This window comes from Vipera berus (assembly GCF_964194415.1).
Source record: "Vipera berus genome assembly, chromosome: 2".
In the NCBI taxonomy this organism is placed as follows: Eukaryota; Metazoa; Chordata; class Lepidosauria; order Squamata; family Viperidae; genus Vipera; species Vipera berus.
In genome coordinates this window covers 184,041,650-184,185,828 of record NC_138203.1, presented here as the reverse complement: position 1 = coordinate 184,185,828, position 144,179 = coordinate 184,041,650, and the positions used below count along the sequence as shown (strand labels likewise).

The 144,179-nt window shown below is 38.4% G+C and overlaps 1 protein-coding gene across 2 annotated transcripts; it reads right to left on the bottom strand.

The window, feature by feature from the left end:
• Positions 1-80,979: 80,979 nt before the first annotated feature.
• GABRG2 (gamma-aminobutyric acid type A receptor subunit gamma2) lies at positions 80,980-133,741 on the bottom strand (the record flags this gene model as incomplete). 2 transcript variants are annotated; one of them, XM_081315517.1, is made up of 8 exons in its annotated part: positions 80,980-81,255; positions 82,619-82,642; positions 84,664-84,869; positions 90,092-90,244; positions 129,365-129,502; positions 130,797-130,879; positions 132,507-132,727; positions 133,685-133,741. In XM_081315517.1, the coding sequence occupies 8 exons, from the start codon at positions 133,724-133,726 to the stop codon at positions 80,980-80,982; spliced, it is 1,143 nt and encodes a 380-aa protein (XP_081171643.1). The 2 variants fall into 2 exon arrangements, with proteins under 2 accessions (XP_081171643.1, XP_081171642.1); XM_081315516.1 differs by lacking the exon at positions 82,619-82,642 and having other exon boundaries at positions 133,685-133,726.
• Positions 133,742-144,179: the final 10,438 nt, after the last annotated feature.

The window sequence follows — 144,179 nt, the reverse complement described above, 5'->3', positions numbered from 1 at the left end:
AAATATGGGACTAAAAAGTATCATTTAGCATTTGAATAAGTAGCGGATTTTTACGACGTATAAGTAGTTAGTAGTTATTTTATTAATAGTTTGATGATGGAGAGTTAAAGTGCGATAGAATTTAATGTTTTATTATTGTTGTTAGCTTATTTTAGATTATGCTTGTTTGTATTATTATACCCTGTATTCAGCTCTGGGAAGTCGGGGAGGGGGAGGGGAGGGGAGGGTTGGGGGGGTTGGGGAGGGGGGAGGGGGGAGGGGGAGGAGGGAGCTTTCTGTATTCAAAAATGTATTGTAAAACTTTTCAATAAAAAATAAAAATAAAAAGAGCCGAGGTTGCCTACCCCTGGTATAAGGCATTCTGAAATACAAAGGCAGAAACTTTTAGCTGAATTTATTATAGGAGAGGTATGCTTTTTTGTTGTCATACAAAAATGTGTAGTGGTTTCGTGCAGTCTGCTGCAGTCTTTCTGTTACAATATGTGGCTTCTGATCCTTTTTAAAATTTTACTCAGGGATGCAGTTTAGATCTGAACTTTTTTATCATTTGCCTTACAGTTGTTGCTATTCAACATTGCTTCTATAGATTCCATCTTAAAGTGGCACTTTAATCAGATTCATACTCATACCTTGTTTCCCTGAAAGTAAGGCATACCACGAAAATAAACCCTAGCTTGATTTTTTGGGGGTGAGCCTAATATAAGCCCTACCCCAAAATAAGCCCTAGTTATGGGGCAAGGGACACACCTAAAAATCAAGCTAAGGTGGGGTGGGGGTATGGATCTGCACGCTTACCTTGCAGCCAGGTCTCTCCTCGCTGACACACTTCTTCTGCGGCATCTTCTGCAGCCAGGCCTGCATTTCTAAGTCACAGGCCTTACTGGAAGGCCTCTGCAGCTGAGAACCAAGCTATGGATTCAATCCATAGCTTGGTACTCAGTTGCATATGCCTTCCCGAAAGCCTTACTGTAAAATGCAGGCCAGAATGCAGCTGCAGAATGCAGCTGCTTCTTTGGTCAGAAGAAGTGGACTGGCTGGGTGGGGCTGTTGGTGCTGGAGGTGAATATAAAAGACACCCCCCGAAAATAAGACCTGATACCTCTTTTGGATGCAAAAAAAATAAGACCTGGTCTTATTTTGGGGAAAACATGGGTAGTAATGGATTCCATGAATTTCAGCCCCAACACAAATAAAATGCAGAAAATCTAAAGGGAGGAACTGCAGAGATGAAATCTTTTGGTATTTATGTGACTTTTAACTTTTTTATTATTGCAGTAGGGAAGAGTTCTGTGGGAAAGGCTAAGGCAAACCCATAAGTAGGACTTAAATGAAACAAAACCTTTTTCCTCTTGTTTCCCATTCATGGTTTAAAGCAGGGATGTCAAACTGCTAGCCCATGGGCTGGATGCATCATAGCGAAACCGTGCCCACCCCATTTCCGGCAATGGCAAATAAGTAGTGATATGTTGCAACATGTCACGTGACGCTGCAAATTTGACACCCCGATTTAAAGAATCAAAAAGCTGGAGGAGCCATTTCAGTGCTGAGTATAATTTGCTCAGTGTAGGAATCCTTCAATTAAAAGCCAGTGAAGATGACTTACAATCAAAGAGAGGAAAGGAGAGTCCATACCAAGCTATGGAATATTTTTACTTGTTTTATTTTGCATCTGTCAGCATACATTTTCCTTCATCTTGAAAGAGAAGCATTGAAATCTTGAACAGCATTTCTGCTGAGGCTTTCAACTAGTGATAGGCTGTCCGCCAGAAGACTGAATTTCCTTTCACACCCATTTTTTTTTCCTGTTCAGTCCAGCTAAGAAAAATATAAATAGAAAGATGCTTTGGATCTTCCTCCATATCCCAGAAATACAGAATTTTATAAAACTGTGAGAGAAAATGCTGAAAACACAAGAATAACTAGGCAGCTGTGTAGCCCTGAATGGAAAAACCTTAGGGAGAAATTCATTTCAGTTCCCACGTCCCATCAGTGAAACCCAATTCCTATATATAAAAAAAGATTTTTGAGTGGAAGACAATATAGATAATACAAAGAAAAAAAGGACTGACACAGAATTCTAAATGAAATCAGTAAACATGATCTAACTAAATTATGGCTGCTAAAATAACCTTTGAGGCTTAGAACATATTCAGAGTTCATGGAAGAAAGGATAGTTTGAAAGATAGTAAGCTTTTTCCATGGAAGTTAGTCAGTTTATGCTTCTTTTCTTCTTCTGCCTTCTTTTTCTTTCTTCTGGTTGAGTGTTTATAGCCTTGCTAGAGTGGCAGTTGTTTGGCCACATCATGCCTATGGAGAATGCTCTCTCTCTCTCCCTGATATCTTTTTTTTTTAATTCCACTTGTATCCCGCCCTTCTCCGAAGACTCAGGGCGGCTTACAAGCTTAGCAGTAGCCTTCATTCTATGTATATGCCTGCTTATTAGGGCTTTCACACACACACACACCCAAGCGGCATTATTACAAAGTCAGCTTATTGCCCCCAACAATCTGGGTCCTCATTTTACCTACCTCGGAAGGATGGAAGGCTGAGTCAACCTTGAGCCTGGTGGGATGCGAACCTGCACTAATTGCAGGCAGCTGGTGTTACTTAAGGAGGCATTAGCCCACTGCTCCACCAAGGCTCACATCCCAGATGTGGCCAGCATTTTTTTTTAAAAAAAATAACTATCTGGAAGCCACCTTCCTAATGAACCCATAGTTGAATGATAAAAGATTTTGCCTGTTAAAGGGAAAAAAAAATATTGTGTCCGTTATGTCAAGTTCTGAATGTGCTCAATAAAATGGTTATCCCCAAATCACCCTCATTTCCCTCATGTGAAACCTGTATACAGCTCAGAAAGTCCCTGTACAGCTAAAATATGGTGAAACAGACTAGATCCAGGTAAGCAAAGGAATAGAACAAGACTGTACACCGTTTATTCAGCCTATATTCTGAATATATATTAATGGAAGCTGGATTGAAAGAAAATGAGCGTGGTTTTAAAACTGGAGCAAGAAACATCAAAAACCTGCATTACACAGGTTTCTGCATTATCCTGATAGCAGAAAACACAATTGATTGGCAAACTCTATGGATATTCTGTTCTAATGGATTTGAGAAGCTCTCCACAAAAATCAAAGACCACAGTGAAACAAAATGGGATTAAAATTAAATAAAAAGAAGGCCAAACAAATGACAACCAGTCTTAAAACTGATTATGAAGCTATTAAAGAGGTGGATAGCTTCTGCCTTTTAGGATTCATCATCAACAATAAAAGAATAAACAGTCAAGAAATACATCACAGACCAGCTCTTGGTAGAAGAGCTATGAAAGCCTTGGAAAAAATTATTCAGATTCTGTGATATGTTTACACCTACAAAGATATGAATTGTTCAAGTCACGGTAGTCCCTGTGTTAATCTATAGAAACAAAGGTTGGACTTTGAAAAAGCAAGCTAGGAAGGGTAGTGATGCTTTTGAATTTCGGTGTTGGAGAAAGTGCTTGAGAGTACTGTCCATGGACAGTCAAGAAAACAAACAAATGAATCATCTAATAAATCATCTCAGTGTTCTCACCCAAGGGAAACATGACTGGACTCAAATTATCCTACTTCAGACACATTATGCAGAGACTTACTCTCAGGAGAAGGCTCTAATGCTGGGAAAGGTGGAAGAAAAGAGAAGAGAATGATTAACAGTAAGGTGGATGGACCCAGTTGGCAATGAATTCACTGTTGGAAGGCATGAAGTTAAGTTAGGGAGAGATTATCATGAATACAATCTTTCTATGTGATAGGTAAAAGTTGACCATGTCTTAATGACAGGTAATCAATATGATGGCATAAAAATACTATATGGAAGAGAGGTCTGAGAGAGAGAGAGAGAGAGAGAGAGAGAAAGAGAGAGAGAGAGAACAGGAGGGAGGGAGAGAGAGAAAGATGGGAATCTGATGGAACATATGTCATATATTATGTAAATAGTGAAAGGAAAAGAAACAGAAACTTGCCTTCAGAATTGGTGGATGTTCTATCACTGGAAGCTTTTAAGAAGAGACTGGGCAGCCATTGGTCTGAAATAGTATAGGGTCTCCTGCTTGAGCAGAGATTGGACTAGAGGAATTCCATGGTCCCTTCCAAACTCTGTTATTCTGTTATCAGGTATCTGTTCTTGTCCTAACAGATTTTGTTTACAAAACGTAGTTGAGGAAATGGGAAGAAAACAACATCAAGATTAATCCTGGTTTATTTCATTGGATGAAATTTCAGCCCCAGTATAAACGTGTCTGTTTGTGCTGAAATTAAAACAAAAGTATGGATCAATTTCAAATGTAGCACACGGAGAACAATTATTTGTGCTTATATTACTGGAAATCTGTCTAAAATTAATCATAAACTGGTTTAAAAAGCTTAAAACTATTTTTTTTTCAAACAATGGTATACTTCACTTCCAGTTTGAAGTTTGTTCTGACAATATTTAAATGCAAAGAAGGATAAGAAGGAATTGCTGTAATAGAGGAAGAGAGAGAGAGAGCTGTAAATTAAACCATTGTTGCATATTCAAATTTTCTGTAGACTGTGCACAATTCAATTACCACTCGGTTTAAACAGATTATACTTTCATTAGAATGACAAGATATAGACATACTGATGATGTATACAAAATAGTGGCCCCTTCAGGTATTTGCCAGGATAGTTTCATCCTGCTTTTGTTTGTGAAATACATTTTTTGAATGATTTGTCACTGAGTGATGCCTCAGTAGAATATAAGGATTTATATTCATGACAGGCTCATATAATTTGCGTGACTATTTTCTTTACGCAGATCTATTTCATATTCCCACCCCCTCCATTTATTTCTAACATGACCATATTATAATTATCAGAAAGGATTCTCAACTCTGAAATTCCTCAGTTTATGAAATACAGATTGTTATTACCTATTCGTTATTGCATGTGCTGCTCCACTGAAGACTCATTATTAGGATTTTTAGTAAACAATCCATGCCCACTGGGTTATCCTTCTTTTCACATATAATATAGGGTGGTGCCATTCCCTTCCCTTCATGATCTCAGTGGGGCCCTGGTGCAGACTTGTCCTCTTAAGCTGAACTGGGAAGCTGCCTACCACTTAACTGGGAAAATGGAAATAAAAGGAGCTGTGGAGTGCAAAGAAAACTGCATCCCCATTTCCCATTCTGGTGTATTCCCAAGGTCTCCTTCCTCCTGGGTGGAAGACAACTTGCCCGTCAACTGCTGGAGCCCACCAGCGTCCTGTATTCAACAGCAGGCATCTGACTCACTACCTCTTTCTTCCCTTGCCACCTATTGTTGTTATGAGATTTCAGTTTTTGGCCTCAGTTCCAAGGTAGCCAATCATTGCTGGCTCATCGAGCACTTGCTGACTGAACAGGAGCAGGGATCAGAGAGAGGCATGAAAGAGGATGGAGACATGCCTCTCTCTTGTTTTTTTGCTTCTGCCATGCAACCTATAGGTGTCTAGGATGTTGGAAATCATGATCACGTGGTCATACTGTAGCAGCCATAATTTTGCAACTACAACTGGTCTGCAGATTTTTGAAATTTCAATTTCATAAGAATAATGCTTCCCAGATTTGGGGTGCATTCTTTAAGTTAGCCCTTTTGAGACGCCTTGATTCTAAAATTGTTGTCCTATGATGCACCATTTCACCAAATCAAAAGTTACAAACAGACAAGAGAGTTTTAGTAGTATGTAGATATGACTCCTAATCCTATGTGAGGCAGTTTGGCTTCTCTTTAAGGAGTGGAGAACCCATCAAAGTTCTACACAGCCTTAGTGATTTTCTTATAATGCTGGAAATATCAAAATGTCTTTTATAATTTATATTCCTTTTTAAGTGTACCTTGACTCTTGGTGACTGCCTGGATATGTCCCTGCAATATTATTGGCAGTGTTTTCTAAAGTGATTTCCCTTGCCTTCTTTCCAGGACTGAGACAGTAACTGGCCCAAAGTCATCCAGTTGGCTTTGTATTTAAGACAGGTCTAGAACTCATGGTCTCCTGGTGTCTAACCCAGGGTCTTTAAGCAATATTTATTTATTTATTTATTAAATTTTTATACCGCCCTTCTCCCGAAGGACTCAGGGTGGTGTACAGGGCAATAAATATCAAAATATAAATACAAAAGTTAAAAGAAGTTAAAAAGAATTAAATAATCATGCCCAATATAATACAATGCTTAAAACTATGTTAAAATTAGATCCAACCCTAAACCCATCAAACCAGGCCAGATTCTTTGAATAAATAAGTTTTATTTGGACTCTCATATTCCTTCTTAACATAGGAAATGGAAGTTTAATGTGTTTTATGGAACTCTTTGATCTCACCTTTATTCATTAATACCCATGCCTCTACACTGTAAATGATTCAATCAATCTCTGTCATGGCTAAGATCTTAGCAGAATTGTCTATTTTCAGAGGAAGAAGTGTATTGTTTCACTGGACACTGTAAAATTTCTAAGATGAAGGAAGTTCATCAATCGGAGAAGTCTTTAAGTGAAGGAAATTGCCCTAAGAGACTTTTTTTTACCAATGGTGGTGACCTTAACACTAGTTTGGAGACAAAAGTCAAATTCTCCTTATGACAATTCTGGACTCACTATCAATATTGCAAACACTGAAATTATGCACCAGCCTGTTCCTCATGCATGGTGTACAGAATCCAAAATCACAATGAAAGGGCAGAAATTACAGGCAGTGGACCAGTTCAATTACCTTAGCAGTACCCTCTCTTGAGCAGTAACCATTAATATGGAACTGCAGAACATTAAAACAAGTTCTGCTTTTGGTAGGGTGCACTTCAGTAGGTAGGAACATTTGGAATTAGGCCAGCAACAAAATTGAAAATCTATAGAGCTGTAGTACTCACTATTGTTCTATATGCCTATGAAATGTGGACAGTGTATCAAAGGCATGTAAGAGGAGCTGAATCATTTCCATATGACTTGTCTTCACAGAATATTAGGCATCAGATGGCTAGGTAAAGTACCAAGCATTGACGTTTTCTCTAGAGCATGTTTACCATCTGTTCACACATTGCTGATGAGAGCACAGACCCTGTGGGCAGGACATGCCATCCGCATGCCGGACATGCTCCTTTTTAGGGAAATTTCTGCTGGAAAATGCTTACATGGAGGGCAAAAGAAACATTACAAAGACACATTGAAGGCCTCTTTGAACTTTGAACATAGACATGGCCACCTGGGAAATGTTGGAACAAAACTGCCCCACCTGATGAACAAAAGGCGGCCTTACTAGAAACTGCTTCGATATCTGTAATATTTATAACCCCCAGTGAGGCACTACCTTGACGTGGTTGTGGGGCTTGTGTACTCTGAGGAAGATGAGAGCTATGCCAGAGGTTCAACCATACTGGACAGGTCTCATCAGAGGAGTCAGACAAAGAGTGTCTCTCCCATAAAAAATATGGTGAGATGTAAATTTCCGAATGCCATACTGGCTCAGATGTCGCCCGGGTTAACAAGATCCGTGCTAGATTTCAGAGTTCTTGGATATCTGGTGAAAAATGGGTTACAGGAGTCAGGACTGTTGGCTGAGCAACCAGGCCCAGCAGCTGCAGAACTACTGGAAGAAAAGGTGTTTACCTGTCGCAGATGCACAGTGATTGAAAACAAAGAAATAATTATATGTTATTACAGATCAAGCCCAACAAGAAGAGGATATCTAAAATGAATGCACCAGTTCTGCAAAGAACAACATCCAGAATCAGAAATAACAGAGCAGAGACTAGCAGATCAGTTCTGATTTATAATACGAAATAAAGTATTCACAGAAACAGAATTGGACAAACTGCAAAGGTTTAGCCAGGGCAAAGAAATTAAAGCCTTGCCAGAAGTAATTCAGAATGTAGAGGCAAGCCAGGGGGAGTTGGCAGTGAAGGAATCCAGCAGAGATATAGAAGTGTTCTCATTTAGAAACCAGGTACCTCTTCCTCAGGAAGAACAAAGCCCTCTAACTAAAGAAATAAAAGAATTGAAACAAAGAATAACTGAGCATATAGAGCAGCACAAAAACAACAGAATAAGGCTGCCCGCATTGAAGCTATTTCCAAAGAAACAGCTAGCAGAAGCATTAAAAGATGCAAATACTGCACTATCAAGTATAAGCACCAATTCACTGCAAGAAACAAACCAGCTAATGTACAGCACAGCTGCAGTTATATCTGAATACCTGGGATGCAAAATCAACAAAGAAGAAAAACAAACAAACAGTGAACCACAAAAATGGAAGGTTAGACTATAAAATAAGATCGGCAAGTTAAGATCACATGCAAGCAAGCTAGAACAGATGAAAGAAAAGAAGCTGAAGAACAAGAAAACTAAAGAATACCTAATCAAGAAATACCACTTAGAAACAAGGAAAATCAAGGAAGCACTGGAAATAATAAAGCAGCAAATAACAGCTATAGCCAGGAAAATCAGTAGATATGAAGCTCGAATTGCAAATTATAGGCAGAACTTCCAATTTCAGTTCAATCAGAAACGTTTCTACCAATCTATCAATGAAGAAACTGCAATGAATCAGTCAGTACCTGACGAAGAAGAAACAGTGCAGTTCTGGAAGCAGATATGGGATAACCCAAGGAAACACAACAAGGATGCGGCTTGTTTAAAAGAGGCGGATGCAAATAAAACAGAAGTTGAAATGAAAGAACTAGTAATAACAACAAAAATGAAAAAAGAGCAAGGAAGAGCAAAAATTGGTCAGCACCAGGTGAAGATGAACTTCATGGGTTTGGGTTGAAACATTTACCTTTTATATACCTACTCATTGCCAAACATTTCAACAGTATACTACAAGGAGGAGAAATTGAAAAGTGGCTAACAACTGGGAAAACCTTCCTAATAATGAAAAATCCAGCAAAAGGGGCAACAGCAGGCAACTACAGGCCAATTACCTGCTTACCAACAACTTTCAAATTGCTAACTGGTGTGGTAGCTGATGCAGTACAACAGCATCTAGATGAAAACAATCTCTTTCCACCTGTACAGAAAGGAAACTGCCCCAATAGCAGAGGAACAAAAGATCAACTCCTAATAGACAAAATGATCTTGGAAAACTGCAAGAAAAGGAAGACCAACCTGAATGTGGCATGGATTGACTACAAAAAGGCATTTGACTCTCTGCCACATGACTGGATAATCAAGTGCCTAGAAATAACAGGAGTCAGTAGAAACATCAGAAAATTTGTGCAAAGATTGATGGCACAATGGAAGACACAGTTGCAGGTCAATGGTGAAAGACTGGGAGAGGTTAATATCAAGAGAGGAATATTTCAAGGAGATTCATTATCACCACTACTATTTGTTATTGCACTGTTTCCTCTGTCACCAATACTGAATATCTCAGGACATGGCTATCAAACATCAAAAACATCTGCCAGACTATCCCACCTCCTTTACATGGATGATCTGAAGCTGTATGGAAAAACATCATCTGAAATAGAATCGCTGCTGAACACTGACCATATATATATATATATAGCCAAGATATTGCAATGGAGTTTGGCTTGGACAAATGTGCCACACTTACTCTCAAACAAGGAAAAATAGTGAAAACTGAAGGAATCAAGATGCCCCACGAAAATAACATTAAAAGTCTGGATGAGGAAGATTATTAAAAATACTTGGGTATCCTTCAAGCTGACAACATCAAGCACACTGAAGTCAAGAACAAGATTAGAAGTGAATACATCAAGAGAGTGAAGAAGATCTATTGTGTAGTGGTTCCAACGCAAGGAAGAGACGCCAGCCGGAGTATGTGTTCAGCTTTTTATTGGAAGGGGGGGTAGCATACTGAGGAATGAGGGTTACCTGGCCTCCTTAAATACCTAGCCAGGTAAGCGGACAGCCAATGGGGTTGGCCCTAGGTTTCCCGCCGAAACTGGGTTTCCCACCAAAACCGTTCAGGCCAACGCCCCCTGGTGGCTGTTGCTATGCAGGTGCCTGCATACATAACAAGATCTTAAAGTCCAAACTCAATGGAGGAAATATTGTGAAGGCAATCAACACCTGGGCAATTCCAGTCATTAGATACACAGCTGGAATAGTGGACTGGACTCAAGCAGAACTAAAAGCAATGGATAGGAAGTCCAGAAAAATAATGACAATGAATCATGCCCTTCATCCATGCAGTAACATTGACAGACTCTATCTACCAAGGCAAATTGGTGGATGGGGAATGCAGCAAGTACATCAAATGGTTGAAGAAGAAAACATGGCTTTGGAAGAATATCTGAAGGACAATGATGAAGATGCACTGAAATTAGTATATAAGGAAGGCTTACTGGCTACTGGAGAGACCAAACTGACCTACAAGAAAGAACAAATGAAGAACAGAATAGAGGCATGGGAAGACAAAGCACTACATGCCCAGCACATTAAAAAAATAGCTGGGAAAGCAGATAATAACAAGACCTGGCAATGACTAAGAGCAGGAAAAATTGAAGAAAGAGACTGAGGGACTAATTCTGGCTGCACAAGACCAAGCCTTAAGGACAAATGCATACAAAGTCAAAATTGAAAAGACAGCAACAAACAGTAAGTGCCGCCTATGCAAAGAAGCTGAAGAAACAGTGGACCACCTGGTAAGATGCTGCAAGAAGATCACACAGACTGACTACAAGCAGTTCCATGACAAAGTAGCAACAATGGTGCATTGGAAGATCTGCAAGAAATATCATTTGCCTGTAAGCAAGACCTGGTGGGATCATAAAATAGAGAAAGTCATAGAAAATAATAAAGTTAAATTGCTCTGGGACTTCAGAATTCAATCACACAAGCACCTGGAACATAACACACCAGACTTAACAATGGTCAATAAGAAAGACAAAAAAGTCTGGATAGTGGGTGTGGCAGTGCCTGGTGACAGCAGAATAGACGAGAAAGAACTGGAGAAGATAACAAAATACAAAGACCTACAAATAGAAATAGAAAGACTGTGGCAAAGGCAAGCAAGGGTAGTACCAATAGTAATAGGCATCTTGGGTGCAATCTCAAAACAACTGGAGCACCACTTGAACACCATTGGCATTGACAAATTCGCCATTAGTCAATTGCAAAAGGTGGCCTTACTAGGAACTGCTTCCATCCTGCGACAATGTCTGTAGTAGCATCAAATATCCACATCTGCATATCTCAGGTCCTTGGTAAGGACTCGATAGGTAGACAAAAATGCCAAATCCAGTCTGAACATCTGGCTGACTGTGTGATGAACAACAATAATAATAATATTAAAGTTGGAAGGGACCTTGGAGGTCATCTAGTACAACCCCTTCCTCAGGCAGGAAACCCTATACCATTTCAGACAAGTGGCTGTCCACTCTCTTCTTAAAAACTTTTCTTGCTAGCTAGAAAAAGCCAGCAAGCGTCCACTTGACTTGGTAACTATAGGAAGTGGGACAATGTTGGAGATCTTTTGGAAGACTTCGTTTGTTTTTTTCATACCTGCTTCCATCTTTAATGTCTTCACAGATGTTGTAATTCTGCTTGTGGTCTCTTCTAACAGCTTTCTGAATTTTTTTAAATGTTTCTTCCTGAGATTGTTTTCTTTCTTGGCATGGGCCCTTCTTCTTAGAAATTTCCATCTGTTCTGTCTTCCAGATTGCTTTCTTTAGCTTCTTGCTATCTTGCTTCTTGCAATCTCTTTCACATTTATCCTTAACAACTTCTTTGAATCCATTGTGCAGTTCTTCTCTTTCCCTGTCAATGTGATTCAGGATTGGAAAGTGATTCCTGGTTTTCAATTTGAGAATAGTGGGTCATATAGTTGAAACTGGTAGGCTTTGTTACTCTGGCTTAGATTGACTTGGAACTTGCACATGAGCAGTTCATGATCTGTTCCATAGTCAGCTCTTGACTTCATCCTAGTTGTTTTAACTAGGCTTTTCCAACTCCTTGCATCAATAATATACTCAATTCAATTTCTGTATGTACCATCTGATTATATCTATATATTTAAGTGTCATTTTGGTTGTTGGAATACAGTCTTAGAGATGAAGAAATGGATTGGCAGAGACAGGTAACTCAATCTTCTGTTTCATTTCTATTTCCTCGGTTATTCAGCCCAACTATGTGTTCTTTCTTATCGTTGCCCATTTTTTTCCAGTCTCTAACCATAAGCAGCTCATATTGCTTGCATATTCCATTGATTTCAAAAATTATCAACTCCTTTTGCATCAATAGATGTGCCATAAATCTGAATAACAATCAGATTAAATTATTTTCCACAATGTCTAATTTACATTATTTGGTCACTGACTGCATTGTGTCCAAGTACTGTCATTGTTATATCCTTCCTAACTATGAAAGCAACGTCATTACATTTTTATTTCATGTCCAGAGTAATAAATAGTGTGATCTTCTGAGTGAAACTGTCCAGATCTAAACTATACAAATAGATATCCTGAAGGATTTAATTTAGCTGTGTCATAAACAACATTGGAACTCTGGAAAATCCTCAGCAATTCCTTAGTAGCCTGTTGAATGCCATTGTCAGACTTGTCCCCAAACAATCATTTAGAAGAGCAGACTCTCGACTACAACTGATTGAAGTGAAAAGAACTTTTACTAAAGATGTTGGTTGCAGGAAGGTGAGGCAGAAACTGAAGTTCCTGCTCACTGATACAGAGAGCCAAACCCAATGTTCCCCATCCCTCTCCCCAATGTCCGGTCCATTGCCATCCAAACCAGGATCACTGCGATGTTGTGGGAAACTCTGGGTTGTTTAGGCTGCTGGAATTTCCCATCCAGGCCTTGAAGATGCCTGGCATAACCAGTTCTAACAGCTTTGGTCTTCTTCACTTGTCAGCTCCCTTCCCCATTTCCCATCATTAGATACAGAGGTGTAGATTGCCCAAAATGCCTCCCCCCTCCCTTTCCCTTTGATGGCAGGATGCCAACAAGGTGCCAGGCTGACGATGGAGATCCTGATAACCATCTATTTGAAGGGCCCAATATCCATCATAATTTTGTCAGTCACAATGGCACAGTGTAGTTTTTTTTGGGTAAAACAGAGGAGCAGTTTGCCACTGCCTTCTCCTAAAGAGTATGAATTGATGTCTTTGCCATTGTCACTAAAGTGACCATCTACCTCCAACATCTTTCTGTATCTCTGTGACACAATATAGGTACCTGTTTGCTTTAGCTGGGCTTCTAAGAGTACAAACAGTCTTGATGCACTCTCACAACATTTTTGATCCATCCCTTACATAAACATCAATCCCAGTATAATAAGGCTTGAGGAGACTCCTAGTAGTAAGCTACCCCCAAAAAATTACCCCTTAATTCGTTCAATGTTTGCAGCTTCATCAATCTGGTATACTCCAACTATGTTGAGATCACAATTCCTAGAATTCCTAGGTATCTGGGAACACATTTTCAAATCCACATTTGAAAAGCCTGTGTTTATGGCATGATAAATTAAGTGCCTTAAATTTAAGGTAGACAATTGGATAAGCATGGAGGATTTTAGACATTCAGCTATAAATGGCATTTTCTTGTTTAGCAACCAGAGATGCCAGATTCTAAAACTAGATCATGTTTTCTTCTGTGGTCTCTTTCTAGGTTCTAAGAATAACCATCTGTATAAACATCTGACAGCCTATCCTCGTCTAGAACATCCATACCTCTTTTCATTTTAATGCATTAGACAACTAACTTTATCTTGCTGACATTGACTTTTTTATGCTTGTAGAGGTATGCTTGTTCAGAAAAAGTGAAATGTTGATTATTATTTTATAAAAAGTTGGAATTGTAATTGAGCTGATGTAATATGATATAGCAGGGTTAATAAAGCTGTGTAAATTGATTATATAATTGAAGAGAAGCTGAACATTTCTTGCCAGAGTTGATATCAGACTTAATACACAGAAGTGCATACACACCTACAACTACATGTATGTGCATGTATGTGTGGCCATGAATGTTTCCAGCATTTTCAAAATAGAAGATATTATGGGAAAAGTGAGTGAGAGAGATGAGATTCTTAACTGAAATGAACAAAAAATATGAACCTGGAACAAATCTGTTGTTCTTGTTTTTGTTTCCAAAACTTTATTTCTTCTGAGCTAATGTATGATTCACTTTTCCATTGGATGAACCATTTCTGTTTCTTGGACTTTCCCTTTTGTTGTTTTTTCTTTGTGAGGTTTTTGTTTTTTTCTTTTTCTTTTTGGAGATATCAACTTTTAAATGCAGTGTGTGGTAGCAATTCAACATGGATTTTTCCTTTTTTCCCCACAATACAGTAGCTTCTCATTATAATAATTGAGGGAGCCAGGGTTGCTAACAATTGTAAGGGCTGAAGTTATTTTAAAGGGATTTGATAAAGTAAATCATAGTCTCCTTTTTGATAAACTGGAAAAAATGGGCTTAATGACTCCACTGTGCATGAATTCACAGTTGACTTCAGAGTAATCCTGGTGAGATAGTCAGCATATAAATGTAATAAATAACAATATACCAAAGATCTAGTATGGGATAAATGAATTCTTCCTAATAAAAATAACTTCCTGCCTTTTTCTAATTATCATTTCTTCCCTACAGCAATTTGAAAAGTGAAACAAACCACTACTCCCTCCATGGAGGGAAAATTTCCTTGAAAATTTCTTACTTGGATATGACTTTTAAGATTTCAGAAAAGTCCACTATAAACAAGAGGTGGATATTTAAACCCCCTACTATACTGTACTCTAAACCTAACTGTTTTACTTGGCTTAAATGTAGATCTCGGGGGGGGGGGGGGAGAATTCTCAACACCCATTCATGCAAAATTCAAATGGTTCCTATCTTCTCTTCACAAGCTACAATGAAATGCCTGTGGACCACTGGGGACCATGAAATATGTACTGCTCTCTGAGGGCTGCTGTCATGTTCTTCTGGATAAAAAAGGAAAGAAAACGGAAAAAGTGTGTAAGGGTAGACAGATATTGCTAAGGCCTTGGGGAATTGTGGAGACCAAAGATAAGTTAGCCATTAGACTAACATAGTATTTTTGTTTATGATCAAATCAGTCATCTGAAGGAAGCTGTTTACCACAGTTAATATAGTCAATCAATATTCATAGCTGGAGCAATCAGTTTTCATGCCTAGCTGGAACTCTGGCTGTTAATGTGAATGCTTGAGTTATTTCTAGAAGTCTATGTTTAGATGTAGCTCTTGAGACTATTCCATGGATATGTGATTGTCATGTCACGACTGCAGCACTGAGGAATACATACTCCTAATTCAAATTTAATGGACAAAATATTTCAACTTTAATTACCTCACCTCTGTGTCATTAATTCATACATTTATCGTTGAGTAAAGTTGGAAGCAAATATCCATCTGCGAAAGGGGGCAAACACAAGTTGACTTGACCTTTATCCCTTGTCATCTTCTCCCACCTCAAACTATTATTTAGAGGATTGGGGAAATTGCAGAAATATAGTAGACTTTGATACCAAGAAGTGAAAGGAATAAGGAGATTGCAGAAAATAGAGTGGATGAACATTTCATGAATGGAGTACAAGATTCACTTGTTCCCATTTTCATGGACTTCTCTTTCAATCTCAGCTTTCAGTATCCCAGTCTACTTCACTGACAGTAAACCAGTTCCTGAGGGAATATTTTCTGGATATCTGTAGTTGAAAGGGAAAGGAAGAAGAAAACCTTTCTTTATCCCCATCTGGACCCTCCCTGAATAATTATGAAATGAGAAATCAGAGACAATCTATATGTAAGGGCCATTTTATATATCTTCTATATTATACACAATGTATTATTCATATTAACATTGGTTTGAAAAGACTATATCTTTACCATGTGGAAAGTCAATATCATTTCTTCAATGTCTTCAGAATCAAATTTTCTTGAAATAGGTCTCTTAAGAGTTCATTCCTTCTCTCTCTCTTTTTCACGCAATAACTAAATTAAAAAAAAAACATTCAGATTTAAGGAAGCAATAGCCATGTATATCTGCAATCACACCACTAATATAACCACTTTAGAACCTACCTGACAGCAGCTTTATAGAAAAATTCACACAGTAAATGTCACTGAACACATTGAAAATAACTGCTGGGGACTGGGTAGTAAAAAGGCTATTGCTCTATTTGTTTCTGAACTAATTGACTAAACAGCAATTCAGTTGCAGTCAAGGACAGATAGAGGTCACTGTGATACAAGCTTGTTGGACATAACTAGCAAATGCTTAATTTTATTGTGATTGCAAATGCAAATTTTATTGGCATTTACACTAAATAAAGAAGCATGACTAATCTTTTCTCTGTTGTCAGTGTGTTTTCCTTAATTTATTCTTATTGAACCAGAAAGCAAACTTCTAAGTTCTAGAAAATATCACAAATAGTGGCATCAACTCTGGGTAATTGAAAAATGACCTACTTTTAAAGGAACTTCATAAAAGAACATCCTATAGCATTAGTTATAGTTTCAAAGCATTCCTCAAATAGGTCACTTAAATAAAGCAGTAACTTTATTTTGGATCATGCATGTACCTCTGAGCTGATGGGATGAAGGTAACAATAAGTTAGTTTGCAAGGTAATCTATAAAATAAAAATCTGAGAATCCAGGCCAAAACTAAACAGTATTGCCTTACTATTAGCTGCAATTGCTGTACGTGGCATGGATTTCACTAAGGCTATTAAGTTCCTAGTATTTTTACCTTACTAAAAGTATTAAATGAAAACCTTGTTTGACTTAAACTATGATGGGTGACAAATCAATAGCCTTGTCCCATTTGTTTATCTTCCAAAGCATATAGAAGGTGCTTTTTTTACAATATTTTATTGGTTTTCCAGTTTTACCTTTAAGTATTTAGAAGACAATGTGGTGTTTGGGTTAATCAATATTTCAATAACAAAATCTTTAGTAGATATCTCAGGTTACATCATCAAATATTTCTTCTCTGTTTCCCTTAACATTTGCTATTTCGTATTTAAGCTAGTAAATTTCTAATTGTATCAAACTCAGTAAAAACTTCATTATCATATTTATGAATATATTTTTTGCTTATACATATCTTAATAAATCTCAATAAACAATCCATAACTTGTTGTTAAGTTTTACCTAATTTTAAATTACAGTATTCCAATTTAACCTTTAATATCCATAGTATTTAACTTTTAGGTAACCCAAATTTCCTTTATCTCACTTCATAAAAATGATAATGTCTAAAATACATATATTAGTTACTTAAATATATTCTTATTCTATTTTGTAAACATTTTCTATTTCTTACCCTAATACATAACCACCTTAATAATAGACTATACTTTGTTAGTTCAAATCCATCATCTATATTATCTGGGCTAATCAATAATTCAAACCTATTTCCTAATAGTTAGTTAGTCCTCAGTATTAGACAGATTAATCCTTTTTTTTTACTATTTTCCAACTATTTAAATCTAGTAATCAAATTTCCCCTTGTCTCAAAATCTCCCTTTAGCCCTCTAGTTGACAGTTTAGGGTCCTCTCTAGTAAATCTAGTAAAGAGCCTTGGTGGAGCAGTGGGCTAATGCCTCCTTAAGTAACACCAGCTGCCTGCAATTAGTGCAGGTTCGCATCCCACCAGCCTCAAGGTTGACTCAGCCTTCCATCCTTCCGAGGTAGGTAAAATGAGGACCCAGATTGTTGGGGGCAATTAAGCTGACTTTGTAATAATGCCGCTTGGGGGTGTGTGAAAGCCCTAATAAGCAAGGCATATACATAGAATGAAGGCTACTGCTAAGCTTGTAAGCCGCCCTGAGTCTTCGGAGAAGGGCGGGATATAAATGGAATTAAAATAAATAAAAAATAAAAAATAAATCAAAAGGCCCCAGTTTTTCAACCTAATTCTAGCTTTCTTCTTTTCCAACCAGGCTTCCATACCAATGCTTTTAATTCATTGACTAGATCTCCCTTCATTCTTATATATCTTACTTCAATTGAAGGAGACCATCTACTTGCCAATTTTCTGAAAGATCTGGCCCATTTATAATCATTAGGTTGTTGCCCTGATAACCCAGATCCCGTATTTGTTCTGGTATAAAAGGTAAAAGGTAAAGGTTCCCCCGCACATGCATGCTAGTCATTTCAGACTCTAGGGGCCGGTGCTCATCTCCATTTCAAAGGAAAGGCAAAAGGAAAATATAGAAGAGGTCTGTGCAACTTGTAGAAGGGAAAGGCACACACAGATAAATTAAAAATCTTTGCGGTCTGCAAAGGAATGCTGGTGGGTTAATCAATGATTTGGTGACTAGAGGAGCATCGTGTTGGAGCTTGAGGTCATGATAAGCCATGGAGGCACTAGGCAACATGACTTTCAGGGCAGTGGTGGTGATTTTATTACTTTTTTTAAAAAAAATGTCTGTGCTGTGTCCAACGGTGCTTGGTAGGCTGCATGTACAGGCCTGGTCTAGAATTTATATTGGAGCATTCAACTATCTAGAGCAGGCATGTCAAACTCATTTTTGAGGCAACTTCTTATAAAAGAATTGCCATTAATTTGTTTTAATAAAATAATTTAAATCAATTTTTCACTTGATTTCAAGTTAAATGAATTATATTGGTTGACAATGAGATTTATTGTTTTAGTACAATTGCCAAATGCAATAAACTGGTTTTGCACTAATTATTTCAACACCAATACATTTTAACAACATATTCTATTTGTAAATGAATGCAAATGCAAATTATACAATTTTTTTGTGCAAAAATAAAACAAAATAAAAGATTTAAGAGCTGTTATCATTAGTTATCCTTAGATAAAAAATAATTCCATCTTCCAAAACTTTGTTATACTGTATTTAACAAACAGATGCTTTGGGATTAAAAAAAAAGACTGTCTACATTTGATTGTGTATCACTATGGTATTAAAACAAGATTCGAACAGTGTATGAAAAATAAAGTTTCCCTAAATGTCTGCTGGCTATATCTATACATTTTCCTTGATAGCACTCTATTGCCTTCTTTTTAGCCTTTTTTTCAACTTCCCAGCTTAAAAAAGGCAAGGCACTGGGAGCTGAAAGTTACAGAGACTGTTCAAGCAGGTTGCTAGGCAACATGTTCACACTCGGCCCTTCTTACCCTCCCACTTTTAAATTAGCCTGGATGGATCGCATTTCCTTCGATTTGAGCCGTCTGAAGGCCCGTTGCTACAATGCATTATGCTGCTCTGCATCATGGCTGCCTGAGGAGAATTTGGCTCTCCGGAACAGTTTCCTTCAGCTTGTGTGTGTGTGTGTGTGTGTGTGTGTGTGTGTGTGTGTGTGTGTGTGTGTGTGTGCAAAAAAGGTGCCAGAACACCGTTCTGAGTGTTCTATAGGAAAAAAAGCCCTGTGTGTGTTTATATATATATATGTAGGTCTTGGCGTATTCAGGTCTTTTCCCATGTAAGATTGATAGTGTCTTGGCGACGTTTCGACGAGGTCCCACTCGTCATCTTCAGACTGGTGTCTTCGGCTTCATGCTTGTGTGAACTTTTCACAGGGGGAAAAGTTTTCATTAAGCTTTTAACAGGAAAGTACTTGGGGTACAGAGAAGGTAAAATCTCACCCAATTCCTCCAAATTGCTTTCAAGGTGCTTGTTGGTAAATTTGGCCTCAGCTGTCAGCAGCTTGTTGATGGGCCATATTGATGGCCAGTCTTTTCCCTGTAAGTTTGAAGAGCTACCCCCAGATCAAATGGGAGGGCTGCTGCCCTTCTGCGATCACTCGGGGGTCCTCTTCTCATTTGTCATCCCTACAGGGTGACTTCCAACCCTCTTCAGGATCCCCCAGTGGGAGAAAACCGGACAGTGGAGAGAGTGATCACCTCACATGTCTGCCAACACCATGATTGCAAACTGGAAGCTGAGAGTGCGTTTTGATTAGGAATGTAAGAACAGTAAATGATAAATATCATGGATAAACAAATGGAATTAAAGAAAGATAGATTTGGTGGATGAGCAGATTCGCCTTAGGATTAAACAGTTTTATATATTTATGCTTGATTTTTGAAAGTAAATAAAGATGATCTTTATGTTTTCTGTGTCTGTGAAACTAAAAAAGGGGAAGCATATAATAAATTTAAAGGAAGTTAGCCTGATATTTTGAGTAAAGTTCTTGAAAGCATAAAATTCTAGGAAATTTTAGGAAAGCAAAAAGGTAGATTTATTTATGAATGAAAGAAAAAAATATATGTCAGAAAATATGTATTGGTGTCATTTACATCATTGACACTATGTATGGAAGTAAGAAACCATGGCGTGATGATAATTTCATTCAGAAGCCAGTAAGTGATGATAATGAAGGTGAGCCTGTGTGGAAAGTGGTACATCATTCAGAATGTATGCCATATGATAAAGGGATGGGGAGAGATTATATTGGATGTCCAACTACTTTTCCACCCTCATCGCATCCGCAGATAATCGCCCGGCTGCCTTGTTCAGGGTGACTCGCTCCCTATTGAACCAAGAGGTGAGGGAGGAACCCTTGCAGGGTCGAGCCGAGGAATTCGGTCAATATCTGCTGGATAAAATTGCTCGGATTCGAACTGGCCTGGACTCCAACTGGGCTGAGCTGGAAGAACAAGACATGGACAGTCTTGTCGACGTCATCTGGGAGGAATTTGATCCTGTGACTCCTAAGGAAGTGGACAGGATTATGAGAAGGTTGAGCGCCTCCACATGCTTACTGGACCCGTGCCCTTCCTGGCTGGCCTATGCAGCTCGAGAGGGGACACGAGGCTGGTTCCTAGCGGTCATCTCTGCTTCTCTGAGTGAGGGTCACTTCCCCACCGCCTTGAAGGAGGCGGTGGTGAGACCTCTCCTCAAGAAGCCCACCTTGGACCCATCCTCTTTGAATAACTTTCGTCCTGTCTCCAATCTTCGCTTCCTTGCGAAGGTTGTTGAGAGCGTGGTGGCGCACCAACTTCCTCAGATCCTGGATGAAGCGGTTTATCTAGACCCGTACCAATCGGGTTTCAGGCCGGGCTACAGCACGGAGACGGCATTGGTCGCTCTGATGAATGATCTCTGGAGAGCCCGGGACAGGGGCCATTCCTCTGTCCTAGTCTTATTAGACCTCTCGGCAGCTTTCGATACCATCGACCATGGTATCTTGCTGCGACGCCTCAGGGGACTGGGAGTGGGAGGCACGGTTCTGCGTTGGTTCTCCTCCTTTCTCCAGGGTCGCTCGCAGTCGGTGCTGGCAGGGGGACAGAGGTCGACCCCGAGGCCTCTCGCTTGCGGAGTCCCTCAGGGGTCGGTCCTCTCGCCTCTCCTGTTCAACATCTACATGAAACTGCTGGGTGAGATCATTCGCAGCTTTGGAGTAGGGTACCATCAGTATGCTGATGACACCCAGCTTTTCATCTCAACTCCAAACAATATCAGTGATGCCCTCGACGTGATGTCCCGCTGCCTGAAAGCGGTCCGGGAATGGATGGGGAGGAACAGGCTTCAACTGAACCCGGACAAGACTGAATGGCTGTACGTACCGGCAAGCCAGGATATTCAGAACGTCCCATCCCTTAACATCGGGGACAAGTTACTACCCCCTGTTGACAGGGCCCGCAACCTGGGTGTCCTCCTAGACTCGCAGCTCTCCCTGGAAGATCACATAGGAGCTGTGACCAAGGGGGCCTTCTCCCGGGTTCAACTAGTTCGCCAACTACGGCCTTATCTGGATCTGGATGCCTTACGTACAGTCACCCATGCCCTTGTGACCTCTCGCCTAGACTACTGTAACGCTCTCTACATGGGGCTGCCCTTGAGATCCACTCGGAAGCTTCAACTGGTGCAAAGTGCAGCGGCACGGACACTCTTGGGAGCCTCCCGATACTCCCATATCACACCTCTCCTCCGTGCGCTGCACTGGCTTCCGGTTGCCTTCCGTGTGAAGTTCAAGGTGCTAACAATGACATACAAAGCCCTACATGGCATGGGTCCGGACTACCTACGGGAGCACCTTCTGCCAATGTCAGCACCCCACCGTCCTGTGCGCTCCCACAGAGAGGGCCTCCTCAGGGTGCCACCGCTCAAGGAATGTCGGCTGGTGGCCCCCAGGGGGAGGGCATTCTCAGTGAGTGCGCCAGCCCTCTGGAACAGCTTACCAACCGAAATCCGGATGGCCCCCGACCTCCGCACCTTCCGGCGCGACTTAAAAACCTTCCTGTTCCAGCAGTCCGGCCTGGCGTGATAACTTTAATTGGGGTCCCAGTTTGTTTTTACTATTGTTTTTTATTGTTCAATCTGTATACCAACCTTACTCTGTACACCGCCCCGAGTCCCTCGGGAGAAGGGCAGTTTATAAAAACAAATAAATAAAATAAATAAATAAATAAAATAAGTGAATGCATGAGAACAATGCAGGAAAGTACAGAAAAAGTCAATGGACCACTCAGAGACCCAAACCTGAAGAGTATAGTGATTGGTGGGTGTCCATTCTGAATGTGTAGATGAAGAATGCACCTAATCTTATATATACATAGAAAAAGGAATGTCTCAAAAAGCCTGATTTATTTCATTATTTACAATGAAAGACTGAGAGAATTAGAAATTAGTAAATTATACAAGATTCATGAGAGGTTCTCACTGAGGTACAAGCCATTATTTGATAGTCAAGACTGGATGTGGGGAAAAAAGAATTACATGGAGTAAAAGAAAAAAAAAATAGAACAAAGATATCTGATAAATGAAAATACATGGTCTCTTGTAAAGAATAAATGTTCATTGAAATCAGCAAAACTGCCTGTCTATAAGAGCATGCTTCTGCCACTTGGTTGTATGGAAGTGATGGGTGAGTATGTCAGGCAAAAAAATAAAGATAAACTGAGTGTAATGGGGATGGGGTACTAAAGAAACGTAACAAACAAGAAGAGAAAGAATCGAGAATTGCTTGGAGATGAATGAACGTAGATTGAGTACAAAAGTGAGTAGCCAGTAGAAAAAAAGGTGTTTTGATAAAAAAAAGACGGAAACAATGAAACAAAGAATGAAAGGAGGAGGAAGACTGAGAAAACAATGGTAGCTCAGGACACCCTGAAAAAAGAGACACGAGAAGTTTAAAAAAAGGCAATATGTTGAATCAGTGTATTCCTAATTTTTAAAAGGAATGTATGCTAGAACTAAAGAAAGTAATGAAATCAAGACATTCCTTAGCAAAAGATCTTGCCCTCAGTCATATCCCCTACCTTGAACAAAGCTGGCTAGAGAGGGAAGAGAAAGGAAAGACACAAAAGGAACAAAAACAAAGCATCTTATTGACTGAGGTCCATATATGTAAAAGATACCTTGATTCCTTCAGGAGAAGGGCGGTATAGAAATTCAATCAATCAATCAATCAATCAATCAATCAATCAATCAATCAATACATAATAAATAAATAAATAAATAAATACATAAATACATAATAAATAAATAAATACATAAATACATAATAAATAAATAAATACATAAATACATAATAAATAAATAAATAAATACCGGTAAATAAATACATAAATACATAAATACATAAATACATAAATACATAAATACATAATAAATAAATAAATAAATAAATACATAAACACATAAATACATAATAAATAAATAAATAAATAAATAAATAAATAAATAAATAAATAAATAAATAAATAAATAAATAAATAAATAAATACATAAATAAATAAATAAATAAATAAATAAATAAATAAATAAATAATTGCTTAACTGGCTGTTTCTGAGATGCCCTTTCTATTATAGTAGCACACAGGTAAAAAAAAAATCTTTAAAGTTGGAAAGTCCATTGAGGTCTGTAAGTCCAATGTTCTTCTCAATGCAGGAATCCAAGTCCAAGTATTCCTGTGGTTGTCCCACATGTTGCTGCTTGAAAATTTTCAGGTGGAAATGTGCAATGATTCATGTTTACTTTCAAGGAGGTGCTTCCCAGGAATCTCTTTTTGGGAAAAGGCATAGTTTCCTTAAAGGATTATATCAGATGCTGTGTTTACGCCTCTGCACACTCTGAAGCACTTTTTCAATCAAACTGGAAGTCCTATGCAGCTTCACTCTTATTTTATGATTTTTAAAAACATTCAGCAGAGTCTGCCTTCCTATGACATATTTCTGTGATCCGCTAGCTGCATTGGCTTCCGGTTGCCCTCCGGGTGAGATTCAAGGTGCTGGTGATGACCTATAAAGCCCTAAATGGCATGGGCCCAGATTATCTAAGGGAACACGTGCTAAGGGAACGTCAATTTCCCATCGTCCTGTGCGCTCCCACAGGGAGGGCCTCCTCAGGGTACCGCCGGTCAAGGATTACTGCCGGGCGTTCCACAGGGGGAGGGCGTTCTCTGTGGGTGCGCCTGCCCTATGGAATCAACTGCCAACGGAACTCCAGACTGCCCCCGACCTTCGTTCTTTTCGCCGGGACCTAAAAACCTGGCTCTTTGAGCTATCTGGTCTGGACTGAGGGGTTTAATGTTTTAAAATTGTGATTTAATTTTTGCGGCTAGACTTAATTTAATTTAACTTTAATTTTATATTGGATTGTTTTAAAATTTTGCCTTGTAAACCACCCTGAGTCCTTTGGGAATAGGGCGGTATATAAACCGAATAAATAAATAAATAAATAAATAAATAAATAAATAAATAAATAAATAAATAAATAAATAAATAAATAAATAAATGATAAAATAGAAGTTGGACATTCTTTGATGTGACAGTGCTAGAGATGCTGGAATAGTGTTCTATTCTGCCTACTTTTAAGCCTTTTTAATACTGGATATAATCTTAATCTTTCCTTCTGACTATCGTTCTCTGATTATCATTACTCCCTGAACTCATTTCAATCTGTCTCATTTATTTCTTAAAAATGGAGCTCAAACCAGCATCTAGTGAACATGGATGTATGCTGAATATTTCTGTCTAAATATTCTGCTTTGCCTTTCTTATAGCCTCTGTTCTAGATTTGAGAAGATGACTTCTCCACTTCCTTGTATTTTACTTTAAACTGGAGTGGTGTCCCTACCCTGCAGGAAATATTGTAATCCTCCTCTTTTCTATGGAAATCTATTTTCTCTCCACCTCATTGCTGAGAGACAAACTCTGTTTGTCCTACTGATTTGTTTTGTCATTTTGCCATTTGCCAGACTTGCCTTTTGTTTTCCCATGAACTTCTCTCTTGTTTATTCAGAGCTCACTTATTTTTACATCACTTCTGAATAGCAATAGCACTTAGACTTATATACCACTTTACAGTTCCTTACAGCCCTCTCTAAGTGGTTTATAGAGTCAAAATATTGACTCCAACAATTTGGGTCCTTATTTTACTGACCTTGGAAGGATGGAAGGCTGAGTCAACCTTGAGCTGGTCAGGACTGAACTCCTGGAAGTGGGCAGAATTAGCCTTCAATACTGCATCTTAACTACTGCACTGTCATGCAAAAACTCACATGAATTCTGAGTTTATTTCATAATTTTTATTGCATGGGATGGCCCATTACTGTGCAGAGGACCCTACTTCTGACTCCTCTTTAACTACAGCTATTTATGTCTTTTCTGCACCCAATTCACTGTATTCCCTGAAATCCTTTTATAAAATTACCTTCTTAACAAACTCCTACCAGTTTGCATGTAACCTTTTCACTCTAACCTCTCCTTGCGTCTAGCAACAATATTTACCTGCCTCATACAGCTCTCAAAGAGAGGTCTCATAGATTTTTTTTCCAGATGAGTTTTCTCCTATCCTACATCAGTAATTAAGTGTCTAAATGAAGAATTATATGTTTGTTTCTGCTATTTTTTATTTGCTCTGAAGGCACTAGAATAGCATACTTTTGAGGGGGTGGGGGTTCCCCAGATCCAGTACCCACAATTAACATTTGCTTCCAATTATCATCCACAAATTAACTTCCTGAGGTTTGACTTAATAATTAATTCAGCTTACTGAAGAAAGACAGAACTAAAATATTTGGAGTTCTTCTTTAGTGTATTGTTGTCATGAAATCACAGTGCCTTTCTGTTTCTTTGTGAGAAGAGAAATATGCCTATTTGGGAAGATGAAGAGGAGGAGATGAAAGGAAGAAGTGGAACAAGAGATAATGACAGATGGAGATGAAAAACAGAAAGCTTCCTTACTGAAAATTATCCTACAGTATAAAGTTACATAATTCTGAGTTCCGCCTTTGCTCTTGTATGACTAATTGTACCTTATTTTCTTATCAATCTAGAAATCCAGGAGAGACTTCCTCAATTTCAATGTAGCAGAGAATGAAGGTATATTGAGGACTATTTAAGAAGTCCTGAGTAAGATGTTTTTTAAAAAGGGTGCAACAAAATAATAGATCTAGTATTGCTATGTTGTGGATTTGTGATAAGGTAAGGTACAAGAACAGGTTGTGATTTCCAACCATTGCCTGTGGAAAGACAAATCCAGTCTGATAAAATACCAATCTCCTTGCTTCTAGCCATGATTTGTCAGTTTGATTCATTTGACCTGGAAAGTAAGTGACACAGTGACACAGACCAAAGTCTCATTTTCTTTAGTGTAAAACAAAATGGGGTCTCCCAAAGAAAAAACCCAGAATGAAGGGAAATGTACAGTATGTATATAGTAGAATGACCAAAAGTAATCAATTAAAAATTAACCCATAAACTATACCAGCATCAGATATCTAGCAAACTTTTGACCATGTACACCAAGATGGATTATTCAAATCTTATAACTTCCTTAGCCTTCTCATCAACATCTTGCCTGGTATCATGAGGAAAACAAGTTCTCAGAGGTATGGGAGCATATCAGAAAAAAAAATAGAAATAGAGAAGGAATGAAGAAAGGCAATCTTGAAGTGTTTGGTTCTTGGAAAGCTTTATCATATTATTGTGGCAATGTAATTGATACCTGCATGTTTCTTTTATTAAGACAGAAATTCTTTATTGAGGATAGTGACAGTGAAGGGAAGGAAAATAACTTAAGGTCTGTCAATTATGAATATGTATGTTTACATCTTATTCAGTGTATGCTTATTATTTTCTTCCCCTTTTAGAATTATTGCACTCATTTTTAGAACTGATTTATGGGAGTTAAAATCCAACTATATTTAGCAGACCATGGATATTAAGAATCAATTCAATCATTATAAGAAGGAATCAGATTACATATTCTGTGGCCACATTCTCCTCCCCTTTGATAATATTAGGACAAGACTGATTTATGTAGCAGTAGGAATCAAATTGTACTTAGCCGTTCAGAAGAGTTCACAGTCTTATGAACTTTTTCATAAATGAAATTATCTTCAGTACATAGAAGCAAGGGTCAGATTAATTCTAAATTCTTTCTACTTGATGTGCTAATTTTTGCTGTTTTATATAAAGGTTTATACATTTGTTGTATATAGCATGTTTAAATGTGTGTTATGTATGTGTACACTTGCAAGCAACTAAATTTCATTTTCAATGTGTGCCAGCAAAAAAATGACAATAAATCTTGCCTTGCCTTGCCCTACCCTACCTTACCTTAACTTGCCTTGCCTTGCCTTGCCTTGCCTTAGCTTACCTCGTCTCATCTCATCTCATCTCATCTTAAAGGCTTTTACATAGCCTCTTAATCTGTTGCTTATAGACTGCTGTGAGGTCAGTCGGACAGAAGTATATAGATCTGAGGTCTGCAAGATCTTTGTATTTTAAATTGGAGTCTGAAAACTCAGCAAGTGTAGCAAAGAGAATGTGATTAATATTTAAGACTTTTTGAAAATGAATTTAGAACTTGGGAGAACATCATATATCAATGACAAGTAACAAAGATCACTGTAAATAGAGCACTGCAGGTTTTTCAATAAATCAACGCAAAATTATGTATCTGTAATTGCTGTGGAAATCTCAATAGAAAATCATGTGTGTAGCTCAGGGATGAACTGTGGAATTCTTGGTGCTCTCTGTGCTTGGTTGTTACCTGCAGGCTTTTCATTACCCAGCTAGGTAACAGCATCAGGGCTAGTGTGAGGCTTGCTGCCTATTTATACACAGTATAGTTTGCTGTCCCAGTTTTGTGAGCTTTGCTCTGGAAATCCCAGCAGACAAGATCTGAAAACACAAGTAAATAATTCTGACAAAATTTGAAGGAATGGAATACAAAATGAAATATTATGCAAACAATGTCATAGGAAAAAAACATGCAACCACTTAGTTCTATGAGACGGTTGATAAAAATAAGTAAAAAAATGGGTACTTTTCTAGATCCAAAATTAGCAAAAAAGAAAGCAAAAAAAAAAAAACCAACAAAGTAACTTCTGAGTGTGGAGATTTGGTTAAAATAATGAAACTAACTAAAACAATGGAAGATCCAGTGAAATATTAACAACTTCATCCACAGGGTACAATATGATATATTTCAAAACAATAATAAAAGTAGGAAAATAAATAAACCAAGACAATAAAATCTGGAAACACATTAAAAAAATTCAATGGGGTTAATTATGACAATAAAATGAATATATTATGTAAAATAACATTTTATTTCAAATGGCACCAGTTCCAATTTCAGATACAAATTTCACAAAGAACAATTAACATATTCATATGGAAAGGGGGGGAAAACTGAGACTATTGTCTGATTCAAAATTCTTTAGAGAACATAAATGTAAAGTATAACAAACTTCTAAGATATGTGTTCACAGTGACAAGAACCAGTTTGGCACAACACTGCAAAAGTGAAACCCTGATGACAATATAAAAATTGGAAACTAAAACTGCAATGGCAAAACTGACTATATATTTATAATAGAAGTTTAATTAAATGCAAGCAGGAAATAGTTTATTTACATATCAAATATCACATAGTAAGGCAGGTTTGCTCACATCATTTGGAATGCAGATTTTAAGAAGAGATTGACTAAAAATATAGAATGAAATGATTTAAATAAATATAAGCAACCATTTCCAATACTACAAGAAAAGTAGAAAATTTAAGTAGTAACTCATGTGTAAGGATAATAAAAAAAAAGGGTGAAATGAAAGTTTCTCCTTATGCTTTTGCTTTTATGTTTTTATGTATTACTTTTCTTACTTGTATCAGTATCTCACTTTTCTGTGTCTGTACTCTTTATTCCTTACTATCAGCTTGAAGAATGTAAATTGTCTGTATGTTTATATTAAAGCTTTATTTTTTAAAGAAAGACTTCCAAATCTACAATTTTGTTTTGAGCAGCAGAACTGAACCTTGTTACAATTCTGTCCCACCAAAATCTATTCCCAATCACCTCAAACTTTTTTTTTTCAGTTCACCAATGTAGCCTAAATTAATCTCTTTTAATTATTATGACTTTTTTGAAGTCAGACTGTTTTTCCTGATCTCCCAGAAACCACTCAGAGTGCTCCAGGTTTGAAATAGAAACATCATAGTGGTTCGGGAAGCCTTGATCTGCAATATGATCTGGCTTTTGTAATGTTGAAGAAAGATGTGGTTGTGTGCAATTACAAATGCAAGATATTTGTGCCTTTCCTCAGGTGGTTCTAAGATCCAAAGAAAGATTCAAAAGACAACTTCAGAAACAAGATTAGGAGAATTTAGACAAAGAGCACATAGTCTGCTGTCTTAAGTCTTATTTTTTATAGTCCCTGATAAGGGAAATGAGTCTTATTGAAGAATGTGTGGTGTGAGAAAATAGTCTTGAAAGACTGCCACTAGCACTCAGACCCAAATATTTCAATTTGCGAATTCAATCTACATTGTGACTTTTAGTTGTCATTGTTGGATACCTGTTGTTTCCTCACTATACTTTTCAGAAAATCATTATTGATATTTCCTGAGCCTTGAGCTCTGTTCCTAATGCACAGTTATAACTCTTACTTGCTGAGAGCTAATCTTATGAGGTTTGATTAACTCTCTTATAACTTTCCTCAGGGAGAAGTATTTTTATAGCACGTGAGGGCTTAGCTGTAGGAAGCAGATTTTTGAAACGATAAAGGAAAGGATTAAAATAGTCTCCCAATATGTCCCATGGAGACCATCCTTAAATCAAATATAAATATCGCTAAACATGTATATAAATATGAGCCCTTATTATAATTGCCTCACCATGTTCTTTCCTTTGTTTGTCATCTGCTCTTTGTTCCATGTAACACAAGTGTGAAGAAAAAGACAATGTGAGCAATACACTCTAATCCTGAAATGCTAGTGTAAGAGTATTAAATATACTCCTTTTTCTTTTGCTGTTATTGCTGTGAGTGCTTTTCCAAGAAAAAATCTACACTAAGAGATGTACGAGGGCAATTCGTAAATAAACTTCCATTTGAGCATGTGCAAAAAATAGGCAGGGATAGCAACGCCCATCCTATAGCACCATGCGTAATGGTTCAGTAGGCAGTGAGGAGTGGAAGGGCATTGTATTGCAGTTGATTCACCCGCTAGATCGATTGAAAATGAACCCTGGCATAGAAAATCCCGCCAAATTTTGAAGTGTGTGCAGTAATACAATTCCTGTGTGCAAAAAACCTTTCAGCAGCTGTGATTCATCGCAAACTGGGTAATGTTTACGGACCAAGCATGATGAGTGAAGGTGTCGTACATCAATGGTGTTGCATGTTAAAAGAAGGACGAACTGACATGTCTGATGAGTTGAGAAGTGGCTGCCCATCTGTAGTCAGTGATGAACTCATGCAGGAAATTGACAAATAGGTCTGTGAAGTCTGTCAGTTCTCAATATCTGCAAGCATCGAGGCATGCTGACTTCCAGTGTGGTGTTGGTTCACGATAATGTTAGATGCACCTAAGAACTTTTGAAGCAGTTCTGTTGGGATGGTTTTGATCACTACCCCCCCCCATAGCCCAGATTTGGAGCCGAGTGACTAGCACCTCTTCAGGCACATGCAACAATGGCTTGGTTGCACCACGTCGACAATGACAATGTGCTTTACAATGCTGTTACAGGGTGGCTTCATTCCCAGGTGGGAGATTTTTTTGCTGAAGGAATTTCAAACCTTGTAAGACATTATTAGTGCAGGTTCACATCCCACCAGGCTCAAGGTTGACTCAGCCTTCCATCCTTCCGAGGTAGGTAAAATGAGGACCCAGATTGTTGGGGGCAATAAGCTGACTTTGTAATAATGCCATTTGGGGGTGTGTGAAAGCCCTAATAAGCAGGCATATGCATAGAATGAAGGCTACTGCTAAGCTTGTAAGCCGCCCTGAGTCTTCGGAGAAGGGCGGGATATAAATGGGATTAAAATAAAAATAATAAAAATAAAAATTATGACAAGTGCTTCAATTTGAATGGTGATTATGTCAAAAAGTAACATAATGTTGTAGTTTTCTAATGTGTATAATAAACATTCTGTATCTGCGAGTGTCTGTCATTGATAACCAAACAGAGGTTTATTTTTGAATTGCCCTTGTACTACTATACATTTCACTTATGCCTCTGTATTTGTTGGGCTATAAACATTTTGTTCAAGTATCACAACTTGTGCTCTTAAACCTACCATAGTCTGGCCAAATCAGACCAGTCCTTTCAAAGAGTAAAGGGCTAGGCAGACAGGAGATTAAGAGAGAAGGTTGGTGGAGAAGGGTGTATATTTTTCAGTACTACTTTGAATTATGGCCCGAACAACTGCCAACATGAGGGTCTGGAATGAAAGGGGCAAACCATAAAAAAATATTTTTCTCTATTTCAAATTCCTTGGAACAATCACTCTTGTTTATAGCACTCAGTAATTCAGAAGATTGAAGAAACATTTAAGCTTTTTCGTGTCTAAGGATAAGCACATCAAGTTAAAACTAGGAGGAGGAGGAGGAGGTGGAATTTTATTCCTTTAAAGATGTTTGTTTGATGATACAGCATTCTTCACTTTCATAGATAGAGAATTAGCAAAAGAATCCATTGCAGTATTATGACACAACACACACAATCTGACAGAATACACTAAGATTCAAATACCCAGATTCATGGAACTCACTGAACTTCACCTCACTGGTTACTTTCAGTTTGATGAATACAAATCAGAAAAATATCCGTAAGATCATCACTCTCAGGATTCATACCTGATGCAACAAAGTGACAGCACTGTTGTGATTCAGGGTCAGCCTGTGAGTTCGGCAGTTGGGTCGGACGATTCAGAGGAGGAGGAGGGGGGTGTTGGAGAGGTTGCTGAGGGTGTTGGAGAGCTTGCTGATGAGAACACTCAGCCAGGCCCCTCCCACCTGGTTACTACGCAGACCCAGCTGTGTGAGCCTGACAGCGTGGATGAAGATGACCCACAGCTGGCACTGTTCAAGGATGCCTGACGCAGGAGGCAGTCAATCAGGAGTAAACAGAGGAAGGCAATGGGGCACCTCGGAAGGAGGCAGAAAGAAGCCACGCCCTGAACTGTTTAAAAGGGGAATGCATGGGAGGGCTGGTTTGCTGAAGGCAACCGTTTGAATAGCTCCTGTTTCATGGTTCGTGTTTGCTCTCTTTGCTCTGTTTTATGTTAATAAATTTGGCAGGCTTAGTTCCAGCCTCTTGCCTTCTTGTAAAAGGGTTTGTCCCTACCTTTTCTGCAGGGCCGGTAGCAGGCTGGTACAGAACAAGCACTCCCACCCATACAACCAAAAATATGATCTCTTATGTAGATGACAATTAGAGAAGATGCATCAGAAATTCAACAGCATCTTTAAATGAATAAAATGAAATAAAATAAAAAACCACACTAACTGTTCTGATTATCCTTATCAGCAGAGGAAATATTCACAAACTAGGAACTGAAGTTTAATGAAGATCAACTCACACTAACCAAGTGTTTCAATACTAAAGCAACAATGCAACCATTCACAAGAGGAACTGTATAGGAACATTATTCAGATAAATATAAACACACTGCAGTGATCCAGCATGCCAAAAAGATGGAACAGACCTCCTCTACAACATCTTCCAACACAACCCATATGACTTCAAAAGCACCTGACTATACATTGCATTGCATTCCACTGATTATGTATATACACCCATTGGAACACAACCATTATACTCTATGTAACAGATAGTACATCAAAAACATCTCTATGATAACCAAGATGCACAACAACCACTCAACATGATTATAGCACATAACCAACCAAAGATCCCCCAAATATCCAGAACAAATCAAAAGATCCAATAACCAAAAAAGAACAGCCAAGAGTCATTCTCAACATACAATGTAATGACTGTAGGATCCACTGTGTAGTACAGACAGGTAGAAGAACACTGGCAGACCACATCCAGCTGAACAGCAGCTGAGAGTCACAAGGCATGACAAAAACTCATTTATCTTGCAACACTGAACAGAGTCAACACAATTTCAACTGGGAACCTATTAACATTTTTGATCAAGCCAACTCTAAAAATGTTAGAAAGCTTATGATATGCAGAAAAATCATCCATCAATAGACAGAGGCATAAAGTTCAGTCAAAGAACTCTGACTATCGAATTCCAAAAGAAGAGCCTTCTCTGCTGTAGCACCTATGTTCCAATCAAATCCTATGCTCTAAGGTAAGATCTGCCTCCATCCTCCTATCCTTCCATTAGAGTAGGGATGTCAAACTTGCAATGGCACGTAACATGTCGCAACATATTGTGACTTTTTTTCCATTGCCAGCAATGGGGTGGGCACAGTTTCAGCATGACACATCCAGCCTGCAGGCCGGCAGTTTGACACCCATGCATTAGAGCTTGAAGACTTGGCTCTGCCAGTTGCCCTGGAGGAGTACGACACTGGAAGTGGCTATTAGACTGATAGCAAACCCTACCTCCCCCTCACTCCCTGCTTTCCTATCCACCCATCTTTTATTCTTATATCACTGTATTCTCATTATTTTCTTTTTCATTGTTTATTCCTTTGTTCTTTCACTTTGCTACTGTCATGTTTACACTTCTTTTCATTTTTCCATTTTTATTGTTGCAAGCCACCTAGGGTAATCCCTTGACAAGATAGGAGGCCAATTTAACAAATAAAAGACAAAGAAATAAACCCCTTTTACAAACCATTAAAATTAAAAGCCTAAGGAGGAAACCAACCTACCTAGAACACCTCTTCTTCACAGCCAATACCTGGATAACCTGGAAACGGGACGAGATAAAAAAAATCAGACAAGAAAGAATACCATGATCAAGGATCAATCAAGGAGATAACTACTAAGACTAATAAGGATAGATAGTGTATATGAACAGACATCAGGCCCCACCCTCCTGGGCAATGATGATGTTATCTAGTTGAGTAATGAAGCATCAGCAAGAAAACAACCAATCTCAAGAGCGCCAAGAACTCATTGACAAAAGGGCTAGTCTTCTAAGCTGCATTAATATTTCTTTGCCTAAATCTTACATTTCAAACTTAAAAAAAATCCCTCTGTAATTTAGCTAAGCCATAGCTAAATGAAATATAAAAATTGGTGCTCAGAATACATTTCATTTATCACACAGCGTAAGATTTCTTCCTCCTTGGTTCAAAGTGAACTTCCTACAATGGAAATGAATTCTTGCCAATTACACTACGTTGCTGTTAGCTGCGAAGTCATGTCCGACCCATCACGACCCCATGGACAATGTTCCTCCAGGCCTTCCTGTCCTCTACCATCTTCTGGAGTCATTTAAGCTCACGCCTACTGCTTCAGTGATTCCATCCAGCCACCTCATTCTCTGTCGTCCCCTTCTTCTATTGCCCTTAATCTTTCCCAGCATTAGGCTATTCTCCAGTGAGTCCTTCCTTCTCATTAGGTGGCCAAAGTATTTGAGTTTCAACTTCAGTATCTGGCCTCCTAAAGAGTAGTCAGGGTTGATCTCCTCTAGAACTGACCGGTTTGATCGCCTTGCAGTCCAAGGGACTTGCAGGAGTCTTCTCCAGTACCATAGTTCAAATGCTTCAATTCTTTGGTGCTCAGCCTTTCTTATGGCCCAGGAAAAAAAAATCTGTCACTACCTCCATTTCTTCTCCATCTATTTACCAGGAATTGAGATGGCCAGATGCCATGATCTTGGTTTCCTTAATGTTAATGTTCAACCCAACTTTTGCACTCTCCTTCTTCACTCGCAACAAGAGGCTCTTTAGTTCTTCTTCACTTTCTGCCATTAGAGTGGTATCTTCTGCATATCTTAGGTTGTTCATATTTCTCCCGGCAATCTTAATTCCAACTTTTGATTCATCTACCCCTGCCTTTCTCATGATGTGCTCTGCATATGTTAAATAGGCAGGGTGACAGTATGCAGCCTTGCCAGACTCCTTTCCCAATTTTGAACCAATCAGTGGTTCCGTGTCCAGTTCTCACTGTTGCTTCTTGACCCACATATAGGTTTCTCAAGAGACAAATAAGATGGTCTGATACTCTCATCTCTTTAAGAACTTGCCACAGTTTGTTGTGATCCACACAATCAAATGCTTTAGCATAGTCAATGAAGCAGAAGTAGATGTTTTTTTCTGGAACTCCCTTGCTTTCTCCATGATCTAGCGTATGTTGGCAATTTGATCTCTAGTTCCTCTGCCTCTTCGAAATCCTGCCTGTACCTCCGGTAGTTCTCGATCCACATACTGCTGGAGTCTAGCTTGTAGGATTTTAAGCATAACTTTACTAGCATGTGAAATGAGTGCAATGGTGTGATAGTTTGAACATTGTTTGGCACTGTCTTTCTTTGGAATTGGAATGTAAACTGATCTTTTCCAATCCTGTGGCCACTGTTGAGTTTTCCAAATTTGCTGGCAAATTGAGTGTAGCACTTTTACTGAATCGTCTTTTAAGATTTTGAATAGCTCAGCTGGAATACTGTCACCTCCACTAGCTTTGTTGTTGCTCAGCTTTTCTAAGGCCCATTTCACTTCACATTCAAGGATGTCTGGCTCGAGGTCAGTGACCACCTCATTGTGGTTATCAGGGACGTTAAGCTCGTTCTTGTATAGTTCTTCTGTGTAATTTTGCCACCTCTTCTTAATCTCTTCTGCCTCTGTTAGGTCCCTGCAATTTTGGTCCTTTATCATGCCTATTTTTGCATGAAATATTCCCTTCAGCTCTCCAATTTTCTTGAAGAGATCTCTGGTCCTCCCTATTCTATTGTTTTCTTCTATTTCTTTGCACTGTTCATTTAAGAAGGCATTCTTATCTCTTCTAGCTATTCTTTGGAATTCTGCATTCAGTTGGGTGTATCTTTCTTTTTCTCCCTTGCCTTTTGCTTCCCTCTACACTATATAGAACATTAAAAAAATCAGTTCTCCAATTAGTTATTATAGCTAAACCCATTAGAAAGCCAAGCAAATGGCCTTTAAATGACATTTAAAACTATACTAAATACATTTGCAATCATGTTTAAATGGCTATTTAACCCTTAGGACTTGAGGATCTTGGCTTGTAAAACATCCTACTTTTTTAAATCCACTGCATCCCCTCCCATGTGGTTTAAAGGGATTTAATATTCCACTGCATTAAATAGTCATGATTTCCCCTTGCCCAACATCCTCTTAGATTTTCTTATAAGAAAGTTTCATTCAACTGAGATCCCTGGCAATTTCATATGGATTGCAGAGTTTGTTGCTATTAATCCCAGCTGGGAGATTAAAGAGCAATTTTCTCTTTAATCGCTGTTGGTGACTTGGCCCACATCAGCGTCTTTTTCCTGCAGCATTATAGATAGCCAACTTTCTTAATTTGTCTTAAGAAGTAGAAATAAATACGTATTTGTTAGCGAAAAAGAAAGGGAATTGTCTTTAAAAGTATCCTGACATATTTCTATTGCAGGGAACAAAAAAAGAACAAGGCAGAGAGCAAATTGCTGTTTCGATTGAAATGCAAAATTGGTCTTTGGCTTTCTTTTAATGTATCTGAGAGAAAATAGGCTTTCTCATTCCTGACCAGAGTCTTAGGAGTAGCCTTCCACGTATTCATGTAATGCATGTAGCCAAAGATCTTTGCAGGATGCAATCTGGGCTCATCACTGGGAGAAGAGTTTTAGTCTTCCAAGCTTTCAGACTTTTGTTGGAAGCTCATCCTCAGGGAATTTCTCTTTATCACTGCGGTGGCTAATCCAGATTGGATCCTGAAATATTATCCTAGGACATGTATATTTGCCTTCATTCTCAGAGATCTTTATCCATAAGGCTTCAAGACTGCACCAAATTATTATTTTTTGGTAAATATAACTTTTTTCTGCTTCTATGTTAGTAAACCAGAATGTTTTTTTTAATCCCATTTATATCCCGCCCTTCTCCGAAGACTCAGGGCGGCTTACAATTTTAAGCACAAACCAATGTGCTTAGCAATAGCCTTCAATCTATGTATATGCCTGCTTATTAGGGCTTTCGCCCCCCCCCAAGCGACCTTATTACAAAGTCAGCTTATTGCCCCCAACAATCTGGGTCCTCATTTTACCTACCTCGGAAGGATGGAAGGCTGAGTCAACCTTGAGCCTGGTGGGATGCGAACCTGTACTAATTGCAGGCAGCTGGTGTTACTTAAGGAGGCATTAGCCCACTGCTCCACCAAGGCTGCAACCAATGTTGCAGATTTTGGAAAGCTTTTTCTTATAGGATACCAATCAGTAGTAGGATTCAAATACCTGAACATTTGGTTCTCTGCGTGGATGCAGGCGTGGGTCTCCATGGCCTAGAATGGACTTCCGGAAGTGTCATCCATGCATTTCCTGTGGGCTGTTCTAGGCCTGGGAAACCTCGTTGAAGCCTCCAAGGCCTAGAATGGACTTCCGGAAGTGATATCAATGCACTTACGGTGGGCCGTTCTAGGTCTGGGAGGCTTCCACCCAGGCCTAGAACGGAGTTCTGGAATGACATCCATGCACTTCCGGTGGGCCATTCTAGGCCTGGGAGACCTCCTCCAGGCCTCCGAGGCCTAGAACAGACTTTCAGAAGCAGCATGGGTTCAGCCGGTTCTCCAAACTCAACAAAATTTAGCTACTTGTTCTACTGAACTGCTGAGAACCAGATGAATCCCACCATTGATACTAATGTGTGGGGGAAATGTACCTGCTTAATATTTGATTGCTGTTATTTATTTCAATTTTAACCTTGGACCAAGGAGGGAATCTCACAGGAAAGCTAGACATGAGTTGAGGGAATTTTCCTTTGCTGCAAAAAATGCTAGCACAATTAGGAGAATGTTAACATCAGTGTTAGTATGCCTAAAGAGCACCAAGTCAGTATTTTAAACAAGACAGCAGATGTGGTTTAAAGTTATTTTTATAGAGGCTTGCAAGCCAAACTGTTCACACCACCCAACCACAGATGACAGTCGCAAAACAAAAGAAATCTTGGCATGTTCAGTCTTCTGTGGGAGAAGGCACCATGACAAATTCTTGGTTTTTATGCTGCCACAGTTATAACTATATACATATTAGTTAAACAGAGTTAAAAAAAATCCTTTGACTCGTAATTATTTATGAGGCATGGTTACTATTATAAAGGCTGACATCAGACATTTTCTTTCTTTGTGTATCTCAAAAATAATTATTTATGGATATTCTCAGTCATTCAGGTCATGGTTGTCCCAAAGGTGCTTTTTAAAAGGCAACTGGACTTTCTTTTTTTTTTCTTTGAAGACATTTTGCTTCTCATCCAAGAAGCTTCTTCAGTTCTGACTGAATGGTGGGAATGGAAGGATTTATATTCATTATAGTCATCTTGTCTTTAGCACACTGGATTGCCTGGACTGTGCAGTACACATTAAGGAAGATGGGAGCCTTAACACTGACATTTACAGAAAACCCACACACAGAGATCATTATTTACATTTTGATTCTCACCACCCACTGGAGCACAAAATGGGAGTGATCAGAACCCTACACACCCGGGCTGAAGGTTTGCCTATCAGCAAAGAGGAAAAAGAAAAAAAGAACTAAAACACACTGAGGAAGCCTTCAGAACTGGTGGCTATTCCAACTGGGCCTTCATCAATCCAAAAAAAGACCCATCAGGAGCTCCTTCATAACAGACAAAGAATTGAACAACAAACAAAGCAATGTTGTCATTCCATCTGTTGAAGGAATATCTGAAAAGCTCAGGAGGATTTTGAGCCAACACAACATACATGCACACTTTAAACCCAAGAATACACCAAGGCAAAAGCTTGTTCACCCCAAGGATAAAACACCCAGACACAAACTGAGTAATATGATATATGCAAGACAATGCAGCGAGATATGTGCATATATGTACATTGGAGAAACAACCATTTCACAAACACATAACACAACATAGGAGAACAGGACCATATTCAGCAATCCACCTGCATTTGAAAGACAAAGGGTTTTGCTCTTCTGAAGACAGCAAAGTCCACATTCTGGACAGAGAGGACCACTAGTTTGAAAGAGGGGTAATGAAGACCATCTACATTAAATTGAACAGCTGTTTCTCAACAGAGGAGAAGGGATACAACATCCCCTATCTCCTGTTTACAACACAGTCCTTTCGCAACTCTGAGATGGTTTCACGCCCATTTGCACTCTGATTCAGTTGGCCCCGAGGGCACAGATAAACCCCCCAAGTAACTTTCAGAGTGCTAAAGACCAGATGATTGCAAGGAATATAAATCCTTCCATTCCCAGCATTCAGGCAGAAATGAAGAACTTTCTTGGCTGAGAAGCAAAACATCTCCAATGAAAAAAGCAAAGTCCAGTTGCCTTTTAAAAAGAATGATTACTTTTGCCTAGGTCAAAAATAATTACTTTAAATATTTATCAAATACCATGTAACAACTTGCTAACGGTTGCTTACCCTACGCTGCACAAAAATAACAAAATGTGTCTGATTCTGTGTTAAAGCAAACCCTGAAATTAAAATTCCAGTTATCTGCTCACACTAATTTCATATTTCCAAAGCTAGGAGGAAGGTTATTGTTACTTTCTATATTTTTTCCTAAGAAGCTTTGGAAGAGTGCTTGGTACATCCAAACGTTTAAATAGTGAAAAATTAAATATTATTTTCTAAATTTTGAATCATTCTAGATTTCCCCTTCTTGTAATAATTTTTTCCAATGTACTTCATGATGAAATCTTTTCAGAAGTAACTTTAGTCAGGTAAGGGGTCAGATGTGAATGGAGGTAGCATATCCTGGTTTGCTTATTTTCATTTTTAAAGCAAGTTACATGGTAGGAGGAATTGGACTTTCAACTTCTCATAAAACGCACTGTGTAATTTGCCCAATGCTTATTACCATCTCCCCTCTAAAGCGTTTCCTATTTAATATGAACAGTAGGAAACTGGTTGATAGCTAGCAATTAATTAGTGAAACACCATATGTTAATAGACACACAGCAGATGTGTAGAAATGGAGACTCTGGTCTGGAATAATTCTGCCATAAGTTCAGGTAAGGAGAAAAATTAATCATAGTGCTAAAATATGTAAATGGTAACTTGACTAGTGTAGTTAACCCTAACAATTTCCAGGTAGACTAAACTGGCAAACTCAAACTGGATGGAAGGATGCCACAAGAGTAATCTACAATATAATAAGATACATTCCTCTATTTCATAATCCATAGGTCAGTTATAAGGTAATTACTCTTGTCTATTAATTATATTAATTTTCCTTTCATTTGCCATAGGAAAAACTCAGGTGCTTAAAAAAATACTGTATGACATAAAAATGGGTCATATGGCTTAAGGAAGCGGTGCCTGTGAAAATTCAAGTAAGATGAGTAGTAAGATGAGCATCCTTAGAAATGCCCAAGGATAGCCAGCAGAGGGCACTAATTCAAGATTAAATGGGGGGAAAAACAGACTTTGATCTGTGGTCTGTGGGTCCACAAACGCACATTAGTTCTTAAATGTGTGATAGACTTCTTTTACAAAAAAGGATCCCAACCATAAGAAGCTAATTGGCAAGCTGATGCTGACATTAAGTCAATACAGCGACAAAGCCAACTAACATGTTGTGTGTGTGTGTGTGTGTGTGTGTGTGTGTGTGTGTGTGTGTGTGTGAAGTTCAAAGTCTAGCTGCATTGCATGTGTGAGTCTGAGAGGTCAATATTTAATGGGAAACATTAGAAAATTATGTCAGGCATGTTAGCAAAAATCATCTCTTAATAAGGTATGATTAATGGATTTGCCAGACAAGAGAAAAACAAACAGCCATAACCCTTCAAAACAAATTCCACAAATAGGGTAATAATATGTATCAGAGATGCTTTTTGTTTACATTTAAGAAAACAATTGTTTATGCATTTGCTATTTAATTGAGCATGTACCAGAAAATGGCAATTAACTCTTTAGCTTTTATGCAAAGCCAAGCCATTAGTGAACAACAGAGTATTGGAGAGGTTTACTTATTTATTTACTTAACCCAAATTATTATATTAAAATATTTTATCAGGACCAAACTCCTGTTTTGCCATGTGTCACATAATAACATAGAAACAGAGAAAATTGGTGGCAGAAAAAAGACCCAGTGGTCCGTTGAGTTTTAATTTTAATTTAATTTAATTTTATTAGATTTATATACCGCCCTTTCCCGAAGGACTCAGGGCGGTTTACAGGGCATTTTAAAATCACACCAATACAAAATACAAAAGTTAAAAGACAATTAAAAAGATTAAATTATCCCTGAAAATAAAACCCTAGTTAAAATTCTCAGCCTGGGCCAGAGAGCTCAAAGAGCCATGTCTTCAGGTCCCGGCAGAATGAACGCAGGTCAGGGGCAGTCCTGAGCTCCACGGGCAGCTGGTTCCAGAGGGCAGGTGCACCCACAGAGAAGGCCCTCCCCCTGGGTGTTATCCACCGGCAATCTTTTACCGACGGCACCCTGAGAAGACCCTCCCTGTGTGAGCACACTGGACGAAGGGAACTTGATGCTGGCAGCAGGTGTTCCCTCAAATATCCCGGACCCAAGCCATTCAGGGCTTTATAGGTCATCACCAGCACCTTGAATCTCACCCGGAGGGCAACCGGAAGCCAATGCAGCTCACGGAGTAGAGGTGTTACATGGGAGTATCGGGAAACCCCCATCACACCTCGCCCGGCCGCATTCTGCACCAGTTGAAGCCTCCGAGTGGTCCTCAAGGGCAGCCCCATGTAGAGAGCGTTGCAATAGTCTAAACGGAAGGTCACGAGCACATGAGTGACTGTGCGTAGGGAATCTCGGTCCAGATAGGGTCGCAACTGGTGCACCAGGCGAACCTGGGCAAAAGCCCCCCTGGTCAGGGCTCCTATATGATCTTCAAAATTGAGCTGTGAGTCCAGGAGAATGCCCAAGTTGCGAGCCCTATCAACGGGGGGTAACACCTCACCCCCAATCGTTAAAGGTGGAATAGTTTGGTTAGCCCAAGATGCCGATACGCGCAGCCACTCAGTCTTGGCAGGATTGAGACGAAGCCTGTTTCTCCCCATCCAGACCTGGACCACCTCCAGGCAATAGGACATCACGGCGAGGGCATTGCTGGGTTGGTTCGGGGTGGAGAAAAAAAGTTGGGTATCATCAGTGTACTGATGATACCCCACCCCGAATGACCTCGCCCAGCGGCTTCATATAGATGTTGAACAGGAGGGGCGAGAGAACCGACCCGAGGAACTCCACAAACGAGAGGCCTCGGGGTGGATCTCTGCCCTCCCGTCAACACCGACTGTGAGAGGCCCAGGAGATAGGAGGAGAACCACCGTAAAACGGTGCCTCCCACTCCTAGCCCCCTGAGACGCCGCAGTAGGATACCATGGTCGATGGTATCGAAAGCCGCTGAGAGATCTAATAGGACTAGGACAGAGGAGCAACCCCTGTCCCGAGCCCGCCAGAGATCATTCACCAGCGCGACCAATGCCGTCTCTGTGCTTTGCCCGGGCCTGAAACCCGATTGGTATGGGTCCAGATAATCAGTTTCCTCCAGGAACAGAGGAAGCTGATGTGCCACCATGCTCTCAACAACCTTCGCCAGAAAGCGAAGGTTGGAGACTGGATGATAGTTATTTAAAACAGCCGGGTCCAGGGCAGGCTTTTTGAGGAGGGGTCTCACCACCGCCTCCTTCAAGGCGGCGGGGAAGACACCCTCCTTCAAAGAAGCAGTTATTACTGCCTGGAACCAGCCTCGTGTCTCCTCCCGAGCCGCATAAACCAGCCAGGAGGGGCACGGATCCAACAAACAAGTGGTGGAGCTCAGCCTCCCCATGATCCTGTCCACATCATCAGGGGAAACAGGATTGAACTCAGTCCAGATAACATGCTCAAGACCGTATGATTCTGTTCTGGACCAGCTCTCTTCTCCCAACCCCTAATTAAGAGACGAGTCTGGAAAGCGTCCAAGGCTAAAAGGCTTCTGCCAAGGTTTAATGACGCAGATAACAAAACACAAGAGCTTGTCTTCTCAAACGAAAAAGTTGCTTTCAGCAACTAGCCCCTCCCCAAACACTTCTTTTATAGAGAGCTCAGGGCGTGGTCTCCCTGTGCCTCCTCCCGAGGAGTCCCATAGTCTTTCTTTGTTTGTCCCTGCTCGTCTGCCTCCTACGTCGGGCGTCCTTGAACAGGGCCAGCTGTGGGTCATCATCCTCCGCACTCTCGGGCTCACACAGCTGAGAAGAGGTCCCCGGCTGAGGACTCTGCAAAGCCTCCAAATCATCATCAGCCGGTTCGTTTCCCTCCTCCCCCACATCTGAGTCCTCCGATACATCGGACCCGGCTGTCGGACCCACCGGCTGGCCCTGAGTCACAACACTATCCCGCACCGCAGGGCCCTTCCCTCGGGTCTGCCGATCCGGATGCGGTCGGGATGGGAACTGTTCGTGAAAAGCAGTCACCAACGCAGGGGCATGAACGGCGGTCGCGTCTTCCCATGTGAAGTCCTCCGGCCCGTACCCTTTCCACTCGATCAGGTACTGGAAGCGACCTTTCAGCCAGCGGGAATCCCTGATGCTGGCGACCTCGTACTCGGGGGTGCTGCCTCCATCACGAGTTCCTGATGGTGGAGGTTCCGCCTGGCGAAGTGGACAGGCCGGTCGTTCGGGGACCAGCAAGGACCGATGGAAGACGGGGTGCACGCGCAGGGAACGTGGCAGAGTTAAACGATAGGCGACCGGGTTGATGACGGCCTCGACTGGGAACGGTCCAAGGTAACGGTGGTCCAGCTTCCTCGCCGGCCGAGTGGATGGTAGGTTCCTGGTGGACAGCCAGACCCGATCCCCCACCGATAGTGGAGGCGTATCCCTTCTCGACCGATCGGCGAACCTCTTGTAGTCGGCCTTGGCCTTCTCCAGCTGCCGTCGCACCAACCGATGGATCGCCTGTAACTCCGCCATGAATTCGTTCGCTGCCGGCTCCGGTGAGTCCACGGGAGAAAGAGGGAAGAACCTGGGGTGATAACCCACGTTGGCCAAGAACGGTGTCATCTGCGTGGAGGTGTGTTGCGAGTTATTAAAGGCAAACTCGGCTATGGCCAAATAGTCCACCCAGTTGTCCTGCTGCAGGTTAACATAGCAGCGCAGATACTGCTCTAAGATGCCGATGACCTTCTCGGTACCCCCGTCGGTCTGAGGATGATGCGCGGACGAGAGGCAAACCTTAATGTCCAACGCCCGCATCAACTCCTGCCAGAAGCGGGCTGTAAACTGGGCCCCCCTATCGGAGACGACCCTGTCGGGAAGGCCGTGCAGCCGGAACACCTGTTGGATGAACATGCGACTAGTGGCGCGAGCTGACGGTAAGCCGCGACAGGGGATGAAGTGCGCCATCTTGGTCAACATGTCCACCACCACAAACACTGTCGTGAAGCCGGAGGATGGGGGTAGATCCGTCAGAAAGTCCATGGACACAGCCCCCCAGGGTCTCTTGGGCGTTGGCAAAGGCTGCAGTAAACCAGGCGGGGCCCCTGTCGCTGACTTGGCCTGCCTGCATGGGACGCAGGAGGTGACATAAGACTGGACATCGTGTCGGACTCGGGGCCACCAGAAAGTACGGGAGACCAGGTTCAGAGTCTTGAACAGGCCAAAATGCCCCGCAGCCGGGTTATCATGACATTGGCTGAGGACGAGTCCCCTGAGTGGCCCTCCTGGAACATAGAGCCGGTCACGATAATACAGGAGTCCATCCGTGACCGACCAAGGCGAATCTGGCCCCACCTCTTCCTTCCGCTGAGCCACCCACGCCTCCTGCTGCTGCGCCTCCCGGATCCGAGCCCGTATATCCACCGGCTCCCGTACCGCAGCGAAAGACTCGACGGGGATCACTGTCCTGGGCGGAAGCTTGTCTTCCACTCGGGTGTACTCGGGCTTCCTGGACAGAGCATCCGCTCTCTGGTTGTGCCCGCTTGGTATATATCGCACCCGAAAGTCAAACCTCGCAAACAAGAGGGACCACCGGATCTGGCGTTGGTTCAAATTCCGAACGGTCTGCAGACTTTCCAGATTCTTGTGGTCCGTCCGGACCTCGATTTGATGCCGCGCCCCCTCCAGATGATGCCTCCAAGCCTCGAACGCCGCCTTGATGGCCAGCAGCTCCTTCTCCCAGATGGTATAGTTGCGCTCCGAGGGATTCAATTTCCGAGAGTGATACGCGCAAGGGAAAAGGGTACCGTTGGGCGTCGCTGCCTGGAGTAACACGGCCCCAATGGCAATGTCGGAGGCGTCCGCCTCCACGACAAACGGCCGTTGCGGGTCAGGATGCTTCAAGATGGGCTCCTTCATGAAGGCGTCCTTCAAAGCTTGGAACGCCTGTTGTTCGGGGGCGTTCCACTGGAACCGAGTCTTCTTCTGCAGGAGCCGGGTGAGGGGGGCTGTCAAGGCAGCAAAGCCAGGGATGAATGTCCGATAGTAGTTGGCAAATCCAAGAAGTCGCTGAACATCCTTCACGCGACGCGGGGGTTGCCAACTCTGCAACGACTCAACTTTACTTGGATCCATGGCGATGCCCTCGGGAGAAATGCGGTGGCCTAAGAAATCAATGGTCACCTGGTAGAACTGGCACTTCTCCAACTTGGCAAACAGCCGATGTTTCCGGAGGCGCTGCAGGACCTGACGGAGATGCTGATGATGCGCTTCACGCGACGGGGAGTAAATCAGGATGTCGTCCAGGTAAATCACAACAAACTGGTCCAACAGATCCCGAAAGATGTCGTTCATAAAATGCTGAAACACAGCGGGGGCGTTGGTCAGGCCAAACGGCATCACCGTGTACTCGAAATGTCCATAGCGAGTACCAAACGCTGTCTTCCACTCATCACCCGGCCGAACCCTGACGAGGTTGTACGCTCCACGCAGGTCCAGTTTCGTGAAGATCTTAGCCTCCCGGAGTCGGTCCAAGAGCTCGGGGATGAGGGGCAGCGGGTAGCGGTTACGCACCGTGATAGCGTTGAGTTTCCGGTAGTCACAGCAAAGCCGTAACTCGCCCGACTTCTTTTTGACGAAGAGCACGGGCGCAGACACTGGCGAGGACGAGGGCCGGATGAATCCACGAGCCAAGTTCTTTGTCAGGAAGTCCCGCAATGCGGCCAACTCGGGCTCCGACATGGAGTACAAACGCCCCACTGGGAGAGGCGCATCAGGGACTAGGTCAATGGAGCAGTCGTAGGGCCTGTGCGGGGGTAATTGGTCCGCCTCTGACTCGCTGAACACGTCAGCAAAGTCGGACAGTACGGGAGGCAAGGAAACCCCTGAGGAACCCTCCACCTGGCCGGCACAGATATGGCGGGTGTGGTCCACGCACTGCAAACTTGGGAAGGTGACCAAGTTCTGAGACCAATAGATCTGTGGATCATGCGCCCGGAGCCACGCCAGTCCCAAGACCACGGGGAAGTGCAGATCCGAAGTGACGTAAAACTGAATGGCCTCCACATGGGTACTGATGGCCATACACACGGGTTGCGTGGCGGCCGTGATAGGCCCGGACAGGAGCACTCGACCATCGATGGTCTCCACAAGCATGGGCGGATCCACCGGACACTGGGGAACAGCCCATTTGGCCACAAAGGCCGAATCCATAAAGTTAGTGGTAGCCCCAGAGTCAATTAAGGCATGGACCGGAATCCCCTCTGGCTTGCCAGGAAGGATCAGTCGTGCCTCCAAAATCAAATGCCGTGGAGGTTCACAGGCACCGTCGGAACGGCGTCGCTCGGCGTGATCATTGTGGGTCGCCCGATCTTTCACACCGTCTAGATCGGGCTCGGGCCGTTTCCCGATAGCAAAGCAGGGGACTTTCTCGGAGCAGGCTTGGTCACTGACGCCCGCTGACGCTTCTTTGGGCAAGAAGCAGCCAAATGTCCAGGGTCCCCACAGTAAAAACACAACCCCTCCGATCGTCGTCTGTCCATTTCCGTCACCGATAGACGGGACCTGGCGGCACCCAGCTCCATTGGCTCCTCCCTCTGGACTGGGGCCTCACGCACAACAGGGGCGGCAGGGGTCTGTGGGGTGGCACGGCGACTCTTACGCTGCTGCAGCCGGGCATCGATCCGCAGACAAAGATGGATCAGCCCATTCAGATCTGAGGGAATGTCCACGCGGGCCAGCTCATCCAACATCTCCTCTGACAAGCCATCCTGAAAGGCATCCACGAGCGCAGCCTCATTCCAGGCGGAATCCTGGCTAAGCAGCCGGAAATCGCTGATATAGGCCTGTAGGGGGCGCTGACCCTGCCTCAAAGCTTTCAGACGTCGGGTGGCGGTCTGCGCCTTAATCGGGTCCTCGTACATGAGGCGCATATGGTCACAAAACCCCCCAAAGTTATCCAACAAAGGGCTAGGCTGTGCCAACAGAGGCGTGCCCCAACGAGCTGCATCTCCCGACAGAAGGCTCAACACGAATCCCACCTTATCTCGGTCAGTGGGGAAATCAGCTGCTCTCACGCTGATATAAAGCTGGCATTGTCCCAGGAAGGCAGGAAACAGTTCTGGTTTACCAGCAAACTTATCCGGCATAGCTAACTGACATTTCCTCCTGGGTGGGGGGGCAGCATGTACCTGAGCCTGCAGTTGTGCCACCTGAGTGGCCAGCAAGGTGAGTTGCTGGTTGAGCTGGGCATTCTCGGCAAGAAGCTGCTCCATCGTAGTATTAAGGGGTGAGTGGCTGAAAGCAAACTGTTCTGGACCAGCTCTCTTCTCCCAACCCCTAATTAAGAGACGAGTCTGGAAAGCGTCCAAGGCTAAAAGGCTTCTGCCAAGGTTTAATGACGCAGATAACAAAACACAAGAGCTTGTCTTCTCAAACGAAAAAGTTGCTTTCAGCAACTAGCCCCTCCCCAAACACTTCTTTTATAGAGAGCTCAGGGCGTGGTCTCCCTGTGCCTCCTCCCGAGGAGTCCCATAGTCTTTCTTTGTTTGTCCCTGCTCGTCTGCCTCCTACGTCGGGCGTCCTTGAACAGGGCCAGCTGTGGGTCGTCATCCTCCGCACTCTCGGGCTCACACAGCTGAGAAGAGGTCCCCGGCTGAGGACTCTGCAAAGCCTCCAAATCATCATCAGCCGGTTCGTTTCCCTCCTCCCCCACATCTGAGTCCTCCGATACATCGGACCCGGCTGTCGGACCCACCGGCTGGCCCTGAGTCACAACAGATTCCTCCACGTCAGACTCCACCCAGTCAGAGTCCAAACCGGCCCGGATCTGAGCGATTTTGTCCGTCAGATGATGACTAAACTCCTCGGCCCTTCCCTGCAAGGGATCCTCCCTCTCCTCCTGGTTAAGAAGGGAGCGAGTCACCCTAAACAGGGCAGCCAGGCGATTATCTGTGGACGCGATGAGGGCGGAGAAGTAATTAGCCCTCGCTGTCCACATCGCAGCAAGATAAGACCTTATAAAGGTTCTTAACTGCAATCGGTCAGATTCGGAATGGCTGGACCTCCAACCACTCTCTAGACCCCGTCTTCAACGTTTCATCTCCCGGAGCTCCACAGAAAACCATGGAGCCCAACGGGATCTGCGCCGGGTCAGAGGTTGCAAGGGTACAACACAGTTGAGTGCCTCAGTGGCCGCCCTTTCCCAGGCATCCTTAAAATTAAAATTAAATTAATTTATACTTGATAAAATGGATGTTTGATTCTTCCAGTGACAATCTCTCAGATTAAAATTAGAGTCATAGATCACTTTTTTAAAAAAATCTATTGGAAAGGAACATGTATTGAAGAAGGAAATCCAGATAGGTCTTTATTCAAATCTGGATATGTAACTGTATTAATAAGAATGCAGTCTTAAAATCTTTGTTTAGTGTAACATATTAATGTTTTGGAATTTTTTTGCATAAATGTTTCCCCCCCCCTAGTTTGCCAGAAGGTGCAAAGCTAAATGAGACGTTTGCCAGTTAAAGGGAACCACAAGGCAGGAAAATTTCCTTATAAAAATGCTGGCTTGGTTTCTTCCCTTTAAGAAAAGTAAAAAAATATGTAAGGATGTAAAAATGAAACTGTCAGCAAATATTGAAGCAGATTGGGAAAAGTGATAAAATATGAAATTTGTTATAGGGGATATTTGTGTACATGATGTAAAGGCTGGACATACAGCAGTTTCCCTAGACATACAGGAATTGCAATTTTTTTAACCATTTACGTTTAATCCAAGAAACGTGAAGGCTCTTTTGAAAATATTTCTCTTTGATACATTTTGAAAAGGTAACTAAACATGAGAACAATGATGGATCCAGCCAAGTAATCCTGCTCCAGGGTAACAGTAACAGAGTTGGAAGGGACCTTGGAAGTCATCTAGTCCAACCTCCTTCTTGTGAAGGAGATCTATACTATTTATGACAAATGGCTCTCCCGTCTCTTCTTAAAAGCCTCCAGTGACGTGGCATCTTCCAATTCCACTGATTGGTTGTTCTCACTATTAGGATTTTTCTCCTTAGTTCTAGGCTGCTTCTCTCCTTGATTAATTTCAATCCATTGTTTCTTGTCTTGACTTCAGGTGCTTTGGTAAATATGTTAGCCCTCTCTTCCTTGTGGCAGCCCTTCAAAAAATTGGAAGACTGCTATCATGTGACTCCTGGTCTTTCTTTTCACTAGACCAGGTATACACAGTTCCTGCAATCGTTCGTCATATGTTCTAGGCCCCTAATCATCTTTCTTATTCTTCTCTGAACTCTTTTCTAAATCTCAACATCTATTTTGTATTGGGGTTGACCAAAACTGGATGCAATATTTGAAGTGTGGTCTTACTAGAGCTTTGTAAAGTGGTACTAATACTTCATGTGATGTTGATTCTATTCCTCAATGAATACAACCTAGGATTGCATTGGCTTTTGGGGCTGCTGCCCCACACAGTTGGCTCATGTTTAGACTGTTGTCAACTAGGACTCCAAGATCCGTCTTGCAGTTCCTACTATCTAGCCAGATTTCACCTAGTCCAGGGGTAGGCAACCTCGGCTCTTTTATGACTCATGGACTTCAACTTCCAGAATTCCTGAGGAATTCTGGGAGCTGAAATCCATGAGTCATAAAACAGCTGAGGTTGCCTACCCCTGATCTAGTCTGTATCCATAATTTTGGTTTTTCTTGCCTAGGTGTAAGAACTTGCTTTTCTCTATGTTAAATTTCATTTTGTTGGATGGGCCCAGTAAACAAATCCCTCGAGAGTCATCTGGATCTTGAGCCTATCTTCTACAGGTGTTGGCTTTTCCTGCCAGCTTGTAATCATCTGCAAATTTGATGAGTTCCTCTTTTATTCCTCATTTAAGTCATTTATGAAGATGTTGAAGAGTACTAGGCCTAATAACTTAGGGAACCCCACCTCTTACTTCCCTCCTTGTAGATGCAGTTCCATTAAGGACTACATATTGAGTGTAGTTAATGGGTTGACTACATTGCTGTCAACACATTGTTAATACAATGTGTTGTATTGACAAAGTGTTGACAACGAGTGAATGTAATAATGTGTATGTAGTATGTAGTACAGAATGTAGTACAGAATAAGTAAATGTCACTCCCTCTACGTACTCAGTGGTAAAAGTTAGGACCTCCTGGTATTTATTCTTATGAGGGTCCTCATATGTGCTGGAATCTCTTCTTGCTGGTGATGGTCTCATATGATGTTGAGAACAAGCTAAGTGATATAGCCCCATCCCATTCCTCCTTTGTTCAAATACTTCTCAAGCATCTAAATAGTATCTTTCCCTGTTTTCTTAATGTCTGACCATACCGATCAACTGTCTACTCTGCTAAAATGGAGTAAAAAAAAACCTGGGAAACTGACCAGCCTACTTCATAGGAACCTTTGTTCTAATCACTTTAAACTCAGAGAAAGACCTGATATCTATGTGTTTATAAGAGATATTTTATTAAAAATCAGATTAAAAATAAAATATGAACAAAGTATTAGGAAACAAAGGGAAAACACAACACCATTTTCTAACTAGAACTACAAAGCATTTCATATTAAAATATTAAAAAGAGTAGTTTGTAGCACTTAGAGAAGGGTCCTCAAACTCATTGACTCTTCCATGAAGTTTCACATTGTTCACCAACAGCCAAACATTCATTACATGAAAATCATAAATGTGGCATCAATCTCAATATCAGCAGCTCCTAGGGGTTGATTTTGGAGAATCTTTGCCTAGAGGAAAAATGTAGCATAGTTCTCCACAAAGGAGTAATCACAATGCTAATGCACACATATATTGTTTTGATCATAATATGAAACTAATAGGAACTTAGCCCATTAAATATATTTCCCATTGTAAGAGCATAACCCTTCATAAGCACTGTTTTTAAGGAAAGGACAGTGAAACTATGAAATCTGCCATTACTATAATGGCCACATGTTGTGACATTACTGGGTAATAAGTGAAGACAAAAATATACCAAAGTAGAGAAGAAAGGAGCCAGGAAGCCAAAAGTTAACACTGAAACACACACATACACAAACACACAATATGGGGAGGTAAATGCAATAGAAAGTCAGTGCCTATCTTATATGATGTTGCATGCATAATGTTGCATGCAAGTATCTAAGCTGCTGTTCTGTTCCAGCCTACGAATGGCCGTGTTTGTGTGACAGGGACAACCCCTTTTTCCTTTTGACAAATCAATAGGCTGGGGAAAAAACAACCCAAATTTATTTATAGTTCCAAAATGATAAAGTCTTTCAAACAAAAAAGCAGCAGAATATTTTCTTCAATAAATGATTCAAAACATCAAACAAGAGTCAAACAACAAAAAAGAGTCAACCAGATTAGCAAGAACAGACCAGGATTTGAATGTCTATGAATGGTTGCCTTCAGCAACCACCACCGCCCACATCTTCCCCTTTTATTATCTGTCCCAAGACGTGGCTTCTCAATGCCTTTTCCTCTTTTCACTGAGTTGCTTCATTGATTTTCTCTGGTCTGCTCTGCTGGATTGCCTTCTGCTTCTAGTGTCTTTGAACAGATTTAGCTATGACTCCTCTGAGTCCGACACCTCCTCACACAACTGAGCCTCATGAGGAACATGACTGGAGGGGCCAGGCTGAGAGTCCTGCACTGCATCAGAGCCTCCCTCCGACACTGAAGGCTCTCCAAACTCCTCCTCCTCCTTCTCCTCCTCCTCAGATTTCTCAGACTCAGCTGCTGGGAGCACAGGCTGACAATGAATCACAACAGCTGCAGTTTTTTTCATCATAACATCATAGTACATATGCACAGTATCATTACTTGTCCCCCTTGATGTCATCCTTGTGAGGTACTCCAGACCTGAAGCACATCCAGGACTACTAGATTTTCTTTATTATAAGGTTACATTAACAGAGTCTTGCAAGTCTGAACGTACATAGCCATCCCGCCCTACAACCTTTACCATTCAAGAAACAAGAAGAGTCCCTTCTGAGATGTTGCCACACCCCAATTCCTTCTGAAGACTCAAGCTGCCTCTTATCTGATCATTGACTAGTTTGCAGCTTTTCCTTTTGTCTTCCAAGATCATTCCCGTATACAATTGATTACAATTGCAGGTTGCTGGGAATTGAGCTACAGCCAAATTTCAACCAGTACCATTTACTCTCTGCAGCAATCCTAAAAAGATAAATCAGATTGCAGACATGTATGTGGACTGTAAAATGTCACTCTTCCTGTTTTGCTTTTCTATTTCATCTTCTCTTGTTTTGAAAGGGAGCTTGTTACTTACTTGTTCCTGAGTTTTATTTAAATTGGTGAGCATGCGGCTGGTTTTATTCTTCCTATTTTAATGGTATTCTTAACTAATTATTAGAAATGCCAGTACAGCAGGTTTATCACCTCTTGTGGGTTTGTTTTTTATTCCAGACAAGAAATAAGAAGAAGCCCTGCTGTTTCCCAGGCTGTGCAGCACATGTTTCAGAGAAGTACCCCACAACAGCTGTGGATTACTCAGCCTACCCCAATGTTACTAAATAACTTTGTGAATAATTAAAAGTAAAAAAGGAACTCATAACCCTTATTGTTCTCTCCCTGTCTGTCGCATTTCATACCAGCCTTAAAACCATCTAAAAGTAGTCTAGAGATAGGCAAGCATCTGAGAAAAAAGTAATTATTTGACAGTGAATCAAGAATTCTGCATTTACATATCCACACTGCTGAAATTGTCCCCTGTCTTTCTGGTCTCTTATATCTTGAAAGAGACTCCTTCCTATCTGCATTTTCATATTAGAATAACCAGTATTTGTATGCTGTCCTAAAGCTGCAACTAGGAAACATTTGGTGTCTATCGCCATTTGTTCAGAGGCATCAAATGTATGCATTTATACCTGGCAAAATGAGCAGAATTAATCCACATTGAGTACCTTCACAAATCAGTGCTTCTTGCAGCTGATCAATATAGCAGTGCAAGAAAGAGAGAAGGAGGGAGGCAGGGAGGCAGGGAAGGGGAGAGGGAGAGGATTGTTTAGTCATTGCCTCTCTACAAATTGTTGCTTTGCTCCTTTGCATGTTTTTTTTTATCCTGTCATGTGGATTTTGCAGCAGCTGATATAATGAGAACATCGTCTAGCTGTTAAGATATCATTCCTCTACATCACGGTGTCAAACTCACCGCATCATGTGACCTGTTGTGATGTATCACGACTTTTTTTGCATTGCCAGAGCTGGGGTGGGCGCGGCCTCCGTATGAAGCAACCAGCCCATGGGCTGGCAGTTTGACAGCCCTGCTGTACGTACATTTCCACTGGGAGTTGTAATAAAAGCAGGAATTCATCATTTGTCAGCCAGGTACTTTTCTCGACAACAAGTGTTGTGGTAAAGCATTTCAATATGTCTTGGAGACAGACTTAAGCTGAAAGCCAGTAAACCAGGGTAAACAAAACCAAGAATTGTCTAGAAGTTGACTAGAGTTGGTAAGACTTGCTGAGCTAGATTACTAGAGCTTCAAAGAAGGGTAGCAGGGTCAGGCAAGAGTTTCTGGAAATCAGCCTGATCCCAAGCCATGTGGAACTCCAGACAAATTGTTATAGAAGAAAATTGGTTTGACTGCCTATGACAAATGATGTTACAGGAACATAAATGTAACACCAATGCCAGATGAATGCAGATGCCATGGGTGAGGAGGTCTTTCTGAAGCTTGCTTTTCCTGTGCTTTACCAGCCAAGCTGAAAGGGAATGAATTTTCCTCCCCCACCTGGTTGGTTTTCTTTCTTTCTTTGCTAGCAAATTCAAGACAATGTATTCTATAGCACGCTATTGGGGAGCTTACCATTCCTTAAATTAAAATTGGTAAATTAATGACTGCTTCAAGAAGTTCAGATTTTGAGAACTAAAAAGAGTTCTGCTCAATTATGAACTTGTGACAGTTGGATGAGTTCCTAAAGTGGCGTGCAAATCCATTAGTGTTATAGTTTTGGTCCTCAAAATGCTTGAATTGTGCAAGTCCCATTCCTGCCTTTTGGCATTCTGTATAATTTCTACATGAGTATTCAACCTACAAAGATAACTCTTTTTCTGTTATTTCTGTAGCAATTGAAAAGACTGTACAAAGAACATAACTACAAAGCAAGAGAGTATCCATCAAAGAAAATAAAATAATTTAATATAATTAAATTCCTATAACAACTTATTGAAACTTAAACTGGGCTTTCTTCTTTCACCCAGCCGATTCCTCTGATCCTCTTCCTGACTCCCAGGTCTAGCCTGGTTCCATCAAGCATTTCCTAATGTCCTCATTGTCATTTCACTGACAACCTGGCATAATCCATTTCCAAAAATTAAGATAAATATGTGCATGGATAACTGACTTTTATAATCAACACAGTTCCCTCCTTGGCTGTACTACAGGTATCAACCATTTTTGAGAAATGTTACTGAATGAATGGGAATATGTTATTTGTTTGAGCATTGGCTCTGATGGACTACAGAGAACATCTCCTTCTCCTTACCTGAACTGCCACTTAGCTCCAAGGTTTTTTTTTTTACTTCCTCCAGTGATATATTGTCCAATTTCTATAATACTTTCTGCAATTTTTAAGGCAAACCTAGTTGTTAAACACTTTCACCAATGCTATACCATAAGCATATTTATCTAAACAGAAGCCCAATTTCACTTATTAGGTTTTTCCCCCAAAACCTAGACCTACTGTAAACTAAAATCTGAGAGATTAAAACCTGCAATCATCTATTAGCAAAACATGTTTTTTTTTCCTTTGAGTTATTTCCTGAATAGTAAAAATGATAGAGATTTCATGCTTTGTGTTTTAGCATTGAATAATAGCATGACCTTCTCCTGTATTTTTAATTTTGTGGGTATTGGACTAAATTTAAGGTTTTGTTTGTGTGGTATATGTTTTTTCAAAGACTCTAAAAATTACAAGATGAAAATGCATCCTTTTTGTCATTTGTTAACAGAATCATTCTGAAAGTATTCTTCACAAGCTGGTGTAACCATTAAGGAGCTGTCCTTTTCTTATAAACTTTTTTCTGCCTCAATTCCTTTGTTGTCCTTATTTCTTCATTCACTTTTTTTCCTTTACTTTTTTCTTTAAGTCCAGTTCTTTCCCATGTTCTCTTCTCATGCATCATTAATAAGAAATCACCTACAATGCCAGAATATTATAGACTTTGGCAAGGCAGTAATCAGAAACTAAGATCTGATGCAGAACTTGAAACACAATTCATTTAAAACCTGTTCAGGCATTAAAAAAAACATGAGGCAATACGTCACTGTGGCTTCCATGGATTGAGAGAGAAAGGGAAAATGCAAATACAGTTCCAGATACACAAAGGTTCAAATCACAAGATTTCCAATGCAGAAAAGGAGTAAGAAACAGTAAATCTGAAGAAATTAAGGCATGGGGTAAGGAAAAGGGAAGAAAGAATCTTTTAAATAGTCCCTTCCTAACCAGTTTGGTGTAGTGGCTAAGGCACAGGTCAGCAACCCGTGGCTCTGGAGCCGCAGGCAGCTCTTTCAGCCTTCTCCTGCGGCTCCCAGTTGTGCTCCGCCATTTGCAGAGAGAGAGACAGAGAGAGGCACTTGCACTTCCCTTCTCTCTCTCTCTCTCTCTCTCTCTCTCTCTCTCTCTCTCTCTCTCTCTCTCTCTCTCTGTGTGTGTGTGTGTGTGTGTGTAAAACTCACACTGTTCTCTGAGAAGCTGACAAGTTCTCCACAGGAAGCAGCAGAAAGCAGGGCAGGAGAGCCAGCCCAATAAGAATGTGTGTCAGCTTGTCCGAGAACCGCGTGAAGCCAGCTTGCCAGGTGAGCAGAAGATCGGAGAGAGGGGGGTGGGAGAGAGAGAGAGAGAGAGAGAGAGAGAGAGAGAGAGAACTCATGCACAGCAACCTCTATTTCTTTTTAATTAAACTCTTCAATCAAGCTCCCCCCTTGTGTGCAGCTCCCAGTGTGTTTTTTTCCTCTGGGAAACGGGTCCAAGTGGCTCTTTGAGAGTTTAAGGTTGCCGACCCCTGGGCTAAGGCATCAGAATAGAAAACAGGAAACTGTGAGTTCTAGTCCCACCTTAGACATGAGTGACCTTGGGCAAGGTACTTTCAATGCTAAGAAGGAGATAATGGAAACCACTTCTGAAATCTTGCTGAGAAACCTTTGTCCAGGTGGTCACCAGGAGTCAACATTGATTTGAGGCTACCACCACCCGCCCCCAAAGAAAAAAATACAGCAGGATTTCTACTTAAGATGTTTTGACATCATGGCATCAGCAGCATCCTCACTACTTTCATCACAATGACCCAGCGTTGCACCATAAGCACTGTCACTGTGGGGGATGCATATATTGCATTGTAACACACATAAAAAAGGAGAGACCTCTTGCAGCAAGCTTGCCTCTTCTAAGTTTCATCTACCATGCACTACCTGATGTCAGTTTCACCCGTCTCAAGATCGAAAGGAAATTAATGACGGCTTTGAGAAGACATGATACTGAAATGTGTTACGGTCTCCCTCCAGGGTGAAGCAGAATTATCTGGGAGGAGAGGGAAGAAAAGTGTCTTTCTCAGCTTCTTCCAAATGTCATCTTACAGTTCTGGACTTAAAAAATGCTTCAGCCCCCTTTTGTCTAGGGCTAGGCCACGCTTTCTCTGTAGCTCTGTCAGAGTCTTCCTTAATTCTCTACCCCCAGCTACCTTGCGAGAGATTGTATTTGGAAAATTGTAAGCATTTTTTTTAGAAATATAAATTATCAATGATATTATTATTATAAAACTTTTATTCATAAAACATAAAACTCAGTCAACTGAACACTCAAATTGACTGGCACTAATGGTTGACACGGGTTGCTGCCAGCATCCTAGGTATCAACCAGGTATCTCCTTAAAATGTAAGATGTTCCAAGTAGCACAGTTTTTTGTAGATTTGCTGGAGTTATTGCAGGAAGCTGCAATTTCTTGACATATTTTGCAAAGTTTTTGGACATAGTTTCCAGTGCCCTGATGGCAATGGGTATCACTGTTACATGTTTCATCCATAATCACACAGTTTCAATGGCCAGGTTGCAGTATTTTGTAATTTTTCCCAGTTCTTTTTCTTCGACTCTGGCACCTTCCTGGTACAGTGATATCAATCAACTGTACGCTTTGTTTCTCTATGACTGCGATATCTGGCGTGTTGTGTTCCAAATGGCGATCTGTCTGTATTCAGAAGTCCCACAAGATCTTCACCCTCTCATTCTCGACAACTTTTTACACCCTATGTTTCCACGACTTTTCGGACATAGGCAAGTCGTATTTTTTACACAATGCCCAGTGGATTAGTTTAGCAACTCGGTCATGTCTAGCTTTGTAATCAGTTTGCGTGATTTTGCTGCACTCACATGTGAAACAGTTTCAGCTTTGTCGTTGCAAAGTCGGCAATTTGGATTGTCAGTAGATTTTTTAATCTTCGTTTTCATGGCATTAGTTTGTATTATTATTATTATTATTATTATTATTATTATTATTATTATTATTATTATTATTATTATTTTATTTATTTTATTTGTTTTATATACCGCCCTTCTCCCGGAGGACTCAGGGCGGTGTACAGAGCAAGGCAAGTATACAATAAAGCAATAATAAAACAAATAAACCCCAAATCTATCAGGCCAGGCCAGCTTGCTGGAATAGATAGGTTTTTCAGTCACGCCGGAAGGTGCGAAGGTCGGGGGCCATCCGGATTTCGGCTGGCAAGCAGTTCCAGAGGGTTGGCGCACCCACCGAGAATGCTCTCCCCCTGGGGGTCACCAGCCGGCATTCTCTGACCGGTGGCACCCTGAGGAGGCCCTCTCTGTGGGAGCGCACAGGACGGAGGGGTGTTGACGCTGGCAGTAGGTGTTCCCGTAGGTAATCCGGACCCATGCCATGTAGGGCTTTGTATGTCATCACTAGCACCTTGAATTTCACTCGGAAGGCAACTGGAAGCCAGTGCAGCTCATGGAGGAGAGGTGTAATATGGGAGTATTGGGAAGCCCCCAAAAGTGTTCGTGCCGCTGCACTCTGTTATGTTGTTGTTGTTGTTGTTGTTGTTGTTGTTGTTGTTCCTGCTGTTGCTATTACTAGCCTTCTATTAAGCAAGTTTTGCTGTAAATGATTGCCAACTACTAAACAGAAGTAAATTTAGAGAAGAAATGAAAATCTCTTCAAGCAAAATTTTCCTGGAGAATGGGGATATTATGAATACCGAATATAGTCAACCTAAAAATTGCCACCTCTAAGTAAACATTGATAAAGAAAACAATGAAGTGTCTGCCTTTCCCCTTCGCTTTGATGGAATTGTATTTCACTTCTAGTAAAATATTTGGGTCTCTTGTTAAAATGTTAATTAAACTATGTTATTTGAATAAAGCCACAAGAAAAGGTTTGAATGTGCAGAGGTACATAAAGATAATATTGATGTCCAATCCTTCAGAGTGCAACATTACTTTCCACAAGGTTATACTGTATTAAAAAAAAAAAGAAATGAGAAAATACATCTGAATAATACTGTAGCTCCAAGATAAATATTTTATTATAAGTATTTTATTGCAGTATTTAGTGTGAAATTAAAACCTGGGATGGAATCAATAATGCTCTGGATAAATAAACAAGTTTGGGAATGTGTGCATACTGTATTGTGCATAGACAATCCTTGTGCAGTCCTTTGCTGGTCTTGCTTTTGATCCATAAATCTTCTTTATGCAGCCATTATATAGGCAGTGATTTGAGATGGAGGAAATTGCTGAAAGCTCATATTGATTGGAAAGTTATTCAATTTTACTGATACACTGATGAAAATATTCAAATACAGCCCAAAGGGCCATCTGTGATTCTAGTTACCAAAAAAGGCATATTTTTTCTTGTACAAAACACACACACACAAACGACTCAACTGAACCAAAAAATGCTTTTCTTCAACTTCATATAGCTCTGTAGAACACAGTGAGAAGGACAAGGAAGGGTTTGAAAAAGTTGTTAATATAAAATAGGTAGATAGTGTTCAATGTATAACCACAATCAGGACCAGAAGTTCTGTCACTAAATGATGCAGTCATTAAGTGACTTGTACCTGATCTTACTCTCCTCCTGCTTTTCTACTACTCTAATGTAGTGGGAGGACGGTCACTTTCTGTTCAGCCATTCACCCATCTTTATCAACTGGCACACTTTGGGTCTTTGCTAAGGAAGTGAAACTTCCATTTTGGGTTAATTTATGGTTTTCAAAAAGTGTGATCCATACAAACTATGTTAATCTTTAAAGGCAATTTCAATTTGTACAAACGAGTTTTAATAACTTTAATAAGTGGACATTTTAATGTGTTACTAAATGTATTTTAATGTGTTACTAAATGTATTTATAGTGTATTTTAGCATGATTTTTTAAAAAATGGCATCAGAACATTTGGAAAATGCAGGTTAAGAGCTGTGGGTCTTTGGTGCTCTCTGAGCAGGGTTATTTTCTTGCAGAAAGTACATTGAAGAAGTGTCCTGAAGGTGTTACCCATGAAACATCTGCAAAGACCTTACAATTCAACCCTGAACCACAAGCATCTTCCATCAGTTAAGAATGACAAATTCTATTTATTTGTCTGCCTGCCTGCCTGCCTGCCTGCCTATCTATCTATCTATCTATCTATCTATCTATCTATCTATCTATCTATCTATCTATCTATCTATCTATCTATCTATCTATCTATCATCATCATCATCATCATCATCATCATCATCATCATTATTATTATTATTATTATTATTATTATTATTATTATTATTATTATTATTATTATTTATCTATCTATCTATCTATCTATCTATCTATCATCTATCTATCTATCTATCTATCTATCTATCTATCTATCTATCTATCTATCTATCTATCTATCTTCCCATCTTGCAGATCAGGTGACTGAGTTAGTCAGATCAAGATAAAGCATATGACTTAGAGCAGAGGTCCCAAACCTTTTGGGCACCAGGGACCAGTTCCATGGAGAAAGGTTGTTCCAGGGACCGGAGAGTGCATGGTTTTGTGTGCTGCCTGCATCCCATGGATGGGGCTTTGCTTGTTTGTGCTGACTGGTTGCTGGCATGACGCAGCCCAGTACTGGTCCATGGGCCAGGGTTGGTGGACCCCTGAGTTAGAGAATAGCTAATGTATTCATCTTGCAAGTGAGGAAGATGAAAAAGTGTGAATTACTGCTCAGAGCATTCATCTCACTCCTCTCTCCTTGAAGATGGAAGTCATTGGGTTCTTTACTGATGCTAACTGGAAGGACAAAATTAGGAACTGTCCTGGATGGTTCTGTACAGTAATCAACAAAATTATACTTGACATACTTTGCAACACAGAGACAGGGCTGTCAAGTGTTTGCTGCTTGTTTTAATTTGATATGTTTTTGGCTTGTATCTCAGAGTCAATTGCTCCTCATAGGATTATGAACCACTGCAGATATTTAAAATGCACTTGGGCATTGCTTAATTCCAAATGTTCCCTGTCATAAATTGAGAAACAGTCCCCCTTTTTCTCTTATTATTCTACAGCAAATCTATTCATTCTTTTTTAGAAAAAAAAAGTTTCCAATCTTGGTCAATGAATAAGAAGACTTTAAAACATCCCCTGCCCCCATAAATATTTTCTTTTTTCCTTACTTGTTGAATATTCAATCTTTTCTTACGTATATGATGATACAATCAGGAATCATTACTAAATATTTCCAATTTAGAATCCCACTGTAGACTTGAAACTGAGTGATTACTTCACTCCTAATCTACACCTTGATTCTGCTAAAACAGTTCCTTCATGGTCAAAAGTCCATGGTTCTTAAAATGTTCCAAATTGATCATAAAAACCAAAACTTTTATCACACAAATATCAAACAGAAGTATAATACCAGTACTATTGATTTCAGACTCAAATTTGCCAAAATTAAGACAAGTCTGGTTTAAGCCAACTGAGGATCCAGCTCATGGATTGCATGTCCAAAACTAAGATGATCACAGTCAATTCTTATTAAATATACTGGAAATATCCAGTAACACAATTTGTAATAATCTCATTTAAGATAATTGGAAATCAATTCCCATTACATAAAGCAACCTTCCATTGGTTTACCAGGGTAGGACATTCAATTCATTATTTCAGAGGCTGCATAAGTAACTATTAATGTCATCTAACACTTTGAACTTTCTATGAAAAAGATAGACTTGCTTAAATGCTAAAGTTAATGCTTGCATCACCTTCAAGCTCTGTAAAACCTCTGAAGCAAAATAGTATCTGGTTCAAATAATCCAAATGATAAATGTCTGAGTTGACTAAATTGCCAAGAATCATTCTCAGATAAATTAACTCTTATCATAAACATCAACATCGTCATCATCATCGTTGTCATCATCATCATCATCAAACATCAATCATCATTATCATCATCATCTTGCAAAGCTGTTTAAAATGGCATTCTCAACATTAATCTGATCCAAAGTAATAATATACAGGCTCTCTCTTTGTGTGCATGTATGTACAGTATATGTCAACCATGTCAGGATAACAGAAGCTACTGGATGTTTGAAGCCTTACCCAATTTTAACATCAATTACACATATTATAAAAAGGAGTGGCTAGTCACACCTACCACCAAGAGATCATTGACAGCCCCATCCTATTATGAAAGGTCCTGTTTATCAAGAAGGTGGATACTATCTTTATTATCCACCTTACTATCTTTAACCTGATTTTTTTAAAAAATGTTAAAATTCAATTGGCAAGCCAATATTTTCCACAGGTTTATTCGGGCATTAATTGGAGAGATTAAAAGTTTCCAATAATAAGTCTCAAATTGTTCAAGGAAGATCCTAATTCATATCTCAGCCACTTCATTAAAGAAGTGGAAAAATATTATATAGTATATTTTAATATTATATAATAACTGTCAGGTGTAAATAATCCAGAACAGGAGTTCAGTTCAAAGCACTAAAAGTATATTTTTGCCACCTATACTGTACATAAGTATTTGAACAACTAATGGTCCAAGCTAGATTGGCACTAGATAAGGGATACTGGAATGCATGCGGTGTGTGGGGGGTGGACTTGCATCTCTTGTGGCTGCGCATTGATTCTAAACTGATGACACATTTAACCTCATTCTCCAGCTCAGCCTGTTCACCTCCCACAATAACTGAAGTTAGATTATTGTAGCATATAGATTACACAATAATTTGCACTCTTGCATTTTGTTGTCTATGGGACAAGAAAACAAATTTTGAAGGATTCCTTGCCAATCAGAGAGCACGGAATCTCTGATCCATCTGTTACTCTATTGTAACTTCCAACATATGCATATAGAGCATTAGCATCTCTCAGTAAGCTATTTCCTGGGCATCCAGCTAACTGTTATGTAAAATTCTGTCTGGCCAGATGAATGTTATGTAAAATTCTGTCTGGCAAATAAAGACCCTAAAATGACACAAGCTTTGCAACATTTGTATTTTCAGACTGAAGAACCCATGCTCTATTAAAGGCAATTTATGGCTGATTTTTGGTCATTATTTTGTTGAGTACAGTATTTCATAAAGCATTAAAGAGTTAGATCATCTTCATTCCATTTTATTATAGTTTTTTTTCTTTTTAATTTTTTTCATAATTAACCTTTATTTCATAATTAACTCAAATAACTAATAATGTAAATTATTTTTATGAAAATAATTACATATAAACAGCTTTTATATGTAATTAAATATAAACAGCTTTTCCTCTTTTCTTTTCACTTTTTCCTTATATGTATGAAGGGTTTGTGACCCGCAATATAATATAGATATAAACAATAACATACATCTTTTTAAAAAAATCATATAATTGATCTTAGGCTGTCAAGCTAACTACATTGCTACTAACCAAATTGTTGACTTTAAAGACATCTTTTAAAGGAAGAAGTTTCTTTTTTCTGATCTGATGTTCTTGATTCTACTTTTCAGAAGTGTTCATAATGGTTTTTCTATTGCAATTTGAAACAAACAACAAGAATTCCTTGCAATTTAACTGGATCACTGAAAAAATTATTACAGAATTAAAATAGAACATTTACACACACCTTATCACAAGAAAGTACAAAATTATTACACTCCATCTGGGAGATTTCAGTGTATTGCTTTGCTCCTTTCAAGTAAAAGAAGCAAAACAAATTCCCCTTAATCAAATTGTGACACCTGGTTGGAAAGAAGGCAAGATGATGTATGTATATACTCCTGTACAGTTTCCCAGATTGGAACATATATGTTTAGGTAATAAAACTACTTAAGAGTTTATAAAATCTAATATTTTCATATTTATGAAAATAAATTTTAACATTCCCTGTATTAGATTGTTTATCATTTACCTATCTGTATCTTTCTCTCTTTCTCTCTTCTCTCTCTCTCTCTCTCTCTCTCTCTCTCTCTCTCTCTCTCTCTCTCTCTCTCTCTCTCTCTCTCTCTCTCTCTCTCTCATCTATCTCTCATCTATCTATTTATCTCTCATCTATCTATTTATCTCTCATCTATCTATTTATCTATCTATCATCTATCTTCTATAGTGCTGGTATTGTTTAATGAAAAATACTAACTTTCAGAAATCTAATTTGATGATCTTTTATCTTGGAAGTTAGATAGTTGGTATACGATGCATTTTTGTACAAAACAGGCAAACCATTTTAAAATATAAATTCTTATTAAGAAATAATAGGTTGACTGCACAATTGCCTTTCTAGGAATACAGACAGAAATGCAATTCAAGATGGTGGAGGACATTTTTGTGTCTCCTTCCTTATGTTTTCTTCTGAAGATTCTGCTTCAGAGCAAGAACCTGCTCCATAATTTCAAAGGGTAGAGGAAAAAGAAGAAATGATCAAAAACTGTCTCTCAGCCTGTGGACAGCTAATCTGATGTAAAACAGATGTTCTGACCTCTGCCTTCTTCAGTGCACTAAAATTGGCACAATACTTCAGAGTGAACAGGACATAAGAATGAGTTTGGGAGCCCAATTCTTTTCTTCCCTTAGGTTTCTGCTATTGCTTGATAGAAATAAATCACACTCAGTGTGAGGCCTTCTTATTTCTATTTCTAAGGTTGGACAAATTTACTCAGTTCTGTTTTTCTCCATTTCCATTCCACACTTTTGTGAATTTTCTGTATGGCACTGAATGCTGAATTCAGAGTTCTTGGTCTGATCCAGTAGGGATTGTAGCATATATTCCAGGGCGGCCTCCACACTCACTCCACTTCACACATCCCCTACTCACCAAAGTGCACTATTAGCTTTTATTGATTGATTGTATGCTTCTTAGTTATGTAAGGATTCACATGACATTCCCGTTCTTTCAGTCTTGTCCTCACAAAAACCCTGGAATGAAATTATGTTAAGAAGTAAGAAGACTCAGATCAACTGTCTAAGGATCCTGGTTTTCCAGGTTCAAAAACATTGTTTTGAGCCATGCTAAACTATAGGTGATAATGTTGAAATAATTATTTTCCAGATGATTGTTCTGCTGACATATGTACTCACAGATCAGCCCATCTGTGGATAGGCCAACCTTCACATCTTTAATTTATTTATTTAATTTATTTTCATCCTGTCTTTATTGTTTTTAGAAATAACATAAGGTGGTCTATTTAGCCATGGGTATGTATGAGGATATAGGTATTTTAAAAAATAATTACTGTATACACTTGCAGATAAGCCCACTGTGATTAAGACAAATTCAATTTTGGGGAATGTAGTTTGGTATCTAAAATTCTCACCTTACATGAAAGTATATATGGTACTTATAACTGACCATAATCCATATGAAACATGTTTCCTAAACACCATTGCTGGCTTAAAAAGCAACTCCAAACTACATATCTCACCTGCAAGGATTGTATTTCTTCTGTCAGTTATAGGAAAATCTACCTCTTCCGTAAGAGCTGTATTCCCCAATAAACTTATTTTTGTTTTATCTGGTTCAGCTTTAGCCAAATGATCTCATACATTTTGAATGAGGAAATTATGTTTCATTGGGCTGATCATAAATATGTTTAGTAGGGTCTACTTTCCTGCATCTTTGGAATGGAGCTCACTTTTATTACCCATGTTTAGTGGATAATTTTATGCAGAGAGAATTGTTCTCTGCAATGTATTTGGTCTTTCAAAATATTGAATGCAGTTCATGCAATTGAAACCCAGGACTAAGTGTGATCTTAAGTTTGTTTCTGATTCTCAGCTTAGGGAATCCTCTAGCAACCTAGAACCAGTGTTTTGGTTTTTTTTTTTGGTAAAAGAAAAAGGTGCTGGAACTCACACATGTCATACAACCCGCCTTGCCTACCCTACAAGGTTCCATCCAAAAAAGGTGCCGGAACTCCGTTCTGAGCGTTCTATGAGGAAAAAAGCCCTGCCTACAATGATATGAGGGAGACTGTTATACAGTATGTCAGTAATCTCCCTCTCTCCACACTCCGTAATGTAACAGACGTGAGTCTTCCATTCAGGGTGGAACTGAGGAGTGAAAATTAAAATGCTGAGGTAAAATCAACCTAATACACCTTCTGTGTGTAATCTGTTCAACTCACCACTCTGTTGATCAACAAACCTGTTTTTAGTTCAGTATGTAAAAGCCTGCTTCATTTATATAATCTGTTTATAATAGGCATAGAATAATTCCAGAATCTTGTGCCAGCAGGCTGAAACCTGGTAAGTGGGTTGGATACAGAGCCCACTTTCATTTCACAGCTTGCTGCTCAGAAAAATAGACCTTTCACAAACATTAATAAAAAAAATGAAATTGGTCAGTGGCTCTTCATCTGTAGTCCATTTTAGGCTATATATCATCCATAAAGAGAAAAATGTGCTTTGATCCTGAAAAGCCTCACCTGCATCTGAATGAAGTGCCAATGCGTGCGCACACACACACACACACACACACACACACACACAGAGAGAGAGAGGGGGGGGATTCACTGTGGAGAACATAACATTTGATTCTCGTATGCACTTCGTTGACAAAGTTGCACTTTGTTTAAAGGTCAGTGGGGATTAGAAAAAGAAAAGACATTTCTAAAAGGGAATGCTCTGTTAGCGTGATTGTGATACATGATTTGCAGAAATGTAGCATGCAGTTGTGTCCTTGTTCGGCCACATTTGTTATTGTAGCAATTGGTAATACCAATTATTCTGTGGACATAATACAGAAGTCTCTGTGCGGCTGTCATCTTCTCTCTTCCTTAAGCTGCCTCTGGCCCTCACTTGTCTTCTCTCTGTAAACCACTCAGACTTCTTCTCCATCTTTACTAGTCATGGCTGATGAGAGGATGAATCTGTATAATGGAAGCTGAAGGACAGCCAATTTAGCTGCTCAGCAAAACATCGGGAAGTGGTGGATGGAGCAGGGGAGAAGCTGCAATTGCACATCTCTCTTTAAAAGAAAAAAAAATCTCACTTTTGTGTTTGTGTGGGTAGCTAGTAAACAGCTGAGCATTATACAACATCTAATTAAAATAATTAATTCTCCCTAATTTGGGGAAAATTATTTGGAGAGTGGAGAGAAATGTTCCTTTGATTTTTAAGGGGGAATGAATTGAAAAGGCAGGGGAGAAAAGAAAGGGTAGACTACTTCTCTTCTTCTCTCACTCTCTTTCTTTTCGTCACCTCAACTATTCACTCCTACCCTGCTTTAAAACAGCAGCACAGTAAAAATAAGCCCAACTAAAATAGATGGAGTGGAAGAACGGAGGATTTGCGTTGGAATTAAGCCACTAGATATATTTATTAGCAAAACTTTGGCAGCAATAGGAATTCAGTCAGAACTGTGCCCTAATGACAGGGCATCTCTTATTTAGATATCTGTTGTTTTTCTCCAGAACTTCACTCTCCAAACTGCCCTTGCAAGTCAGCGATTAGTAGCAGGTATGTGACTGTTATTCTGGATAAGTTTTTTTTTAAAAAAATATGGTAAGACAAGACTCCAGTCTCATATTTGGAGCTGTCACAACACTTGAAACAATGCTACCAAAAGAGACACGTTTTTACCCAAACGTTGGAATAAAAGTCTTGGAAGGTGATACTTTTTTCAAGGCTGAAACACTCAAAACTGCCATTTTGAACAAAAACACATATTGTGCTTGAATCACTTTACATATCCTTAACTCTGTCCTTCAGAGTCGCATTGCAGAGAAAGAGGGTTTTTTCTATAAATTTAATAAGTAATAAATAAGGTCTTCCCCTCTCCTGAAAACTACCAGTGCCCACTTAGGGATTTGTTTGAATCCTTTTTCTCTAATGGCCTCTTGTCAGGGGAAAATGTTTGAGGAAGGAGCCATAATGATTCATAGCTACAAGTATATAAAGGAGAAGGCTAGAGTAACCAAGACTGTAACTGTCTGATTTGGAGAATGTTGTAAAATAATAAATGGCCTTAGGTGATTTGCCAATGGCCTTAGGTGATTCCCATAGTGCAAATCCTGCACTTCATTCTGAGCTTCCTAGTTTCAACTGTCATTCAGACTGTAGTATAGAGTCATGACAACATGTTAGAGATCTTTCTGATTCAACATGAAGAATGTTATTGTCTTGACTTCTTTTTATGTCATTTATTTTTTATTTTATTTTTTTGGTGTTTTTTTCTATCCCCAAAGTTTAAAAAATTAAACGTATATGGTGCAATTGAAAAAAAAACACAAAAGCAACGGTGCCTTTGACCGCATAAATACTTTGCTGTGCTCCATGACTGGGCTTAAACAGTGTAAAGACAATGATCTTTCGATGGGATTTTCTCTTCTCCTTTAGATCCCATGTATAAGTCCTACAAAAGTAATTTAGACCACTCTGCTGTGGTCATACCTTAGACAGATCTGTCAGCATGTTGCTGAGATTTCCTTCCAAGTAAACAGGTAGCATCTAATAAAGTAGACAGACACTCTCAAAGGTTCAATGCCATGAGAGGCACTATATCTCATAAGTGTGCAGTGCTTTGGATTCAAAGGAAAACACATTTCATATTGTGTGGGCATGCTGAAATAGCACCTATAAGGAGTTCCTTGAAATAACTGCATCCTTTTTAGGTCAGACTGCTACTCTCAGCCCCCACTGCCTCTGGGGCACTGAACGATAGCTCACGAAATCCTGCATCTTTTAATAAAATTTGTTTGTCTGAAAAACTGTAACCAGACTCCTTCTGATCTATGGTTTAGTAATTTAATCATGCAGTGTTTAGTAATACAGATAAACTGACCTGAAGGAGTGAATCAGCATTCTTCAAAATGTTACCCAATCACCACATTTGTACAGTGATCACTATCTTTCTTTCTTTCTTTCTTTCTTTCTTTCTTTCTTTCTTTCTTTCTTTCTTTCTTTCTTTCTTTCTTTCTTTCTTTCTTTCTTTCTTTCTTTCTTTCTTCTTTCTTTCTTTCTTTCTTTCTTTCTTTCTTTCTTTCTTTCTTTCTTTCTTTCTTATTTCATTTGATTTCATTTCATTTCCAATAAAATAATTTTCTTTTCTCAGAACAGCAAAGTTCAATCAGGGCATTTGATGTGCTATTTTAAAATATTCTGACAACATGAAAAAGGGCATTATTGCTAAATTCTAATTCAGCATATGAAAAATAAAACATACCAAAGGACTGTTCTTTGTTTCAGAAGAATAAACTCAGTATGGATACAGAAATAAAAGGCTGATAGCAGGAATAAAAAAAGTAAGATTATACAGTAGTAGAACGTGGTAGTCTTCACTGACTTGGCATCTTTCCCACATTCAATAAACCAGTCTTCCGTTGAAGCAAAAGTGGTTAACAAATGGGAACCAATAGCTTGGGAGGAAGATCTTCTAGTGGATTTGCAAGAGTCAGCATTTTGGAATATGCTTATGTATTAGCAGGTTCTTAGCATTTTGCTTCAAGTGATGCATTGTTAGAACCCTTAAAGTGCATTGTTTTTTTCCCCTCTAATGGTTTTAGGAAGATATATATAAGGATTTACATTTCAGCAATTCTGCTCAATGGCACAAGGGGTTGCTGTTGTTGTTGTTTTTCCATGCCCAATAGGACTGAGACCTGTGCCTAACTTATAAGATTCTCATGTATTACTATATAATTCATAGACATGTATGGGTCAGAACCAGAAATTTTACTTTTTAATTTAAATTTAAAACTTTCTTTTTAATTTATAAAATTGGATTCTTATAAATAAACTCCCCAAGTATATAGAAATGAAAGCTTTAATCATTTTACTCCTATGTTTCTACCAATAGGCATTCAGCCACCAAGAAAATATATACATATTCATGAATATGTAACCCAGTCTCAGATCACTGTAGTATTACAATTTGTGCCAGATTCATTGGAAAGAGTCTGGAATCATTTGCCCCAGAACCTGGGAACCCTTGTCCTGAAATGAGACCAAGTAGTATGGCAGTCTTGGAAAAGAAAGAAACATCTCCACTAATTGGACATGAGAGAATCTAGCTAAGAAAAGGGAAATGGAAAGCTTCAGTAAATGTCTATTGAGATTCTCAGTCATCCTGCTCATGGTTGTCCCAAAAGTGTTTTTTCAAAAGGCAACTGGACTTTTTTTTTCCTTGAAGACCTTTCACTCTCACCCAATATGTTTTTGTGAACTGAAGAAGCTTCTTGGATGAGAAGTGAGACATCTTCAAGAAAAAAAACAAAGTCCAGTTGCCTTTGGAAAAAACACTTTGGGGGAAAGCTCCAGTAGCAACCTTCAGTTCACAACTAGATGAAATTAACTCATAGACAATCATGAGAAGTAACATATTTAGGATGATGAAGAAGCAGTTGAATATGTCAAGAAAAATGTTTGGGATTGGCCGTGAACTCAGCCACAAAAAGGCCACTTCTTTGAAAATAAAATTATTATTCTTCCCTGTTTCATCAATACAGCTCTTGGGGTCGCTTCCCACATTCACCCCTTCCTCTCCTTCTGATGACAACTGCAGCTTTATAGAAATTGGTTCATCAATAATTGCAGAATCCTCGGTTTCCATGGCTCTTAACTTGCTTCTGATATCTCTGTTACAGCTTCCTTGGAGAGCAAACAACATTCCAGAATTAGTGGGTTGTGTAGTGGGTTCCTTGGAATCAGGAGGCGAGACGAGAGGGTTCAAACAGGAACATTGCTTTAATGTAGTAACAGGAACAGAAATGAGAACAGAGGCTTCTATGCAGCTACTTATACGGTTTTGCCACTAGGCGGCGGCCAATAGGTTTGAAGGAACCTATTCCCGCCCCAGAGCCAACCAATGATCGTCCTGGAGACTGCATGTCTGGGCAGCCAGTGACCGTTACACAGACACCCTAATTAGGCAATCTCAAGCAGCATTCAAAGACACGTGAAAGCAGTTCAAGTAAAAGGCCCAATACATTACAAACACCATCATCATTAAAATCCCCATTGTATATTTATAGGGCATATTTTCTAAAGAAAGAAATGAACTGACTTTCCAAACACCTATTTCATACAGAGAGAAGCATTTTAATAAAAATGTAAAAGCATTTAAAAAAAAAGCCTTGATCTTCTGCCTGGCAAAGCAACATCATTATTTTAATGAAACTTCCTTACTTTAATGAAGTAATTCAGGCAACCTGCTGCTTTGGACTTTGCCCATCATTCCTGCCTTGAATAGGAGTTTTGCAAATGACTGAAAAAACTTCAATGATAGAAATAACTCAATGTTTTATTTGAAGTTTGTGAATGTCCTACTTAAGAGATTTGGAGATTTGGGATGTAACTGTCCATGCAAACAACTGTTTATGAATTTAAAGGAGAAAAGCCTAACATTTTTCACCTCTGCTGCCAATGAAGATTCTTTTCCCTTTATTTAACAAAAAGTAGCAGCAGTAGAGATCAGAGAGGCATCTAAGCAAGGATGCCTTGGACAACAGCCTTCATTCAACCTCCAAGTTTTTCATCTTCAGTTTGCATGTTCAAATAGACATAGACTTGTTTGCACACTCCATGTATTTACTTTAAAACTACAGAACTGCAACCGAACTACATTAGGAGACTGGCAAACATTTGAAAACTCTTGAGTTTGTCATTATTACACTTACAGTATGTTTTTCATAAATATGTTTTTTTAAAAAAAGAAGATAAAAACTAATACAAACTGATGTAAAATATGGAAGGAAAAAAGAAGGAAAACAAAGAGAAAGTAAAGAGTGCAAGAAAAAAGGTGAAAAATAGAAAAGAAAGAAAAAAGATATAAAGAAGTCTGCAATATTCTTCACAGCAGTTACAAATGCAATAATATTTTAATCTCTCTCAAAAGTTACATTATAATACTCTTTTTTCTAAGCTGTCTAACCATCAATATTTGATGCTTATATTGATTGTTGTTCTGGTTGTTCCACTGATGGCTCCATTCTGGATAACTTACTAGGTAAATTAAGATAGAAAGTGCCACTTAAATATTGTGCCCATTTACTGAGTGCATGTCTAGTAACTATAGGACTATATGCTCCAACATTAGAATTTGAGGACTGTTTTATTTTATATCCTACAAGTCTTGCCATGGATTATTTAAGTTAATTATCTTAGACTGTGCCAAACTGCAGTGTTAGTAACAGAAAGTCTGTGGCTTATATAGCTCTTTCTATCAACTGTCAGAAGGTTGAGTGGTTACCATTTTAATGGCGCTATTTACTTTTTCTGCCATCAGCTAGGTTAACAACAGGAAGTCCCTTGAAAGCCTGGAAGGGAAGACGCTGTTCATATTAATTCCTGCCAAAGAATCACTGAAGCCTACTTGGTGATTGGAGGCAGGAAAAACCCATGAAAAGTTGTGAATATAACAAATAACCATCAGTCATATGCTCAATAAGATATCCATTTAAATCTCTTTAAAAAATGCAAATGTTTGATTGTTTCAAATCACTCAACAAAGTGAAAAAAATATATATAGAAAGCTGATGAACAGCTTGAAATAAATAAACCAGAATTTCAATAAAGACTACAAGAGGTCCTTGGATTAAGGTTTGCTCAATATTTGATAACTATCTGAGATAATATAATAATATTAATAATACTGCAAACAAGGGCAACTGATTCTAAAAGCTAGCCCCAGATCAGTGAAAAAAAGCCTCCCATATCTATTTCTGAAAATATGCATTCAATGATCACTTGGTTGATCTGCATTACCTTCCACTGAAACATGTCCTCTATTCACCTTGTAACACTGCTAAAACATGCAATACGTGTGGTCAAGGAAAATCATCTGTAGACTAGGTTTATGGGCTTTGAGAAGTTATTGTTTTCTCCAAATACATGAAAAAAGAACTTTCATGGATACTAAACATTTCAGGTTTTATCAGGATACTGTAAAGCTAGTCTACAGATGACTTTCCCTTGATAATACTTGTATGTAATGTTGCAAGGTGAACAGAGGACACATTTCAGTGAGAGCTAAAGCAAGTCACCTATGTGATCAGTGCATGAATAATTTGGTGAATAGATATGGGATATGAAATACCTAGTACTTTCTTTGAGGTGTGTATAAAACATAGATGGCAATAAACAGATTTTTATGGTAAGCAATACATCCTGTTACTGCATTTTCAGGAAGGAATATATTCCTAAATTCCATTCCTTCCTTTCTCCTTTCCTTCATTCCATGTTAGTTAGTAAAAGAGAAAGAATTAATGAGATATTTGGCAAGCCACAAAGGACTGTTTCATAATGCTCTGATCCATGCTTGAAACATTGCTAATTTGACTTTGTAGAAAACCTTCAATGTCTACTTTGTGCTAAAATAAATTGAGATTTACTGTGAAAACCTGCAACTCTGAAACACTGTCTTTAGTTTGCTCAAAGTGTTTTTCTAATGTTTAATAACTGGAAGAGAACATGGTATGGATTCTGGCAAGGATTATGAGTTTCAAAAATGCCTGTTCTAGTTATGTAATAATAAATGCTTACAAATATAGTCCTACACCATGGTAGAAATGAACTAAAAACAAAAATAGGGAAACTTACCCTAAGAAATCTGATGCCATAGGAAAAAGTGCTGTAGCAGCAGACTGGGCTAAATCTGGATGGTCACTAAGAGGGCAATTCAAACAATTTAAGATTCAAAAAGTTGTATTTATCTTATTTTTGCAGGGTTATTTTATACTCATGTTCAGGATGAGTACTATACCTCTGTTTCATTGTGTTTTCTATATAATGGAACACATGGATATAGTTAGAACAGTCTCCTGTGATTTCATTTATATATTCGAGTGAATGGATTTTGGGCTATATGTATAGTTTGGCAGCTGCACAAGACCATGGAACAATAAATCGGTTGCTTCTCCAATGGATGAGTAACTTCAAATCTCTGATCTATGCAGACTCTCTTTTCTGCATATGGTCCAAGTGTCCATCATGCCATTGCATATGGAAAGTTAAGGATGGTATTTCTGCTGTATCAAGGAAATAGTATGTTTGTTTGTGCCCCCAATAATGCAAATAATGCAAATGAGAATGAGAATGATGATGATGATGATGACAATGATGATGATGATGATGATGATGATGATGATGATGATGATGATGATGATGATGGAAGGGACCTTGGAAGTCTTCTAGTCCAACCCCCTGCTCAGGCAGGAAACCCTATACCATTTCAGACAAATGGTTGTCCAGTCTCTTCTTAAAAAGTTCCAGTGTTGGAGCATTCACAGCTTCTGGAGGCAGGTTGTTCCACTGATTAATTGTTCTAACTCTCACGAAATTTCTCTAGGTTGCTTCTGTCTTTGGTTAGTTTCCATCCGTTGCTTCTTGTCCTGCCTTCAGGTGCTTTGGAGAATAGCCCTCTTCTTTGTGGCAACCCTTGAGATATTGAAACACTGCTGTCATGTCACCCCTCGTCCTTCTCTTCATTAAACTCAACATACCCAATTCCAGCAACCATTCCTTATATGTTTTAGCCCTCCAGTCCCCTGATCATCTTTGTTGCTCTTCTCTGTACTCTTTCTAGAGTCTCAACATCTTTTTTACATTGTGGTGACCAAAACTGGATGCAGTATTCCAAGTGTGGCCTGACCAAGGTGTTATAAAATGGTATTAACACTTCATGTGATCTTGATTCTATCCCTCTGTTTAATGCAGCCTGACAAATATCTATCATATGGTTTGCACAGCGCACATAACCAGATCTGTTTTTTTTAAACAACAACAACAACTGCATTCACATTCAACACTGAGCTTAATGGGTTATAGCCTTTGCTAGTTGCTGGTTTTGGGGAAAAGGGGTATGTGGCTCCATCCTATTTAGTTAGTTCAGACTAGTTGTGTATCCAGAAAATGTATAAATTCAGTAAACAACCAAAAGAAATCTCTAAAACAGCAGTCCCCCAATCTTTCTGGCTCTGCTGACTGGCAATGGCAGTGGCAGCGGGTGGTGGTGGGAGGATGGGATGATTTTGCACATGAAACCTAATCCTGCACATGTACAAATGGGTTTGAATGCTTAACTGCTACATTATGGCCTGGTTCCCAAAGGGATGCGGACTGATGTTGGGGACCTCTGCTCTAGAACACAATCCTGTGCAGACCACAATTTAGGAAAACTGTGCTTATGGTTGAGTTGAAAAGAGATTCCAATTCAAAACCCTTCATATTTCATATCCTTCACAAGGACTAGAACTACTCAAATAAGATTTCTCCATGCACGGTTCTCCCATAATGGAAAGTCCAGAGCACTTTAAAATTTAAAGTGTATGGTCTACAAAAAAGGTGAACCATATGGTGAAATCTCAGAGGTCATCAAATTAAGGCCCATCATCTCTACCTCTAGCCCTATTTCTATCGCTACCATTCATTTTTTCTATATTATTTTGTCTACAGTGAAGAAACAGCTTATATGTAATAAGATCAGGGGAACATTGAAAAACTTTAAAGTAGCCCAGATCTGTTTTTCTATCAAAATTGAACTGTACTGAAGTTAAACATGGTAAAATTACTTGCAAGGAATATTCTAGCCAGCAGGAAGTCCCATATTCATCCAGTCTTCCCTCAAAGCAGAAAAGCCCAATAGTTATATTGTGCAATATAATAGTTATATTGTGTGATATACTTTTAAATCATCCTAGAAGTCAGTGTGCAATGAGCTAACAAAATAATTGGTAGGACTCAGGCTAAATTTTGTAATTCATCAGAAAAACAAGCATAAAATTACAGATCTAAACCCTTGATTTTCATTGAAAGCCTTTCAAGGCAAAAGCCGGGGCCAAGTTGCCTAGTGGAGAATTGATAACTTAAATTACTGGATTTTTCTGTGGACTGTATTTATTTCATCTGAAATTCTCCAGGATAAGGATAGTAAATGCTGTTTTCTGCTTTATTAGTATCATGCCATGCAGTCTCTTCTGAATCTAACCATTTTTGACAAATGAAAGACTCTTGCACCCTACTTCAGCTTTAAAGTTTCTGAGGTAAATAAAAAACATTAGGTATTGTGCTTTGTATGATAAAATGAAGGAAAGCCAACATCTCGTGACCACTCTGTGATTGCCATTGTATTAGGTTACTTGCAATAAACGTTTGTGAATCTATTTATTTGTTTGTTTGTTTGTGTTTGTTTATTTGTTTGTTTATCACAATAAAGTCATAATAAAAATAGCAATTGTAACTAAAAGATGGAGAGGAAAGGAGCAGACTGCCAGCAGTTCAGCAGTTCAAATCTCACCGGCTCAAGGTTGACTCAGCCTTCCATCCTTCTGAGGTCAGGAAAATGAGGAACCAGATTGTTCGGGGCAATATCTGAACTGCTCAGAGAGGGCTGTAAAGGTCTGTGAAGCAGTATATAAGTCTAAGTGCTATTGCTATTACTATGTATGGGGCCAGGGATTGGGAGCTGCTATTAGTTGCTCAATCACCTGCACTGTGATATTCCTCCATTGGCATCCCAAGCCAACTAGCAGGTCCAGGTCTTCCGGAAAGTCATAAAGGGGAGAGCCAATTTCACCTCAGAGGGCAAGATGTTCCAAGGGGCTGGAGCCACAGCAGTGAAAGCTCTTCTCCTAGACCCTGCCAGCTGGAATTCCTTGACTGACAGGATCCTCAGCTTCCCTCCTGTGCTGCCATAAGTGGGGTGGGCCTGTCCCATAGGGAGTGATATGGTTCCTCAAGTAACCTGGATCCATGCCATGCAGGGCTTTATAGATAATAATCAACACATTGAATTTCACCTGGAAGCAACTGGCAGCCAGTGCAGCTGGTTTTGGCTAAATCATAGATCTATTTGGCCATTTCCAAATGAAACTGTCTAATCCTTTTCATTATAGCCATTATTCTAGGGACTAAAAATCAGTAAAAAGGAGAACAGCATTTTTCTTCATAAATATACAAGATTTTACCCAAAGGCCATTGATACATGAGATACATATTTTGCCTTCTGTTTGTGGAGATATAATAAAATGCAGCCATGTTAAGCACTCTTTCTTCATGAAGTTAATAGGCAGCAGTATATTTGTGTAACCTAGTTCCTAGTACTATGGCTGTGGTCCAGAGGTTGTTGTTTACATAAATAAGCCAGCTGTCCTTCTAGGGAGGTGGAAAAGGACAGTGTAATAAGAAACAGCAAAGTAAACAATGTTGTTTAATGTACATGTTAATAATCTCAGGAAGAGATTAAGCAGTTTTCGTACAACATATAATATGTATACTTTATTTTTTTTAAAAAAATGTTTAGTTAAAAATGAATTCTAAATAATACATCAATAAATTTCAAAAGTCATATCATGCACCCCCAATATGGTGTAGTTGATGACCAAGTTGAGTACGAGGGAGGGGTCAACCCTGTGATCAGCCTCAAATCCCTTTGTACCCACAAGAGATCTAAGTCCAGCCTACTTGAGTTCCGTTGACCCGTCTACCACCAATTTGCTTTGACCGTTAGTAGTTCAGATTCTTGAAAAGAGTGTTAGCATGCAATAAATCTGTGTTCATTTAAACTGCTCCTGATTTGTTACAATTGATATATGGGTGGAAATTATGAATCTTATTAGCCACTTTCTAAACTTCCAACCCCAAGGGATCTTTTTCATCTTGATTTCCTAGTGGCCCATTTAACCCTTTTGTATCTAATGCAGCATTTTGGAGGAGGACTTCTGAAATGGCCAAAATTGTTTGGTGCTGTTGCTTCTACCTTGGCATAAAAGTTGGCATATTTTACATGTCTCCAAGACAAGATATACTAGCGTCTTTCAAGAAGGTTGACTATGACTTTCTCAACTTTTAATTGAAGTTGGGAATGGCTGAAATAGAGGACACACAGTGGTAAACAATACTGTGTTGTACCTATGACATTAAGTGGACTCCCTTTTCAGTATTTTGTCTTTAGTGATTATGGGATCCTGATGTCAAGCTTCAAGCGCGTGCACAATGTTGTCACTCTTACTGCTTTTTAGCTTGCCAACACACTAGGGGGGAGGAGAGGAGGAAAATGGAATGCAGACTCCAGACAACAAGAAATCCAACCGTGTGAACCAAGGACATTTCACAGGTGTTTGCCAACTCACAGAGACACTTTCTCATAACAAACTTTTGACACTTGATTGGACAATGTGACATGCACTAATAGGGGAGGGAGAATTGTGTGTTTTAATTACAGCAGTTCGCACAGGAAATAACCAGATCTGGTTTTGCTTTCAATTGTGCCGAAATGATGTACTTAATAAAGTTTTGCATAAAGACATTGGAAAGTCTTGTTGGTGCTTACTTGGTTGGGTTCGTTAGTCCGAACCTTGACACCTGAACCTAAATCCATTAGACAATTTAAAAAAGTGGTATGGAAAACAGTGTAAGCCCACCTACTAGCCCTTTCACATTCATCCTCATTATTATCCATTAAACCTTTGCTGTGTTTTTTTTAATATTCATTTCTTTTACAGACATAATCAGCTACTTTAAGCACTACATTATGAACTGAAGAAGCTTCTTAGACAAGAAATGAAACATTTTCAAAGGAAAAAGGAACAAGAACGTCCAGCTGCCTTTTGGAAAAGCACCTTTGAAACAACTATGACATGGATGGTCGAGAATCTCCATAGACATTCTGAACTTAACTTAGGTGATGATCATTGTAGGGCACAACGTTACATATAGATAAGTCTGCAGATAATAGAAGACAAAAATGCACTGTATTTTAGAAACCTAAGCTTTGAAAAAGTAAAGTCAGCTCATATATTCTTTGATCAACTGACATTTTGAAGCAGGGTACAGAAACGAAAGCTTTTTAAAAAAAACTAAAAACCAAGTTTAGCAATGAGATGAACCACAGTATACGCATAACCATATATGGTTGTTGCATACACCGATTCATTTTATTCATTTTATTTCTAAACATACTGTATGTGAAGTCATACTCAAAGACAACAGTGATATTGAATGCAGCAATTTTATTGGAAAAAAACAACATGGGTATGTGCATTTCCTTCTTTCAAGTACATTAAATAAGGAACAATCGATGATCAGGAGTCAGTTATTCCTTTCTATACATGTTTATTTTTAAAACTATACAGACATTGGGAAACTTAAAACTCCTCAGGACTGTATTGGCTGTCATTGATTTTGTAGTGATAATATACATATAGATTATTCCTCATTCCCGGCTACAAACTTATTTGATATTTACCATTTGTGACCATAAACATGTCAGAAATATTTACATGTGCTAAAGATTGCATAACTGAACACAGTTGCTAGCTTAATGAGTTTCAAGAATTATCTAGGTGGTTTTGGTTGTTGCTGGAGCACCCCCATACTATGATGGATTATTTTCTCCTTTTCGTCTGTTCATATATTTTGGTTGTCTTTACGTGTCAACTGCGGAGACCTTTAACATAACCGAGCAACCCAAAGCAAGGCAAAAAGAAGGGAAGCACAAACATCATCACACTAATGCATGGTGAACTGTAGGTCTATATGTATTTCAAATGAAAATATGCCAACAGCTGCCGGTAAAAACAAATGTTGGGTGTATCTTGAAAAAGCCAATGTAGCCAGGGCTATGCACAGCCTGGTTCATTTCAGATAGCTCGTGCATCTCAGCAAAAGCATTCTAGCAATCAACAGTATTCAAGTTGCCATCCCAATTTATTTATTTATTTTATTTTATTGGATTTATATACTAACGCGGGGAGCAAAATTTATTTATTTATTTTATTTTATTGGATTTATATACTAACACAGGGAGCAAAATTAAAGAATTTAAAATTGGCCATTCTGGTTTAGTCTGTCCATGGAGCACTGTGTGTTCTGTTCAACTGTTTAAGATTTGCCTAACACCAGAAAAGTGTTGCCTGCCTGTTCACATCTTCCATGCATGAGGGAGAAGGGATTTCTCTTAGACAAAGAAAAAGAAGGCAATGGTAACTCCACAGTTTTCAGCAAAGCAGGGGAACTGTAATAAAATATAGTTGTATATATGGAAATCTTTGCTTCATTCATTTTGCCCACCCACCCACCCACCCCCCAAAACTATGTCCATGCGCTAAACCCAAGTGCTACAAGCTAGTTATATATTTACAACATTTGTACATGTGCTCTAAGGAAGGGCATACAGCAGTTCATATGTCTAGTTTCATTGATCTGAAGGGAAAGACGACTCTTCCAAAAAGAAAAGCCTACAGAGGACAAAAGATATCACACATTTATAGCCAATGCTAATGCACCAGACAGCATTTACCCCAGATTGTACCCGCTGTCATATATAACTGAAATGGTGACACCCAGACCTTGAGAATTGGTGTGGTTCCTCTCCTCTTGGTTCCTCACAGATTCATGTGGCCTTCAATATGATCCTGGCTCTTTGTTGGATCATAGCACTTAAAAATGTAGAATGATATCATCCAGGTCACAACAGTGTTACAGTAGCCTTCAACAAATGATCTGATGGTTGGTATTTATTGAGTTATGGCACTAAAGGATTCAGATCACTGCAAAGCATGTTATAAAGTTTAAAAGTTCATGAAACTCTGATGCTCAACAGACCAGGGCTGAGCCATTCCCTCCTTAGGTCAAGGAATGCTATGCATGGATAATGATAAATGTGCAGTGCATTCCCTGGGGCAGAAGAGAATGGGATGGCTCCTGCCTGCAGGATAGTCCATGTGTTTATTTTAAGTCCCCTCATATGCACCAAAGCCAATAGGTCATGGCACTGAAGTGAATTCAAACAGGAAACCAATCTTCTAATGAAATCCCAACAATAAGGCTCATGTAATCAACTTCCTTTCTGCTTGTTTAAAGGTAAAGGTAAGATACCCAGTAGACCAGATTAAACAAACAGAAGGCTGTGGGGAAAAATATGCGGGCATAGGAGTCCATTTTGGCAATGCGAATATGTATCCTTCCATGCCGCCAAGCTCCTGTTCGGCAATCCTCAAAGCAGCAGAAAAAACTTGCACAGTCCTTGCCATCAAGACACTCATAACCATACTCTTCATCCCGTTCTTGGAGGTGTGTCGCATTGTTCATTTGAATTGTCGCTGACCTTGGACGGATATCAATTGTTGGTGCCTAAGATAAATGACGGGCAAGGGAAAAGGACAATAATGAATGGTTGTCCCTTTGCTATAAAAAGCTCAGCTAATTGGTGTGAAGCAACTAGTAGCTCTACAGAACAGGCACATGACCAACTTGCTAAAGATCTGGTTTGCTACTACAATGATGAACCCATCATTCTGAACTGATGGAAAGGCACAATCCAACACTTATACCTTAAATCCAAATGTTACTGAACAGCATCCTCGCAGCAGGACTTAATTCCAAACAGGAATGTAGCCAAAGGAACACCATCATTTGTTTCCCTTATTAGCTATAAAATTACTGTTCAATAGAGGAAAGTGATTGTATTTGTTTCTCATAAATTTGAAAGTTAATACTTTAAGTTTCTACATAGTGAAATAAGCTAAAATTGGTTATGGAGAAGTGGAATATTACCAGATTAATTATTTGTACATAGGTTAGGTGATGCTTTTAATGATCTTTGAAATTGAGCATTCCTATAACATGCAGTTTTCAACTAACAACTGTTCACTAGCTAAAAGCTTCATCATGTCAAAATATGGCAGCTGTATATGTTCAATCATTTCAATCACATTTTACTGATAAAGATTTTTGAACCTTTGAGGAACAAACTGCTTGAAACCAGCAGCTAGTACATGAAAGATTTTTTTTTTTAAAGAACAAGTTATTGAAATAAAAACTGTAGACAGAAATATATTTCCAATGTATTAGGATCATTCCATCATTTCATTTAATCTGTTACTTGGATATTTAAAAAGTATTTATTTCAGAATTCTATTTCATATTTAACAATGACATACAGCTACCCTGTATTTTCCACTCTGGATTTTGAGAGCTAGTGACAGCAGTATATATAAGCATGTTATAGCCTTCAAAACTCTGTTGGCCTATGTAAGAATAATTATAAGATCATCCAATGGCATCCAACAGTTTACATCTTTGAAAGATTTCCAGCTAGCAAATCTTCAGAAGATATCACTAAGGCTTAGGAATGAATTCTAAAAGAATTTATGGTGTATTCCTGCTGTGGTTACTACATTGGATTGGATCCCATGGATAACTTAAGAAGAGTGAAAGAATAATATAGATGTTTTGGATATTCTACGAGGATCTCTTCATGCATGCGATCCAAATATTCAAATCCTTTGAACTTAGCATAAGTTCAAAACAGCAGTGAATTAGTGTCTGGGCTGCTGAATCATCTTGATGTTCATTTCTAAATACGATCCATTCTACTTCACCATAAGGCCGTTTCAAGTAGAATGCACAAATTATTTTATAAACCTCTAGTGAAGCTCTAATTGTTCAGTTCAGCAGTCACATGCAGTGGATTTCTATTCCAAAAATATTATACCTTGAATGAAAACATCCGAAGAAGCTTTGGTTTTGTAGACAGAAAAAAAAAATCAAAAATTTTAAATTAAAGAAAAGAAGAAGAGGGGGAAAGGAGACAAAAAGTAGTTTAAATTAAAGATTCTATTTGAAACTATAGCAAGTTAAAAGAAAACAAACAGAAAAAGGATTTAAAATAGACTACTAAGCAAGAACTTATATAGAAAAGAATCAAAATTACACATTTTGGAATTCTAATTTAAGCTATTTCTAAAGCTAAGAAAGCTATGATTTGTCTGCAAGCATTTAGTAATAGAAAATACACTTGATCAGATTTCTGAGGACTGTTCTTGATTCCCCACCCATCCTTTTGTTTTTGTTTTTCAACCTGCTGTCTTTCTACATGTCAGTTCACTATATGAGTTGAAGAAAACAGAAAATTCTATTTATATAAAAACATTATATTGTATTTTGAGCAATGGCATTGAAGCTGTTCTTCTTTAAAAAATTAAACACAGACACAAACAAAACCATGAAAGAGCAGTCTCTTTCTACTATGAAACAGCATTAAAATAATGCCATTAAAACAATACTAGTAAATAATAACAGTTTTCTTTCCATTGTTTTTAATGGAGAGAAATGCTTTAGATTAGGTTTAGCCTGGTTTGTTTGTTTGTTTAATGACCAGGGATATTCCTGAGAACTGGAGGGTTTGGAGACTCAACTAATCTAAAACCTTCCATTGTTAGTCCACACACATTTACATCTCCTGTGCCAGAACTCTACTGTCAGAGAAGTGATAGCATAGAAGGTTTCATAGGAGTAAAAATCTGACTTCAGTCATTTGTTTCTCAAGTTAAGAGTTCTTTCTGACCTCATACAGAGTTTGAGTTCTTCTATGATGATTTAGACACCATTGGCTATAGACTGCCATCTTCATTACAAAAGCTTGTAAAAGTCTATAGTAATTAAACTTGTTCTGCCTGGCATTTGAAGAATAGGTCCACAAATATTTTTGATCCAATAGTGGCACAATGGACTCAATATTTGCTGGCGATCTTATGTAATTGTTTTAACATGGAATGAACTCTTGAAGCAAATAAGCACATATAAACTCACTATACAAATGTGTAATTTTTAACAAGAGGACAAGTACATTGTATTAATAAAACACACAAATGATAAACAGCTGAAAATAAAAAGAAAAGTAGGGAGATAACATAGACCATTAAAACAGAAGGAAGAGTGATAAGCAGGAAAAAATAGACAAGAAAAGACATACCATTTTTTTAAAATTAAAATCCATAATTAATGCATTCTACAGTCTTTTCCCCAACCTTAGTAAGTTAATCCTTAGACTTTCAGGGTTAACAAGATCTATACTGGAGAAGAAATGCTGAACCCTCCAGATGTCTAGATCTATAAATCTTACCTCTTTCCATAGAAAGTTCTATGCTTAGGAACACAGGACTTGAAGGACAATGTCTAAAGGCACTAAGTTTCCACTAACATATATGAAAAGAAACAATATACGATATTATAATGGGCAGCCCATGCAAAGTATCTCCCTTGTTTGTTTTTTAATCTGTTGATATAAATTGGAGATTTTGAGACAGCCATAAAGAGAATAAGCAAGAAAGTCTTTCAGAGTGATCCTAAGAAAAGTTGCAGAGTGCAATTCTGGCATGATTGATCTGCTTATTACACAAAACTTGAGCAGCATTGAAGTTGGGGTCAGTAGGAAAATGAGTGCACTCTTATGCTTTTGACTTGTCTCACCATTTCCAATTTCTATATATACCACTTCAATGTGCTACATAAAGGATTCCCCCATTCCCATTTCTTCTGGATCTCCATCTGTGTTCTATCTTTGTTCTACATCAGATATTAAGAAGATCTGCTATTTACATTCCTACTCAAGCCTCGTCATAAAGCAAATTTTATACACCACTTTCTGTTTCGATATAGCTAAGAGAAAAAAAAGCAAAACAAGAAAGTGTTCATTTCTGAAAAACATGGTTAAAATCAGGGTTTGTAACCTTGTTTATATTGCAACAAAATACATACAGGATTTTTCTTCTTTTTGTCTTTATCCTTGCTTGGCTTTCTGTTACTAACAAAATAATGAAGAGTCCCATACTCCACCAGTGCGGAAAAAACAAAAATGAAGCAGACTGACACAAAGAGATCCATTGCTGTCACATAAGAGACTTTGGGAAGAGATTTGCGAGCAATAGTACTGAGAGTGGTCATTGTCAGGACAGTTGTAATACCTAGTGAGGAAACAGAAACAGGCAGAAAAGTACAGAAAATGTATTGTTGCATAAGTAGAGAATTCCGATGCTTGACAAAGCAGGACATGCAGCAGAGATGGAAATAGAAAACAATTCATTTCTCTCTCTCTCTCTCTCTCTCTCTCTCTCTCTCTCTCTCTCTCTCTCTCTCTCTCTCTCTCTCTTTCTCTTTCTCTTTCTCTTTCTCTCTTTGAAGGTTCACAGTGGCTGGCTCAAGGTCACCTGGTAGGCTTCTGTGACAGGTTGGTTTGACTGATGGGGGACTAAGAGTTGGTCTCATCACTACTATTCCAACACATTATCTACTACACAACACTGACTCTCAATGTACATGTACATTTGATCCAGATAATAAATGTGGATATGCCAAAATCTACACACAAACCAATGTAGAGGAATCTGCACATGAAAGGGACATATTTGTATAAGCATGTAAAAAAGCTGTATGAATTTTCATATGATTTTAAAAAAATAAACCAATTGCCAAAGATAAAATGACTTCAAGTTCAGAAGTTCAGAAAAATAAGAAAATTGATTAATTGTACTTAACAGATTTGCTTAGCTTTGGAATTCTTTGGATCCAACCAGTAGCATGTTTCAGTTAAATAAATAAACAGATATTCAACTAAATAAATGTTTATTGATAGGATTCTTCCTTCAGCTTTCTGAGTGTTGATCTCCCAAAGGATAACAAGAAAACAGTACAGTTGCTTGCTTTGTTAGGCTTATTCAGATCTGCAACTTATAGTGCTCAGACCCCTTGTTATCATTCTCCTTTGTGAGTGTTATCCATCGTGTTAATGCCTAAGGATGTTTGCTATAATATGCCTATACCATGAACTGTGAAAGGGAGAATGGAGTAAATCTCGACAAACCATTATTTGTTTTTGGGTACTCGCAGATGTCTTTAGTATCTCCTCCTCTATGATTCCTACTGAATATAATTAGTTTCTGGCCAATTTCTACAACAAAGCTCTAGCTCTAGTTAGCCAAATGCAATAACACAGAGCTAGAAAAACAAGAATTAGCAGGGGGGGAGCAAATTCCATGCAGTTCCATCTTGTGAGCAGCTAATCCTGCACTGTCTGGAAGGTGGCTTTTAACTGAAAGTAACTGCTACTTTATGCTGTTTATTATCTAGCTGGCAAGAAATGAATAGCTTGGCTTAATCCTTCTATCTGGTTCTGTTCTTTGGCAAAAATAATGGTCCTGAAGTATCTAGATAGCATAAAGTTACTAAGAGCATTTTAAAATGATGGAATTTAACTTATCAATCCTTAAAGCTCTTGTCTGGGTAAAGTGTGAACTGTAGAATTCCCTCAATGTGAACATTTATTTCAAATGAGTGTTTATAGGCTGTAATAGCTGCTACTTTAAAGCATCCCTTGGAAGTCTTTCTTTGTGAATTTCTAAAAAATTATAACAAAAATCTGAGCAGTTACTGTGATGAAGTTGAAAAAACTGCCAAGGTAAATTAACTCTGGCTAAGTTTTAAAAACCAGTGAAATGGTACGTGAATTGTATTGGTTAAACTCTATAAACCCCAGGAACTGGGCTAATGCAAAGTTTTCATCACAGGAAAAAAAGGTCCATTCTCAAGTTTAATAAAGTTTCAGCATCTCTAATGGAAAACCAGATTCTCTGTGATTCCCTGTATCTTGAACAGAAAATGGTTGATATGGAATCAGACTGTTAATTTGAAAGTAAAGAGGAAACGCCCTTAGTCTCAGTTGTTTAAGGGAGAAAAGGTTTTTAAAAATTGCACTATGTATATGAAAACAGACACACATGGATTTTGGCTTTGATTTGCCAAAAGAGGAAAATACAAGATGTTAGTCTAATCCAATCTTCTTAAACTCTAGAAATGGGTAAACGAATATCACAATATATACTCGAAACATACTTTGTTCTAACAACCTATTGACCTCATATCACCATTGGATGCTCTCATCAATTAGGCTAGTGGGAAAACTTACTCACAAATGGGTATTGCCTAAGGCAATCATAGTTACTTTTTCTTTAGCATAAACATCCACATTTTTTTCTAAAAAAGAATAACTAGTTCAGACTTGGGAACAAATATGGGTAACATATGCATTTTCAATTATATCACTGCTTTTGGTGGAAATTAAAACTCATTCTGTCTTAAACATCTATTAATATTTGACATCCACTTTACAAATGGAACAGCTCAAAGACATGAATAGTACATGGTGGAATTTGAGAACATTTCACAGTACAGTTTTGGTAGAGTCAACTGATTTCAAAGCCACATTTCTTTCCTCATGTTTTTTTAATGCACTGCTCTTTCTGTTCTTTGTATCTCAGAAATAAATTCTACTTCTGGAATATATGTTCAGCTGTGGTAAGGCTTAGATACATTCTGGATTAAGGAAAGGTTTCAAAGATAGAATATTCTTCTCTGACAGCAAGTCATGAGCTACTAATCCCTTTCAGAAGCTTTCCTTCATTAGTTCAAATACACAAGGAGGGTGAGAAGGTAAAGCTCCTTGAACTGTCTACCATATTGTTTCACTCATGATCTGCATGAGCTTCATCCATGATCTTCCCAAATTATTTTTTTTAAAAAAAGCTGGCAGGGAGATGTTCCTTCTGCATTCAAGTAAATATAGTTAGAATCCTTGTTGTGGCTGGATAGACTACCACAGGGGTCTTCAAACTTGGCCCTTTTATGGCTTGTGGACTTCAACTCCCAGAACTCCTCAGCCAGCCACACTAGCTGAGGAATTCTGGGAATTGTAGTCCACAAGCCATAAAAGGGCCAAGTTTGAAGACCCCCTGGATTACCAGGTCCACTTTGCTGAATGAAGAATCTCCCTTTGACTTTTTGTTCTAATGCAGGAAGTTTGCAAAGGGAATATTACCTTTGTAACTCTATATTTTACCAAAAATAGAGATATTCAGATAAGCCTTCTTAAAACATAGGTAAAGAATACATCAATTCATATCAAGCTGACTTGCACCTTCTTAATGACATATGGATCAGCTACAATGTATAGCAACCATGGCTTAGCAGCAGTGGAAAAGAATGCAGTCCCAATATACTGTCTGATCCAAGATTCTGCTTCATATGGAAGATCCCTCACACCTATACCAATATAGTCATACTGATGTCAAACATAACCAGTAGACCAGGGGTCTTCAAACTTGGCCCTTTTATGACTTGTGGACTTCAATTCCCAGAATTCCTCAGCCAGTGTCCCTGCAGTAGACATAAAAGTGTATGGTTGGCCAACAGAATACCACGATCCTATTACAGAAGCTTTTTACCCCATGAGTGGTGCTCATGTGAACCATTTAATTCCACTCTTTAGTGGGAAGCCCTTAGAACCTAAGATTTGTGATAGTCATAATGCTAATTGATGTTTCAGTAATCCAGCTGCCTAAAGTTGTGAGAATGTCATACATATATGATAATATATCCATACATTTCAGCACTTCAGAACAAACTAAGCAATCATCATAATCATGGTTTGCATCTTAGAGAATGTTCTCCCTGAGCAGATATTGGTTGAACTTCCAGACAGCCATGTTTCACTTCAGAACTATGCGTGGTCACTGGTCTATGTATATATCTCAATTATATCTGCTCCAAAATATGTTCACAAAGATGTAAATATATAGGGCAACATTTCCGCACAATAACTTCTGAAAGAAAGGAAATAAATTTTCTCTTTTAACTGAAGATCAGGTTGTAATACCACATCTTCTGTTTTACTATATTGGTCAAGTATTAAACGTTGACAATATACTATAACTATAGATAAAGTGAATCATATAGTTTATTGAATGAGCAAATCAAGGCATATAGAGGCAGTGAAATCTGATTGGAACACTATTGTGGGGTTCTTGGTGTTCTCTTAGCTTGGATGTTTTCTTGCAGAGATTTTCTTACCAAACTAACATCATCAGTGCTATAATGGAGTGGGGTTTGTTCTCATTTTGTATACTAGTGGCTTGCCCTCTCAGGATAAATGGGAGTATCTTGGTGGTTCCTGAATTAGGTTATAATTTACTGTTCGTTTGTTTTGTTGATTGAGGTATTGTTTACTTTTGATTGTTGGTCTAGTGTTAATCCTGTAGAGGAAGTGTTTGGTCTGTTTCCTTTTGGGCTTTTTGATTGTCTCTTTTGAATGGTATGTAGATGTTGTTTATGTGTCTGCTGATGGATGATTTGTCTGAGCGCCAGGCTCCCAGGAATTTTGTAGCATTTGTGGATTTGGCTTAATCTAGGATGCTCACAGTTTTCCCAGTTTAAACTATTGTTAAGTCTGTCTAATGTTGTACACAATGCTCTTGAAAATAATTTGGGGGTAGTTTGGTATAGTGGTTAAAGGGGTCAGGTTAGAAACTGGGAGACCATGGATTCTAGTACAAAACTACCTGGGTGAGATTGGGCCAGTCACTCTTTCTCAGCCTTAGGAAGCAAGCAAGGACAAACTATTTCCAAAAAACCTTGCCAAGAACACTGCAAGTAGTTGTTCAGATAGTTGCCAGGAGTCAAAAAACTGATTCAAAGGGACACACAGACATACAAAGTATATCAGATAGAAAAAAAGTATTTATTATAAGTAAGATATTGCTATGCTGTAAGCATAGCCCAATTAGTTTAGTATTCCATACAAGCCATACAAGAAAGTACAATATTATATTGGATCCAGGCTCTTTCCAGCCCACAAGACTGACTCTTTTCGGAATTGGGAAACCTAATTTGGAAATTTTGTTAAATGCATAAAAAAGTTAGCAAATGAAATAAATTGGGGGTAGGGAGGTGTGGGAGCTAAGGATGTTAAACTTTCCACCCCACGTGTTTGACCTAGAAATTTTATTGGCCCAGTCAAAATAATTTCATCCCATTTCTTATAAGTGAAAGCATATGTTTTAAAAACGCAAGTCCAGGAAGAGGACAGAGAGAAACAAAGCTACAAACTTTCTCGTTTCTGTTCTGCTCATCTGGAAGTAATAAAGTTTTGAGCTTCTTTGGGGCCAATTTGGAGAATTCCAATCAGAACATTACATTGTGCTTCTCTAGAGTTTAACAGGGCAAAAGCTTTAAAGCAACATTCGAAATGATCGTCACGTTGGATCCACATATCTAGGCAATTTGTATAAGCTAACACATTGTTATAGAGGTTTTATGACTACTAAAAATATAAAAATATAAAGAAGCAAGGACCTACCCAAAGACGTTCTGGCTGGTACAGCATCCTTATTAATCCAGAAAGAAACCCAGGAGAGGACTACAATGAGTGTGCAGGGGATATACGTTTGAATGGTGAAATAGCCCATCCTTCGGCTTAAATCAAAATAGACTGCCATCACCACATAATCACCTGTAAAAAGTGTATAAAGAGATACAGATACACAAAATACATTATACAGTCAAATTACTGTCCACTGATGCATTCTACACAGACTCAAGAGAAATGAATTTCTTGGTGCCAAATCTGTTTCTTCTTAAAAATAATCTCATCTCACTTCACTGGACCTTTGTTCTTTCCAGCTGGACTAGAAAGTTAATTGAAAACTGTGCAAGAGTACCTTCATGACTGATGCGCATACATTTAAGAGAATTGCTTCATTAATTGCAATGAGTCTAGATAATCAGTGTGCAATTAACCTCCTATCTACCACAAGCTAGCAAATGATAGCAGGGTGGAGTATATTGTATCTAGCCAGCTTAACTTACATTTCTCCATGGACTGCATATCCTTCAATGTCAGATTAGTGACTAACCAATCAATTTCAATATACTAGCTCTTGCTTTCATTTATTTATTTTAACTTGCTTCCACAAGATTGTCACATTCAACTCACACTGGTTCTTATCTCTTTTCTTTCTTTGATTTTCTTTTGTCTTTGATTCATTTTTTTGTCATGAATGCTTCAGTTTCAGTAAAAAAAAAAAAACTTCAGTAAAAAGGATGATGTGTCCATGAAGAGGAAGGATTCTAATGTGTCCTGGGACTGAGGCTGGAACTGTTCATCTCTGTTCAAGTTCATTCCATAAAGTCAACCCCATGCTAGAAGACAATGGGCACATACTGTTTCTATGTGTATATATATATATATATATATATATATATATATATATATATATATATATATATATAGTAAAGGTAAAGGTTCCCCCGCACATGCGTGCTAGTCGTTTCCGACTCTAGGGGCCGGTGCTCATCTCCGTTTCAAAGCCGAAGAGCCAGCGCTTGTCCGAGGACGTCTCCGTGGTCATGTGGCCGGCATGACTAGACGCCAAAGGCGCACGGAACGCTGTTACCTTCCCACCGTAGTGGTCCCTATTTTTCTACTTGCATTTTTACGTGCTTTCGAACTGCTAGGTGGGCAGAAGCTGGGACGAGTAACAGGCGCTCACTCTGCTACGCGGCACTCGGGATTCGACCCGCCAAACTGCCGACCTTCCGATCGACAAGCTCAGCGTCCTAACCCACTGAGCCACCGCGTCCCCATATATATATATATATATATATACACACACACACACACACATATATATATATACATATATATATATATATATATATATATATATATATATATATATATATATATACATATACATATATACATATATATATACATATATATACACATATATATACACATATATATATACACACATATATATATATATACATATATATATATACATACATATATATACATATATATATATATATATATATATATATATATATATATATATATATATATATATATATGTATGTTTAAGTATTTGTCAAGGTTTTTTTGAATGGACCTTGCTAATTAACTCTTTCATTCCTGTTTTGGCCCGGCTCAGGGCTTATCCACAGGAACTAGTCAACTTATGACAGCTCATTATTTGTGCAAATTATTCAAATTGCTAATAAAGAATTTGGGAGGCTAAGATGATCATTTCGAACTATTTATGTTCTCATCAGTTAGTCATACCCTTTATCTGAGATTCGAACCCGGGCTGATTATATATCAGGCAGTGTTTTAACCTCCTGAGCCACGGGTTCCTTCTCTCTTATATTAGCTGGAAGGCAAGGCAAATGTATGTTTAAGTATTTGTCAAGGGTTTTTTTGAATGGACCTTGCTAATTAACTCTTTCATTCCTGTTTTGGCCCGGCTCAGGGCTTATCCACAGGAACTAGTCAACTTATGACAGCTCATTATTTGTGCAAATTATTCAAATTGCTAATAAAGAATTTGGGAGGCTAAGATGATCATTTCGAACTATTTATGTTCTCATCAGTTAGTCATACCCTTTATCTGAGATATATATATAGCGCAAGCCCAAAAAAATTTACACAAATATGAGCTGCCACTGCTGTGGCTACTGCCTGTGGATGGCCCTGAGCTAGGCTGAAACAGGAAATAAGATTTGTCCCGTATCTGGGACTAAGCAAGTGTATTCTGAATGCTTAACAAACATTTAACATATATACACTAACTTAAGAACATATATATACTAACTACTAACCAAGTAAAGACCTGATTTTTTTAGTAATATTTTTAACTGACTGTGCTAGTTTCACAGAACTGCATTAACCCTGGGTTTGAGGCAGAGCATTCAAATAAAAGACACATATCAGTTCAGACAACTCTAAGACAACCAGGCCAATTCTGCAAAGTGCATTTTATCACTAGATGGCAGCAAAATGTTAAGAGTTCTCTGCACAGTTTTTTTGCCATCTTCTGGTAGCCTGAGAGGACCCTAAATGTTGACCAGATGAAGATGGCTTGGACAGAATCTGTGGCTTAACAATACAAAGTAGATGCCCTCTGCAGCAACAAAGGAACAATTCCAAAGTTTGGGGCCCTGCAGAAAAAGATGTTATAGATAAAGGTTGAAAACAAAGGGTCAAACATGATGTAAAGAAGACATGGAATTCTTTATCAGATTTATTGTCAAAAGTTAGGCACTGTGTTTCAATTCTCAGAAAAGCACTCTTTAATCTCTCTTTAAATTATACCATAGGGTATAAAAGAAGAAAAGAAGACCAAGGTCAGCGACCACCTCCTAACCTATTAATTTTCCACTCATAGGGCTACAAGGTCTCAGCTACAAAAATCCAGGTGCCATAAAACAGCCGCAAAGAACTAGTTTAGTGAGATTGAGGAACCAATGCAGATCAAAATATTTGCTTAAATAGATATCTTCAAAGAAAATATCATAAGATTTGGTACATATCCAACAAAACTCCTCCACCTCTTTTTTCCAAGACACTTAATAAGGAGCTATTTTCCCTCCTAGATCAGCAAATCTGCCTGCAGATTACTAGGTTTGGGCTATAGGAATCCTATGGATTTGGGTATAGTTTTCAAAAGAAGTTGGAAGCCAGTTCCTCTTTCCACCCTATAATTCACTGGCATTGACCATTGATAAGGAGAAGATTAAATAATTATATTTTATTCCAATGTCATCCACACACAAAACCAAACAAACCTATAATTAAAACTTGCAATTCTTCTGCGTGAAATTTGGGAGGATTATCCTGACAGTTGCAATAATTGTGATAAAAATGTCATTTAATTCTGCCCCAAGTCAACAAATGTCAGACACTGTTCATGTTTCAAAAGCCTAAAACTGAAAAGAGTCTAGCTCCAAAAGGTCTGAAACCTAATGTTTTTGAAAATTTAATCCTTTGACCACTTGCCATGAGATGAAGCAGATAAACACTGACCTGATTAAGTAAAAGCACCAAGTCATATCTGAAACCAAGTTTTATCATCAGTGCAGATACCTAGAATATATTGATTTGTTATTCATGTACAATATATGTTTCCTTTTAAGATTTCTTTTAATTTTTAGGATTTATTTATTAATCTAAGAATTGCCTTTGTGGAATGATTGAGAAATATGTCTCATCTGAATTTTTAAATGAGTTTACGTATTGTATTTATTCCTTCTAAATTTATACGAGGTTTCACATTTAATGAATTGTTATACTAAAAGAAAACCCTCACAAAACTGAGCAATTAAGCAAAGCTGGCTTTTGTCAGGTTCAACTATCCCTAGAATGTCCCAGACAACAGAAAACCCTTTTACACAAGAGAAAAAGCTTTATTCCCAGATCTGTTTGAGAGTATAGCTCTTTTAGTGGGGACTAAAAGAACCACACTTTCAAAAGGATTGTGGAAATAAATAGTCATTTATAAGAAAAACTGTGCAGTCCAATAATGGGATCCTGCTAAAGCAAAAGATATCAGTGCATCAAATCAGATGGTGAGTGGTCTATCAGCTTCTCTAACATTCCATGTTAGTAAAGTTTGTTCATGCAGATTCACTACAAAAAACAATGTCTGTGGTATGGAACAATCGACTCTCCAAGTTATGAAAAGCAAAACAATGTCCATAAACATCAATTGTATCAACAATACTTCACAGAAAAACAACTTGAAATATTACTTCCACACTAACAATTATGTGAGTTCCATTTAGATGCACTTAATTTCCCAACTCCATGCTGGCTTGCAAAACCAAACCAAATTTATCAAAATATAATACCCTTTTTTCATTGCAGCAATACATAACTGCAATCTTATATAGACTGTCACAGGCCTAGGGTTGTGAATGAAGAGGAACTTCATTCTAAAGAAATATGCCTAGTAGGAGTGTATGAATTAGCCACAACCTTACTCAACTATAATTTTCAATTCAAAGACATATTGACTGAAGTTCAAGTTGATTGAGTTCAAGCCATCATATCAATTTGATCCAAATATTTGGCCAAATTAAATGTCCTTTTGCAAAATTCTAACACACTTTACATCAGATTAGAATCAATTGACTTGATTTGGCAGTCAAATTGATTTGGCAATTCAATGGAAACATTCAGTTCAAAGGAATTATTTGATCGAATTTCCTTCATATCAAAGCTTCCAAATCAAAGCTTTTCACAGCCCTAATGCTTAGAAGTATACAGTATTATGATGTTTTAAAATGTTAATCCTGTTCGTACTGCAGCTCAAATCCTCCCCCCCACCCCCATTCTAGTAGAATTCCATTTACTTTTTAGCTTGTTTGCCTTTCAGTCTAAAAAATTCAGGAGAAAATAAGAGGCAACAAAAGTATCACAACATTGACCCAAGCATAAAAAGAGCAAGAATATTGCAGTTGTAACAATAAAACAACCAGACTGTTCATTCAGTGTTGTGGTGATCTTAGCAGTTTTACAGCAGAATCCAATGTTTGGCATCACATCTGTAACTCAGTAAAGCAGACACCAAGCTGTTTCATTGTGTAGTGGTCTTCACAATGAAAACAAACAAACACCTGTGTCCAGTCACCACAGAAGGCTTCCAGCGAATACAAACTTAACATTCACTCCTCAAATCCTCTTTCAAGGCAATAATTGGACCAGTGTGCTTTTGAAATTAAAAATTATGCTTTTGACTGAGAGACCTACTTTGGCATTTGGTTAAAACCATAATGGAGTGCTTGAGTTAACCCAGCACAATAAGCCTATAGGGACACCATGTATTAGAATGTACAGCATGTTAAAACATTTAAATAATTTGAAGCATAGTCCCCCTAATTTTGGCAATGCAGTTATACTTGCCTGTTGTTCAACCACAGAAGCAACATGGGGATAAATATATATATTTACCTTGGCAAATGCAGACCAAAGGAATGACAAAATATTTGTACTTAGCTTCAATTGGTATATGTCATTGATGCAACAAAATGTATTTTGTGCATTGGCTTTCTGCTACTTAGTACATCTGACATAAAGGGCACTTTATTAATGGGTAATTGAAAAGCAAAGGCTGAAGTTTCTTGGTGCTTCCTCAGGGGCATGAAAGAGGACAGAAACAGGAAAAAAATGAGCACAAGTGAGTCTCCAGACTGAGGTATGAAGTTCAGTGATCCTTCAAGGCTGAACTATAGGATACTTAAATGTGCATCTTATGAACACCCTTTTGTTTTTATTTTACAGTGTAAGTACACTGGGGTCTGATCCATATTAGCCATTAGGGCGGGGGATGCTTCTTTTTTCCCCCTCCGTCTTTATTATTGATGGAGAAGACCCTTGAGAATCCTGTGGATAGTCAAGAAAACAAACAAATTGAACAAATCAACCCAGAGTTTTCACTTGAGGCACCAATGACCGGGCTCAAATTACCCATTTTGGATAACTATTTGAAGACCTAGCTCTCTGGAGAAGGCTGTAATGCTGGGAAAAGTGGAAGGAAAGAGAAGAATGGGTTTACTAGTAGCATAGTAAATGGATACAGTGATGATGAATGCACTTTTGAAGAACTGAACCAGTTCAAGAAGAACTAAAGGACCAGGTTAGGGACAGATCATTATAGAGAAAATCTATCTATGTGATTGCTAAGAATGGACAACAAATGGATGGCATATAATCTAGATAGATAGATAGATAGATAGATAGATAGATAGATAGATAGATAGATAGATAGATAGACAGACAGACAGACAGACAGACAGACAGACAGAGACAGAGAGAGCAATAGAACCTAGACTTATATACTGCTTCACAGTGCTTTACAGCATTCTCTAAGTGGTTTACAAAGTCAGCATATTGCCCCACCAACAATCTGGGTCCTCATTTTACTAACCTTGGAAGGATGGAATTCTGAGTTAAACTTGAGCTGGTCAGGATAAAACTCCTGGCAGTGGGCAGAGTTAGCTTGCAATACTGCATCCTAACCACTGAGCCATCATATATACCGGTATATTAAAAAGGAGAGATCCTTTATTCCTGCCAATTAAACATTTACTTTCAGGGTGAGGACTATTAGGATACCAATCAGGACTAGTTTCAATCCTATGGGCTGCATTGGCAGGATAATTATGAAAAATGGGTGTGAGCATGCCCCAAATATAAACAGAATTGAAATCTTCCATTATTTTCAGGGGAAGGAAAAATACATGGTTATTTTAATGATTTTCTGCAGTTTTGCCATTCCTTTTCAGAGTTATGGTCAATATAGGCTCCTAGGGTCACAAAATGGAACTGAAGGTCCTATACTGAGCAAAGGTGCCTAGACTTCTTTTATACCTTGATCTTTCTATGAACATTCATAGTTTAGGCTGAACCCCATGGAAGTCACTACAGTATATTTTGACATTGATTTCTTGGCCCTCCAATAAAATATGCATTGATTTCTTGGCCCAACTATCCTTAAAGTTCAATAATATTAAACCATATATGAATTTGTCTCCATTTACAGAACCACTTTATCATGCAACATATGTGACAGTAAAGGAGAACTGAAAAATTGTCCAAAAAGAAAAGATAGAGAAGTTACAGGACTAGTTCAATGATTTCATACAGCATACAGATTCCATTTTGTGAAAAGGTATAGCAAAATATGGCCTTAACAGATAATTACACAGTACAGCCTGCATGCTTCCAACATTGAAATACTGAATGAATCCATTATTGAACTAGCTCTGGTAGCTACAAAGATAAATCAAGATTAGCAGAATTATAACAGCATAGTTAATATGTCAATATATCTGCATATACAACATGTTAGATATTTTGTTCTTTAATGCATGGAGCATGAACTTGCAATGCCAAGACCAAAATAGACTAACTGGAATTGAATTAACTATTTTGAATGGAACAAAATAGAATTTTAAAGGTATCTTTCATCTTTCACAATGTTTGTCTTTACAACCAGCCAATTTTCCTTATTTATTTTATTTTATTTTTATTGCATTTATATACCGCCCTTTCCCTGAGGACTCAGGGCGGTTTACAGGGAGTTAAAAATCAACCATACAAAAGTTAAAACCCAATTTAAAAAAATATTAAATCAACCCTGTACTATTAAAAACCCCAATTAAAATGAATGTCTCCTCAGCCTGGGCCCGAGAGCTCAAAGAGCCAGGTCTTCAGGCCCCGGCGGAATGATCGGAGGTCGGGAGCAGTCCTCAGCTCCACCGGCAGCTGGTTCCAGAGGGCAGGCGCCCCCACTGAGAAGGCCCTATCCCTGGGTGTCACCCGCCGGCAATCTCTTACCGGCGGGACCCTGAGCAGACCCTCCCTGTGGGAGCGCACTGGGCGAAGGGCGTTTGATGCCGGCAGCAGGTGTTCCCTCAGATACCCCGGACCCAGGCCATGTAGGGCTTTATAGGTGATAACCAGCAGTATCTTAACTGCTCCTTTTATTTTATGTGCATAAAGGTGAGCAAGTCTAGAATCAGAATTAAATCATCAAGACATCAAAAATTGGCATCAATGTTCTTCATGTGCTAGGAATTTCTTTTATTTATTTTAGTAATGAGCAGTGCCAGAATATGGTGGAAAATGGTGAAAAAAAATTGGTTCAGATTGATTCAATAAATTGTTCTAAAAGACTGATCAAATGTTTAACAGCTTAAGTAAGTATGAGTCACTGCAGAGATGTGAACCAGCTTATACTATTGGCACATGCCCACATGGCATGTTGGCATGCACGTATACACCAGCTGTCCTGAAAAGAATTATATTGCTTTCTGCTGGAAAGATTAAAAAAATGTGAAAAGAAAGGGATGGACACAGATTTGTTTAAATTTTCAGTTCATTTAACTGGATAAATATACTTTAATGGGAATGGGGTGGGTGGGAAAATCAACATGCTTTTCTCTTGTTTATTGTATCAGCCTCTGTTAACAAACTGAACAAATACAGTATATTTTAGATAAAATTATTTATTCAGAAATGGGAGCTGTCTGAAGCTGTATGCTACTAGGAAGCTTGTGATGGAATAAAAGTTTGATAAAACATGGTAGGAGTTTGGTAAGAGAAGTAATGAGTTCCTTCTGGTGGATGGGCAGGCATGATAGACAGATGAGACAGAGCTAGATAGATCATAACTGGATGTGAAAGATCTGAGTCTATAAACATTAGAATAAGAGAAAAAGATCCTCAAAAAAGAACAAATTGGTGGTGATTATAGGAGAGATAAAGTAAATTGCTGATATTAGACATGTTGGAATACCTAAGGATTTTGGAATTGGGGACTTCCAGATAATAAAAATACTGCCCCAAGGAGCAAAAAAGCATTAAAGCTCTAATGCTGCATGCAAGATAGATAGGAGAGACATAGGGAAGAGAGGTCCAGCCTGGAGCCATTGGAAGATGAGGAAGAAGAAGAAGAAGAAGAAGAAGAAGAAGAAGAAGAAGAAGAAGAAGAAGAAGAAGAAGAAGAAGAAGAAGAAGAAGAAGAAGAAGAAGAAGAACAACAACAACAACAACAACAACAACAACAACAACAACAACAACAACAACAACAACAACAACAACAGTGTAGTGGTGCAGATATCAGGCTAGAAACCGGGAAACCATAAGTTCTAGTCTTATTTTAGGCACAAAAGTGATCTTGGAGCAGTCACTTTTTTCAGCCCTAGGAAGGAGAAAATGGTCAACCATTTCTGGAATAAAAAAAAAAAAAACCCTTGCCAAGAAAGCTATAGGGATTTGTCCAAGGAGTGTTGAGGAATCAAATGCAATTGAATGGAAAGAGAAAGGGAGAGGGGTAAGGATAAAAGAAAGCAGAAGCAGACCTGAGACATGGAGACGGGAGTGGTCTATAAAAATCTTGGTCCTCAATGTTCATCCAGTGGGGAAGAAAAAAGTCAGCAGTTTTACCTGTAAGTAATTCACCAATAAATTGGTGGGGTGGGGTGGGGGAATCAAGGCTTGAAGCAATGGAGAAACAAACTGGGATCAGCAGAGGGGAAAGAACCTACCAGGACCAAGTGGAGAGTGTGCATAAACTGCTAAATATTGACCTGTACATTTTGAAAGAGGGAAGGATAGAATTGGTTTCTTTAAATATGTACTGAATTTCACCTTTAAGACAGTAAACTAGTTGGTTCTTAGTAAACACTGTCTGAAAGAATCCCAACAAATTAAATAACTTTAGCAGGCGGCTGGACTAGAAGACTTCCAAGGTTCTATTTCAAAAATAATAATAATAATAATAATAATAATAATAATAATAATAATAATAATAATAATAATAATAATAATAAGAAGAAGAAGAAGAAGAAGAAGAAGAAGAAGAAGAAGAAGAAGAAGAAGAAGAAGAAGAAGAAGAAGAAGAAGAAGAAGAAGAAGAAGAAGAAGAAGTAGTAGTAGTTGGAAGGGACCTTGGAGGTCATCTAGTCCAACCCCCTGCTCAGGCAGGAAACCCTATACCATTTCAGACAAATGGCTGTCCAGTCTCTTCTTAAAAACTTCCAGTGTTGGAGCATTCACCACTTCTGGAGGCAGGTTGTTCCACTGGTTAATTGTTCTAACTGTCAGGAAGTTTCTCCTTAGTTCTAGGTTGCTTCTCTCCTTGACTAGTTTCCATCCGTTGCTTCTTGTCCTGCTTTCAGGTGCTTTGGAGAATAGCTTGACTCCCTCTTCTTTGTGGCAGCCCCTGAGATATTGGAACACTGCTATCCTGTCACCCCTCACCCTTCTCTTCATTAAACTACACATACCCAATTCCAGCAACCGTTCCCTATATGTTTTAGCCTCCAGTCCCCCAACTTAGTAAACCTAAGTAGCTTAGGGTTAACATTTGCTCTTGTGGTATTGTCTATATAACTATATGGTTGCTATTTTTATAGCAAGTAGTAAAGCTGCTCTGTTTGTTCATGATTAGTTTGATTTTTTAAAAAATGCAAAGGGTTGGATGAAGAAAGATACCCCTTAGAGTCTCCTCTTTTGGTGTGAGGAGGGAGCTGAAGTGGAAATCACTGCCAGGCTTTGTTGAATGTTATTTGCAAAGGAGCTAGGGAGAACCGACTTGAAGGATCTCAGGAGAATCAGTTTTTCTTACTCCAGAGGAACTGGATTCAAACATTGGGTACATGTTTAAAGCCTTGCTTCTAGCATTACATTTCATATCTCTGAAACTGCAGCTGACAACTGGAACACAGTAAATCTGTCAGTTGTGTAGAAAGCTTCCCAGAATTAGCATAATGTGGGATCATGAGTTACCTCTATCGGTCCTGTCTTTTTTCCAAGCATTCTCATCTAAGCCCACAATTAGGGTTTCATTCAGCAGTGGGATTCAAATATGTGAACAACCCGTTCTCTGTGTGGATGCTGCTTTTGGAAGTCCATTCTGGGCCTGGGCAACAAAACATTAGCTACCGGTTCGGCCAAAGTGCTGCGAACTGGCTGAATCCCACCACTGGTTTCATTACATAAAGGAGTGAAACAGTGATACATCTGTGATAATGGTTTCAACAGAATTCACTTCAGAGTCTTTATGTATGCTAGGTTTTCAAATTTTGCTCTAAAGATACATCCTAACTGTATTCTGGGACATGGTGACTAAGTGAAAATCACTGGTTTGAAAGCATGTTCCCCTCACCCTCTAAGTCTATATTAAATCACCTTCTATTTGTGGAGTCTGAGCTTCATATAGTCTCTTCTATTGGCATCTTTTATTCAGATATATGATTATAGAGGCACAAAATTATGTCAAACTAACACTGAGGGGGACAACCTTACACAAGAGATTGTGCACAGTGTGTTGTCATGGAATTTTTATGAAAATGCTGTTCATTTGTAAAAAAAAAACATTTCCAGGTTTAACTAATTTGACTACTTAAGTGTAGTTGTACACTTAAACATTAAGTGTGTATTATCATATTATACATTGATTATTGTTGGGCAGTTAGTAGTATCATTATAGTATTGCCATATCTGTATACAAAAACAAGGTATTCTTTATACCGTTTATTCCAAGGGTAAATGCAATTTCTTTCTATAATGTGCTACATTTCCTATAACTTCAATGTAGCTGCTCTCATATTCAGGAACTCACATTTTATCCCATTTAAGAACTGCTTCATTTGTTGCAGTGCAATAAATGAGTGGCATTTTAGTTGTGAAGAGAATTCATAGAAGTATTCTGGAAAGCCAGCTTACTTAAGACTGAAGAAGCATCATGTAAATCATAAATCTAAATAAATAAATGTAGATCTCCAGAATAAGCTCCTCGGCAATGCTTATACTCACAAATCTAAGAAGAGGGAGAGATTGTGTGTACATATGGCACTGAGCTATATTTTTCCCATTTAGTTCTCAAGAGGCTTGTAAAACAGAATCGTGTATCCAGAACTGCTAGATCTGATCCAAACAATTTCCAACACAGAATTTACATATGTGGGAGAAAAAAAATAAACTGGCCATAAAAATAGTAAGAACAAAAGGCACAAACCTTCCCTGGAAATCCATAAAATTTGGCAGAATTTTGTTTTTGGTACTGGGAAGATTAGTATGCCTGTAAAAAAAAGGCCATCAATATTCAGCATTAAGTTTGAATATTGATTGAGCTGGCTCTGAAGATACCATTATTCACCAGTGTGTAAATAATCTGCAAATGAAGATGTATATGCCTCCTTTTATTTTCTCTCCAATGAGCAGCCACGAGAGAGAAGAATAATTCCTTTTTCTTGTTTGAGTTGTTCAGACTGATTTAAAAAAATTGCTTTCCAATTAACCTGTACAGCACACTACTATTCCAGTAGCATTTAAGAAAATTGCTTTGAGCTTGTGAGATATATTTTAAAGGTGTAATATTTCAGTTCACATATCACTAATAAGAAAAAGAACCTCCAGAACTGAGCCAACTTGAAGATACTTAATTCAATCATCAGCTTCTTCAATCTATTAAACTATTAATCATTCTCTTCTTCACTTCACTTTTCTCCCAAATAGTGTCAAAAAAATTAGAAGGTATAAGTGCTAAAATCTAAACCCATTTGCCATGCAAACAGAAACTGGAACAGAATATAAAGCTATGTTATTAGATTTAACTCAAGGGGGAAAATATTAATTTTAACTAGTTATAATAGCAGATACATAGCATAGGTTTCATAACTATGTTATACAGTAATAAACACTGCCACAGTATTTCCTATAAATAAATAAATTATTAGTAGATTTATTTATTTGCTGTATGATCATAGACCAAGAGTTAACATGAAATCAGAATAAGGTACTTGAAAGCAACAAGGGCAAAAAATCATTGATAACAAGATGGCTTTTGATTTTATTCTCCATACACTATGGGAATAAACTTGCAACTTGAATTGATAATGATCCACTGAATATGAGTGATTTGCCTATATTATACTTTTTTTTCCTTTTGTCTTCAAGTCAGTCTTGACTCCTAACAACTGCATTTCTTCTTGGCAAGATTTCAGAAGTGGTTTGTGCATTGACTTCTTCCAAAGGCTGAGCAAGACTAGTACATAGATCCAAGGTCATCCAGCTGTCTTTGAGCCTAAGGCAAGACTAGAACTCACAATCTTCCAATTTCTAGCCTGATGCTTTAACCACTACACAAACTGACTCTCATGCTCATTGAACCAAACATCTCTTCTTAAGTTTAACAAAAAAAAGTTTAACTGAGGTTAGAAGAGGAAACATACTAGGAATTGTTGGGGAAGCAATTAAAATTTAAGAATAGGGAGAGATAATATTGCCTTTCACTGAACTGAAGTAACTGAATTGCTTTCCTTTCTTTAAAATTCAAAAGAGACAGGTTTTGCTGCCATTCAAATAGTAGATTGGCTGTTCTACCACTTCTGGGAAACAAACATAATAACAAAGCATAATTCCCAGAGAGCTTGTTAAGAGGAAATATGGCTTTCTCCTTTATACCCAGGGTGACCTTACTTTTCTCTTATTCCATCCCCAAAACCACAGAGAAACAGGCCAGTCAGGATTTGAAGAGATAATTATGTGCTTTTCATTTATATTTGCATCTACAGATCTATATGCATACTGAAAAGGAAAAAAGGGGGTCAAATCATATTCTAAAGTATATTTGCCAAACTAGTGCATGTTTCAAACAAGAAGATATTGCCAACTTTTGAAATGAACCTGGCTGAAGCCATCTTTGTCATTCACAGTTGCCACACCAGCTGGGAGGCAGGGGGAGATGAAAACGGAGGTATTGCTAGACATAACATTGAGTGATCCTGTGGGAACCAAGGTCATCCTCACAGGTACTGAAAGACAGAGAGGAGTGTCATGGAGCCTGCCAATTGCCCTTATTGGGAAGCATGATCAATGACATGGTAGGGGTCTTTTACCAACAGTTCATCCCCTCCTTTGCTAAAACAGCCCTACCAATCACTGAACTGTTAAAAACAGGAAAAAAGGGGGAGGGCAAAACTCCATTCAGGTCAACCCTTAAAATGGACTGTGGAATGCCAAGCAGCATTTGAACACCTCAAAAGGTTATCCACAGGAGAACCAGTCCTCAAACACCCTAACTCTGAAGAACAATTTATTATCCAGGTGGATGCTAGCAATGTAGCCATGTGGGTGCAGTTCTTCTCCAAAAAAAGAAGCAAGGGAGACCTACAACCATGCACATACACCTCCAGGAAACTCACCGACATACAGAGACAATGGGCGGTATGGGAGAGAGAAGCATTTACTATTCTTTGGGCATTACTAACCTGGCATCATTTTATAGAGGGGAATAAAATACCATTTGAAGTGTGGACTGACTATAAAAAACCTTGGAAATTATCCCCCAAGCAGGTTTGATGGGTGCAATATTTCAATTGCTTCAACTTCACTGTAAAGTACATCTCTGGAGGGAAGAACTTCCTAGCTGATGCCTTATCCAGAATGCCACGATACAAGAGCATTCGCAAGGAAATTATCAATGCTATCATCTCTCCTCAAAAAGCCTCCCAAGTGGCCACTAGGCATCAAGCTCAAAAGAAATCCGCCAGCTCTGAGAGTGACTTGACCCAGAAACTTAGAACTGAACTGAAATCCGACCCCTGGTTCAAAGACAACTGGAAATTGTTGATATACAGAGATGAACTGGCATGGAAAAGTTATAAATTGGACCTTCCTAGCTCCCTCAGGGTCCTAGCCCTGCAACAAAGCCGCAATGCCAAGCAAGCTGGTCACTTTGGGTTCCTAAAGACTTTACACATAGTAAGAAGGCAATACTGGTGGCCAGGAATGAAAAAAAGACATTGAAAGCTATGTAAAGAGCTGTGCAATATGTGCAGCCATGAAGAAAAGACTGGAAAACACCCCCCACGACGGTTACAACAGGTAGTAGAGCCATCCCAACCCTGGGAGGAAATCCAATAGTGGGAATTCCATAATTGAATGTTACTGACCTTTTCTCTAAACAAGTTCACTTTATAGCCTGCCCTGGTCTTCCCCCCACCCAGAAACTGACAAAACTATTTTCGAAACACATCTTCCAACTCCATGGAGCACCAAGAAGAATCATATTGGACCAAGGGATTCAATTCACAGCTAAATGATTGGATCCACCCAGGGCTCAGCTCAGTTTTTCATCTGAGTATGAATGAGACTGCTGAATGAGAGAATGCAATAGTGGAACAATACCTGAGATGTTAACTATCAGCAGAACAACTACACAGACCTGTCTTTTGCTGACGTGGCATACAATAGCACCATGCACAGCAGTACTGGACTCATTTACTTTAAAGTAGCCACTGGCAGGGAATTTGTTGCCATGTCTGAATATCCCCAAGAGCCCCCTTCCTCATTAATACTGACAAAGTGGCTAAATTCACTGCAGAGCACTTGGGCAAACAGAATGAGCCTTAGCCAAAGCCACAAAAATTCAAAAAGAGCAAGCAGCTAAAAGGCGGTCCCCCCCAGAAACCATTTCATATAGGGGAGAAAGTCTATCTTTCAATCAAATACCTAAGGTTAAAACTACCATGCAAAAAACTGGGACCTAAATTCATTGGTCCTTTCCCCATCATAAAGATCATAAATTCCATTACTGTGAAGTGAAAATTCCCATGACTATTAAGAAAAATACATCTGGTGTTTCATTGCAGTTTATTAAAACCAGTCATAGAATCAACATTGAGACCAGTACCTTGAGTAGCCCCAGGTTACAATACAGGGTAAGGTGGCACCCACTATGAAGTAAAACAGATCCTTCATTCTCAGCTGTATTAAGGGAAATTACAGTATCTAGTTCAGTGGAAAGGCTATCCTTTGTCAGAAGCTACTTGGGTGTAGGGTAAAGATGTAAATGCAGATAGACTAGTACAGAAATTTCACAATAAGGTAAAGGTAAAGGTTCCCCCGCACATGCATGCTAGTTGTTTCCAACTCTAGGGGCTGGTGTCCATCTGCATTTCAAAGCTGAAGAGCCAGTGCTTGTCCGAGGACGTGTCCGTGGTCATTTGGCCGGCATAAAAGAGCCTTGGTGGAACAGTGGGCTAATGCCTCCTTAAGTAACAACAGCTGCCTGCAATTAGTGCAGGTTTGCATCCCACCAGGCTCAAGGTTGACTCAGCCTTCCATCCTTCCGAGGTAGGTAAAATGAGGACCCAGATTGTTGGGGGCAATTAAGCTGACTTTGTAATAATGCCGCTTGGGGTGTGTGTGAAAGCCCTAATAAGCAGGCATATACATAGAATGAAGGCTACTGCTAAGCTTCTAGCCTTTGGAGAAGGGCGGGATATAAATCGAATTAAAATACATTAAATAAATAAATAAAATAACTAGACGCCAAAGGCGCATGGAACGCTCTTATCTTCCCACCGTAGTGGTTCCTATTTTTCTACTTGCATTTTTACATGCTTTCGAACTGCTAGGTTGGCAGAAGCTGGGACAAGTAACAGGCACTCACTCTGTTACACAGCACTCGGGATTCAACCCGCCAAACCACCGACCATCTGATTGACAAGCTCAGTGTCCTAACCCACTGAGCCACTGCATCCCACAATTTCACAATAAACATCTAGAGAGCCTCCAGGTGATAGAGCAGAAAATTAGCAAAAAAACCCAAAATATATCATGCTTATTATTTTCCAGGATCTTCTTTCTCTCTAGGGGAGTCCTACTGTCAACCTTTGAAACAAGCTTGACTGAAGCCATCTTTGTCATTCACAGTTGACACACGGGCTTGGGGAAGGGATGAAAATGGAGGTATTGCTATTCATAACATCGAGCAACATGGGAACCAAAATCATTCTCACAAGTGCTAGAAGATAGAGACAAGGAGTGTCAAGGAGCTCGTCAATTGCACTCATTGGGTAGCATGATTGATGACATGGTAGCAGGAAAGGAAGCATTACATTTAGTTACATTGAATCCGGATAAGAATTTTAGAGTTGGTTTTACTTTAGATTGTGCCAATATTATGTATCCAATAAACATGTTGTCTGAGGAATTTTCAAGCCTCAGAGTTCTGATTTGTTGAGGTTCATTAGTCAGAACCTTAAGAGATACTCAACTCAATATGCTTTTTGCTTAATAATAGCTTCCTTGTCCTGATGGAACTTTTGATTTTCTAAGAAGAATTGAATTAGCACTGAGAAGAGGGAAAATAAAATAAATAAAATTCTTCTCTACATAACTAGTGTTGGCTGCTTCCTGAACTGGATGCTTTTGATAGATGGGTTAATTCATTTGACAGAAACAGAAAACATATGACAAATAAAAGAAATAGTTTTCACAATATGTTTGAACATATGACAAACAAAAGATGAAGCTCTCATCTATCAACATTAATTAGTTTCCATAGGATGCACATTTTGTTTTGTTCATTTCTTTTCAAATTTATTATTATGGTTGGTTGCACAGAGAGACAGTTGTTTAGGCTGGGTTCGGCATTTTTATCCACCTGTCAAGTCCTTCCCAAGGATGTGGGATAGGCAATTATTATTATTATTATTATTATTATTATTATTATTATTATTATTATTATTATTATTATTATTATTATTATTAGTATTAGTATTATTAGTATTATTAGTATTTATTATGTCCTAGACATTTTGACATCTGAGTTCTTAAAGAAGGCAACAATGTAGTGGTTAAGGCATGGGACTAGGAATGCACAGATTCATGTTAAAGCCTATTCAGTCAGTCAGTCAGGCAGGCAGGCAGGCAGACAGGAATTTCTATTCCTGTCCATCTCAATCCAATTGACTCTCAGGCACCAAGAGTTCCTGAGTGAGTTTGGACATATTACTCAAACTACCACCCACCTAACCTCACAGGATGTTTGTTGTGGATAAAAAATGGAGGGGTTTTTTTTATATGCCACGAAGAGCAAGATATAAATCTAACAAATAAATGTATTTACTTTTGAGACACTTTTTTCCAAATGATTCCATCCACTTCCTTCAAATTGCTGAAACTGTATGAAAGTTCATACTACAGTATTTGTAAAACTTCTATCCTTTAAATCCACATATATTTATAAATATAGATATTAATTCAGAGCATTCAGTGTTTGTAAACCATCCAGAGTAATTTAGGTGAGCTGGATGATATAGAAATTTGATAAATAACTGAATAAAAATAACACCTGTCTTATGAAACATTTTCATTGTGACTTTATTGGGAAAGAACTCATTATCACAGTATTCCAGCTTGCCATCCCCAGTGCTTCCCAACTAGTAAGAACTTTTGTTTAGCAGGCAGGATATGGCTTCATTTTTGCTTTTCCTGTATACTAATTGCTGGACATTTGTGAAAGGGAATCCTGGGAAATCCTGTTTTAAGGACCTTTTGAACAAATTGTTTTGTTGAAGTCTCTAGCAAATCCAATCTCTAAAGCTAATGCTGTTGACCACATGTGTAAAGAAGAAATATGAATTCCAGATGCTGCCCACCTCAGAACATCTTGGCAATTGGTGAGTGCAACGATCCCAAGAATAAATGTCACCTCAGAGCCAGTCTAGAAGTAGCCAGCTGTGGTACAAGCAGCTTAATACTCAGAATTTGCTCCATCAGTTCTAAGGATTGCTTATGATAGTGTGGGAAGTCAGCCCACTAGAGAAGGAAATATTAAAAGGGCAGAAAAATATATTTCCTCAAAAGATCTTAAAGAGGCAGAAAAGCATGCCCAGTTTTCTTAATAGCCCCAAGTCTCCCTCCCTCAAGCAAAAACCAGCTCTATAGAAATGCAGATGTAAATCCAGGAAAGTTGGAGGCCCCCAGCTAGAAGATTAAGAAGACAAAAACAGCTAAAATCTACATACCCTAAGGCAAGAAATAATAGGATTAACCCACAGATGCAAAAGGGCACACCCAGACTCAGGTCAGAATACATGACACAGGAAATACAAAGCCTCAAACAGGAACAGGAAACAACTCCAAAAAAAAAAAAGCCCCAGAAGGTATAAAAACCCACTCCCTACATGTGCTCAGTCTCTTTTCTTCCAGAGCCATATTCCTGTCTGGATCTCCTCTTCAATAAACTGCAACCTTCTTTCTAAAGCAGTCACCATGTTGTTTATTCCCAGCTTGGACTGAACCATGATGAAGACTTTTCATTCAACAGTAGGATAAAACGTTAAGGAGAGAGCAAAATACTTCCAGCTACTTTCAAAGTCAAGGGACACCATTAGATTACAAGTGGACATACTACCCCAGGAAGCTACTAAGTAGGAATTTTAGGTAGATTTTAGCATATCGATTCTGTTAAGCAAGGAGCTATAAGAATTCTGAGATACAAGTAAGAAGAAAAATTTTATACTGTTCAGATTCATATCTCCAAATCCTTCCATATCTCAATTTTATTTTTACTTATGTAAATAAAAGGACAGTAAGTAACAACCAAAGGACAGTAAGTAACAACCAAAATTTGTCTTCATTCAAAAGACTGGAGGGCAAAGCAAAAAGCAGTCCAGACTCATTGTAGCTTTCTTAGAAACTGGCTGTGATTTGACAAGCTACTGCAAAGCATTTCAGGCTGCATCAGGCAAGTGTAGAACGCAAAGCAGGCTAGCTCAGGGGAGACTCAAAAAATGTTGGGGAGTGTCATGCCTCTCCCAGTGGCTAAACATCAGCTATTAGGGTTGGTGAGAAGTATTTTGGATTCATATTTTGTGTACTTGATGAGACACTTCTTAAGGATTGGATGGGTAAGGTCAGAAGCAAAAACCTGGGATCAGAATGTTCCACTACAAAATACATAGTCCCTTGGGTTATGATGGCAATTGGGACCACAATTGCATTGCTAACTGTTGTGAAAATAAATTGCAATATCACATGACAGCCTCACTTAGTGATGGAAACTCCAGGACCACGTGGGTTGCAAGAGCAACTTGCTATATTCCTGCCAGATTCCCCATGAACTATCTTTGTGGGAAGCCAGCAGGGAAGATCACAAATAGTGATCAAATGATGTGCTTTGCTGTGACATTATAATCATGAGCTGGGCTTGTTGATTTTTTTCAGCACCACTATAAATCTGAACAGTCAGTGAATGAATGGATGTAAGCCGAGGACTACCAGTAATGAAGCACAGGAGTCAACTATTCTTTTCCAGCTAAAAATTAAGAAGCTATTAGTCTATAATACTGCACAAAATCATACTGCACAAAATGGAGAAAAAGGAAAGTCATCTGAAACTTCTTTCTGCATCTTAGTCTTTGTAATTTTTGGATTTTTAATTAATATCTATTGAAATAAAACCAGTTTATTAACAGGTAAGTCCATGAATCACTGCCCATTAAGACTTCCAGATATTGGTCAGAGAAGTCCCCAATGAGGCAAAGCAAAAAACAAGTCTATCTCCCTTTGCTTTTAGAAGGGGCATGTTGCTTTATGAAACAGCTTGAAAGGAGCTCTTCGTTTATAGAATTATTGAAGAAAGCCTCCTTTGAAATTTTGGCATCTGCATCAAACCATAATGAATGTCTAAAGATCACTTGTGTGCAAAAACTGATCTTATGCACTTCCTTTCCAGTGCTTGATTCAACTGCATAAGCTGAGACTGTTGTGTGCTGGTGTTGCCATCCATCTTTCATTCCTCTCTGTAGATACCTGTGCTTCTGAAGTTTTGCATAGAAAAATTGTGTGAATATAAATGAGATATTCAAAATCAGAAACTACTCTATGGAAAATTATGTCTTCCACCCAATTTAGCATTTAAAAGAAAGGATTTCATATTCAACTTTTTTAATAAAAATCATTTTAGACAGATGTTGGGGAGACTCTATATATATATACTAACATAAACACAGCCTTTATTTTTTTGTAGTTCCTTGAGGCATCCTTGTGTAACTAATTGTTCTGCCAAGTACCTTTGTGGCTTGCCTTAAAGCAGAAATAAGATACTTTGTATTCTAAGATGGTGATGACAATCCCATTACAATTCTTAAAGAGTAAGCTAAGAAATGACCCAGAACAATTTGCAAGGGAACAACACGTTGAAACTTTGTAGCAACTTAACAGGTCATCTGTAATTATGAAACAAACATAATCGGAGATCTTCAGAATCCTAGACAAATTGTTCCAATTAAAAACTAGTTATCATCCAAGTTTTATATAGTCAGCCAACATGATAAGAATGGTCAGAATGTAGACCTTTGCTAGACAATTATAATACTTTCTGTCCATCTTTGCTAATGCTTTTCAGCCTGCTATCACTGATTGCATGCAGTCTTTGGAATCAAACACACTGGTCCCATAATAAAGTGTTCCTTAGAATAGGGATTTTTAAGCTTCTTCCAGTTGCAGAATCTGTTAGTTTATTTTTTTTTTCAGAACTCTTGATCAAGAGACAAAATTCTTGTGGCTGCATTTGGTGGTTTTACTCCCTCTGTTATTTTTCATAGAACCCACCAGGTCTTGTGAATCCCTAGGTTCTATGGAACAGAAGAAGAATTCTGCCTTAAAGCTGAATTCTCTGAAGAAGCTCCAGATTGCAAACATTCCAAACTGCCCAATTTGCATTTAGCAATATGAGATCTATCAAGTCAAAGGCTACTTAATTGCTACTTGATTGCAGTGACCTTTATTTATTTATTTATTTATTTATTTATTTATTTAATTAATTAATTTCTTCTTCCTTAGCACAGTCCAATTCATTGCTGAAGGTCTTGATCGTTTTTTCCTTAACATTTGAAAGGGGCACTTTCACGGCATCGCATGTCCTTAAGGTTGGGCCATTTCAGAAGACTTCCAACAATGTCTTCAATATGTAGTTACTTGAAAATTGAGCACTGACAAATAAATGTAAAGCAAAGATACTTCTCAATGTAATATCACACTTCTCTTTGAAATTTATGCAGGTGTGAGGTGAGACATTCATGAAAATTATACAAAGCAGATTCTTCTTAACCCCAAGGCTTATAAGCCGAGGCTGTAGGAGGCATCTACATTTTCTTCTGGGTAATGAAGGAACAGTTTGTATGGATGGATGTTTCTGCTCTTCCCCCATGTTGTGATTATGTTTTTGTATGCAGGAAGCACATTCTGCTCTGGGTCAAATAACTGGAAGGAAAGAGGGAAGTGAGCTTAAATTGGAACAATCTGCAACCTTCTAAGCAGCTCTGCTACTGCCTCTCCTGTAGGGATCAATTGAAGGATTTCTTTTCAGAATTTTTTCCTGCCCTTTGTTATGGCCCATTCTCAAACTGTTGCATTTTCTTTTCTTTTCCTTTTCCTTTAGCTAGATTGTTTTCTTTATATCAAATCTGTTCAGTTTTTAGAGAATTGTTGTGCTGATGGACAGAAATGAGGCCCCAACTACTTTGCATAATTTATTTTGATGGGACTTTTTAGTTTCTTCTATATTCACTTTTTCTTTACTTTCTGAGTGATGCTACCTACATACCTTCTAGCTATGTGCATCAAAGTAGTTATGATTAGTGCATTCATTTAGGTATCTCCAATTTCCCTTCTTGTAACATCCAGGAAATATGTAGCCCATTGACCTTCCTGCATTTTATCACCTTCAGGCTAAGATCTAAGAATAGATGGAATGCAGTCTGTGTCTGTCATGTAATTGTGATAGACTCACAAAAGCAACACTGAATACTCTTGAGTACCAGATTCGTGGATTACTAAATTTACTTCCACACAGCATCATTTAAATTCTTACACTTTTCTTCAGTCCTTCAGAATAATTTTGAAGCCATTTTCCCTCCTCTGTCTCCGGGATGGCAAAGATCACAATTAACTAATCAGTGGATCCATAGATGAGGGTAGAAAAGTAATCAGTCAGTGCCCAGTCCTGAGCTACTGTAGCTACTGATACAACAAAATTTCTCTTATCAATATTTCATTAAAAAAGAAAAAGAAAGAAATGGCTAGCACTCCCTCTTCCTGTTTCCAAAACATACTGTATGTGGTTGCCTAGTTCTGTTGCAAAAGCTTTAAAGAGCAAAGGAGCCTGAAAAACTACCAAGTCATGATACCTCTGTTATACACAAGAGCATTTTGCCATCTGTGATGGTGAAGGACAAGCATACCAACAAGTTTTTCTATAGATACCCTTTACAAGAACTCTAAGCTGTTGCTGTGAAGGAAACTTTGTGAAGTCATCCAGTCATCTTTTCATTTTAAGAACCCATAACTTCCTCTGAAGTAAAAAAAAAAAACTGGGAAGCCAGCTGAGGCAGCATCAGTGGGTAAGTAGACTATCAATAAGCTGCTCAAACTTGCAGTGCTGCAAATGAAATGTTCACTGGTTTTTCAATTCCAAATGCAACCAATTCAGCCAGAAATAAATAAATGTTGTCAATGGGTTGACAACACAGAAGGCAGAACTGATTTGATGCAAAAAGCCCATATGGAAATATCATCTGTTATACCACCTGCTTGTCTAAGAAAACAAAGGGTGATCTTATTGTGCAGCAGCAGAATATCTACTGCAGTACATCTTTAAAATGATAAGCAGCCATTTTAAGCTGCATTCTTAACTACTGTAAGTGGTTGATTTGGGTTTGATAATGCATTCCCTAATCAATTCTAATCATAACCTTCAATGAGAGAACCTTTAATGCTTTTCACTTTTTCTAAGATTTGGGTCATTTGGTTAAATCTCTCATCTGTTTCCAAAACAAGGAGAGAAATTTAGAGTCAACAAATGATGGTTTGTAGTCTTCAGCTGAAAACCAGATACTGTACGCATTTGTTTTTCATTTACCAAGATAAGACTGGCACAGAAAGAGTTTACCACCTGAATATTTTATTTCAGGGAGGGGAGTTGTTTCTGCAGCTTTGGTTTTGTTGTTACAGAATATAAAACTACAGAAACATACAGTTTATTGTGCAGAACTCTAGCCAACTATAAAATCTGTACTTATACCTTTGATTTTTCCTGCCTAAATGTAAAACTTTGCTTTTCTCCACATTAAAATTCTAATTATTCAGAGCATTGGGACATATTTGGATAACTGATTTGAAGCAGTTAATATTAAGTGAGTTCTACCTAGAGATGTATCGATATTCAGTTCTTCAACATTATGTATCAACTTAGATAATATCTAAAACTAATACAGATTAGTTTGCACATACTTGAATAAAATTAATGTTGCAGATGAGAAAGCCCTCAAAAAATATGACATCATACACCACCCACTTAAACTGGGCAACAATTCTCTGGAAGAGACTCTAGCTCAATGATAAAACACACAGTGGAAGTTCACATCCAGTCCTTGGCATTTTCACTGAACAGAATTAGATGCTTAACATAGGAAAATTTCTGCTGGAGATCTTAGAATCACAAACAGATGTGCTGGAGAAGGATTGGTGGCAGCCCATTGTTAAATTTGTGGGGAGGGGTGTATCATAGCCCCTTATTTTCCTGGGTCTTGGTCTATGAGTGCATGTTTTATTTTTTTATTTTAAATGTCATCTTCTCTTTTGCTGTCTAAATGGTCATAACCTGTCAAAATTGCCAGCATCAAATACAAATATTTTGAATTGCAAAAAGGGAAACATGTTTCTCTAGGATACTTTTTAATGCTTTTTAAAAAATCAATAAATGCTCTTTTTTTAACCAATAGTTTTTGAATGATTACATTCTCTCTCTCTCTCTCTCTCTCTCTCTCTCTCTCTCTCTCTCTCTCTCTCTCTCTCTCTCTCTCTCTCTCTCTCTCCAGTTGTCATTTGATTTTAACTATTTGCTTTGCCTTAAATACTGTCAAGTGTGAACAATCAGACTCATATGTGCTGACTTCAAGCTAACTGTTTTATTATGTCCTGTTATAATATAGGAATCTCTCCAGTCTGGCAGCTCTTCTCTGTGAACTATTAGATAAGGCTCCAAGGAATTCAGGGAGGTTTAGTTCTGACCTTTTTATGGTTATGCAGTGAGTCAAGATCTGTCCAGCACTTCATCTCTGCTCCCTGCCAGGCTGAATACTTCCCAACAAATATTTAAACCCTTTCATCACATTTTACATAATAGCATTAAATGTATGAAATCATGAAAAATGTGTTTTATCATGTCTGGGAAGAAGCAATATACCGCTCCAATAATTTGTTTAATTAAAGCGAGGAAAACATTTTAAAAGCAAGGTGAATCCACAAATTACTCATTGTAAGGATTATCTATTATATAGGGATCAAAGCCTGAAAATTAAACTCTTAAACAAAGCATTCTGTTCTGCAGAACATCATAATGCATCATTCTACAATGAAAGTTAACACTAATGTTGCAATGTATACCTAGATTCCTGGCAATACGGACAAACTACTCACAGTATACTTCAATAGGGTTGACTGCTCCAAGATCCTGTCTATGCTCAAAAGCTAAGCAGGATTGCATCTAGTTAGCACTTCATGGAAGAGCATCTGAGAATGCAGGATAGACTGAGAAATTGGGGAGAGAAAAAATACTCATAAAGGAGACTTCCATGCTGCAGGTGTCTTGAAATAGTATACGATAGGGTTAAAGCAACATTGGCAATTGAAAGGTATGGAGAACTATAGTGAATGGTGCTGGATACATTATTTTAGCTCTGCTTCCTCTTTTCTTTTGCCTTATTTCATGCTTTAGGCTTCTTCTTTCTGCTAGTTCACATTCCTATTCTGACCTTTGCACACTAAAGTCCATCCAGTGGTGGGATTCAGCCGGTTCACACCACTTTGGCAAAACCAGTAGCTATTTTTTTTTTTGTTGCCCAGGACTTCTGGAAGCGGCATCCATACAGAGAACTGGTTGTTCACATATTTGAATCCCACCACTGAATCCATCCCAAAGAAAATACAATGAGGGTATGTGTGCACCATTGCTTTGAAAACTGCATGGCCGTGCCAATATAATCTTCAAAACTGAAGTTCAGCTCAAGTTTATCTTTACCTTTCATTATTTGTTTATTTTTTTTTGTAGGAAAAGAAACACTTCTGCTTTAGTAATTTAGAATCACTTGGCAATCTCAATCTTTCAGGTCCTTAAATTCATTTGACAATAGTTTTTTACAGCATGCTGTTTCATGCATTCAGGTATATTATCACAGTTGGTAGCAACAGTTAAAAGTATTACAGTTATTTTAGCTACATTTTCTTCAAACGTTATTCCCTCAAAACAAAACAAACAACAAAAAAAGAACCTTGATTTAACTAGAGTGAGATCTGGGCTGCTGAGTGACTTGAGCATCCAATTACACTGCTTCCTCTTCACCCAGCTCTCAATTAAAACTTCTTGAAACATCTGGGATGGGAGAAAAAGCCCTAGCAAATTAGCTAAGTAGGTTACCATAATGCAAGATAACAACCTTAAGTTGAGAAGGCAGCACCTTTAGTTACTGTACATTGCATAAGGAATTCACTGAGCAATAACCACCTTGGAGGCCTCCCTGTTTATTATGGAAGATGTAGATGTGCCAAAAGCCAATGTCTTCTTATTTTATGGATACTTTTCCCCTTTTTTATGTTTGAGCAGTACCTCTTCATCAGAATGGCCTAGAAACATCCTTTCTGCTTTATTATTGTAAGTAAAAAAAAAGTGACATTTAACAATAACCCACGTCCTCTATAGCAGGGGAGGCAGGAAGAGCAAAGTTCCACTTGGAACTGAGTGCCTTTTGGGCCTCTTTCTCTGTACATCTGACTGAACAAATGGAAATCCTATCCAAGCCGTCATCAAATCCATGTGTATTTAAACAAGAATTTAGCAAAAAGGGGCTTCTTCCTTCCTGGATCTTAATTTAAAATCCTTCAAATATTTTACTACCAGTTTCTAGTGTTTAAGTCCAATAACCTAGGTCAGGGGTAGGCAACCTTGGCTCTTTTATGCCTCGTGGACTTCAACTCCCAGAAATCCTGAGCCAGCATGGCTCAGCTTGGAAACCTCTCTCTTTCCCCTCAGCATGGCTGGCTCAGGAATTCTGGGAGTTGAAGTCCACGAGTCATAAAAGAGCCAAGGTTGCCTCTAGGTAATAAAGAAGGAAGCTGAAAGGTGAAGATCACCAAACAAAACTATTACACAATCACTTTTCCACAATGATATTTGGATACAATAGGTACAGTCTATTTACTGCTAGGTGCCTGGATCAAGTACTGTTCTCCAGGAAACCAAATTAAGTAAACAATGCTCTGAAATAATTAGGTAAATTATATTTTTTTTAATTATGGTTTGGCATGGATTCTAAATCTGAGCCACATTCATATTCATTTAGCTGTCTAGCTCATAAAAAGTGACTTTGCATGGCATACACAATAGCATATGGAAATATATATATTAAAGTTATTTTAGGAAATTTTATTTCAGCATAGTATGCCTGTGCCTTTTTTTCTGGAGAGATTGAATATTGTTTCAATAGCTAAACTGGGTTCTATAATCGCTTTAGGGTCATGGTTATCCATCACAATATGTTGTTATGACTTTCTCCAATTGCCAGCTGCAATAATGAAATCAGAGCACACTTTGTAAGTGAAACTGCAGCAGTTAATGAAAATCAATAATTAGATTTAGTTGTGATTTCAGTGTAAAGAAGTACATAGACTCTGAGATAATGCAATTTTCAAAAAGTGTCATTAATTCATAATAGTTCCAGAACTAAGAATGCTGAGACTTTTTTATTTTCAGCTTAATATAAATTATTCTTAATATATGATTTATTGTAAGTTTTCTTTTAAAAACAACTCAGGACTCTAAACAGCTTAGACAAATTATTTTAGCTTTACATCTGTTAAGTTGTAGGACATTACATTTTCATTTAATTGATTTTATTAGCTTTCCCACCAAGAATGTAGTCTTTACCTACTATACGGACTATTACAATATTTTATCATGAAGGGAAGCCTAATTGTTTTTTTTTTAAAAAAATAATGCTATTTTGATAGGTTTGCAGTGGAATCAGTAGAAATATTTAACATATGTAAAAGCAGTATCTCAAGCCAGGTACATTGTTGCATTCAACTTTCCTGGAAACCATTTTGAAATTTGGTTATTCATATTTTATGAGCAATTACCATCAGATGTTTTGCTACTCTTTGTATCTATCTGATACAAACTATTTCAGTTTTTTTTTTCTTTTTAATAAATTTACAGATATTTCTAAAATTCTGTTTTCACTTTGTCATTATGGGGTTCTGAGTGTAGTTTAATGAGAAAAAAATGAATTTAAACAACTAGAATTAGGCTACGCTGCAGCATTACAAAATTGACAAAAGTGAAGGGGGTCTGAATACTTTTTGAATGCACTATATGTTCAGCTTTGGTCTTATTGATAATGTACACGATAGCTGTTATGGGTACTGTTGGGAACAGAAAATGGAATTATACACAAGATTAAATGAATTATAAATTAGTCATAACTCAAATAGAACAACCCAGCTTTTGGTTGGGTTTTTTTTTTGTTTTTGTTTGTTTTTTGGTATGTAAAATGAGTCATCTTTACTTGGAAACCTATTTCTGTCAACAGTGAACATTTCAAGCCATTTTTAATCTGGTGTGACTACTGTAGAAAAAGCCAGACAATGCAAATGGATTCATTCTTTTACCTCTTTAGTATCTAAATATGTTATTTCTAACACCCAGGCTGCACTTGGGTTTCTTTTTAAAATTTCTATTCATGCTCCTCCTTCAATGAAATTAAATTTGAAATATTATTTATCAACTTACCTGGTTCAGTGTTTATATAATTTGCAAAATTATTTCTTTGCATAATAGCATTTTAGCATCTGACTTTAACCTAATGTGGTCTCCTCTGATGAATTCTTTAGCTATGCCCCCAGGGAGAATCTAGAAATGCAAACAGCTGAGTTCATCTATATGTGTGTGTGTGACCTGCAAAGAATTAGATATGGTACTGAATTAGAGCTGCCAAGTCTTGTTTTTTTTAGAAGTTTCATATCTGTAATAGCAGTATAGTAACTAGATACAACATGACCTTCTAATGCTGAGCAGAGTGCATAGAGCATAGCAGAATACTAAGCCAGACTTTTTAAAAACAATGTTTGGTCCAACAGGTCATAATACTTCAAATCAGGCACCATGATAAGCCAAAACCTAATCAACTATAATCTGCTTAACTTTAGCAAAATAGATGCACCTACCACACAACATCCCAGACTTAACCATTGTTGATAAGAAAGACACAATGTCTGGATAATGGACACTGCAGTACAGGAAATTACACTGGAATAACTGTAAGAAATACCATTTGTCACCAAGCAAGAACTTGTGACCACAAAATAGATAAAGTAATAGAAAATGAAGTAGCTAAAGTGCACTGGGACTTTAGAATTCAAATACATAATCACCTGCTCCATAACATCCAGATTAACCATTGTCGATAAGGAAGACAAAAAAAAATCTGGGAAGTGGATGTTCAGTATCTGGAGATAGCAGAACAGAAGAGAAAAGACTAGAAAAAAAATCACAAAATACAAAGACTTACAAACAGAAGCATAATGGCTGTGGCAAAGGAAAGCAAAGATAGGACCAATAGCAATAGGCACCTTGGGTGCAGTCCCAAAATATTTGGAACACCACTTGAAGAGCATCAGTATTGAGAAAGCCATCACCAATCAATTGCAAAAGGTAACTTCACTTGGAAAGTATCCTGTGTTGACACCTTTAACACCCTTAAACAACAACTTCTGCCTATCCCAGATCCCTAGAGAAGACTTGACAGATGGGAAATAATGCCAAAGACAGTCTAAACATCTCACTGTCAATATGACTTAGAGTGGTTTACAGTTAAATATAGTTCAAACAGTACTCATAAATTAGCAAGTTAAAATATTGTAGAATTTCTGAACATAAAGCGATAAAGTCTTGGCTCATAACATACCATTTTTAACTGTGGTTGAAAAGAAGAAACTGTGAATAACTGTTATGGCAATATCAGGAGAGAATTAAATAGAAGAAAAAGAATTGGAAAAGATCACAAAGTGTTAAGATCTGAAAATCAAATTTAAAATATTACAACATATACTAACCATGGCTGTTGGCACACTATGTACCATACTTAAAAAAAAAATCTTGGACAACAGTTTGTGCCTTGACAAATTTTCTATCTGACAATTTTAAAAAGCCACATTCTTGGATCTGTATATATATATCCATTACAATATCCTAGTTTCTTAGAAAAAAACTCAGTGCATATAAAGACCAACACCAGCTAAAGAACTGGCAGCTATGATCTCATACTCTTATTGTTATTAAGGTAACACAGTACCTCAGTGGTTAAGATGCTGGGCTTCTTGTCTAGTAAGCGGGCAGCCCAGGTTCAAGGCCTGATTGCCACATGATGGAGTAATCACCCATCTTCCCCCCCCCAGCTCCTGCTAACCTAGAAGTTTGAAAGCATGCAAATACAAGTAGATAAATAGGTACCACTTCAATGAGAAAGGTAACAGTGCTTCATGATGTCATGCTGGCCACATGACCACTGAAATGTCTTTGGACAGCTCTGGCTCAATGGCCTCGAAATGGAGATGAACACCAACCCCTATAGTCGGAAATGAGTAAAATCTGCAGGGATTCCTTTACCATTTGTTGTATTATTATTATTATTATTATTATTACTATTATTATCATATACATATCTAATTTCCACCACACATTTTTTTTCCTAACAGCATAAAGTACATCCAGTTAAACATTAGAATTCAATCTTATGACTCAATGCAATCTTGCAGTGAAGTGGATTCTTTTATCAGTTCCAGAAAGATGCACATTTCTCTCTTGCCCAGAATGTAAGTTTCTAACTTCCATGTTATTTCCCTCTGTGTCCCTACAGAAGATACCAGCTTTTTGCCATGGAAAATCCTATACTATTTCCCCCCTTAGAAGCAAAGTACAGTGCATATTTATTCTCTTTTATGACTACTCTCTGAATATTCAAATATTCAATATATGTTTCATGCATAAACGTCATCCTCAGTCTAAAATATGTAGCTGTTGAAGTGCTGCTATTAGTATTACCAAGTGACTGTATCTGCATTATATTGTAGATTTTAATGGCTAGTACTATTTGTTTATAGGTGATTTACTGTGGATGTTTATTCCTTTAGATATTTTATTTTTATGTTACATTGCATTCTGTTATTTATCATTACTGTTCTTTGTACATCAGTTGTCCCCAACCTTCTTAGCACCAGGGACCAGATTTATGGAGGACAAGTTTTCCATGGACTGGGGAGGGGGAGGGAGGAGTGTGTAACCTACATCTTGCACTTGTGCCATTTGTCTTGCCTATTGCTCACCTCCAGTTATGCGGACCAGTTCTTAACAGGCCACAGACCTGTTTGTAGGGGACCCATGTGATTGGAGACCCTTGTTGTAGATGTTTCCTTGTATACTACCATAGGTCTGCTCAGATTTGGTAAATTACAAGTGCAAATAAAAAAAAATATGTTTAGGTTAAAGATGATCAATGATCAAGTCTAGGAACAGACTTTAAGTAGCACTCTGTTGTAAGCAGAGCTATATCACTTCCTCCTTATGGGATGGTGAAATGCCCCTTGTCTCAAGGATACATTCAATACCACAAACACCTAGCACATGTCACCCCCCAGGTAGCCATAGCCAGTCAGGACATGGATCCTATACCAAGGTGGCTGAACCAAAAGATTCAGGAGGTAAGCAAATAAATCTGATATGGTCTGGAAATAAACTCTGGCACATGGAGAAATTATATATAGAATAAACCTTTTGCAGTTAGCCTTTCTGAGACAGTGGCAAATGGCCTCTGATAAAGACATAAATAAGAATTTAATCCATGAATCAGCAAATGTTGACATTTAGGGAGGATTAGAGCTATTACTGAAAATTGCAGCATTTCAGAGACAGTACCATGAAAGTCAGTTCCACTAATAATTTTGAACAAAATGAAACTCTGATGGGAGTTCTACTAGGTTAATAAAATAATTGTACTCTTTGGGCTCTGCTTGATCATAGGAGGAAGTTTCCATTTTTTGGTTGCTTCTTTACCTACTTTATATGGAGGTTTGTGAATCTATCCTAAGCTAAAATGGAAGAAGAGATCTTCACAGAAATATTAAAAGGCCACACTGCTCCTGAAATCTGCAATATTTTCCTAGCTGACAAAAATGCATATCACTACATAATTTTGAAAAAAAAAACATATTTAATTATTACTGATAACAATCTTAAGTAATGTAAGCTGCTACATATGTCTATCACTTTGAGTAAGTAGAATTGGACTGTGCACATTTGTGCATTCATAACAAATACAATCTTTCAATTACATCAACAATGTGAGATCATTACTGTGGGTTGCAAAACTAGATTAGTGGTCCCTCTGGAATACCTTAAAGAGAACTGATAGTTGTGTGGGAGGGAAAGAACAGAATTAAAACTTAAACTATTTCTTCCAAAAGTTCCTTTTTTTAATGAGAAAAAACAAGAGTTTGAGATAGAATTGGGAATTTTTTCCCAAATAAGTCTTAAACTGAACCAGAAATAAGATACTTTATGCAAGGAATTCTTTCATATCTTTCACTGATAGCACAATTACAACTTTTGTCTTCCATTTTGTGATGCCAGAGCAACCCCAGATTGTGTAACTGAAACTTGGTAGTAAAATCCACATTTTTCATGGGACATTTTCAGCTTTTTGTTGTTGTTGTTGTTGTTGTTGTTCTCCTAGAAATGTGTTAAATAAAGGGTTTTAAACATCTATGAAATAACTAAATAAAGCAAATCACTGAACAAAAAAGGAGGGAAAATTTCTCTGCAGCTCTAAAATAATTTTTTTTTAAAAAAAATGTAGGCCTGGACCAAATATTGCTCACACATTATATATAATTACAAACCTGAGAAACAAAGCTAAAGGCTTTCATTGATCTCTTTTTGTATTCATATTCTAAACTGTGGAATATAATTAGGTAATGTCTGAAGTTACTAATCCTTTCCCTATGAAGAAGATTGTGAGGGTAACATGCCTTCATTGAGGGTAGAAGGTCTTCAAATTAGATTCAGCTATTTTTTTTAATCAAACATGCTCTTTCTATAATTGCTTCCCTAAATACAATCATTTCACCCTATTCCAGCCTAGGCTAATTAAAGTTCTGTTTATTCTGGATTTAATATTTCAGAAATGCTAATTAAAGTCTTACCACTTGATTGCAACCAGCCCTTCTTTATCCAGAATATGACCATGGATAATTTATTGATTGGCAAGACTGCCTTTAAAGGAGTATTCTGATCATGGATTGGCACAATTTCAACATACTCTCCTTCTCCCAAAATTCTGCGAGTGTCACAATTCTAGGATACAGAGCACATGTTCAAGCTTGTTATTTCCAAGAGGGAGGTTGAACTGCCCAAACAGTAAATATTGCATTTAATTGTCTAATCATTTCTGCACCCATCCTCCTTCTCCTTCTCCTCCTCTTCCTCCTCCTCTTCCTCTTCCTCTTCCTCCTTTTAAAAAATCTGCTTTCCAAGTTCAAACATTGTTCTGATACCACAATAGGTTTCAACATCAAATGTATAAAAGGATTAATCCTACTCTTCCCAATTCTATTTTTGAAATGTGCTCTCCAAGCTAAGGAATCTATGGCACATAAAAGAGTTATAATTTGATGAGTAAATTGAGTCACCAACTAGAATTTTTTCTACAACCTTAACTGATGTTTTCCCCCCCAAATGAAGTATTGGGCTAACCTTCTGAACCACTAACCTTTTGTCATTTCAGAGTCTATTACATGCGCATACTAAAGATCATACAGTGCAAACTAAAATGGAAAGATGTAACTATAAGACCTCTTATCTACCCTACAGAGAAAATCAATCATCATTTAGTAAGTGATTGCTCTATTTATTGCCGCGATCTAAGCACAAGCAAAATGGAGTGCTGCCACTCCAGAAGTGTATTAGAAAAGGAGTAGTGGCACTGAATCACAGGAGGGGTCCTTGAATACCTTTTTATTGTGCAACGGGATAATTTGGGAGTTTTTCATCACAAAATTTTCATTTTGTGATGAAAAACTCCCAAAAATCATGTTCATGTGTTCTCTTCCTCATATTGCTCAAGAAAGACTCTATTCAGAATGAAGATGATTTAGCCTAGCTTTGAAAAAAAATAGAGCTGGAAGGGACCTTGGAAGTCTTCCATTTGACCCCCTTGCTCAAGCAGGAGGACCTATATCATCTCAGACAAGTGATGGAACACCCACAATTTCTGGAAGCAAGCTGTTCCACTAGTTAATTTTTCTCACTGTCAGGAAGTTTCTCCTTAATTCCAGGTTGCTACTCTCTTTGAACAGTTCCCAACCATTGTTTCTTGCTCTGCCCTCTGGTGCTTTGGTGAATAATGTGAGCAGCTCTTCCTAGTGGCAGTTCCTCAAATAATGGAATACTGCTATCATGTCACCCCTTTTTCTTCTTTTCTTTAGACTAGCCAAACCCAAACCCATTCTTCATATGTTTTAGTCTCCAGGACTAATCATCTTAGTTGTTCTTCCCTGAATTTTTTTCCAAACTCTCAATGTCTTTTTTGTGATATGGTGACCAAAATTGGCTGTAGTATTCCAGGTGTGGTCTTATTAGGATTTTATAAAGTGGTATTAATACTTTGCATGATCTTGATTCTATGCCTCTGTTTATACAACCCAGGATTGTATTAGCTTTTTTGGATGCTGCTGCACACTGCTGGCTCATAGTCAAGTAATTGTCCACTAGGACTCCAAGGTCCCTGTCACAGTTACTGTTTTTAAGCCAGGTCTCACCCAATCTGTACTTGTACCTTTGATTTTTCCTGCCTAAATGTAAAACTTTGCTTTTCTTCATATTGAAACTCATTTTGTTGGATAGGGCCCATTGTTCAAGTTTGTCAAGATCTTTTTAGATCCTGAGTTTGTCTTCTGGGGTGTTGGCTACTCCTGCCAGTTTGGTGTCATCTGCAAATTTGATGAGTTCCCCTTCAATTTCTTCATCTAAGCCATTGAAGAAGATATTGAAGAGTACTGGACCTAAGACAGAATTGTCACTGCTTACTTTTCTCCATGTGAATGTAATGCCATTGAGCACTACTCATTGAGTATGGTTTGTCAGCCAGCTACAGATCCATCTGGTGGTGATGTTGTCTATTCCATTTTTTTCTAGCTCACCAAGGAGTAGGTTGTGATCTACTTTATCAAATGCCTTACTGAAATCTAAGTATACTACATCCACAGCATTTCACTGGTCTACTAGTTTAGTCACTTTATCAAAGAATGAAATAAGGTTGGTTTGACATGATCTGTTTTTAACAAACCCGTGGTGGCTACTAGTTATAATTTTGTTTGCTTCTAGTTGTTCCCAGATCTATTTTTTGATTATCTTTTCTAGGATCTTCCCAGGTATTGATGTTAAACTGATTGGTCTGTAGTTTCCTGGGTCCGTTTTTCCCCTTTTCTTGAAGATGGGAACCACATCAGCCCTTTTCCAATCTTCAGGCGTTTCCCTGGTGCTCCAGGATTTATGAAAGATGTGGTGCAATGGTTCTGAGATAACATCTGCCAGCTCCTTCAGAACCCTGGCATGTAATCTGTCGGGTCCCAGTGATTTATATTTGTCAAGGTCGGATAAGTGTTCTCTTACCATTTTCTTGCTTATTTTAATTTTTGTTTCTAGTTTGTCTTTTGCAGTGGTTTTTTTATATGTTGGGCTATAGTTTCTTTTTGTGTGAAGACTGATGCAAAGTATAAGTTAAGCAGCTCTGCTTTCTCTCTGTTGCCTATTATATCCTTGCTATCTTCTCTCTTTAGTGGCCCTACAGTTTCCTTGACTTTTTTTGTTGTTAATATGTTGGAAGAAACTTTTTTTTATTATCCTTGATTTCTGTTGCAAGTCTTTGTTCATTCTGAGCCTTTGCTTTCCTGACTTCATCTTTGCATGTTCTGCCTGCCTGCTGATAATCGGCCTTAGTTATATGCCCCTCTTTCCATTTTTTTGTATTTGTCCTTTTTGTCTTTCAGTTTGTCAGAGAGATCTTTGTGTAGCCATGTTGGTTTCTTCTTGAATTTCTTGTTTTTCTTTTTCAGTGGTATTGTGCTGCTATGGGCTTTTATGATTGCATCTTTCAGAGTTTCCCATGCATGAGATCTTTTCTAGGTTCTCTCTGAGTTTGTTAAAGTCAGCTCTTTTGAAGTTTAACACACTGGTTGGGTTGCTTTCTATTGCTAGTGTTTGCATTATATTAAATTCTGGTATGACATGGTCACTTTCACCCAAGGTTCCAGCAACTTCAACTCTCTCTATCATTTCTGCTCTATTAGTAAGAATTAAGTCCAATATAGCTTTATGTCTAGTTCCCTCCTCCACCTTTTGGGTGACAAAGTTGTCAGGTTGGTTAGGAATCTGTTTGATCTCCCGCTGGCTGCAGATTTTGCCTCCCAGTTGATATCTGGTTAGTTGAAGTCTCCCATTACTACTCTGGTATGCTTCCTACATGCATTTCTTAACTGATTGTTTCTTCTGATTGGTTGGGTGGCCTGTAATATACACCTATTACGGTAATGTCACTTTTTTTCTCTTTTATATTGACCCATATGAATGAATGAACCTTTATTGTCAAAGTACAACCATGTATACATTGAGATTGGCTGAGCTTCCCTTCGTGCCCTCACCCCCAACCTACAGTGACACAAACCCTCCGTCTTATTACACCATGTGAGCTAATTGCACAACACACCGGCCTCGCAAGTCAATCATCATTCTGGAGAGATTTTATCTTTGATCATGTGCATTTCTGTAGATATGTAGTGTTCTCTTACTTATAGTGGAACTCCCCCTCCTCTTTTTGCAGACCTGTTTCTTTTCAACAATTTGTATCCATCCATCAGTCCATTCCATTCATGAGTATTGTCCCAACAGGTTTCTGTAATGCCAGCTATGTCATACCCTCCCTCATGTACTATTGCTTCTAGTTTGCCCTGTTTGTTCCCCAAGCTTTGAGCATTTGTATATAAGCATTTAAGACTTTTATGCCTGTCCGTGGGCATGTTTCCTGCATCTGCTGATTGTTGTTTACATTTTTCTTTTTTATCATCACTGCCTGCCTCATTTTTTGATTTTTTTTCTTGGGATTTATGATTGGTTTGGGTTCTAGAGATTCTAAAGATTGGTCACCCTTCCCCCTCAATTTTAGTTTAAATGCCTCCTGATGAGTTGGGTCAGTCTTTTTCCAAGAACATTTTAAAGATTAAAACTTAGATTAAAACTTCTGAATTCATGCTCAGTGTTCAAACTTTTGCCTGCTGTTTTCCATAGTTTTTATGACAGAGTCATTAAAGCAAGTGAAACGATCTGTGGCCTCAGTATCATTCTTGTGTTTTCCAATGCCCTTCAGGCCAAACACTGGTGCTAATTTTAAAATGAAAAGTTCATGAAAGCTGAAGTCTAAATCTTTAAGTAGGTTTAATACCATAAAAGAAAAAAAAATCCTTTCTTAGAAACTAAAGAAAAACAGAAATGGTCTATGGTAATACCAAGTGCTGAGGCTTATTCATTTTGCATGATTACCCTCACTCCCTGTAAATCTCATCAAAAATTAAATTATGTCCTCAACCTTTGGGATGCCCATCATTTATTTCATTAACAACCACAGTCTACAAGGCAAGGTAAACATCCTCTATGTCACAGGTGTCAAATTTGCCACATCACATGATGTGCTGCAATGTATTGTGACTTTTTTTGCATTGCCAGAGCTGGGTTGGGTGTGGACTCCACATAATGCAGCCAGACCGCGGGCCAGCAGTTTGACACCCCTGCTCTATGTAATGTATTTATCTTGGAATGTTATTTCCATTTTTAAAGGCTACAATTGGGAACAATGAGGAAGGCACAAGAATACCATCCTCACTCTAATATCTTCATACATGATGCCAACTGTCACTTTTCCTTTCATCTTTGTTGATTCAAGCTAGAAATGGTCTTCCATAAATGTCTGGATGAATAAGATTAGAAGCAGGCTCTCTGTTACAGTGTATTTTCTGAATATATTAATCCAAATGAACAAAAAGCTCTCTTCAAGCTAAAAACACAAAGACTAAGATGAATATTGCCAGGGGATGGATTGGGAGATAAACCTATAGATTAAAGTGCCATAGAATTGGAAGAGGACACTAAAGGAGTCCAAATATTTGCTCAGTACAGGAATTCAAATTAAAGCATCAATGGCTGCTTAGCTTTGGCTTTAACATATCTAATGGGGGGAAAAATGCCCCACTGCTTTTTATAAATGCTTCACTATCAAACACCTTTCACTTAATGTTAATTTACATCCTGTAACTTAAAATCATTGTTCCATTTCTTGAACAACAGGTCTTTCTTTTTCAGATAACCATTCTACACTTTGGAAAGCACTATCATATTCCCCAGCAATCATTTCTCAAAGATCTATCCAATTTCCTTAGTCTGTCCTTCTAAGACTGTTTTCTTAGTTCATTCTTGCTACCCATCTCTGCATTATCTATTTCTTAAAATGTGGGGTACAGAGCTGAACGTGATAGCTGATATGGAATCTGGCCAAAGCAAAATAAAGTGGTAGTACTATTACCCGGGATTCAGAAGTCACACTGAAACTGCACTTACTTTTTTTTTAGTGATATTAGACTGCTTGCAACCAAACACTGTTCTGTATCACAAATAGATGTCATTACCTAATCATAGCAGCCCTTTCACACACACCCCTCTGCCAAAATCCTACACCTGTCTCTTTAAATTTTGCTCTGTAAATGAAAACACTTTGCATTGGTGTATATTAAATTTCACACTTTTATTTTCAGCTCATTTCTCTAGCTTATAAAACTTATACTACTTTTTCTTTCTATGTTCTGTTTAAGCTATCCCACCTATTTTCATATCAACTACAAATACAATAAACATTCCCTCTACTATTCATCTGGATTATTCATGGCAATAGGGTGGTGTGGTGGCTCAGTGATTAAGATGCTGGGCTTGTCAGCTAGAAAGCTGGCAGCCCAGGTTCAAGACCTAAGTACCATATGATGGAGTAAGCTCCTGTCCTCGCTTTAGCTCCTGCTAACCTAGCAGTTCAAAAGCATGCAAATGTGAGTAGATAATTATGTATCACTATGGTGGGAAGGTAGCAGTGCTCTGTGATGTCATGCTGGCCACATGACTGCTGAAATGTCTTCAGACAGCTCTGGCTCAATGGCCTTGAAATGGAGATGAACACCGCCCCCTGTAGTCAGCAACAACTAGTGGAGTAAAATCCGTAGGGACTACCTTAATCCATGACAATGGTGAAAAGATGGTGAAACTATAGTTACTTAACTTACCTGATGTTGTTGGAACCACTTCAGTTGAATTTCTAAGTCCAACAAATGAGAACTGATAGAGCCTCCAGGATCTAGTATCCCCCACTTCCACTGAACTGCGTTTCCACATATAGATTATTTCTTCCTTTGGGTAGCCATCTTAAAACCAAGGAAAATCAGGATCTCATCAATGTATTTTATGTACTAGTGCTTCCTTACTAGTACTTGCTAGTACTTTCCTATTTATATGTAGGTCTCAGTGATACTATAGTTGCACTTGTATGACTTTCAGCCATTTTGCAACACAATGCTTATTGAATTCATTTAAAACCCAAAGCAACAAGAACTTCAGAAAAATATTTTACAGTTACAAATCATCATGGAAAAAGCATGACTATGTCAAATGTCTGACAAGTTGCACTATATCAAATTGTAAACATTCTTTTTCTTAAGAGGAAACTTCACTGGCTATTCATCTCCAACCCACATAATGGCTTTTTAAATGTTAAAAGTACACAGAAAGTGATGGATTTTATCAAGAAACATGTTCACACCAATCTGTAAAGATAATTTTTTCTGCTAGATATCTGAGAGAACCACTATTAAATAATAACTAGAATAATAAAATATGCACTTTTATATGCTTTGTTATGGAGAAAGAGATATTATATGCTCTGGACTCCCCACTGGACTTGGCAGTAAATATTTCTACATGCCATTCCCCCGTTAGCTGTTTAATGAGTTTACTCTCACTATCCCTGTTCACTTCACTTCACTGACATAAATGACAATAAAATAGGAGGAACCCAAGGCTTGCCTAAGATATTTTACTCTTGTACAAAATGGCATATAAAACATTCAGCATTAATCACAGAAGAGGTTCATCCTTAATGGTTGAAGAAAGAAAGAAGTTGAGTTTAGAGAACAGAGGGCATTGGCTACATAAACCTTTCTCATCTGAGACAGTTTCTTCATTCCATTCTGTTCATTTAATGGTGTGGTCAACTCTACTTAACTCTGGGAATCATAACGTTACACATTCCTGAGCTTAGAGGAAGGTTGGGACATGATTGTGATAAATTTATAAACATGTGAAATCTGAATTGGTAGCTTTACTTTCTGGCAGCAATATTTCTCCTTAGTTGGAGTTCAAGAGTACTTGGTAGCCTCATATTTATTTAACCACATAGCTATTGTTTGGAAATAGTCCAGTGACTTATAGATAAATGCCCTAGATTTCTCTAAAATCAAGAGCAATAGATTATGTGTGTTCAACTGTACAGTAATTTTGGTAATTTTAGCATGGATTATTGCTGCACATTGACACAAAAGCTATGTATTACATTGTTAGCTTTATCTGATTATTGTGTTATTAAGCTTTTTAATTTTTTTAAATTATTATTATTATTTTCCTCTTTCTTTCATCAGGATAATCCCATTGTTGCCTACTTACAGCTTGAAAATGCCAGAGGACAAGAGTGTTCATCCATTGGGAAATTGTGTAACTGTAATTGACACTCTGCATCTATTGTCAGTCTGAAAATAAACAAAGGCAGATGTTATTTCTATTTGTAATGTTCTCAGCCTACTAATTCTTACTGTAACTATGACAATAGTCAATATGTGTTCATGCACAACACTTTAGCTCTGCTAAAAGCCCGAGAAGTATTCCTCGAGTACATGAAATATTCTTACAGACCTTGTTCTTTGTAAACTATTTCTTCACCTTCATTTTCTATAACTCTGAATTGTTTGGAGCAGAAATTTGTCCCAAGTCTAGTTTGGGAATGGGTAAAAAGAAGCTTGAAAATCCATATGCATTTTCGTATGCAGTTCTTTTAATACAACTTGTCTTAATATGTGCAATTTTTAATAAAAGAGAATGTATGTAATACCAGGTTGAACTGGGGAATCCTTGGTGGCCTCTGAGCTTGGTTGTTTGCTTACAGAGATTTCATTACCTAAATAGGTAACATCATCAGTACCACATACTTTTTTTTATTTGTTACATGATAGATATAGACTGTATGTATGATATACACTGTGTATGCATTCTATATGTTTTTTGCAAGTAATTTTCCATGCTTAACCATTTTATTACACAATTTCAGTACAAAAGAAAAGAAGATTAATCTGCTTGGTTCTATATATCAGTTTGGAAGAGAAGTTTGCATTAAACAATGAATAACATTAATTTCTCCCTTATCATTAATTCCATCCAACGTTCCTTTTAATATATTTTGATTACTATATAATGCATCTGTCATCCTTTCTTTACTTACTTTGTTATTCCACAGTGGATGCAGGCTTCTATCTATTTATTTGAGGGTAAAGGCTATTAAACTAAGTGTAATAACTTCTGCACAGTCACAATTAGGGTTTTACCATGAAATGTTGACCAGAAGGAACAGGTCCTGCCTATCTGGGCTCTTTAGGTATATAAATCATGCTTGTGTTCTCACTTTGAAATTTACCACTAAATTGACTATCTATCATAACTAACATGGCAAGTGTGTTTCTTATAGTGGGCTTCCAAGGAAATATCATGGAGGCCATGAAAATTAATTTATTTCTAAACATAAGAATCAATTGTGAATAGTCTACTGAACAGCATTGTAAAAGCTATGTTAAGCTGTATTCCTGTATTTATTTCTTGCAAACCTTTCAGGACTGTTGAGTTTTTTTCTTTGTTCACAGGGCTGCAAACAGCCCTCAATGTCATGTGCTCTTAGTTTCCTGTCAAGCCATGAGAGAAAAGAGATGGGGGCATGCCAACACTGCATATTTTATCCTACGGATCATTGTGAGATAAGAGAATTGGTGGAGAGCTAGAGAGGAAGAGATGCTTTCAGGTCTTGTTCATTCATATCTTTTCAGTACATGAGAGTGCACTGGTTGACATCATTTTATTCTCCTTAAAATGCAGTGTGACCAGTTTGAGAGATAGTAAATATCTTATTGCATGTTCTGATTTTTAGGTTCTAACTATTCTTAGGTTCTAACTATTCTATCATATAGTTCTGCTCTAGTGATGAAAATGTTCACTTAATTTTGGCTGAAATATTTAAACCATTTTATAGTCACTATGTATGATGCCTTCTTAACATTGACACATTCAATAAGTATTGAGCACTGGAAATAACGGAATTAACTATGAAAATACCTGAGGGTATAAAGCACCCTGCCATCATTCCAGATCCTGAGCATTCTATTGGGTGTTGTTATCCAGTGTGCATCTGCTTTTTTTGAGTTTCGAAAAAACGTATCTGGAATCCAGATCTTCCCCACCATGTTGCTGTTCAACCTCAGAACTTTAATGGTGCTGTTAAATCTTAGTCGTCTGTCATACCAGGTTTGGGCAAAAAATATATCAATTGTATATTCCTGCAGGAATAACAAAGTGTGTTAAGGGAAGAGCTGCAAGATCTCAGTACAAACTATTTATGAAGTTGCTTTTCAAAACTTTGTTGGCCCTTTTGCTGAGGAGAAACTAGCCATTTCAGTAGAGATTCAGGCTATGCAAGAAGAGTTATGCAGGTGGAACAGGAAAGGTCTATCCCTAAATTGTGTCAGAATAACAGAATAACAGATTTGGAAGGGACCTTGGAGGTCTTCTAGTCCAATCCTCTGCTCAAGCAGGAGTTCCTATGGCATTCCAGATAAATGACTGTCCAATCTCTTCTTAAAAACCTCCAGTGATGGAGAACTGACAATTTCTGGAGGCAAGCCATTCCACTGAATAATTGTTCATACTATCAAGAAATATCTCCTTAGTTTTAGATTGGATCTCTCCTTGATAAGTTTCCATCTGTTACTTGTCAAGCCTTCAGAAGTTGTGGTTGGATTCCTCTTCTTTAAATATTGGAAGACTGCTATCATGTCACCCCTAGCCTTTCTCTTTGTTAGACATTCTCAGTTCTTGCAACCATTCTTCATATGTTTTAACCTCCAGTTCCCTAATCATTTTTGTTGCTCTGTCTACTCAACTAGTGAGCATACTTTCATCTAACTTCACAGACCCAGTCATAATTCATCTTGCTTTTAGCCAGGTTGATCTCAGAACAGAATCAATTAAAGGACACTTTATTTCCATCCATAGAAGTACCCACATTTCCCACTCAGTCCCCAGAACAGCAAACCTCTATGTTGAAAAAGAGGCAAGAAAGATAATTTATACTCATTCTTTTTCTATAAAGGTGTCTAAGGCAGTGGCATGTTAACATATATTATTCGCCGCTATTGGTAACATATATTTATATATAGTAATGACTATCAGAATTCACTAATGACAAACAATCTTCAATAAACTCTGACAAAAATCTATGAAGAGCTATTACATACCATATTGATAGCATTCACTGGGCCAATGCTATTGACATACATATCAGTGTGAATTACCGTGGGTTGCACTGTAACAGAAACAATATGAGCAAAACTGTAAAACTGTAAATTAAACACAACAATTCCAACAATAACTAATGATGTTAGCCATTCAAATTAGCAAAATAATGAAGCAGCCAATGAATGTTTTTAAAAAGCTACATTACTTCAATTAAAGAAAATATAAGCAATAATGCCAATAAGAAAGGACTTTGCCTTTCAAACAGGATGTGACCTTTCTCATCATCCTGAAATTACAACTTTAGGAATTTGTTCTAAATCAGACATGTCAAACACAAGGTCCGGGGGCCGGATCTGGCCCGCGAAGTGGTTTCATGTGGCCCGTGAAGCCATTCTGGAAAAAGTGAGGGAACAGCCCCCACTGCCTTGGCCCTGGCCCAGAGACCCTCCTTCTGCCAGAGACCCTCAGATCTGTCCCACTCCTGCCCAGGCCCCCATAGGCACCCTTGATGCGAATGATGTAGAGCTGGCCATGCCCACCCAGTAGGCCATACGCACTCTAGCCACCCCCACCCAGTAGGCCACCCCCACCCTGGCCATACCCACCTGGCCCCCTGAGGGCAACCGCAATGCTAATGTAGCCCTCAATGAAATTGAGTTTGACACCCCTGTTCTAAATAATTAAAGTTAACTAAAATTAGATCAAGGCCCTTGAGAAATGCAATGTTTTTGGAAGGTAAGACTGACAGAAAAAAAGAAATCCTCCATGTAAACAATTATATTTTTATATTGATAATAATAGGTTGGCAATTTAATAATAATAATAATAAGTTGGAAGGGACCTTGGAGGTCATCTAGTAAACCCCCCCTCTCAGGCAGGAAACCCTATACCATTTCAGACAAATGGCTGTCCAGTCTCTTCTTAAAAACTTCCAGTGTTGGAGCATTCACCACTTCTGGTGGCAGATTGTTCCACTGGTTAATTGTTCTAACTATCAGGAAGTTTCTTCTTAGTTCTAGGTTGCTTCTCTCCTTGACTAGTTTCCATCCATTGCTTCTTGTCCTGCTTTCAGGTGCTTTGGAGAATAGCTTGACTCCCTCTTCTTTGTGGCAGCCTCTGAGATATTGGAACACTGCTATCATGTCACCCCTTATCCTTCTCTTCATTAAACTACACATACCCAATTCCAGCAACTGTTCCCTATATGTTTTAGTCTCCAGTCCCCCAATCATCTTTGCTGCTCTTCTCTGTACTCTTTCTAGAGTCTCAACATCTGTTTTACATCATGGTGACCAAAACTGGAAGCAGTATTCCAGGTGGTCATAAAAGTTTGATAATTTATAAAATGATATCATAATGTTTACTTTAGACTTTTATTTATAATTTTGTATATTTATAATTCTAATTATTGACATTTTTAAATTTATAATTGTGATTATTTTGTAATAAAAATTGGTAGTTTAGTTCTGATTGGTTTTCTCAAAGAACTGACAGCAACAGAGAAAACAACCTGATATCCTGTTGAACAAACATGGTAAAAACTAAAAGGCTTTTTTCTCTTATTTAATTGTTTAATTACTGTCAATATGATGCACAGTTAGACATATTTAAGGATTTACTAGTCAAGAGGCCTTCACTGCAATCCTAAACTCACTGGTGGGACTTCTGTTCAGAACTCAGATTTAACAAGCTCTCTGCCCAGTGTCATACTCAACTAAATGGCAAATGTATACGTAAGATGTTGAGTCTAATTTAATCCACAAGCCACAATTATGCACTTGGAGTTCAGTCAGTAAGGAATCAATAGAAGTTAACTCCTCCTTAGATGTTCTAAGTTCCACTATTTTCAGAACAGTTACAACTAAGAAAAAACTATTTCCCTCTTCTCTGTTTAAACAAGCTATTTAATGAGAACAGACAAAGTAGCTATCTGCCGGTGTTTGCAAAGTCTTATAAGTTATGGCTGGCCTTTCCTTCCCCTCTGCCTGAAAAAGTCAGTTTATCTAGGCAGAGGAGAAGACATTGTACCATAGTACAGGGGTCCTCAACCTTGGCAACTTTAAGACTTGTTGACTTCAACTCCCTGTGATAAAAATCTGGATGTTGTTTTTGGAGACCCTAAGACAGAGGTCTTCAAACTTAGCCCTTTTATGACTTGTGGACTTCAACTCCCAGAATTCCTCAGCCAGTGTGCCTGGCTGAGGAATTCTGGGAGTTGAAGTCCACAAGTCTTAAAGTTGCCAAGGTTGGAGACCCCTGCCATAGTAGTTACAAATCATCCTTTCTACAAATATTAACATCTAATTTGCTTTAAAGATAACTAAATGAAACATTACTGTGCTCAAAAAATATAAATTCAAGTTTTTAAAAGGAAAGAAGAGAAAATACAGAGCTGAAGTATGTGAAATATTATCTTTTTCTATCAGCAAACACAATATGAACATTGTAACACCATATAAATTAGTTTCTGCACTTAAAAATGGGATGGATTTTCATCCATCCACATTATTGCATAATAAATTATAATTAGAATTAATAATTATAAATAATCCCAATGTACCATTAATTAGATTAAAATCTAATATGTTTTGGTGGGATGGATTTTCATCCCATTTGTATTATTGCATAATTAATTAGAATTAATAATTCTAATTAAAAATCCTAGTGTACCATTAATTAGACTACAATCTAACATGTCTGGATTTATATTTGATTGGGAGTACCTAGAGTTCAACATAAGATTGGTGGCTATATGGCTGTTTTAATTAAATAAATAAATATTAAAAGATAATATTTTGTTTCTATAATCTCTTTTAATCAGTCACATTATTCATTAACTTTCACAAATAGATTTCAGTTTTGATTCATATGTATTTCTCTCTCTCTCTCTCTCTCAAAAAAAAAATGTGCAACTGGAGTCTTCCATTCTCTACTGCTCTCATTAACACAGCATGACTCTCCCCTTGATAGCAAACCATCAGGAAAAACAGTCACCTCATATTTTACCATCTTTTCCCTACCGTAACACTATATGGCACATTTTCTGCTAAACATGAACAAACAAGTCTCAACTTTTCAGTTCTGATCAAGCTGTCAATCCATTTTCCTCCCTCGAGTGGCTTTTTAAAAATTTGGGATGGATTTTCTACAAAAATGTGAAGAGAGGAATTTACTCCTCTGCCACAGCAATTACCGCTTCTTGCCACCAAATTAAGATAACTCAGCCATAAATAAAATGTCTTCTTTGACCAATCCCTCATTTTCTTCAATGCATCATTTCATATTGTATTTCTGGCTCTTTCTCCACTTCCACTTCCTGAAGCCATGTTTCTCATATTCCCATCGTTACAATGAATTCTTCATTTAATAGAATAATTATAATTCAATGATTATATAGAGCCTGCTTTACCTGAGCCAAAATCCTGAGTTTGAAAGCTGATTCTTCTAGCAATTATCGAAGCAGTTTCATTTTCAGCTCTTATTGTACAAAACCTGCTCCCCAAGCTTCCACTAACAAGGACTTTAAAAGACAACTTCCCTCCCTCTAAGTGACATCCAATAAGGAAAAATAAAACCTCTCTGGTTGTTACTTTTTACGACTTTTAGTTATATCATTAGGAAACTTTGCAGAAACTCAGGAACCGTATAACACAGATACAATAATAATATGAGGCAACACTAAGGTATTAATCTCAATCAGCATGAACCCCACTGTCCACAACAGACACTTGCCCTGAACTGAGTCTTCTCTCATATCCTCTCTAAGGCTTCTTATAGGCACCATCCATTCCAAAAGCACAGTACATGTTTAAATAGCCCAGCTCTTTTCCCTCTGCAATTGTCTGCACAGAGTCCCAAGGTAGGAGCTTTTTCATTCTTCTTCTGGCTCCTTCCTTCTGGACTCTGCTTAACAACTAATTCCTACAACACTGTCAAACTACTTAGCAAAGCGGAATTACTATGGTACTCCTCATCTTTCCTATTACCTGTCCTTATCTTATTTATTTTTTTATTCCATTTATATCCCGCCCTTCTCTGAAGACTCAGGGCGGCTTACAAGTTTAGCAGTAGCCTTCATTCTATGTATATGCCTGCTTATTAGGGCTTTCACACACACACCCCAAGCGGCATTATTACAAAGTCAGCCTAATTACCCCCAACAATCTGGGTCCTCATTTTACCTACCTCGGAAGGAGGGAAGGCTGAGTCAACCTTGAGCCTGGTGGGATGCGAACCTGCACTAATTGCAGGCAGCTGGTGTTACTTAAGGAGGCATTAGCCCACTGCTCCACCAAGGCTCTTCTTATGACTATAACTTTGTTGCTTGTATCTTACAATTTATATTGTTTTTAGTATCCTAGTATGATTTATGTTGTTTGCTTAGCTAGTATTCTATGACTATCACTAAGTGTTGCATCTTATGATTTATGATAAAGTTTGTATTTTAGATTTATGATGATGTATTTTCATGTTGTTTATGATCATGATTATCACTATTACTTGTATGTACACTGAAAGCTTATGCACCGGAGAGAAATTCCTTGTATCCATCCACACTTGCCCAATAAAGAATTCTATTCTATTCTATTCTATTCTATTCTATTCTATTCTATTCTATTCTATTCTATTCTATTCTATTCTATTCTATTCTATTCTATTCTATTCTATTCTATTCTATTCTAAACCACTGTTTTCAATTTCTTCTCCTTTTGACCATCCAAATTACTTTATCCTATCCAAATCATTGGCTTGATTATGTGCCATCAAACTAGCACTCCTAGAGACCAATCTAATCCTTTGGGTCTTCTGCTGATGCACCCAATGATGGTGTAATTGCCTGTCCACCTTGCTGTTGCCTGTCCTCTTTTTGTTTCTATCTTTCCCAGCATTATGGATATCACCAGAGAGTTAACTAGAGTCTTCACATAATGTAGCTGAAGTAGGATAATTTCAGCCTCGTCATTTGTGTCAAGTATGAACTCTGGGTTGATTTGTTCCATTATCTATTTGTTTGTTTTCTTGGCTATCCCTGATACTCTCATGAGTCTTCTCCAGCACCAGAGTTCAAAGTGTTAACACTCTTCCTAAACTGCTTCTTCCAAATCCAACTTTTGCTTCTACAGACTATCACAGGAAAAACAATTTACTGCATGATTGTGATATTAGTATTATAGACACATCCTGGCATCTTAATGTCTTTTTCTACTCTATGGGTGTCAATCTATGGCATATTTCTTGGCTGATGGTTGCAGGAGTTATCTACTACTTCATTTTCTTTGTCAAATCTAAGACTGTATCTGTTTTCACTGTACCATTTTTTTCATTGTGTTCTTTGACTTTTATCATTGACAAGTTATTGGGGGAGCCATTTATTTATTTTATACATACATAAATAGATAAATACAGTTTTTATAACCTCCCATTTTACAGCAATGATTCTGGATGATGCACAGAGGATTAAAGCCAACAAATTACAATACAATATAACAAATATACACATGAATAGTTGAAACCTCTGGATTTTCTTTATCTACTGCTAACTCACTAGAAACTATTTCAACATCCCTACCCCTGCTGCAAATTCACCTTCTAAGTTCAGACAGTTGATCCCCAGAAGGGCATCATGCTGCAAAAAGAAAGGCTTATGTTTTGTTTTGTTTTGTTTTGTTTTGTTTTGTTTTGTTTACCTCATACTCATAGGTAGATTTTCTACAAACAAAGGCTCCTCCATCCTATTAGGACAGAGAAATTTTACTGCATCTTTACTGCAGCCAGCACTGGGTTTTAGTTAGTTCAGATGACATTTACCAAAGAGCAGCAATGCAAGGTTCAAAAAGCACAATTAGATGTAAGAGACTCTCCACATTATTGCAGCTTATACAGTGGAAGATACTGAGATACTGACAGTGTTGAAGTAAATTCTCCTTCCGTCGCGATCTAAAGACATTCTTATTTGAACAAGCTGGCCTGGCCTGATGGGGGATGGGGGGGTTAATTGTTATTTTAATATTTGTATTTACTGTTTTTAGTGGGAATATATTTAATACTTTTTAACTTTTGTATCTCTGTATTTTTTATGCTTGCCCTGTTCACCGCCCTGAGTCCTTCGGGAGAAGGGCGGTATATAAATAAAATTTAAAAAAAAAAATCATGTGCCAGTCATACTGGCTTTGAACATAAAATGGGAGAAAGTGAAACTTTGTTCATTGCTTCAAGCAGTGAAAGATCCTAGCTCATCCCATTCTCATGTGTTTTGCATTGACTAATGGTTGTTACATTGGGATAGTTATTAATCATTTCCTGGTTTCTTCTGTTACTTACATCTTTTTGGAACAGATTACTATAACAGTTCCTATTTATCATCTGAGAGGCACCTTACTCTGTTCTTGGTGACTTCTCTGGAAAATGTGGTTGAGCAATTTGTTATGATCATGTTATTTCGCTAACATAGGCTTCCCACGGCTGTCAGGACAAATGCACAATGCTAATGCACTGTTTTCTTGACAACTTTAGAATGGATGGTTGGTTTGTTTATTTTTTTAATAAAACTGACTTCATTTTAAAGCCAAGGTGGCACAGTAATTAGAATGTAGTACTGCAGGCCAACTCTGTCCACTGCCAGGAGTTTGATCCTGACCGGCTCAAGACTGACTTAGTCTTCCATCCTTCTGAGGTCATTAAAATGAGAACCAAGATTGTTGGGGCAATATGCTGACTCTGTAAACTGATTGGAAAATGTATAAATGTTATAAAGTTCTATGGAACAGTATATAAGTCTGTGTGCTATTGCTATTGCTAATGCTAAAGCTGATTTTATTTTTCACACACTGCTGCATGATAACACAATCTTCTTTTTGTCACGATTCCTTATTCTCTTCTATCCCAGACATTATATTATTATAGTCTAATACCACTGAAAGCATGTTGTTAAATTCAGTTAAATGTTTCCCTGCATAGAGCATCTTTTGCAAAGATACAGCCTGACCAGTTAAGTCCAGGTTCTATGGTTTGAGCCATTAACAATATCAGCCTTATTTGATACTATTCAATGGAGATACAAACTGTTCAGAGTGCTATAATATCCTTCTCAAACTTATACCTTGACACTGAAGCCAATTCCCACTTTACTGTTCAGACCCAAGATCCTTAGATCAATGAGTGAACAGCAACATGTGTACCATAAGATGCTATTAATATTTTAAAATCACTGTGAGTCGTAACATTTTAAAGATTATAATAGATACAAAGGTATTAAAGAAAGCAATGGTTTTTAACAAAAGATATTGATTGCCAAAAATTGCATAGATAACATTTTCCCCTTCTCCATCTAATTACCTTTAAAATAAATAAATAAATAAATAAATAAAACACAACATTCTCACCTCCTATATCTGGTCTCAGTTTGTTGTCATACCCCTCCAGCAGGCCATTTAAAATGAGGGTAACATCACTCTCATGTACTTTGGGAGTCAACACCCAGGTTTTGTTGGTAGTATAATCTTCATAATCATCATCACTTTTTTGGCTAGTACTGTTTAGAAAAAAAAATAAAGGACAAGAGAACTGGAGTCATGTACCTGGAGAAGGTCAAAATTAAGTTCCTTGACAGCTCCATAGGAATCCATCATGACTACAAACACCCCACCTCCTTTTTAAATGATAGCAGTTCTGAACATATCTCTCTGTGTATATTCATATGTGTGGTGTGTGTGTATGTATATGTGTGTGTGTGTGTGTGTGTGTGTGTGTGTGCATTTTAATCCTTCATTATTGAAGACTTCTTATACAACACAACCTACTCTGAGTTAAGATAACATACAAGATACAAGACTTATAGTTAGCAAAATGGACAACTGGGTAAATAAAAAGTTACTCATAACTAGAGGCACCCTACAATAGCGGTAAAAGAATTGTATTGATATAATTGGAAACAATGATAATATATGGCAATGGGCTTTTATAAATGTGCTTATAGTAAAACCCAGTGTATAGTAAAACCCAGTGTATTTCTATAGACATCCTTTAGGAAGTGCCACATATCAGGTCAATGGAAAGTTCTAACTTGCTATCAAAACAAAGCTTTTGGATAAATAATGACTCTTTTAACATAATTAGAGAGAGAAGTTCCCCGAGGACAGGCTCCAGCACAAGTCCAAAAGCTTGGAAGACTAAACCACTGGTCCCGATGACCAACCCAGATTGGATCTTGCAAAAGTGAAAATACCTAACCAATTTTGAATTATCTCAAAAAAGCTCATCAAAATTGGATGAGAGACCACCAGGAAAATCCCAGATCTATAAGCTAGACATGGAAATCAAAAGATATTCCTGCAGAAGCACTAAGAAACCTCTTGCATCTGTTGCCCAACAAAGCTACATGACAGATGTGTCCACGGAATTGCCTGGTATCAACTTTGATTGAAGAAAATCTTTACCTTTGGGATTTGCTGTGCAACTTCAGCCCAGAGGAGGGAATTTCAGCCTAGAGGGAGGAGAATCTAACCCTGTGCTTTCATCCTGTCATACCATACACTGATTACAGGTGTGGATGGCAATAGTGCCCATTTGTACAAAGTAGAATCTTTTTACTAACACCAATCATTTCACTGGGAGAAGTGCAGATGAGAGCTCGGAAGTGAAAGATGAAGCTTTTCCTTCCCCGGTACTAGGATTTTGATCATTCAAGAAAATAATAAAAAAGATAATAATTGCTATGGATAATAAAACGTTTGATCATTAAGTCCCAAATTATAAGATACTTAAAAGACTGTTGAATTTGTCAGTCTTGTATCAGGGAAGAAGAAAAATATATAAAGAATTCTGCACATCTTCTTTCTGCATCTTTTCATCTTCTAAGGACTTTTCAGACATTCAGAAAGAATACACAAGGCTGGCATTTTGGTCCTATATGCAGATGTTTCCTTCAAAAGTATAATGGAGTATTTTAGATCATAAGGTAAAGGTAAAGGTTCCCCCACACATGCGTGCTAGTCATTTCCAACTCTAGGGGCTGGTCCTCATCTCCGTTTCAAAGCCGAAGAGCCAGCGCTTGTCCGAGGACGTCTCTGTGGTCATGTGGCCGGCATGACTAGACACCAAAGGCACACAGAACGCTGTTACCTTCCCACCGCAGTGGTCCATATTTTTCTACTTGCATTTTTACATGCTTTCGAACTGCTAGGTTGGCAGAAGCTGGGACGAGTAACAGGCACTCACTCTGTTATGCGGCACTCAGGATTCGACCCGCCAAACTGCCGACCTTCTGATCGACAAGCTCAGCCTCCTAACCCACTGAGCCACTGCGTCCCTTTCATTTCAGATCATAATACTGGCTTAACTAAAACCATTTGGAAGTCTACATGGGGAACTCTCTGTATAAAAGTCTCTAAGTACATTCTATGAAAAACCTATAGATGTCCATTCCAGGCTGGACTATGATCAGAATGGAGCAATTGGTGTTGTTCCCATGTGCTACCTAACAGATGGGCTTTGTCCAGTGGCAGAAAGAGACAGTCCTGCTTTATCTACAATGCTGCTTCATATGTGAAGAACAGTAAGTAGGGTTTACCTGTCCAAACACAAAGCAAACTGGAGGTGAACATTTGCATGTATTAACAAGCACAGATAGGTAGTAATTTGAAATAAACAAGGAATGCTGACATAGGATTATATGCAAATTCATCACTGACTCCCCAAAGTGAGGGAACACACAGAATGAATGAACGGGTTTGTTTCTATCAAATATAGAAAGCCAGTGTGAAAATGTGTTTATAGAGTTCTGGAGTAAGAATAGGAAAGCCATGACTTTCAATAGTGGAAGCTAATTAGGTGACTTTAACAATTGTCTATCAGCCTAACTTACTTCAGAAAGTTGTTGTTGGGATAAAAGTGGAAGAGGAATGTTGTAAGTGCTGTATCTTGAGCACTTAAAAGAAACACACAGTATCAATCTAATGAATAAATAAAAGAAGTTAACAGCTGTGTGAGAAGTTAACAACTACTAAAAACTCTTGTAAAGCCCCATATGAGGCAGCATGTGATATATTTATTACTAGAAGAAATACTGAATTTTGCTTCTGAAACTATGGCATTGATATGGGATGGAAAGGCTTTCTCTTGGTGTCTAGGAGCTGTATATAATTCTTTCAAAGCTGAGGAACACAATGATCAGTGCAGTGACACAAAATTTCCAGGGGGTTTATAGTTCCTTGAATAATGAATGTTATGATGATCATCCCAAGACAGGAGGAGGACCCCCCAAAAAGAAAAAGATTCAAGCTAACAGAAAAGCCTCACTAAATGACTGTCTTCTTTTTTAGAAGGTATGCCATTTTGTGCAAATGTTAACATATGGCTTATAGTAAATCGTATAAGCATGTTTTATCTAAAATTGCACCATCAACACGGTTCAGATAGCAGAATGTGCTTGGGTGGCTGTAGAGACAGCTTCCTTCTTCCTTTTTTTGTCATATGGTTCAAATGACACGATGAAAA